Source organism: Salvelinus fontinalis, chromosome 16 (genome assembly GCF_029448725.1).
Source record: "Salvelinus fontinalis isolate EN_2023a chromosome 16, ASM2944872v1, whole genome shotgun sequence".
NCBI lineage: Eukaryota > Metazoa > Chordata > Actinopteri > Salmoniformes > Salmonidae > Salvelinus > Salvelinus fontinalis.
In genome coordinates this window covers 47729728-47873906 of record NC_074680.1, presented here as the reverse complement: position 1 = coordinate 47873906, position 144179 = coordinate 47729728, and the positions used below count along the sequence as shown (strand labels likewise).

The window sequence follows — 144179 nt, the reverse complement described above, 5'->3', positions numbered from 1 at the left end:
TGTATCTCCAGACAGAGGAACTAATGAGATGTCTTTGCTGTGGTAACACATTATTTAAGGGTCCATAATAATCCATTTACAAGGCATTTACAAACCGTTTATGAATCATTACTAACACGTTTGTAAATGTTAGTAGGCTAGTTATTTATAAATGTGTATACATCTCTATACTGTCTTAAATGTCCTGTGTTGTTTGCTTGTTCTATTTCAACAGGAATGTCTTCCAATAGCATGGCCATCTTTCTGGGAGAAATTACACTGGTCACTCAAAACATGTATCAAGTATTTCTAAAGTATAAATAGCAGTCTCTTTAGATGTGGGACTGCAATAAGACCTGACGGGTGATTAGATTAGTACATGGTTTAATAATGTTTAGAGTGAATTAATAAATGTTGACCACAACTACTGCCGGCCCTGGTCCAGGCCCCCTAGGGCCCTCCCATACCACCGGCCCTGGTCCAGGCCTCCTAGTGCCCTCAAATAGCACCGGCCCTGGCCCAGGCCCCCTAGTGCCCTCCCATACCATCAACCCTGGTCCAGGCCCCCTAGGGCCCTCCCATACCACCGGCCCTGAACCTGGCCCCCTAGGGCCCTCCCATACCACCGGCCCTGGCCCAGGCCCCCTAGTGCCCTCCCATACCACCAGCCCTGGTCCAGGCCCCCTAGGGCCCTCCCATACCACCAGCCCTTGTCCAGGCCCCCTAGGGCCCTCCCATACCACCGGCCCTGGTCCAAGCCCCCTAGGGCCCTTCAATAGCACCGGCCCTGGCCCCCTAGGGCCCTCCCATACCACCGACCCTGGTCCAGGCCTCCTAGTGCCCTCCCATACTGCCGGCCCTGGTCCAGGCCCCCATGGATCCCCCCACACCACCAGCCCTGGTCCAGGCCCCCTATGGCCCTCCCATACCATCAGCCCTGGTCCAGGACCATAAACCTAATAATGAGGTGTATTCATCCCAAATGACACCCTAATCCCTATATATGGGCACTAACTTTGACCAAGGCCTATATTGGGCCACTATACAGCATCTTCTAAATGTGTGGAGAAACACTCCCTCCTGGTGGAGAACTGAGGAAGTACACCTAAACCATCTAAACTAGCCACTTATAACAGTATCATTACCATCTGTTTGATATCAAATGGTTCATAGCAAAGTGTTGTTGAAGTGGTTGAAGACAGGTGCTGGTGTATAGAGCTGTAGTCAGTATTATATGAGAGGATCAGAGAGGGTTTTTGTAGAGGAGAGAGGGTATAGTGAAACACTGTGCTTCACTAGCAGCACAGAAATACACTGCACTGTCTTCAGCTTCTGTCACTTTGGGAATATGTAGATACGCCATTTTATTAGCTGCACCATCTCCACTGACATTAAAACGCCCTTTAAAGGAATCTTCCACCGTTGGACTGGTGTTCCACACATACCCAATGAGTTTCAGAGCAGTGTTTTGGGCTGACTGTTGGTACCACAGTATCATGTAGTAACTTGAAACAGTGTGGCTGCAGGTGAGATTAACTTTATCTTCAGGTCCTTTTAGTATTGCAGTAGGAGTCTGGTGAACTTTGTCTGTTGGTGACAGCCCTGTGGATGAAAACAGACAATATGAAATATACAGTATTACTCAGCATATTGACAGCAATATATTTCAGTAGTAAATCTATCTTTCATGAGGGATTTAGTACCTGTCACCCATAGTGGTAGAGTTGCTACATGTATGAGAAGCTTGATCATGTTGATGGTTCTGGAGAGAAGAGTCACATGGACAAGGAGAAAGGGTTTTCAGATAGTCAGAGATGTGATGTCATCTAGTGGGAGTGTCAAATGTATGTCAGCATCCCAAATGGCTCCCTATTCCCTTTCTAGTGCACTACTTTAGACCAGAGCCCATAGGGGGGAGAGGAGAATAAGGCAATAGAGAAGGGGAGCTGAACTGAGCTGCCGGAGGGGAAGGAAATGACATCACTTTGACGTCAGAACTTGATATTCAAGCAGATCCCTTGTTCACCTACAGGTCTCCTGTTCAACTTAAAGGTGTATTGTGGAACATACCGGTATCTACATCATTGAAAGTCTCTTTTAGTCTTTAGATTTGATCTGTGTTATAGATTCTGCAGTCATCACACTAGAAATAGGATGTAAAGTGAAGAAATACCTGAACCGTTTCTTCAAGACAACAACATCAACCACATTATTTGGTCTAGAGGTTTGATATCAACTTCCTCCATGTGCTCAGACATCTACAGCGGTGGATAGCAGGTGTGCTGGGTGTTGATGTACACTGCAGTTATGGAGTAAAGGATCAGAAGGGGGGTTTGTAGAAGAGAGATGGGTATCTACATCACTGTGTTGACTTCAGGTCAGAACAGTAATACACTGCACTGACTTCAGGTCAGAACAGTAATACACTGCACTGACTTCAGGTCAGAACAGTAATACACTGCACTGACTTCAGGTCAGAACAGTAATACACTGCACTGACTTCAGGTCAGAACAGTAATACACTGCACTGACTTCAGGTCAGAACAGTAATACACTGCACTGACTTCAGGTCAGAACAGTAATACACTGCACTGACTTCTGGTCAGAACAGTAATACACTGCACTGACTTCAGGTCAGAACAGTAATACACTGCACTGACTTCAGGTCAGAACAGAAGCTTAAAACATACTTACTTCAATCAATTTCCAGGGATTTCAAAGTTAGTTCAAAGAGAGAGAGGGGGGGGGCAGGGGAGGGGGGGGGGGCAGGGGAGGGGGGGCAGGGGATATATAGAGAGAGAGAGGAGAGAGAGAGGGGGGAGTTAGAGGTCCCCCTACAGTATGTGATGAGACCATCAGACATTAGTAGAACTAGAGTTAGAGGTCCCCCTACAGTATGTGATGAGACCATCAGACATTAGTAGAACTAGAGTTAGAGGTCCCCCTACAGTATGTGATGAGACCATCAGACATTAGTAGAGTTAGAGGTCCCCTTACAGTATGTGATGAGACCATCATACATTAGTAGAACTAGAGTTAGAGGTCCCCCTACAGTATGTGATGAGACCATCATACATTAGTAGAACTAGAGTTAGAGGTCCCCCTACAGTATGTGATGAGACCATCAGACATTAGTAGAACTAGAGTTAGAGGTCCCCCTACAGTATGTGATGAGACCATCAGACATTAGAAGAACTAGAGTTAGAGGTCCCCCTACAGTATGTGATGAGACCATCATACATTAGTAGAACTAGAGTTAGAGGTCCCCCTACAGTATGTGATGAGACCATCAGACATTAGTAGAACTAGAGTTAGAGGTCCCCCTACAGTATGTGATGAGATCATCAGACATTAGTAGAACTAGAGTTAGAGGTCCCCCTACAGTATGTGATGAGACCATCAGACATTAGTAGAACTAGAGTTAGAGGTCCCCCTACAGTATGTGATGAGACCATCAGACATTAGTAGAACTAGAGTTAGAGGTCTCCCTACAGTATGTGATGAGACCATCAGACATTAGTAGAACTAGAGTTAGAGGTCCCCCTACAGTATGTGATGAGACCATCAGACATTAGTAGAACTGGAGTTCGAGGTCCCCCTACAGTATGTGATGAGACCATCAGACATTAGTAGAACTAGAGTTAGAGGTCCCCCTACAGTATGTGATGAGACCATCAGACATTAGTAGAACTAGAGTTAGAGGTCCCCCTACAGTATGTGATGAGACCATCAGACATTAGTAGAACTAGAGTTAGAGGTCCCCCTACAGTATGTGATGAGACCATCAGACATTAGTAGAACTAGAGTTAGAGGTCCCCCTACAGTATGTGATGAGACCATCAGACATTAGTAGAACTAGAATTAGAGGTCCCCCTACAGTATGTGATGAAACCATCAGACATTAGTAGAACTAGAGTTAGAGGTCCCCCTACAGTATGTGATGAGACCATCAGACATCAGTAGAACTAGAGTTAGAGGTCCCCCTACAGTATGTGATGAGACCATCAGACATTAGTAGAACTAGAATTAGAGGTCCCCCTACAGTATGTGATGAAACCATCAGACATTAGTAGAACTAGAGTTAGAGGTCCCCCTACAGTATGTGATGAGACCATCAGACATTAGTAGAACTAGAGTTAGAGGTCCCCCTACAGTATGTGATGAGACCATCAGACATTAGTAGAACTAGAGTTAGAGGTCCCCCTACAGTATGTGATGAGACCATCAGACATGAGTAGAACTAGAGTTAGAGGTCCCCCTACAGTATGTGATGAGACCATCAGACATTAGTAGAACTAGAGTTAGAGGTCCCCCTACAGTATGTGATGAGACCATCAGACATTAGTAGAACTAGAGTTAGAGGTCCCCCTACAGTATGTGATGAGACCATCAGACATTAGTAGAACTAGAGTTAGAGGTCCCCCTACAGTATGTGATGAGACCATCAGACATTAGTAGAACTAGAGTTAGAGGTCCCCCTATAGTATGTGATGAGACCATCAGACATTAGTAGAACTAGAGTTAGAGGTCCCCCTACAGTATGTGATGAGACCATCAGACATTAGTAGAACTAGAGTTAGAGGTCCCCCTACAGTATGTGATGAGACCATCAGACATTAGTAGAACTAGAGTTAGAGGTCCCCCTACAGTATGTGATGAGACCATCTCTTTACATATTATATTACATCCTATTGAAATACTGGGGTTTTTGTGCAGCTGTACTTGTTGTCTGTATCACTGTGTTGACTCACAGCACAGAAGTACATGCCGCTGTCTCCTGCCTCCAACTTCTTCACTGTGAAAGATCCCCTCTCAGCTACAGTCTTGTTGGCTGAGAAGTTGTCTTCACTGAAATCCCCTGAATACTCAGGTTTGGAACTGGGAGTAGTGAAGGCTACCTGCTTCATTCCCTCTCCTGGAAGCTGTCTGTACCAGTACATCTGGTAGTAGCTAGCTCCCTTAGTGTGACTGCAGTTCATCTGAGCATCCCTGTATTTCAGTTCCCAGAGTATGGTGGGTGTCTGAGTGACTTCACTCCCCTCAACAAGACCTGTAAGGATACAGTGAGAATGAAATCAATAGAGTTAGGTACAGTTAGACCTGAATACATCAAGACTCAGGTGAAGGGAACATATGCTTGGAAACATCAATATCTATAACTAGAGAAGTCCTTCATTGTAAATATGAATGTTGTTCTTAACTTTCAGAGTATGGTGGGTGTCTGAGTGACTTCACTCTTATATGTGAGAGTGCTGGAAAGAGTCTGGTATCAATGTATATAAAACAAGAGGAGTGTCACATAGATGAATAGATGCCAATCAGTAGACCACGACAGGTTCCACCATATTCAACATGTCAGTGAAGTGGGAGGGACTGATGATCTGAATACATCATGCTAACTAGTGGTCCAGACTGTAGAGACATTCACATTATTAAAGTTAGAGGTCCCCCTACAGTCCATGATGAGACCATCAGCTCTTTACATATTATATTCTATCCTATAGAGCTCGCCAGCTTCTAGTCCTAAAACACGGAAATTAGTCAGCATTTTCTACCTCTGGTTCGTTGACCATTGCTGTGGGAGAAATGAAGGGGTGAAATAATGGGGTTTTGGGATATAAGGTCTGAAGTTAAAACAGGCTTTGGAGATCTTATACGTTTTGTTCTGTGCAATAACTTAAGGATCAGACCCTTTTTTCCCAAATTTCTCCTAAAATGACAAACCTGAATCTAACTGCCTGTAGCTCAGGACCTGAAGCAAGGATATGCATATTGTTGACACCATATGAAAGGAAACACTTTGACGTTTGTGGATCTGTGAAATTAATGTAGGAGAATATAACACATTTAATCTGGTAAAATATCTGTAAAAAGAAAACGTATGTTTTCCCGACCGAAAAAATTCATTGTTTTTGAAATGCAAGAGAAAGGCCAAACTTCCAGATAGGAGTCTAGGTGTACTTTATATTTTAGCCACCAGATGGCAGTAGTGTGTGTGCAAAGTTTCAGACTGATCCAGTGAAGAATTACATTACTGCACAATATTTTGAATTAATCCTGACAGGAGTTTTACCAAATGTGCAATTTTTGGTACATTGATATATTTTAAAGTACATAACTATAGAGAACACAGACAAATGATATGGTAATATCAAATTAAAGTTTACACACTCCCAGAAATGTCATACATGATGGATCATTAGCTCATTCACTCAACATTCGCACATCAAGATGGCCGGGCGGGGTGGGTATGAAGCCAGAGACAGCAGTGGGGTCAAACTGTAGATCATAAAACTAGATTTTATCAAACGAAACTATGCTACATTTTATCTCTGGGACCCTCAGGATGACACATCAGAGCCAGATTGCTGAATGTAAGTACATTATTTACCTTCAGAGGTGAATGTATCAAACCAGTTGCCGTGATAAAAGTGTTTTGTTGTTGTGGACTCTCCTCAAACAATAGTATGGTATTTTTTCAATGTAATAACTACTGGTGAACGGGTGAAAGTGAGTGGTGCCCGCTGGGCTAGAGAGGCTGTAAGGGCTGCATGTAAGGTATTTGGAGCAGAGGTATGAATAGTTTAATGGGAGATGTTTTTAACCATTTATAATTATTATTGCTACATTTTATCGATTGGGAAACACCAGTGAATTTATCCAAGAAGGTAATGTCATCGAAAACAATAATTGTTTTCCATTAAGTGGAACAACGTCTGAGACTGAAGTAAATGTTCCACCTGCTGCTACCACAGTATGGTGTTGTAGCTGGGGAGAGGGTGATACCTGCTGATACCACAGTATGGTGTTGTAGCTGGGGAGAGTGTGTTCCACCTGCTGATACCACAGTATGGTGTTGTAGCTGGGGAGAGTGTGTTCCACCTGCTGATACCACAGTATGGTGTTGTAGCTGGGGAGAGTGTGTTCCACCTGCTGATACCACAGTATGGTGTTGTAGCTGGGGAGAGTGTGTTCCACCTGCTGATACCACAGTATGGTGTTGTAGCTGGGGAGAGTGTGTTCCACCTGCTGATACCACAGTATGGTGTTGTAGCTGGGGAGAGTGTGTTCCACCTTTATGATGAACATTCAAAAGGACATGGATCTTCAGCTCTCAGACTCCTTACTACACACCATAGTTTACTGTGGTACTGTGTCTGGTGATTCCACATGGATTTGTTGAGCTGTAACTCCCCCTACAGGAAAGACATGATATCATACCATACTGTATCATGGTCTCCTGTATGTCAGAGGGAACCTCCCCTTTCTGTTAGACCAGCTGGTGAGTGTTTTGGCATTGAATCAGAGTCAGATACAGTGTGATGTTAATACAGGTGTGATTAGTCTACAGTACACCAGGGAGGAGGTTTTTGTAGAGCAGAGAGGGAGATCTGGTGCACTGTGTAAACTAGCAGCACAGTAATACACAGCACTGCTATTTGGAGTTAGTTGATTGATGGTTAAGGTGCTGGTACCACCTGCATTAGCATCTCCTTCTATATCAAATCCAGCCTCAGGAATTCCAGATGTCCCTACCATGTATCCTAAAAACACCAATTCTCTGTAGTTGGATTGCTTGTACCAGAGGATTTGATTGTAGGATGATATACTATGTGAACACTCCATCTCAGCCAACTCTCCCTGGTTTTGTACAGGGATGCAGGACTCTGGTGAACCTGGTTACTGAGAGAAGAACCTAGAGAGAGAGAGAGAGAGAGAGAGAGAGAGACAGAGATACAGACAGAGAGACACAGAGAGACACAGAGAGAGACATGAAACAACATATAAAGAAACATATTCACCTGAAATGTAAAAAAAACAATCAAATGAGGATATTAGTAGTTGATGAAATCAGTGATGTGAATACCTGCAGCCCAGGCTGTGTAACCCATGGTGATGGAGATAAGAATTGTGATCATGTTGACTCACTGATAAGGAGACAGAATGAGACAGACAAACCCCTCCTCATGAATTAGAGGTGGCTTCTCATCAACTCATCTCAGTGATCTAATAGAGGGATGCTGCCTCCTTATGAGAACATCTAAAACATCAGAGACCTGAGATGAACCCTGCAGGAGGAGTCTATGTGGGACAGGAAGCAGGGTTTAGTAGAGCAGAGAGGGAGATCTGATGCACTGCTATCTGGAGGTAGTTGATTGATGGTTATAGGACATATTCACCCATTTTGAATGTTATATTATTTTTGTCCATCTCTTAGTTATGTTCTATTGATTCCATGGGTCTTTTCATGTTTTAATGTGTATCTGAGTTATTGGCATTAAATCAGGAAGACATTGGTCCATTATGGCGTAGTACTGTGGTAAAGTTTCTCTCAGTATGACGTAGTACTGTGGTAAAGTCTCTCTCAGTATGTCGTAGTACTGTGGTAAAGTCTCTCAGTATGACGTAGTACTATGGTAAAGTCTCTCACAGTATGACGTAGTACTGTGGTAAAGTCTCTCACAGTATGACGTAGTACTGTGGTACAGTCTCTCTCAGTATGACGTAATACTGTGGTAAAGTCTCTCACAGTATGACGTAGTACTGTGGTAAAGTCTCTCTTTGAGTATGACGTAGTACTGTGATAAAGTCTCTCTCAGTATGACGTAGTACTGTGGTAAAGTCTCTCTCAGTATGACGTAGTACTGTTGTAAAGTCTCTCTCAGTATGACGTAGTACTATGGTAAAGTCTCTCTCAGTTTTGACGTAGTACTGTGGTAAAGTCTCTCTCAGTATGACGTAGTACTGTGGTAAAGTCTCTCTCAGTATGACGTAGTACTGTGGTAAAGTCTCTCTCAGTATGACGTAGTACTGTGGTAAAGTCTCTCTCACAACACTGGAAGTTAATAGGAATATGAATTGTAGATCACTAAAACGTCCATCATACATGTCAGATTACAATACTGGCTGATGTCATCACTCAGGAGGATGTCTTCTCTACAATGAGCCATTGATCATATTTTTGAGATATTCCTACTGGAGAAATGTGTAATTTAACGTGTAATTTCGCCTGCACATTTCTCCTATTTGTCTGTCTCTTCAGTCCAGGGTGCTTTGCATGGTGCCGTTGCCAACGATATTAGAGAAAGGAGATAGGAATCCCATTGGGCAATGAATGGAGGAATGTATAACGACCCACCCAGCAGACTGTCTATTGGTCTGGACTCCTTTACTGCCGACACGGAGCCCCGCCGATTCATCACGACTGATCTGCCGGCGTAACCGTACGAGGGGGTTTCTTACAGGCTCTTCGGTTGCGATGTCCCCCGCAAGCCCCATCTGCTAGCCTGCTAGCCACGGCCTGCTAGCTGTTTGAATTGCCGTGTCTCCAGCTCGCCTAGCTACTCACTGCACCCTATGATCACCCGGCTACACATGCCTCTCCCTAATGTCAATATGCCTTTTCTATTGCTGTTTTGGTTAGTGATTATTGTCTTATTTCACTGTAGAGCCTCCAGCCCTGCTCAATATGCCTTAGCTAGCCCTTTTGTTCCACCCCCCACATATGCCGTGAACTCACCTGGCTTAAATGGTGCCTCTAGAGACAAAACCTCTCTCATCGTCACTCAATGCCTAGGTTTACCTCCACTGTACTCACATCCTACTATACCCTTGTCCGTACATTATGCCTTGAATCTACTCTTCCGCGCCCAGAAATCTGCTCCTTTACTCTCTGTTCCTAACGCACTAGACAACCAGTTCTTATAGCCTTTAGCCGTACCCTTATCCTACTCCTCCTCTGTTCCTCCGGTGATGTAGAGGTTAACCCATGCCCTGCAGCCCCCAGCATCACTCCCATTCCCCAGGCGCTCTCATTTGTTGACTTCTGTAACCGTAAAAGCCTTGGTTTCATTCATGTTAACATTAGAAGCCTTCTCCCTAAGTTTGTTTTATTCACTGCTTTAGCACACTCCGCCAACCCTGATGTCCTAGCCGTGTCTGAATCCTGGCTTAGGAAGGCCACCAAAAATCCTGAAATTTCCATCCATAACTAAAACATTTTCCGACAAGATAGAACTGCCAAAGGGTGCAGAGTTGCAATCTACTGCAGAGATAGACTGCAGAGTTCTGTCATACTATCCAGGTCTGTGCCCAAACAATTCGAGCTTCTACTTTTAAAAATCCACCCTTCCAGAAACAAGTCTCTCACTGTATAGACCCCCTTCAGCCCCCAGCTGTGCCCTGGACACCATATGTGAATTGATCGCCCCCAACTATCTTCAGAGTTCGAACTGTTAGGTGGCCTAAACTGGGACATGCTTAACACCCAAGCCGTCTTACAATCTAAGCTAGATGCCCTCAATCTCACACAAATGATCAATTAGCCCACCAGGTACAACCCTAAATCCGTAAACATGGGCACCCTCTTAGATATCATCCAGACCAACTCGCTCTCTAAATACACCTCTGCTGTCTTCAACCAGGATCTCAGTGATCACTGCCTCATTGCCTGCGTACGTAATGGGTCTGCAGTCAAACGACCACTCCTCATCACTGTCAAACGCTCCCTGAAACACTTCATCGCGAAGGCCTTTCTAATCGACTTGGCCCGGGTATCCTGGAAGGATATTGACCTCATCCCGTCAGTAGAAGATGCCTGGTTGCTCTTCAAAAGTGCTTTCCTCACCATCTTAAATAAGCATGCCCCATTCAAAAAATGTAGAACTTGGAACAGATATAGCCCTTGGTTCACCCCAGACTACCTACATGTACATATTACCTCAATTACCTTGACTAACCGGTGCCCCCGCACATTGACTCTGTACCGGAACCCCCTGTATATGGCCTTGCTATTGTTATTTTACTGCTGCTGTTGAAATATTTGTTACATTCATTTTACATTTTTTAATTAACACTTTTTTTCTTAAAAACGTCTTAACCCTCCCGTCATCCTCGTATTGTGCTTACACCCCATGTCCCCCGGGTCACCCTGTCCTGTCTTGGCTAAACGCTCGACGGGCACAAGTGTGACAGTATGCGTGTGAACAGCCTTTGCAGATGTATTTCCTACACCTGCAGCACACCGTGTGTGTCTTGAAGTCCTTCTTCAGTGGGCAGAGCTGACACCTCTTCCTCTTACTTGCCCCGGTGGCCGGGGTAGCGGCCGGGCCAGCGGCGGGCTCCTCGGGTTGTTGGCGAGCCGTAGCACTCTGTAGGACTTTGACAAGTGCTGACGCCGCACCTGTCACAACACTCCTTCCTCCTTTTCCGCATCCGAGGCATCCAGTCAGGTTTGATCTCTCGCCATATGACAAAGGCGTTGTAGGAGGACACGTCGAGGATGTTGTGGAAGATGACCAGGGGCCAGCGGGCAGTCATCCGTCTGCAGCTGTAGGTCCCGACCACCTTGTCTAGGTTGTCCACGCCACCCTTGTTGCAGTTGTAGTATAGGATGGCGGCCGGCTTCCTGTCGCGGCGATCGCTGACGTCGGCCTCTGTGTGCAGCGTGCTCAGAAGTAGCACGTTCAATCTTTTTCTTTGCCAGGTAGGACACTAGAGTGGCGGTGGGCGTGAAGGCAAACCTGGAGGACAGGACCTGTCTGCCCTTTGACTCGAGCAGCGCCGGCGGGAGCTCGGCCTTGTTCTTTCGCACCGTGCCCACCATGGTGAGGTTCCTCTCGAGGAGCCGCTGGCCCAGTTCGTAGGAGGTAAAGAAATTGTCACAGGTGACATTGTGACCACTCAGTCCCGTTGTCAGATCGAGGACGACGCGCATCCCCTGGTTCTTCTCGGGGACACCGCTGGCCGCCTTGCCGGTGTCCACTTGCATCTTCCAGGCGTAGCTGGACTTGGCGTCGCAGGCCACGCACAACTTGATGCCGTATTTCGCCGGCTTGCTGGGAATGTACTGACGGAAAGGACAGCGGCTTTTGACAGGGGAGAAGAGATTGGCGTCATTACTGGCTTCTTGGGGACAATGAGTGCTATGTTATACATATGCTACCTCTCTACACACACACACACACACACACACACACACACACACACACACACACACACACACACACACACACACACACACACACTCACACACACACACACACACAGCAAAGTGTTGTTGAAGTGGTTGAAGACAGGTGCAGGTGTATAGAGCTGTAGTCAGTATTATATGAGAGGATCAGAGAGGGTTTTTGTAGAGGAGAGAGGGTATAGTGAAACACTGTGCTTCACTAGCAGCACAGAAATACACTGCACTGTCTTCAGCTTCTGTCACTTTGGGAATATGTAGATACGCCATTTTATTAGCTGCAGCATCTCCACTGACATTAAAACGCCCTTTAAAGGAATCTTCCACCGTTGGACTGGTGTTCCTCACATACCCAATGAGTTTCAGAGCAGTGTTTTGGGCTGACTGTTGGTACCACAGTATCATGTAGTAACTTGAAACAGTGTGTCTGCAGGTGAGATTAACTTTATCTTCAGGTCCTTTTAGTATTGCAGTAGGAGTCTGGTGAACTTTGTCTGTTGGTGACAGCCCTGTGGATGAAAACAGACAATATGAAATATACAGTATAACTCAGCATATTGACAGCAATATATTTCAGTCGTAAATCTATCTTTCATGAGGGATTTAGTACCTGTCACCCATAGTGGTAGAGTTGCTACATGTATGAGAAGCTTGATCATGTTGATGGTTCTGGAGAGAAGAGTCACATGGACAAGGAGAAAGGGTTTTCAGATAGTCAGAGATGTGATGTCATCTAGTGGGAGTGTCAAATGTATGTCAGCATCCCAAATGGCACCCTATTCCCTTTCTAGTGCACTACTTTAGACCAGAACCCATAGGGCAGAGAGGAGAATAAGGCAATAGAGAAGGGGAGCTGAACTGAGCTGCCGGAGGGGAAGGAAATGACATCACTTTGACGTCAGAACTTGTGTTGATATTCAAGCAGATCCCTTGTTCACCTACAGGTCTCCTGTTCAACTTAAAGGTGTATTGTGGAACATACCGGTATCTACATCATTGAAAGTCTCTTTTAGTCTTTAGATCTGATCTGTGTTATAGATTCTGCAGTCATCACACTAGAAATAGGATGTAAAGTGAAGAAATACCTGAACCGTTTCTTCAAGACAACAACATCAACCACATTATTTGGTCTAGAGGTTTGATATCAACTTCCTCCATGTGCTCAGACATCTACAGCGGTGGATAGCAGGTGTGCTGGGTGTTGATGTACACTGCAGTTATGGAGTAAAGGATCAGAAGGGGGTTTGTAGAAGAGAGAAGGGTATCTACATCACTGTGTTGACTTCAGGTCAGAACAGTAATACACTGCACTGACTTCAGGTCAGAACAGTAATACACTACACTGACTTCAGGTCAGAACAGTAATACACTGCACTGACTACAGGTCAGAACAGTAATACACTGGACTGACTACAGGTCAGAACAGTAATACACTGCACTGACTTCAGGTCAGAACAGTAATACACTACACTGACTTCAGGTCAGAACAGTAATACACTGGACTGACTACAGGTCAGAACAGTAATACACTGCACTGACTTCAGGTCAGAACAGTAATACACTGCACTGACTTCAGGTCAGAACAGTAATACACTGCACTGACTTCAGGTCAGAACAGTAATACACTACACTGACTTCAGGTCAGAACAGTAATACACTGCACTGACTTCAGGTCAGAACAGTAATACACTGCACTGACTTCAGGTCAGAACAGTAATACACTGCACTGACTTCAGGTCAGAACAGTAATACACTGCACTGACTTCAGGTCAGAACAGTAATACACTGCACTGACTTCAGGTCAGAACAGTAATACACTGCACTGACTTCAGGTCAGAACAGTAATACACTGCACTGACTTCAGGTCAGAACAGTAATACACTGCACTGACTTCAGTTCAGAACAGTAATACACTGCACTGACTTCAGGTTAGAACAGTAATACACTGCACTGACTTCAGGTCAGCACAGTAATACACTGCACTGACTTCAGGTCAGAACAGTAATACACTGCACTGACTTCAGGTCAGCACAGTAATACACTGCACTGACTTCAGGTCAGAACAGTAATACACTGCACTGACTTCAGGTCAGCACAGTAATACACTGCACTGACTTCAGGTCAGAACAGTAATACACTGCACTGACTTCAGGTCAGAACAGTAATACACTGCACTGACTTCAGCTCAGAACAGTAATACACTGCACTGACTTCAGCTCAGAACAGTAATACACTGCACTGACTTCAGCTCAGAACAGTAATACACTGAACTGACTTCAGGTCAGAACAGTAATACACTGCACTGACTTCAGGTCAGAACAGTAATACACTGCACTGACTTCAGGACAGAACAGTAATACACTGCACTGACTTCAGGTCAGAACAGTAATACACTGCACTGACTTCAGGTCAGAACAGTAATACACAGCACTGACTTCAGGTCAGAACAGTAATACACTGCACTGACTTCAGGTCAGAACAGTAATACACTGCACTGACTTCAGGTCAGAACAGTAATACACTGCACTGACTTCAGGTCAGAACAGTAATACACTGCACTGACTTCAGGTCAGAACAGTAATACACTGCACTGACTTCAGGTCAGAACAGTAATACACTGCACTGACTTCAGGACAGAACAGTAATACACTGCACTGACTTCAGGTCAGAACAGTAATACACTGCACTGACGTCAGGTCAGAACAGTAATACACTGCACTGACTTCAGGTCAGAACAGTAATACACTGCACTGACTTCAGGTCAGAACAGTAATACACTGCACTGACTTCAGGTCAGAACAGTAATACACTGCACTGACTTCAGGTCAGAACAGTAATACACTGCACTGACATCAGGTCAGAACAGTAATACACTGCACTGACTTCAGGTCAGAACAGTAATACACTGCACTGACTTCAGATCAGAACAGTAATACACTGCACTGACTTCAGGTCAGAACAGTAATACACTGCACTGACTTCAGGTCAGAACAGTAATACACTACACTGACTTCAGGTCAGAACAGTAATACACTGCACTGACTTCAGGTCAGAACAGTAATACACTACACTGACTTCAGGTCAGAACAGTAATACACAGCACTGACTTCAGGTCAGAACAGTAATACACAGCACTGACTTCAGGTCAGAACAGTAATACACAGCACTGACTTCAGGTCAGAACAGTAATACACTGCACTGACTTCAGGTCAGAACAGTAATACACTGCACTGACTTCAGGTCAGAACAGTAATACACTGCACTGACTTCAGGTCAGAACAGTAATACACTGCACTGACTTCAGGTCAGAACAGTAATACACTGCACTGACTTCAGGTCAGAACAGTAATACACTGCACTGACTTCAGGTCAGAACAGTAATACACTGCACTGACTTCAGATCAGAACAGTAATACACTGCACTGACTTCAGGTCAGAACAGTAATACACAGCACTGACTTCAGGTCAGAACAGTAATACACTGCACTGACTTCAGGTCAGAACAGTAATACACTGCACTGACTTCAGGTCAGAACAGTAATACACTGCACTGACTTCAGGTCAGAACAGAAGCTGAAGAGATGCTTCTTTCGATCCATTTCCAAGGATTTCAAAGTGCTCTTAAAATGATCCTTCAACTGTCTGACTTTTATAATACACATATCCAATCAGTTTCAGACTAGTATCATCTATTGACTGCTGGTACCATAATATAGTATTGTATAAACTAGTAGTATGGCTGCTGGTACTATAATAAAGTATTGTATAAACTAGTAGTATGGCTGCTGGTACTATAATATAGTATTGTATAAACTAGTAGTATGGCTGTTGGTACCATAACATAGTATTGTATAAACTAGTAGTATGTCTGCTGGTACCATAATATAGTATTGCATAAACTAGTAGTATGGCTGCTGGTACCATAATATAGTATTGTATAAACTAGTAGTATGACTGCTGGTACTATAATATAGTATTGTATAAACTAGTAGTATGGCTGCTGGTACTATAATATAGTATTGTATAAACTAGTAGTATGGCTGCTGGTACTATACTATAGTATTGTATAAACTAGTAGTACGGCCACTGGTACTATAATATAGTATTGTATAAACTAGTAGTATGACTGCTGGTACTATAATATAGTATTGTATAAACTAGTAGTATGACTGCTGGTACCACAATATAGTATTGTATAAACTAGTAGTATGGCTGCTGGTACCACAATATAGTATTGTATAAACGAGTAGTATGGCTGCTGGTACCATAATATAGTATTGTATAAACTAGTAGTATGGCTGCTGGTACTATAATATAGTATTGTATAAACTAGTAGTATGGCTGCTGGTACTATAATATAGTATTGTATAAACTAGTAGTATGGCTGCTGGTACCATAATATAGTATTGTATAAACTAGTAGTATGGCTGCTGATACCATAATATAGTATTGTATAAACTAGTAGCATGGCTGCTGGTACCATAATATAGTATTGTATAAACTAGTAGTATGACTGCTGGTACTATAATATAGTATTGTATAAACTAGTAGTATGGCTGCTGGTACTATAATATAGTATTGTATAAACTAGTAGTATGGCTGCTGGTACTATAATATAGTATTGTATAAACTAGTAGTATGGCTGCTGGTACTATAATATAGTATTGTATAAACTAGTAGTATGGCTGCTGGTACCATAATATAGTATTGTATAAACTAGTAGTATGGCTGCTGGTACTATAATATAGTATTGTATAAACTAGTAGTATGGCTGCTGGTACTATAATATAGTATTGTATAAACTAGTAGTATGGCTGCTGGTACTATAATATAGTATTGTATAAACTAGTAGTATGGCTGCTGGTACTATAATATAGTATTGTATAAACTAGTAGTTTGGTTGTATACGGGTATCACTGAGAGGAGAGAGAGAGGGGGGTGGGCAGGCTAGAGGGGAAAGAAAGTAGAGACATTAGTAGAACTAGAGTTAGAGGTCCCCCTACAGTATGTGATGAGACCATCAGACATTAGATGAACTAGAGTTAGAGGTCCCCCTACAGTATGTGATGAGACCATCTGTTAGAGCCGATTTGGGCATATTTGTATAAAAGACTGAACATACTGAGCTCCATGTACATTTGTGTAAATATATTAAATATTAATGTATATGATGAAATATTAGGTACGTACCTTTATGATTTATTTACCGGATTGAGATATATTCATTTGTTATTAGTGTAACTCAGTTTTTGGCCCCCCCTCTTGCCCATTCATTGTACTGTGTTAATTGTGTTAGTATAAAGGCAGGAAGTTGGGCCTTCAGGGGGGGGGAGTCCTTGCTAGATGCGGGAGCGGTATAGTTTTTTGACCATATAGACATATAGACATATAGACATACATACAGAAAGACAGACAGGTCATATTATATTATGTATTTGCATTTCAAGTAATCTCTGCTTTAAGTTGATTGGAGAATACCTTTTTGTTAGATAAGAAGAATAAACATTTTTTGTTGCACCATATCCCTGGATCTCATTGAATGTTTGGCCGTTTGGAAACGTTAAGTGTGGACTGTATGCGTCCGAAACAACCCCGCTTCAGGCTTGGGCAGTGGCTATGGTAAAGAGGAAAGGAAGCCACTACAATCAAGTCAAAAAACTCCGTGAAGGATTACTACCGGAAGGAAATCTCCGGTTCGGACACACGCTGGATTTTGTTCTATTTGTAATTGCATTCGGACCATAAGGACAGCTCGCTTGGAAGGATTTGAACTCCTAGATTTCGCCAGCCGTGAGTAACCACTGCGAATGAATGAGCTGCCCTGTTCAATGCGATCGTTTGATCATGCATATTATGGAAGCGCAAATGTGCTTATAATTGGAATGTTTGATAAACTTGGGAATGGAATTCAAAATACAGCGCTGTGAAAACAATTAAGAAGTTTAAGTTTGGGAAACACAGATCCTATGCACAATGTAGCCTAATCATATATCTAATATTTGGCCTAACGTGGAAATGCAATGCATCAACGCAACGAATGCAACTTAAGGATCTAAAGATACTGCGTGTTAACTTCATTAAAGGGACAAAACCTCAACGGGATGAAATGTTTAAAACGCATCTAAAATGCCAAACTTGCACATGTGCAATTCAAAATGGGTCAATATGCTGAAATGGATGACTGTGTTTTTAAAGATTAAAGGAGGTCTAAAGGGGCATTACGTTTAACAATCAAACCAACAACCGTGTCATTGTAAATTGAGTGAACTAAAAGTGAATGATGGAGGTGGAAATATGGAAAAAGGCTGAAGTTGAGCCACAAACGCTCATTGAACCACATGACAGCATTTCCAATGTGTCAAAAATATCAAGTAAAACTAAGTATTCTAAGACTGCTTCCTCAGTGTCCTCTGAACGCCTTAAAGCCGAGGCAGAACGAGCAGCTCTACTAGCTCGCCAAGCATCATTACAAGACAAGCATGCATTGGAACTGGAGAAAGCTCAACTGAATGTTAGGATGGAAAAAATGGCACTGGAAACGGACATAGCAGCATATAATGCCAAACTAAAGGTCCTGGAGAGTACTGAGTCAACTTCTCAATCCCATTCCGTGGCAGCCCATTTACTAAGCCAAGAAGATGGAATGAACTCTTATTTTGAGAAACAGGAACCAGAGGTCTATGTGGAACCTGAACCATCACCTGTTGAGTTTGCTGCATTAGGTGCAGTTCCAAAGACCCCACTACAAAGAGTTTTACAACAACCGACCACAAAGCCATCAAACCCTATTCCGAAAACAGTCGTAAACCACACTCTTCAGCAGCCAACAGCAAGGTCTAGCAATCAACACAGAATCAACACTGCGGGTATCAGCCATAATACCAGCCATGATAACCTCTCTACTGTCATGCAAAGGCAGAATGAAATTGCTGACCTCCTTGTACTACAGCACAAACAAGCCACACTCCCTGTTAGGGAGATACCTATGTTTGACGGTGATCCTCTAAACTTTAGGCCATTCATGCGTGCATTTGAGCATGGTATAGAAGATAAGACAAGCAGTCACCAGGATAGGCTCTATTACCTGGAACAATACACCTCTGGTCAGCCCAAGGATCTGGTCCGTAGTTGTCTGCATATGGAAGCCAGAAGAGGCTATGCAGTAGCTAAGAGGTTGTTAAAGGAACACTTTGGCAATGAAATCAAAGTCACCACTGCTTACATGGAAAAGGCTTGGAACTGGACAAACATCAAACCCGATGATGGAAAGGGACTGGGTGGTTATGCACTCTATCTAAGAGGTTGCTGTAACGCTATGCAAGACCTACAGAACATGGAAGAGCTTAATCTTCCCTCCAACATAAAGCTGATCATGTCAAAACTTCCCTACAAACTAAGGGAAAAATGGAGGTCTATGGCATGTGATATTTTAGAGAGAAGTCACCTGAGGGCCCAGTTCAGTGACCTGGTAACGTTCATGGAAAAACAGGCCAAAATACTGCAGGATCCGTTGTATGGAGATATTCAAGATCCCCTGTACAACAAAAGGTTTTTAAAACCCAAAACAGAAGCTGACTTTAAACAGCAGTTCAAGTCCAAGAGTAGGGGACGCAGCTTTGCCACTACAGTAGCTGTAGTGGCAGATTGTGACTCTGAAAAACCTTTAAAAGAACAAACATTCAAAGTAAAGAGACCAGGCACCTACCCTTCTGATGCTCCCAGTATCTCATGTATATTTTGTGCTGGTGCGCATTTATTGGTCGACTGCCAACAGGTGAAGGCACAGCCACATGAATTCAAGGTTGAGTTTCTGAGATCAAAAGGCCTTTGTTTTGGCTGTTTGATGAGAGGACACTTAAGCAGAGAATGTAAAAGAAGGATGACCTGTCAGAGCTGTCAAAGAAAGCACCCCACTATCCTGCACATTGAAGGAAGAGAGAGATTTAGATCTCAAAAGGCAGATATGAGTGGTGTAGCAGTAAAGCGGGAGGAGACTGTCAGCAGTGCTCTTGTTTCACTGGAAGCTGGTGAAGATACCGGGGCCGGTACAGATTGTGCACTTGCAATTGTGCCAGTTCAAGTAAAGGTGGCAAATGGAAGCAAGTCTGTGTTAACCTATGCGTTTCTCGATTCTGGTAGCTCAGCAACATTTTGTACGGAGAGACTCATGAGGCAGTTGCAAGCTAAAGGCAGTGCGACTGAAATTCTGCTACGCACAATGGGGCAGGAGAGTCCTACCAAGAGCTTTGAGATATCTGGATTAGAGATTGGCAATGTGGAAGGCGACACATTTCTTGCATTACCAAAGGTCTACACCCAACATAAGATCCCAGTGACAAGAGAGAACATTCCCACTCAGAAAGATCTCAAAAGGTGGCCATACCTGAAAGAGGTTCAGTTGAAGGAGATTGATGCCGACGTCGAACTTCTGATTGGCGTAAATGCTCCAAAGGCAATGGAACCCTGGCAAATCATAAATAGCCAAGGCAACGGACCGTATGCAGTGAAAACCCTCTTTGGATGGGTGATGAATGGTCCTCTCAACAGTTGTACCATGGCAGAAGAATCTGGGCATCCTACGGTGATGGCCAATTGTATCTCAATGGCCGACCTGGGGGTTCTTCTTGTAAATCAGTACAACCATGACTTCCCTGAGAGAGAGTATGAAGAGAAAAGTGAGATGTCAGCTGAGGATCGTAGGTTTATGGAGATTGTATCAAGCTCCATAACCCTCAAAGACCATCACTACTACTTACCGTTGCCCTTTCGCAACAAAGATGTAGTCCTGCCAAACAACCGTGACATGGCAAAGCAGCGGGCTCTAAATATTATCAGGAAGTTCAAGAAGGACAAACGTTACGCTGCAGAGTACAAAGGCTTCATGGAAGAGATGATAACAAAAGGTTACGCCGAGAAGGTACCACAAGAACAGCTCCTCAGAGAGAAAGGCAAGGTATGGTACATACCACACCATGGCGTTCACCATAAGCGCAAAGGAACGATACGAGTGGTGTTTGACTGTTCATCATCCTATAAAGGTACATCTCTTAACAGTGAACTCCTTCAAGGCCCTGACCTGGCAAACACGCTTATAGGAGTCTTGCTAAGATTTCGGCAAGAGCACATTGCCATGATGGCAGACATCGAAGGAATGTTCCATCAAGTACGTGTCCATGAAGATGACTTAGACTTCCTGCGATTCCTATGGTGGCCGGATGGTGATACTAACAAAAGATTGGAGGAGTACAGAATGACAGTACATCTTTTCGGTGCTATATCCTCTCCAAGTTGTGCAAACTTTGCACTGCGAAAGACTGCAGAAGACAACTGTGAGAGGTACGATGAAGAGGTGATTCAAACAGTCAAGTCCAACTTCTATGTTGATGACTGCCTCAAGTCAGTGGCCACAGAAGAACAAGCCATAGCTCTCACAAGAAACCTCAGGGATGTGTGCTCTCAAGGTGGGTTCAAATTGACCAAGTGGGTCAGCAACAGCCGCACTGTACTAGCTTCTATCCCTGATGAACACAAAGCCAAGCAGATAAAAGAACTGGACCTGGACAGAGAAAAGCTGCCTGTTGAAAGAGCACTTGGAATCCGATGGAACATTGAAAGGGATGTGTTTACCTTCCAGGTCACTGTCAAGAACAGACCCCTTACAAGAAGAGGTATTCTCTCAACTGTCAGCTCTATTTATGATCCATTAGGTTTCCTCGCCCCATTCGTATTAAAGGCAAAGCAAATTCTTCAAGTGCTCTGCAAGCTAAAGTGTGGATGGGACGAAGTTATCCCTGAAGAACACTCTATTTCATGGAAGAGATGGCTCTCAGAGCTGGACCAGCTCTCCAGATTCCAGATAGACAGGTGTATGATGCCTGAGAACTTTGGTCAAATCAAGACCGCACAGCTGCATCACTTCGGTGATGCAAGTGAACAAGGTTATGGCACGGCAAGCTACCTTAGGTTCACAAACGTTATGGAAAAGGTCCACATCGCATTCATACTGGGGAAATCAAGGGTGACTCCACTCAAGCAGATGACGATCCCCAGACTGGAACTTGCTGCAGCAACATTGGCAGTGCGAGTGGACAGGATGTTAAGGTTGGAGCTCCAGATTGAACTTGAGGAGTCAACTTTCTGGACAGACAGCCAGTCGGTGCTAAAATACATCCGCAACGATACCAAGAGATTCCATACTTTTGTGGCTAATAGGGTTGCTATGATCCGTGATCTATCGAAAGCAAAACAGTGGAGGTATTTGAACTCCAAACACAACCCAGCCGATGATGCCTCAAGAGGATTACATGTTGAAACTTTCCTGAACTCAAAGAGATGGCGCAAAGGACCAGAATTCCTGGAGAAAACAGAAACACAATGGCCGAAAGTCCCCGAGGAGCTTGGCTCCATCCCTCCAGATGATCCAGAGGTGAGAAAAGACGTCATCGTAAACAGTACATGTGTGGAAGAAAAGAGTCCGACCAGCAAACTGATTGAGTACTATTCAACATGGAACAGCTTGAAGAAAGCAGTTGCCTGGATGCTGAAACTGAAGAGACTTCTACTACAGTTAAGCCAGAAAAGGAAAGTTCTCACCCAAACTGATCCAGGATCAGATCAGAGTCTGACAAACTCACTGAAGGAACAAATTGACAAGTTCAAACTGACGTTTGGAAAAGAAAGTCTGTCTGTAGATGACCTAGATGAAGCAGAAAAGGTCATCATTCGATTTGAGCAACGACAGCACTTTAAACAAGAAATTGCACTAGTTGTAAAAGGAAAACAATGTGCCAAGAGAAGCGGCTCAATCTGTAAGCTTGACCCAATAGTTGACAATGGCATTCTGAGAGTAGGAGGAAGGTTAAGCAAAGCTGCTATGCCTACGGAACTAAAGAATCCTATGATCCTGCCCAAAGACTCCTACATCTCCAGACTGATCTTACTCCACATCCATGAGCAGGTTGGCCACTCTGGGAGAGGTCACATGCTTTCTAGACTTCGCCAGCGATATTGGATACCCTGTGCCAACTCCTTAGCAAGAAAGATCCTTAAGAGCTGTGTTCTGCAGGCGGATGCAAGCTAGAGCTGGAGAACAGAAGATGGCTGACCTTCCACAAGATCGGGTAGCACCTGATTTGCCGCCTTTCACCCATGTGGGCATAGATTACTTTGGCCCCATAGAGGTGAAGCGAGGCCGCGTTCATGTGAAGCGGTATGGTGTGATCTTTACTTGCCTTGTGAGTCGAGCTGTCCATCTAGAAGTTGCTAGTTATCTGGATACTGATTCCTGCATCAATGCCCTGCGCAGGTTCATCTGTCGAAGGGGCCCAGTAACAAGTATCAGAACAGACAATGGCACCAACTTTGTTGGAACACACAGAGAGCTAGGAGAAGCTCTGAAAGAGCTGGATCACAACAAGATTCAAAATAAATTACTGAAGGAAGGAGTGACATGGTCATTCAACCCTCCCTCTGGAGCCCACCATGGGGGGGGTATGGGAGAGGTTGATCCGACTGGTGAAAAAGATCCTCTATTCAGTCCTTAAAGAGCAAGTACTGGATGATGAGGCTTTGCAGACAGCCTTGTGTGAAGTTGAGGCGATTATGAACGACAGACCAATCACTACTGTAACAAATGACCCTAACGATCTAGAACCCCTGACTCCGAACCATCTGCTTCATCTGAAAGCAAAGCCAGTCCTGCCACCAGGACTATTCCAGAGAAGTGACCTATACTCACGAAGGAGATGGAAGCAAGTACAATATATCACTGACCTCTTCTGGAAGAGATGGATCAGGGAGTATCTTCCACTTATGCAGGAGCGGAACAAGTGGAACAAAACTAAGAGAAACCTCAGTCCTGGTGACCTTGTGGTCATCGTCGATGACACCGCCCCAAGGAACTCTTGGCTAATGGGGCGTGTGGTGAAGGCTTTGCCAGGGGCCAAAGGTCTTGTCCGGAGCGTCATGGTTAAGACTAAGACCAATATCTTACAGAGACCTATCAATAAACTCTGTCTGCTCCTTGAGGCGACGAAGTGAGACACACACACACACACACACAGTGCTCCATCTTTGAATCATGTGCACCTCTGATTCGTTGATGTAGTACTCTTACATTCTTTGATGTCATGCATTTTTTGGACGTCAAACTCTTGACATTTTTTGGAAGTTGAACACCTTTACACTTCAACTCAGACTGAGATCTATGGACTATTTTCCTATATGGCACCTTGTATATTTGTATATAGCTATGAACTGTAATGGTGCTCTGGTATAGAATGTTTTTGTATTGGCTCTACGTTTGAATATTAAGTAATTGTTGTGCATTCAGTGCAGTCAACAATTAAGGGCCGGTATGTTAGAGCCGATTTGGGCATATTTGTATAAAAGACTGAACATACTGAGCTCCATGTACATTTGTGTAAATATATTAAATATTAATGTATATGATGAAATATTAGGTACGTACCTTTATGATTTATTTACCGGATTGAGATATATTCATTTGTTATTAGTGTAACTCAGTTTTTGGCCCCCCCTCTTGCCCATTCATTGTACTGTGTTAATTGTGTTAGTATAAAGGCAGGAAGTTGGGCCTTCGGGGGGGGGAGTCCTTGCTAGATGCGGGAGCGGTATAGTTTTTTGACCATATAGACATATAGACATATAGACATACATACAGAAAGACAGACAGGTCATATTATATTATGTATTTGCATTTCAAGTAATCTCTGCTTTAAGTTGATTGGAGAATACCTTTTTGTTAGATAAGAAGAATAAACATTTTTTGTTGCACCATATCCCTGGATCTCATTGAATGTTTGGCCGTTTGGAAACGTTAAGTGTGGACTGTATGCGTCCGAAACAACCCCGCTTCAGGCTTGGGCAGTGGCTATGGTAAAGAGGAAAGGAAGCCACTACACCATCTCTGTACATATTATATTACATCCTATTGAAATACTGGGGTTTTTGTGCAGCTGTACTTGTTGTCTGTATCACTGTGTTCACTCACAGCACAGAAGTACATTCCACTGTCTCCTGCCTCCAACTTCTTCACTGTGAAAGATCCCCTCTCAGCTACAGTCTTGTTGGCTGAGAATTTGTCTTCACTGAAGTCTCCATATTCGGCTTTGCTATAACTACTTGTGTAGACTACCTGCTTCATTCCCTCTCCTGGAAGCTGTCTGTACCAGTACATCTGGTTGTAGGTAGCTCCCTTAGAGTGACTGCAGTTCATCTGAGCATCCCTGTCTTTCAGTTCCCAGAGTATGGTGGGTGTCTGAGTGACTTCACTCCCCTCAACAAGACCTGTAAGGATACAGTGAGAATGAAATCAATAGAGTTAGGTACAGTTAGACCTGAATACATCAAGACTCAGGTGAAGGGAACATATGCTTGGAAACATCAATATCTATAACTAGAGAAGTCCTTCATTGTAAATAAGAATGTTGTTCTGAACTTTCCTGGTTAAATAAATGAAACATTATGAAACTGTACCTGCAGCACAGAGCAGTGAGACAGTAACAGTGGAGAGAAATGTGAACATGTTTGATCACGTTATATGTGAGAGTGCTGGAAAGAGTCTGGTATCAATGTATATAAAACAAGAGGAGTGTCACATAGATGAATAGATGCCAATCAGTAGACCAAGGCAGGTTCCACCATATTCAACATGTCAGTGAAGTGGGAGGGACTGATGATCTGAATACATCATGCTAACTAGTGGTCCAGACTGTAGAGACATTCACATTATTAAAGTTAGAGGTCCCCCTACAGTCCATGATGAGACCATCAGCTCTTTACATATTATATTCTATCCTATAGAGCTCGCCAGCTTGTAGTCCTAAAACACGGAAGTGAGTCAGCATGTTCTACCTCTGGTTTGTTGACCATTGCTATGGGAGAAATGAAGGGGGAAATAATGGGGTTTTGGGATATAAGGTCTGAAGTTAAAACAGGCTTTGGAGATATTATACGTTTTGTTCTGTGCAATAACTTAAGGATCGGACCCTTTTTTTCAAATTTCTCCTAAAATGACAAACCTGAATCTTACTGCCTGTAGCTCAGGACCTGAAGCAAGGATATGCATATTCTTGATACCATATGAAAGGAAACACTTTGAAGTTTGTTGGTAAAGATAATACAAAAAAAGCATGCGTTTTTCCCTTAAAAAATGAACATTCTATGAAATGCAAGAGAAAGGCCAAACTTTCAGATTGGAGTCTAGGTGTAATTTATATTTTAGCCACCAGATGGCAGTTTTGCGTGTGGAAAGTTTCAGACTGATCTAGTGAAGAATTACATTACTGCACAATATTTTGTATCAAGTCTGTCAGGAGTTAGACCAAATGTGCCATTATTGGTCAATTGATACATTTTCAAGTACATAACTATAGAGAACATACACAAATTATATGGTAATAACAAATGTAAGTTTACACACTCCCAGAAATGTCATACATCAGTAGCTTATAAACTAATTATCACACATATAGATGGAGGGGTGGGTGTGGAGCCAGAGACAGCAGTGGGGTCAAACTGTAGAACATAAAACTAGATTTTATCAAACAAAACTACACTACATTTTATCTCTGGGACCCTCAGGATGACACATCAGCGCCAGATTACTGAATGTAAGTACATTATTTACCTTCAGAGGTGAATGTATCAAACCAGTTGCTGTGATAAAAGTGTTTTGTTGTTGTGGACTCTCCTCAAACAATAGTATGGTATTTTTTCAATGTAAAGGCTTCTGGTGAACGGGTGAAAGTGAGTGGTGCCCGCATGGCTAGAGAGGCTGTAAGGGCTGCATGTAAGGTATTTGGAGCAGAGGTAAGAATAGTTGAATGGGAGATGTTTTTAATCATTTATAATTATTATTGCTACATTTTATCGTTTGGGAAACACCAGTGAATTTATCCAAGAAGGTAATGTCATTTAAAAAATAATTGTTTTCCATTAAGTGGAACAACGTCTGAGACTGAAGTAAATGTTCCATCTGCTGATACCACAGCATGGTGTTGTAGCTGGGGAGAGTGTGTTCCACCTGCTGATACCACAGTATGGTGTTGTAGCTGGGGAGAGTGTGTTCCACCTGCTGATACCACAGTATGGTGTTGTAGCTGGGGAGAGTGTGTTCCACCTGCTGATACCACAGTATGGTGTTGTAGCTGGGGAGAGTGTGTTCCACCTGCTGATACCACAGTATGGTGTTGTAGCTGGGGAGAGTGTGTTCCACCTGCTGATACCACAGTATGGTGTTGTAGCTGGGGAGAGTGTGAACAGGACAGCAGTTTCTCCAGAACTCTGAAATACTGAAGATGGAGACTGAAGAACGCTGGAACAGAGGAGTTCACCTGTTACAGAAGAGGAGAGAGAGACCTGTTTGTTATAACTACTGTAGTCATTCAGGAAATATATGGAATTATAGATTATTTCAGACGGTATCTAATCTGTGATCAAGAATAATGAGAGATTCACGTTCATAGGTGAATAATATCCAACAGTGAAAGATTCTTAGTTCAACAGTGAGTCAAGATGAACATTCAAAAGGACATGGATCTTCAGCTCTCAGACTCCTTACTACACACCATAGTTTACTGTGGTACTGTGTCTGGTGAGTCCACATGGATTTGTTGATCTGTAACTCCACCTACAGGAAAGACATGATATCATACCATACTGTATCATGGTCTCCTGTATATCAGAGGGAACCTCCCCTTTCTGTTAGACCAGCTGGTGAGTGTTTTGGCATTGAATCAGAGTCAGATACAGTGTGATGTTAATACAGGTGTGATTAGTCTACAGTACACCAGGGAGGAGGTTTTTGTAGAGCAGAGAGGGAGATCTGATGCACTGTGTAAACTAGCAGCACAGTAATACACAGCACTGCTATTTGGAGTTAGTTGACTGATGGTTAAGGTGCTGGTACCACCTGCATTAGCATCTCCTTCTATATTAAATCCAGCCTCAGGATATCCAGTTTTCCCATTCTGGTATCCTAAATACACAAATTCTCTGTAGTTGGATTGCTTGTACCAGAGGATACGATCATAGCCTGATATACTATGTGAACACTCCGTCTTAGCAGACTCTCCCTGGTTCTTGTACAGGGATGCAGGACTCTGGTAAACCTGGTTACTGAGAGAAGAACCTGGAGAAAGAAAGAAAGAGAGAGAGAGAGAGGTGAAACACCAGATAAAGAAACATATTCATCTGAAACATAAAAAACAATCAAATGAGGATATTATTAGTTGATGAGATCAATGACCTGAATACCTGCAGCCCAGGCTGTGTAACCCATGGTGATGGAGATAAGAATTGTGATCATGTTGACTCACTGTTAAGGAGACAGAATGAGACAGACAAACCACATGAATTAGAGGTGGCTTCTCATCAACTCATCTCAGTGATCTAATAGAGGGATGCTGCCTCCTTATGAGAACATCTAAAACATCAGAGACCTGAGATGAACCCTGCAGGAGGAGTCTATGTGGGACAGGAAGCAGGGTTTAGTAGAGCAGAGAGGGAGATCTGATGGGTCATTTCATGTTTTAATGTATCTGAGTTATTGGCAGTCAAGCAGTCAGACATTCGTTCAGTATGGCGTAGTACTGTGGTAAAGTCTCTCTCAGTATGACGTAGTACTGTGGTAAAGTCTCTCTCAGTATGACGTAGTACTGTGGTAAAGTCTCTCTCAGTGTGACGTAGTACTGTGGTAAAGTCTGTCTCAGTATGGCGTAGTACTGTGGTAAAGTCTGTCTCAGTATGGCGTAGTACTGTGGTAAAGTCTCTCTCAGTGTGACTTAGTACTGTGGTAAAGTCTCTCTCAGTATGACGTAGTACTGTGATAATGTCTCTCTCAGTATGGCGTAGTACTGTGGTAAAGTCTCTCTCAGTATGACGTAGTACTGTGGTAAAGTCTCTCTCAGTATGACGTAGTACTGTGGTAAAGTCTCTCTAAGTATGACGTAGTACTGTGGTAAAGTCTCTCTCAGTATGACGTAGTACTGTGGTAAAGTCTCTCTCAGTATGGCGTAGTACTGTGGTAAAGTCTCTCTCAGTATGACGTAGTACTGTGGTAAAGTCTCTCTCAGTATGATGTAATACTGTGGTAAAGTCTCTCTCAGTATGACGTAGTACTGTGGTAAAGTCTCTCTAAGTATGACGTAGTACTGTGATAAAGTCTCTCTCAGTATGACGTAGTACTGTGGTAAAGTCTCTCTCAGTATGATGTAATACTGTGGTAAAGTCTCTCTCAGTATGACGTAGTACTGTGGTAAAGTCTCTCTAAGTATGACGTAGTACTGTGATAAAGTCTCTCTCAGTATGACGTAGTACTGTGGTAAAGTCTCTCTCAGTATGACGTAGTACTGTGGTAAAGTCTCTCTCAGTATGACGTAGTACTGTGGTAAAGTCTCTCTCAGTGTGACGTAGTACTGTGGTAAAGTCTGTCTCAGTATGGCGTAGTACTGTGGTAAAGTCTGTCTCAGTATGGCGTAGTACTGTGGTAAAGTCTGTCTCAGTATGGCGTAGTACTGTGGTAAAGTCTCTCTCAATATGACGTAGTACTGTGGTAAAGTCTCTCTCAATATGACGTAGTACTGTGGTAAAGTCTCTCTCAATATGACGTAGTACTGTGGTAAAGTCTCTCTCAGTGTGACTTAGTACTGTGGTAAAGTCTCTCTCAGTATGACGTAGTACTGTGATAATGTCTCTCTCAGTATGGCGTAGTACTGTGGTAAAGTCTCTCTCAGTATGACGTAGTACTGTGGTAAAGTCTCTCTCAGTATGACGTAGTACTGTGGTAAAGTCTCTCTCAGTATGACGTAGTACTGTGGTAAAGTCTCTCTCAGTATGATGTAATACTGTGGTAAAGTCTCTCTCAGTATGACGTAGTACTGTGGTAAAGTCTCTCTAAGTATGACGTAGTACTGTGATAAAGTCTCTCTCAGTATGACGTAGTACTGTGGTAAAGTCTCTCTCAGTATGATGTAATACTGTGGTAAAGTCTCTCTCAGTATGACGTAGTACTGTGGTAAAGTCTCTCTAAGTATGACGTAGTACTGTGATAAAGTCTCTCTCAGTATGACGTAGTACTGTGGTAAAGTCTCTCTAAGTATGACGTAGTACTGTGGTAAAGTCTCTCTCAGTATGACGTAGTACTGTGGTAAAGTCTCTCTCAGTATGACGTAGTACTGTGGTAAAGTCTCTCTCAGTATGACGTAGTACTGTGGTAAAGTCTGTCAGTATGACGTAGTACTGTGGTAAAGTCTCTCTCAGTATGACGTAGTACTGTGATAAAGTCTCTCTCAGTATGACGTAGTACTGTGGTAAAGTCTCTCTCAGTATGACGTAGTACTGTGGTAAAGTCTCTCTCAGTATGACGTAGTACTGTGGTAAAGTCTCTCTCAGTATGACGTAGTACTGTGATTAAGGTATAAAGATTGGCCCACCTCCCGGCCCGCTCAGTGATCACTCGTCTACACAGCTGATGCCTCCCGGACTCTTCCCCAACACCGCTAGAACTCCACTACATCACCGGATTCCTACCGTAAGCTCTGGAGCTTTGCATCGGATCATCGCTGCTAGCTAGCTGCTACTGAGAGGCTATAGTGGCTAACGCCCCTGTCCTGAAGCTAGCACCAGTTAGCCGTGAACCAGGCGCATCTCCCGGCTAGCAAACTAAATTACTGCAACCACAATACCTCTTTCGCCAACTGGCCTGGACCTTTTGTCGACACGAAGCCCCGCCGTTCCACCACGACTGGTCTGCCGACGTATCTCCATCCGCTGTGTTCCCAACCGGCCTTTACCGGATGTCGGAGCAGGCGCTTCTACTATCCCCGGCCTGCTAACTTTAAACGCCGTGCCCCCCGCTTGCTACATAGCAACGACTACCTAACGGCTTCCCTGTTTTATCTATTGCTGTTCACTGGACCCTATGATCACCTGGCTACATAGCTGATACCTGATGGACTGTTCATTAATCACGGTACTCCATTTTGTTTATTTTGTTTATCTGTTGGCCCCAGCCTCGAACTCAGGCCCTGTGTGTCATTAACTGACCCTCTCTGCCCATTCATTGCCATTTTACCCGTTGTTGTTGTCCTAGCTGATTAGCTGTTGTTGTCTTACCCGTTGTTGTCTAAGCTCGGTCTCCCAATCAACACCTGTGATTGCTTTTTGCCTCGCATTATGTCTCTCTCAAATGTCAATATGCCTTGTATATTGTCGTTTTGGATAGTTATCATTGTTTTAGTTTACTGCTGAGCCCCTAGTCCCACTCAACATGCCTCTGATACCTCCTTTGTCCCACCTCCCAGCCATCCTCATGTCTCTACCACTCAGACATCCTCAGGTCTCTACCACTCAGCCATCCTCAGGTCTCTACCACTCAGCCATCCTCAGGTCTCCACCACTCAGCCATCCTCAGGTCTCTACCACTCAGCCATCCTCACGTCTCTACCACTCAGCCATCCTCAGGTCTCTACCACTCAGCCATCCTCAGGTCTCCACCACTCAGCCATCCTCAGGTCTCTACCACTCAGCCATCCTCAGGTCTCCACCACTCAGCCATCCTCAGGTCTCCACCACTCAGCCATCCTCAGGTCTCCACCACTCAGCCATCCCTCAGGTCTCCACCACTCAGCCATCCCTCAGGTCTCCACCACTCAGCCATCCTCAGGTCTCCACCACTCAGCCATCCTCAGGGCTCTACCGCTCAGACATCCTCAGGTCTCCGCTCAGACATCCTCAGGTCTCCACCGCTCAGCCATCCTCAGGTCTCCACCGCTCAGCCATCCTCAGGTCTCCACCGCTCAGCCATCCTCAGGTCTCCACCACTCAGCCATCCTCAGGTCTCCACCACTCAGCCCTCCTCAGGTCTCCCCCACTCAGCCCTCCTCAGATCTTTACTACTCAGCCACACACACTGATACTGAAACTCTTCACATACACACATATACATATACACACAGTCTTCCACCCATGCTCAGTCACTCAATATAGTATGTAGCCCTTGTATCTTAACTTCCGGCGCCGACAGAGATGGCCGCCTCGCTTCGCGTTCCTAGGAAACTATGCAGTATTTTGTTTTTTTACGTGTTATTTCTTACATTGGTACCCCAGGTAATCTTAGGTTTCATTACATACAGTAGGGAGGAACTACTGAATATAAGAGCAACGTCAACTCACCATCATTACGACCAGGAATATGACTCTCCCGACGCGGATCCTGTGTTTTGCCTTCCACCCAGTACAATGGATCGGATCCCAGCCGGCGACCCTAAACAACGACGCCGTAAAAGGGGCAAACGAAGCGGTCTTCTGGTCAGGCTCCGGAGAAGGGCACACCGCGCTCCACTCCCTAGCATACTACTCGCCAATGTCCAGTCTCTTGACAACAAGGTTGATGAAATCCGAGTAAGGGTAGCATTCCAGAGAGACATCAGAGACTGTAACGTTCTTTGCTTCACGGAAACATGGCTCACTCGAGAGACGCTAACGGAGTCGGTGCAGCCAGCTGGTTTCTTCACGCATCGCGCCAACAGAAACAAACATCTTTCTGGTAAGAAGAGGGGCGGGGGGGTATGCCTTATGATTAACGAGACGTGGTGTGATCATAACAACATACAGGAACTCAAGTCATTCTGTTCACCTGACTTAGAATTCCTCACAATCAAATGTCGGCCGCATTATCTACCAAGGTAATTCTCTTCGATTATAATCACAGCCGTATATATTCCCCCCCCAAGCAGACACATCGATGGCCCTAAACAAACTTTATCTTACTCTATGTAAACTGGAAACCACACACCCTGAGGCTGCATTTATCGTAGCTGGGGATTTTAACAAGGCTAATCTGAAAACAAAACTACCTAAATTCTATCAGCATATCGATTGTGCTACCAGGGCTGGTAAAACCCTAGATCAAACCACTGCTTTTAACCAGGGCAAGGTGACCGGAAACATTACCGAATACAAACAGTGTAGCTATTCCCTCTGCAAGGCAATCAAACAAGCTAAGTGCCAGTATAGAGACAAAGTAGAGTCGCAATTCAACAGCTCAGACACAAGAGGTATGTGGCATGGTCTACAGTCAATCACAGATTACAAAAAGAAAACAAGTCCCGTCGCGGACCAGGATGTCTTGCTCCCAGACAGACTAAATAACTTTTTTGCTCGCTTTGAGGACAATACAATGCCACTGACACGGCCCGCTACCAAAACCTGCGGGCTCTCCTTCACTGCAGCCGAGGTGAGTGAAACATTTAAACGTGTTAACCCTCGCAAGGCTGCAGGTCCAGATGGCATTCCCAGCCGCGTCCTCAGACCATGCGCAGACCAGCTGGCTGGTGTGTTTACGGACATATTCAATCAATCCTTATCCCAGTCTGCTGTTCCCACATGCTTCAAGAAGGCCACCATTGTTCCTGTTCCCAAGAAAGCTATGGTAACTGAGCTAAACGACTACCGCCCCGTAGCACTCACTTCCGTCATCATGAAGTGCTTTGAGAGACTAGTCAAGGACCATATCACCTACACCCTACCTGACACCCTAGACCCACTCCAATTTGCTTACCGACCCAATAGGTCCACAGACGACGCAATCGCAACCACACTGCACACTGCCCTAACCCATCTGGACAAGAGGAATACCTATGTGAAAATGCTGTTCATCGACTACAGCTCAGAATTTAACACCATAGTACCCTCCAAATTTGTCATCAAGCTCGAGACCCTGGATCTCGACCCCGCTCTGTGCAACTGGGTACTGGACATCCTGACGGGCCGCCCCCAGGTGGTGAGGGTAGGTTCTCAGGAGTTCTCAAGAGGCTGAAGAAATCCGGCTTGTCACCAAAAGCACTCACAAACTTCTACAGATGCACAATCGAGAGCATCCCGTCGGGCTGTATCACCGCCTGGTACGGCAACTGCTCCGCCCACAACCGTAAGGCTCTCCAGAGGGTAGTGAGGTCTGCACAACGCAGGGGACAAACTACCTGCCCTCCAGGACACCTATACCACCCGATGTCACAGGAAGGCCATAAAGATCATCAAGGACAACAACCACCCGAGCCACTGCCTGTTCACCTCGCTATCATCCAGAAGGCGAGGTCAGTACAGGTGCATCAAAGCAGGGACCGAGAGACTGAAAAACAGCTTCTATCTCAAGGCCATCAGACTGTTAAACAGCCACCACTAACATTTAGTGGCTGCTGCCAACATACTGACTCCAGCCACTTTAATAATGGGAATTGATGGAAATGTATGTAAAAATATATCACTAGCCACTTTAAACAATGCCACTTAATATAATGTTTACATACCCTACATTACTCATCTCATATGTATATGTATATACTGTACTCTATATCATCTACTGCTTCTAGCCAGCTTTATGTAATACATGTATCACTAGACACTTTAAACTATGCAACTTTATGTTTATATACCCTACATTACTCATGTCATATGTATATACTGTACTCTATACCATCTACTGCATCTTGCCTATGCCGTTCTGTACCATCACTCATTCATATATCTTTATGTACATATTCTTTATCCCATTACACTTGTGTGTATAAGGTAGTAGTTGTGGAATTGTTAGGTTAGATTACTCGCATTGTTGGAACTAGAAGCACAAGCATTTCGCTACACTCGCATTAACATCTGCTAACCATGTGTATGTGACAAATAAAATTTGATTTGATTTGATTTATCTGATGATGTCTGGACAGAGAAAGTATGACACGCCGTACTCTTTTTGTCCAGACAGCATCAGATACATGTTCTACACATACGGAGACAGCGGGTAACCAGGACCAGGCCCCCAAGGGCCCTCCCATACCACCGGCCCTGGTCCGGGCCCCCTAGGGCCCTCCCATACCACCGGCCCTGGTCCAGGCCCCCTAGGGCCCTCTCATACTGCCGGTCCTGGTCCAGGCCCTCTAGGGCCCTCCCATACCGCCGGCCCTGGTCCAGGCCCCCTAGTGTCCTCCCATACCGCCAGCCCTGGTCCAGGCCGCCTAGGGCCCTCCCATACCGCCAGCCCTGGTCCAGGCCGCCTAGGGCCCTCACATACCACCGGCCCTGGTCCAGGCCCACACACATTTAGAAAGCTTCTCAATCCCAAATGACACCCTCTTCCCTATATAGGGCACAATTTTTGACCAGGGCCCATAGAATGCCACTATACAGCTGTTTCTAAATGTGTGTTGAGAAACACTCCCTCCTGGTGGAGACCTGAAGAAGTGCACCTAAACCATCTAAACTAGCCACTTAACAGTATCATTACCATCTGTTTGATATCAAATGGTTCATAGCAAAGTGTTGTTGAAGTGGTTGAAGACAGGTGCAGGTGTATAGAGCTGTAGTCAGTATTATATGAGAGGATCAGAGAGGGTTTTTGTAGAGGAGAGAGGGTCTAGTGAAACACTGTGCTTCACTAGCAGCACAGAAATACACTGCACTGTCTTCAGCTTCTGTCACTTTGGGAATGTGTAGATAGGCCATTTTATTAGCTGCAGCATCTCCACTGACATTAAAACGCCCTTTAAAGGAATCTTCCACCGTTGGACTGGTGTATCTCACATACCCAATGAGTTTCAGAGCAGTGTTTTGGGCTGACTGTTGGTACCACAGTATCATGTTGTATCTTGTATCAGTGTGTCTGCAGGTGAGATTAACTTTATCTTCAGGTCCTTTTAGTATTGCAGTAGGAGTCTGGTGAACTTTGTCTGTTGGTGACAGCCCTGTGGATGAAAACAGACAATATGAAATATACAGTATTACTCAGCATATTGACAGCAATATATTTCAGTAGTAAATCTATCTTTCATGAGGGATTTAGTACCTGTCACCCATAGTGGTAGAGTTGCTACATGTATGAGAAGCTTTATCATGTTGATGGTTCTGGAGAGAAGAGTCACATGGACAAGGAGAAAGGGTTTTCAGATAGTCAGAGATGTGATGTCATCTAGTGGGAGTGTCAAATGTATGTCAGCATCCCAAATGTCTCCCTATTCCCTTTCTAGTGCACTACTTTAGACCAGAGCCCATAGGGGGGAGGGGAGAATAAGGCAATAGAGAAGGGGAGCTGAACTGAGCTGCCGGAGGGGAAGGAAATGACATCACTTTGACGTCAGAACTTGTGTTGATATTCAAGCAGATCCCTTGTTCACCTACAGGTCTCCTGTTCAACTTAAAGGTGTATTGTGGAACATACCGGTATCTACATCATTGAAAGTCTCTTTTAGTCTTTAGATTTGATCTGTGTTATAGATTCTGCAGTCATCACACTAGAAATAGGATGTAAAGTGAAGAAATACCTGAACCGTTTCTTCAAGACAACAACATCAACCACATTATTTGGTCTAGAGGTTTGATATCAACTTCCTCCATGTGCTCAGACATCTACAGCGGTGGATAGCAGGTGTGCTGGGTGTTGATGTACACTGCAGTTATGGAGTAAAGGATCAGAAGGGGGTTTGTAGAAGAGAGAAGGGTATCTACATCACTGTGTTGACTTCAGGTCAGAACAGTAATACACTGCACTGACTTCAGGTCAGAACAGTAATACACTGCACTGACTTCAGGTCAGAACAGTAATACACTGCACTGACTTCAGGTCAGAACAGTAATACACTGCTCTGACTTCAGGTCAGAACAGTAATACACTGCACTGACTTCAGGTCAGAACAGTAATACACTGCACTGACTTCAGGTCAGAACAGTAATACACTGCACTGACTTCAGGTCAGAACAGTAATACACTGCACTGACTTCAGGTCAGAACAGTAATACACTGCTCTGACTTCAGGTCAGAACAGTAATACACTGCACTGACTTCAGGTCAGAACAGTAATACACTGCACTGACTTCAGGTCAGAACAGTAATACACTGCACTGACTTCAGATCAGAACAGTAATACACTGCACTGACTTCAGGACAGAACAGTAATACACTGCACTGACTTCAGGTCAGAACAGTAATACACTGCACTGACTTCAGGTCAGAACAGTAATACACTGCACTGACTTCAGGTCAGAACAGTATAATATAGTATTGTATAAACTAGTAGTATGGCTGCTGGTACTATTATATAGTATTGTATAAACTAGTAGTATGGCTGCTGGTACTATAATATAGTATTGTATAAACTAGTAGTATGGCTGCTGGTACTATAATATAGTATTGTATAAACTAGTAGTATGGCTGCTGGTACCATAATATAGTATTGTATAAACTAGTAGTATGGCTGCTGGTACTATTATATAGTATTGTATAAACTAGTAGTATGGCTGCTGGTACTATAATATAGTATTGTATAAACTAGTAGTATGGCTGCTGGTACCATAATATAGTATTGTATAAACTAGTAGTATGGCTGCTGGTACTATTATATAGTATTGTATAAACTAGTAGTATGGCTGCTGGTACTATAATATAGTATTGTATAAACTAGTAGTATGGCTGCTGGTACCATAATATAGTATTGTATAAACTAGTAGTATGGCTGCTGGTACTATTATATAGTATTGTATAAACTAGTAGTATGGCTGCTGGTACTATACTATAGTATTGTATAAACTAGTAGTATGGCTGCTGGTACTATAATATAGTATTGTATAAACTAGTAGTATGGCTGCTGGTACTATAATATAGTATTGTATAAACTAGTAGTATGGCTGCATACAAGTATCACTGAGAGGAGAGAGAGAGGGGGGTGGGCAGGCTAGAGGGGAAAGAAAGTAGAGACATTAGTAGAACTAGAGTTAGAGGTCCCCCTACAGTATGTGATGAGACCATCAGACATTAGTAGAACTAGAGTTAGAGGTCCCCCTACAGTATGTGATGAGACCATCAGACATTAGAAGAACTAGAGTTAGAGGTCCCCCTACAGTATGTGACCATCTCTTTACATATTATATTACATCCTATTGAAATACTGGGGTTTTTGTGCAGCTGTACTTGTTGTCTGTATCACTGTGTTGACTCACAGCACAGAAGTACATGCCGCTGTCTCCTGCCTCCAACTTCTTCACTGTGAAAGATCCAGTCTTAGCTGTAGTCTTAACAGTTGGATATTTGTCTTCACTGAAGGCTCCATAGTCTGGTTTGTTATAAGTACTTGTGTAAACTACCCGGTTCATTCCCTCTCCTGGAAGCTGTCTGTACCAGTACATCTGGTAGTAGCTTACATCCTTAGTGTGTCTGCAGTTCATCAGAGCATCACTGTCTTTCAGTTCCCAGAGTATGGTGGGTGTCTGAGTGACTTCACTCCCCTCAACAAGACCTGTAAGGATACAGTGAGAATGAAATCAATAGAGTTAGGTCCAGTTAGACCTGAATACATCAAGACTCAGGTGAAGTGAACATATGCTTGGAAACATCAATGTCTATAACTAGAGAAGACCATCATTGTAAATAATAATTTTGTTCTTAACTTTCCTGGTTCAATAAATGAAACATTATGAAACTGTACCTGCAGCACAGAGCAGTGAGACAGTAACAGTGAAGAGAAATGTGAACATGTTTGATCACGTTATATGTGAGAGTGCTGGTTAGAGTCTGGTATCAATGTATATAAAACAAGAGGAGTATCACATAGATGAATAGATGCCAATCAGTAGACCACGGCAGGTTCCACCATATTCAACATGTCAGTGAAGTGGGAGGGACTGATGATCTGAATACATCATGCTAATTAGTGGTCCAGACTGTAGAGACATTCACATTATTAAAGTTAGAGGTCCCCCTACAGTCCATGATGAGACCATTCGCTCTTTACATATTATATTCTATCCTATAGAGCTCGCCAGCTTGTAGTCCTAAAACACGGAAATGAGTCAGCATGTTCTACCTCTGGTTCATTGACCATTGCTGTTGGAGAAATGAAGGGGGAAAGAATGGGGTTTTGGGATATAAGGTCTGAAGTTAAAACAGGCTTTGGAGATATTATACGTTTTGTTCTGTGCAATAACTTAAGGATCGGACCCTTTTTTTCAATTTCTACTAAAATGACATACCTGAATCTAACTGCCTGTAGCTCAGGACCTGAAGCAAGGATATGCATATTCTTGATACCATTTGAAAGGAAACACTTTGAAGTTTGTGGATCTGTGAAATTAATGTAGGAGAATATAACACATTTAATCTGGTAAAATATCAGTAAAAACAAAACGTACGTTTTCCTGACCGAAAAAATTAATCGTCTTTGAAATGCAAGAGAAGGCCATACTTTTAGATTGGAGTCTAGGTGTAATTTAAATTTTAGCCACCAGATGGCAGTAGTGTGTGTGAAAAGTTTCAGACTGATCAAATGAAGAATTACATTACTGCACAATATTTTGAATTAATCCTGAAAGGAGTTTTACCAAATGTGCCATTTTTGGTCCATTGATATATTTTCAAGTACATAACTATAGAGAACACAGACAAATTATATGGTAATATCAAATTAGAGTTTACACACTTCCAGAAATGTTATACATGATGGATCATTAGCTCATTCACTAACATTCACACATCAAGATGGCCAGACGGGGTGGATATGGAGCCAGAGACAGCAGTGTAGTCAAACTGTAGAACATAAAACTAGGTTTTATCAAACAAAACTATGCTACATTTTATCTCTGGGACCCTCAGGATGACACATCAGAGCCAGATTACTGAATGTAAGTACATTATTTACCTTCAGAGGTGAATGTATCAAACCAGTTGCCGTGACAAAAGTGTTTTGTTGTTGTGGACTCTCCTCAAACAATAGCATGGTATTTTGTCAATGTAATAACTACTGGTGAACGGGTGAAAGTGAGTGGTGCCCGCTGGGCTAGAGCGGCTGTAAGGGCTGCATGTGGGATATTTGGAGCAGAGGTATGAATAGTTGAATGGGAGATGTTTTTAACCATTTATAATTATTATAAATACATTATATCGTTTGGGAAACACCAGTGAATTTATCCAAGAAGGTAATGTCATCTAAAACAATAATTGGGTTCCATTACGTGGAACAACGTCTGAGACTGATGTAAATGTTCCCCCTGCTGATACCACAGTATGGTGTTGTAGCTGGGGAGAGTGTGTTCCACCTGCTGATACCACAGTATGGTGTTGTAGCTGGGGAGAGTGTGTGAACAGGACTGCAGTTTCTCCAGAACTCTGAAATACTGAAGATGGAGACTGAAGAACGCTGGAACAGAGGAGTTCACCTGTTACAGAAGAGGAGAGAGAGACCTGTTTGTTATAACTACTGTAGTCATTCAGGAAATATATGGAATTATAGATTATTTCAGACGGGTTTCTAATCTGTGTTCCAGAATAATCAAGAGATTCACGTTCATAGGTGGAAAATATCCAACAGTGAAAGATTCTTAGTTTAACACTGAGTCAAGATGAACATTCAAAAGGACATGGATCTTCAGCTCTCAGACTCCTTACTACACACCATAGTTTACTGGGGTACTGTGTCTGGTGAGTCCACATGGATTTGTTGAGCTGTATCTCCACCTACAGGAAAGACATGATATCACACAATACTGTATCATGGTCTCCTGTATATCAGAGGGAACCTCCCCTTTCTGTTAGACCAGCTGGTGAGTGTTTTGGCATTGAATCAGAGTCAGATACAGTGTGATGTTAATACAGGTGTGATTAGTCTACAGTACACCAGGGAGGAGGTTTTTGTAGAGCAGAGAGGGAGATCTGATGCACTGTGTAAACTAGCAGCACAGTAATACACAGCACTGCTATTTGGAGTTAGTTGATTGATGGTTAAGGTGCTGGTACCACCTGCACTAGCATCTCCTTCTAGATCAAATCCAGCCTCAGGATTTCCAGTTTTCGCTATCATGTATCCTAAAAACACCAATTCTCTGTAGTTGGATTGCTTGTACCAGAGGATACGATTATAGCCTGATATATTATGTGAACACTCGGTCTTAGCCGACTCTCCCTGGTTCTTGTACAGGTCTTCAGGTCTCTGGTAAACCTGGCTACTGAGAGAAGAACCTGGAGAGAGAGAAAGAGAGACAGAAAGAGAGAGAAGAGAGAGAGAGGTGAAACAACAGATAAAGAAACATATTCACCTGAAACATAAAAACCAATCAAATGAGGATATTATTAGTTGATGAAATCAATGACCTGAATACCTGCAGCCCAGGCTGTGTAACCCATGGTGATGGAGATAAGAATTGTGATCATGTTGACTCACTGTTAAGGAGACAGAATGAGACAGACAAACCCCTCCTCATGAATTAGAGGTGGCTTCTCATCAACTCATCTCAGTGATCTAATAGAGGGATGCTGCCTCCTTATGAGAACATCTAAAACATCAGAGACCTGAGATGAACCCTGCAGGAGGAGTCTATGTGGGACAGGAAGCAGGGTTTAGTAGAGCAGAGAGGGAGATCTGATGCACTGATATCTGGAGGTAGTTGATTGATGGTTAAAGGACATATTCACCCAGTCTAATCAATTCCATGGGTCATTTCATGTTTTAATGTGTATCTGAGTTATTGGCAGTCAAGCAGACAGACATTGGTCCGTTATGGCGTAGTACTGTGGTAAAGTCTCTCTCAGTATGATGTAGTACTGTGGTAAAGTCTCTCTCAGTGTGACGTAGTATTGTGATAAAGGTATAAAGAGTGGCCCACCTCCCGGCCCGTTCAGTGATCACTCGGCTACACAGCTGATGCCTCCCGGACTCTTCCCCAACACGGCTAGAACTCCACTACATCACCGGATTCCTACCGTAAGCTCTGGAGCTTTGCATCGGATCATTGCTGCTAGCTAGCTGCTACCGAGAGGCTATAGTGGCTAACGCCCCTGTCCTGAAGCTAGCACCAGTTAGCCGTGAGCCAGGCGCATCTCCCGGCTAGCAAATGAATTTACTACAACCACAATACCTCTTTCGCCAACTGGCCTGGACCCTTTGCCGACACGAAGCCCCTCCGTTCCACCACGACTGGTCTGCCGACATAACTCCATCCGCTGTGCCCCCAACCGGCCATTGCCGGATGTCGGAGCAGGCTCTTCTACTAGCCCCGGCCTGCTAACTTTAAACGCCGTGCCCCCCTCTTGCTAGCATAGTAAAGTCTACCTAACGGCTTCCCTGTTTTATCTATTGCTGTTCACTGGACCCTATGATCACCTGGCTACATAGCTGATACCTGATGGACTGTTCATTAATCACGGTACTCCATTTTATTTATTTTTTGTTTATCTGTTGGCCCTAGCCTCAACTCAGGTGTGTAGTTAATTTCTCAATAGGGGGTGCTGTTGGCACTTTGTAATAATTTTGTTCCCAAATTAAACTGCCTCGTACTCAATTCTTGCTCGTACAATATGCATATTATTATTACTATTGGATAGAAAACACTCTCTAGTTTCTAAAACCGTTTGAATTATATCTGTGAGTAAAACAGAACTGGAGTTAGAGCAATTTTCCTATGAGGATGTGAGAATGCTGAATTCTGCTGGCTGTTCTGAGGTCGGTTTATTAATTTGCCTGTCTTCTATTGGTTGAGATGCACTGCATACACCTTCCCCTGGATGTCAGCGAATAGTGAGAATTGAAATGGAGTTGCTGGGCAGATCTGAGAGCTTATAAATGGGCTGGCAACGTGGGGTTCCCCCTTTCTTCTCTTCGCCCTGACGCAAAAAGGACCTCTGGATGTCGTTCTAGAAAGCTCCCGTTATAGCCCTTAGATATATCCGGCTCTGTTTTTATTCGATATAGGTGTTAATAAAGACATCATAATGTTGTTATTTTAAACTGAGATATATCAGTTTATATCAGTATATTGCGATTTTCGGATATTTATTAGTGCTGCGTTATAGTGAGTTGGACACGTCTGGCCCACATGGCTAATGTTTACTGCTAATTCCAACGTTGAAGACTACATTCTACAACCGAGCAACGATTCTTTTGGACAAAGGACAACTTGCCCAAGATTCTGATGGGAGCTCATCAAAAAGTAAGAACTATTTATGATGGTAATTCGTTGTTCTGTTGAAAAATGTTAAACTCATATTCCGCCATTAATTTCGGTGCGGTCTCGCTTTAACGCACGCTGTATGTCGTAGTAACGTTAATTTTAAAAATCTAACACAGCGATTGCATTAACCTGTTTGGGCTGCAAGCTGAATATTGAAAAAACTGGAAAATGTGTGCACATTTTCAAACGGCCTCCTAAGAAACTTTTTATTTTCCAATATGCATATATTTACTACTGTTGGATAGATAACAGTCTATAGTTTCTAAAAAGGTTTGAATTGTTTCTCTAAGTCGAACAGAAATATTTTTACAGCCATTTTCCCAGCCGAATTGAGATTTCCAAAATGCGATGTGTCTCTTTAAGACCTTCTCTATAAAAGGCCATTTGACTTGGGACCATAGAAACACGTCATACGCCTTCGTCAGGCTGTAATGCGGAAGTGAGAATTGAAAGGAGTCGAATATCTCGTCCATGGACTGAATAACACACCTTCTTGTGAGACCTGCGCAGTTAAAAAAAAATTCCGGGCGCGAAGCAGAATTTGGTCTCGGCTTCTGGAAGAAGGTAGATAACGGTGAATATGATCTCTGACTACGATATTATTTGATACATGTCACAAAATCATCCTAAAGTATGTTTTTTCAATATACTTTAATTATATTATTGCAATTTATTCTGGACTTTAGATGTGATACGACGGAAGAATTTTTTGAAGAAACGCTGAGTAGCGCCGCAATGCTATTGTGCTTGCTAACCAAAGAGGGAAATAATTCGTTCTGGAACCCAACTAAAGACTCTACTGGACATTGGACCCCGTTACAACATTCTGATGGAATATCAACAAAGATAAGACCCAATTTGGGATGCTTTTTCATATATCTGTTGAGCTGTGCTGTGCTAACTGGGCTAACTGTGCTAGGCTAGCGCTTGACCAATGCTAGTGCTGACTTATGCTAGCTTATGTTGTTAGCTAATATAACGATATATTGTGTTTTCGCTGTAAAACACTTCAAAAATCGGAAATGTTGGCTTTATTCACACGATATCTGTCTTTCATTAGCTATCCACCATATGTTTTTCTGAAATGTTTTATGAGGTGTAATTAGTAGCCGACGTTGGTGTATGTATTTTCTCTGGCTACTCCCGTCTGGATTCAGACTCTAGCTATGTGTTAGCATTTATGGTAGCATCAATGTAAAACTGATTTATAGCTAAAATATGCACTTTTTATGAACAAAACATAGATTTATTGTGTAACATGTTATATGACTGTCATCTGAGGTAGTTTTTTCTGGGCTCTTTAGGTTGGTTTTAGTTTATTTCGGTTGGCTTGTGCATGCTACTTGAATCATAATTCATACATCATAATCATATCCATACGTGTCTGTCCACTTTTGTATTTGGTGGTGAGCTAACATAAATATATGTGGTGTTTTCTCTGTAAAACATTTAAAAAATCGGACATGTTGGCTGGATTGACAAGATGTTTATCTTTCAAATGCTGTATTGGACTTGTTAATGTGTAAAAGTTAAATATTTTTAAAAAATAGATTTTGAATTTCGCGCCCTGCAGCTGTTGTCATTGTCGTTCCGATTTCGGGCTTGCAGTTTGCAGCTTGTTTCTTGGAGGATATGAATTTTTTCCTCTTGGCTTTACTTTTGACGTTGTGGATTTATATTTTTGCCTGAAGATCTTTTTCCTTTATTAATAACCTCTAACGCCTCACAAACCCGGATCCGGGAGCACCCCCAACACAAAAGCTGACTAGCATAGCCTAGCCTAAAGTTACAGGGATATCATAAAATAAAATGTTCATGAAATTACAAGTCCAAGACACCAAATGAAAGATACAGATCTTGTGATTCAAGCCATCATCTCTGATTTGTAAAATGTTTTACAGGGAAGACACAATATGTAAGTCTATTAGCTAACCACGTTAGCAAAAATCACCATTTTTCTATGTCCACCATTTTTTCTCAACACCAGTAGCTATCACCAATTCGGCCAAATAAAGATATTGATAGCCACTAACCAAGAAAAAACCTCATCAGATGACAGTCTGATAACATATTTATTGTATAGGATAGGTTTTGTTCGAAAAATGTGCATATTTCAGGTATAAATCATAGTTTACAATTGCACCCACCATCACAACTCGACTAGAATAAATACAGAGAGCAACGTGTATTACCTAATTACTAATCATAAAACATTTCTTAAAAATACACAGCGTACACTAATTGAAAGACACAGATCCTGTGAATCCAGACAATATTTCAGATTTTCTAAGTGTCTTACAGCGAAAACACAATAAATCGTTATATTAGCATAGCACATGTGCAAACATTACCCCAGCATTGATTCACGGCAAAAAGAGCGATAGCATTATCACCACCAAAATGTATTAATTTTTTCACTAACCTTCTCAGAATTCTTCAGATGACACTCCTGTAACATCATATTACAACATACATATAGAGTTTGTTCGAAAATGTGGATATTTAGCCACCAAAATCGTGGTTAGACAATGAGAAAAGTAGCTAAGCTGGTCAGAAAATGTCGGGCGCCATATTGGACAGTGATCTAGTCTTATACATAAATACTCATAAACTTGACAAAAAAATACAGGGTGGACAGCGATTGATAGACAATTTAGTTACAATACAGTATGTATCCCTTGTATCTGATGATGTCTGTACAGATAAAGTATGACAAGCCATACTCTTTTTGTCCAGACAGCATCAGAACCATGGTTTACACATACGGAGACAGAGGGTCACCAGGACCAGGCCCCCTAGGTCCCTCCCTTGCCACATTACCTGGCCCAAGGCCCCCTAGGGCCCTCCCATACCACATTCACTGGCCCAAGGCCCCCTAGGGCCCTCCCTTGCCACATTCCCTGTCCCAGGCCCCCTAGGGCCCTCCAATACCACATTCCCTGGCCCAGGCTCCATAGGTCCCTCCCATACCACATTCCCTAACCCAGGCCACCTAGAGCCCTCCAATACCACCGGTCTTGTCTCAGACCCCCTAAGGCCCTCCTAAACCACCTGCCCTGTCTCAGGCCCCCTAGGATCCTTCAATACCACCGGCCCTGGTCCAGGCACCTATATTGTCCCAAGTGAAACACAATTCGCTTTATAGGGCACTAACTTTGAGAAACACTCCCTCCTGGTGGAGAACTGAGGAAGTGCACCTAAACCATCTAAACTAGCCACTTAACAGTATCATTACCATCTGTTTGATATCAAATGGTTTATAGCCAAGTGTTGTTGAAATGGTTGAAGACAGGTGCAGGTGTATAAAGCTGTAGTCAGTATTATATGAGAGGATCAGAGAGGGTTTTTGTAGAGGAGAGAGGGTATAGTGAAACACTGTGCTTTACTAGCAGCACAGAAATACACTGCACTGTCTTCAGCTTCTGTCACTTTGGGAATATGTAGATACGCCATTTTATTAGCTGCAGCATCTCCACTGACATTAAAACGCCCTTTAAAGGAATCTTCCACCGTTGGACTGGTGTATCTCACATACCCAATGAGTTTCAGAGCAGTGTTTTGGGCTGACTGTTGGTACCACAGTATCATGTAGTAACTTGAAACAGTGTGTCTGCAGGTGAGATTAACTTTATCTTCAGGTCCTTTTAGTATTGCAGTAGGAGTCTGGTGAACTTTGTCTGTTGGTGACAGCCCTGTGGATGAAAACAGACAATATGAAATATACAGTATTACTCAGCATATTGACAGCAATATATTTCAGTAGTAAATCTATCTTTCATGAGGGATTTAGTACCTGTCACCCATAGCGGTAGAGTTGCTACATGTATGAGAAGCTTGATCATGTTGATGGTTCTGGAGAGAAGAGTCACATGGACAAGGCAAAAGGGTTTTCAGAAATTCAGAGATGTGATGTCATCTAGTGGGAGTGTCAAATGTATGTCAGCATCCCAAATGGCACCCTATTCCCTTTCTAGTGCACTACTTTAGACCAGAGCCCATAGGGGGGAGAGGAGAATAAGGCAATAGAGAAGGGAAGCTGAACTGAGCTGCCGGAGGGGAAGGAAATGACATCACTTTGACGTCAGAACTTGTGTTGCTATTCAAGCAGATCCCTTGTTCACCTACAGGTCTCCTGTTCAACTTAAAGGTGTATTGTGGAACATACCGGTATCTACATCATTGAAAGTCTCTTTTAGTCTTTAGATTTGATCTGTGTTATAGATTCTGCAGTCATCACACTAGAAATAGGATGTAAAGTGAAGAAATACCTGAACCGTTTCTTCAAGACAACAACATCAACCACATTATTTGGTCTAGAGGTTTGATATCAACTTCCTCCATGTGCTCAGACATCTACAGCGGTGGATAGCAGGTGTGCTGGGTGTTGATGTACACTGCAGTTATGGACTAAAGGATCAGAAGGGGGTTTGTAGAAGAGAGAAGGGTATCTACATCACTGTGTTGACTTCAGGTCAGAACAGTAATACACTGCACTGACTTCAGGTCAGAACAGTAATACACTGCACTGACTTCAGGTCAGAACAGTAATACACTGCACTGTCTTCAGGACAGAACAGTAATACACTGCACTGACTTCAGGTCAGAACAGTATAATATAGTATTGTATAAACTAGTAGTATGACTGCTGGTACTATAATATAGTATTGTATAAACTAGTAGTATGGCTGCTGGTACTATTATATAGTATTGTATAAACCAGTAGTATGGCTGCTGGTACTATAATGTAGTATTGTATAAACTAGTAGTATGGCTGCTGGTACCATAATATAGTATTGTATAAACTAGTAGTATGGCTGCTGGTACTATAATATAGTATTGTACAAAACTAGTAGTATGGCTAGTGGTACTATACTATAGTATTGTATAAACTAGTAGTATGGCTGCTGGTACTATAATATAGTATTGTATAAACTAGTAGTATGGCTGCTGGTACTATAATATAGTATTGTATAAACTAGTAGTATGGCTGCATACAAGTTTCACTGAGAGGAGAGAGAGAGGGGGGTGGGCAGGCTAGAGGGGAAAGAAAGTAGAGACATTAGTAGAACTAGAGTTAGAGGTCCACCTACAGTATGTGATGAGACCATCAGACATTAGTAGAACTAGAGTTAGAGGTCCCCCTACAGTATGTGATGAGACCATCAGACATTAGTAGAACTAGAGTTAAAGGTCCCCCTACAGTATGTGATGAGACCATCAGACATTAGTAGAACTAGAGTTAGAGGTTCCCCCTACAGTATGTGATGAGACCATCAGACATTAGTAGAACTAGAGTTAAAGGTCCCCCTACAGTATGTGATGAGACCATCAGACATTAGAAGAACTAGAGTTAGAGGTCCCCCTACAGTATGTGATGAGACCATCAGACATTAGTAGAACTAGAGTTAGAGGTCCCCCTACAGTATGTGATGAGACCATCAGACATTAGTAGAACTAGAGTTAGAGGTCCCCCTACAGTATGAGATGAGACCATCTCTTTACATATTATATTACATCCTATTGAAATACTGGGGTTTTTGTGCAGCTGTACTTGTTGTCTGTATCACTGTGTTGACTCACAGCACAGAAGTACATGCCGCTGTCTCCTGCCTCCAACTTCTTCACTGTGAAAGATCCCCTCTCAGCTACAGTCTTGTTGGCTGATAATTTGTCTTCACTGAAATCCCCTGAATACTCAGGTTTGGAACTGGGAGTAGTGAAGGCTACCTGCTTCATTCCCTCTCCTGGAAGCTGTCTGTACCAGTACATCTGGAAGTAGCTTAGACCCTTAGTGTGACTGCAGTTCATCAGAGCATCCCTGTCTTTCAGTTCCCAGAGTATGGTGGGTGTCTGAGTGACTTCACTCCCCTCAACAAGACCTGTAAGGATACAGTGAGAATGAAATCAATAGAGTTAGGTACAGTTAGACCTGAATACATCAAGACTCAGGTGAAGTGAACATATGCTTGGAAACATCAATATCTATAACTAGAGAAGTCCTTCATTGTAAATAAGAATGTTGTTCTGAACTTTCCTGGTTAAATAAATGAAACATTATGAAACTGTACCTGCAGCACAGAGCAGTGAGACAGTAACAGTGGAGAGAAATGTGAACATGTTTGATCACGTTATATGTGAGAGTGCTGGAAAGAGTCTGGTATCAATGTATATAAAACAAGAGGAGTGTCACATAGATGAATAGATGCCAATCAGTAGACCACGGCAGGTTCCACCATATTCAACATGTCAGTGAAGTGGGAGGGACTGATGATCTGAATACATCATGCTAATTAGTGGTTCAGACTGTAGAGACATTCACATTATTAAAGTTAGAGATCCCCCTACAGTCCATGATGAGACCATCAGCTCTTTACATATTATAATCTATCCTATAGAGCTCGCCAGCTTGTAGTCCTAAAACACGGAAATGAGTCAGCATTTTCTACCTCTGGTTCGTTGGCCATTGCTGTGGGAGAAATGAAGGGGTGAAATAATGGGGTTTTGGGATATAAGGTCTGAAGTTAAAACAGGCTTTGGAGATATTATACATTTTGTTCTGTTCAATAACTTAAGGATCGGACCCTTTTTTTCAATTTCTCCTAAAATGACATACCTGAATCTAACTGCCTGTAGCTCAGGACCTGAAGCAAGGATATACATATTCTTGATACCATTTGAAAGGAAACACTTTGACGTTTGTGGATCTGTGAAATTAATGTAGGAGAATGTAACACATTAGATCTGGTAAAAGATCTGGTAAAAAGAAAATGTACGTTTTCCCCGACGGAAAAAAATTAATCGTCTTTGAAATGCAAGAGAAAGGCCATACTTCGAAATAGGAGTCTAGGTGTAATTTATATTTTAGCCACCAGATGGCAGTAGTGTGTGTGCCAAGAATCAGACTTATCCAGTGAAGAATTACATTACTGCACAATATTTTGAATTAATCCTGACAGGAGTTTTACCAAATGTGCCATTTTTGGTCCATTGATATATTTTCAAGTACATAACTATAGAGAACACAGACAAATTATATGGTAATATCAAATTAAAGTTTACACACTTCCAGAAATGTCATACATGATGGATCATTAGCTCATTCACTAACATTCACACATCTAGATGGCCGGGCGGGGTGGGTATGGAGCCAGAGACAGCAGTGGGGTCAAACTGTAGAACATAAAACTGGGTTTTAACCAACAAAACTATGCTACATTTTATCTCTGGGACCCTCAGGATGACCAATCAGAGCCAGACTACTGAATGTATGAATATTTGAATGGGAGATGTTTTAAACCATTTCTAATTATTATTACTTGTGGTGTTTCATTTCTTTACTATCAAAGTCTTCACTTTAATGATGCCAAAGACACAACAGTGGTCTCTATGAGATCCCAAGTTTGAGGGATCCCTCGTGCAAGATTTACCCAGGTCGTCAGGAGAGGTCACCAGGTGGAGATTATTATCCCATCCTCGCCGCCAAATGTGGTGGTTCATTTCTTTACTATCAAATCAGGAGAGACAAATGTATCATACAAGTCAGAGTTATACTTAAACTAAATCTTTAATAGCGAGAGCTTTGCAATAGCGATGGCCGGTAAACTAATCACCGTTTCTGATGATCCGTTGAGACCCGAAACAAAAGTTCAAAGGTTTTTTATAGCCAAGACACACCCCTTTCAACCTACATGACGAACAACAGATATATAGAATGGGTCACAAGGTTAAGATTTGTATGAAAGATACCTATAATACATAGCAGACAGTCTCTGCTAAGTCCTGCTGTTACCACAGTATGGTGTTGTAGCTGGGGAGAGTGTGTTCCACCTGCTGATACCACAGTATGGTGTTGTACCTGGGGAGAGTGTGTTCCACCTGCTGATACCACAGTATGGTGTTGTAGCTGGGGAGAGTGTGTTCCACCTGCTGATACCACAGTATGGTGTTGTAGCTGGGGAGAGTGTGTTCCACCTGCTGATACCACAGTATGGTGTTGTAGCTGGGGAGAGTGTGTTCCACCTGCTGATACCACAGTATGGTGTTGTAGCTGGGGAGAGTGTGTTCCACCTGCTGATACCACAGTATGGTGTTGTAGCTGGGGAGAGTGTGTTCCACCTGCTGATACCACAGTATGGTGTTGTAGCTGGGGAGAGTGTGTTCCACCTGCTGATACCACAGTATGGTGTTGTAGCTGGGGAGAGTGTGTTCCACCTGCTGATACCACAGTATGGTGTTGTAGCTGGGGAGAGTGTGTTCCACCTGCTGATACCACAGGATGGTGTTGTAGCTGGGGAGAGTGTGTTCCACCTACTGATACCACAGTATGGTGTTGTCTCAGAGACCTGAGATGACCTGAGATGACCTGAGACCTGAGATGAACCCTGCAGGAGGAGTCTATGTGGGACAGGAAGCAGGGTTTAGTAGAGCAGAGAGGGAGATCTGATGCACTGATATCTGGAGGTAGTTGATTGATGGTTAAAGGACATTTTTACCCGTTTAGAATTTTATATTATTTTTGTCGATCTCTTAGTGATTTTCTAATGATTCCCTCGGTCATTTCAGGTTTTAATGTGTATCTGAGTTTTTGGCGTTCCATCAGGCAGAAATATGTCCGTTGTGACGTAGTACTATGGTAAAGTCTCTCTCAGTATGACGTAGTACTGTGGTAAAGTCTCTCTCAGTATGACGTAGTACTGTGGTAAAGTCTCTCTCAGTATGACGTAGTACTGTGGTAAAGTCTCTCTCACAACACTGGAAGTTAATAGGAATATGAATTGTAGATCACTAAAACGTCCATCATACATGTCAGATTACAATACTGGCTGATGTCATCACTCAGGAGGATGTCTTCTCTACAATGAGCCATTGATCATATTTTTGAGATGTTCCTACTGGAGAGATGTGTAATTTAACGTGTAATTTCTCCTGCACATTTCTCCTATTTGTCTGTCTCTTCAGTCCAGGGTGCATTGCATGGTGCCGCTACCAAAGATATTAGAGAAAGGAGATAGGAATCCCATTGGGCAATGAATGGAGGAATGTATAACGCCCCACCCAGCAGACTGTCGATTGGTCTGGACCCCTTTACTGCCGACACGGAGCCCCGCCGATTCATCACGACTGGTCTGCCGACGTCAGCAGACTGTCGATTGGTCTGGACCCCTTTACTGCCGACACGGAGCCCCGCCGATTCATCACGACTGGTCTGCCGACGTCAGCAGACTGTCGATTGGTCTGGACCCCTTTACTGCCGACACGGAGCCTCGCCGATTCATCACGACTGGTCTGCCGACGTCAGCAGACTGTCGATTGGTCTGGACCCCTTTACTGCCGACACGGAGCCCCGCCGATTCATCACGACTGGTCTGCCGACGTCAGCAGACTGTCGATTGGTCTGGACCCCTTTACTGCCGACACGGAGCCTCGCCGATTCATCACGACTGGTCTGCCGACGTCAGCAGACTGTCGATTGGTCTGGACCCCTTTACTGCCGACACGGAGCCTCGCCGATTCATCACGACTGGTCTGCCGACGTAACCGTACGAGGGAGTTTCTTACAGGCTCTTCGGTTGCGATGTCACCCGCAAGCCCCATCTGCTAGCCTGCTAGCCACGGCCTGCTAGCTGTTTGAATTGCCGTGTCTCCAGCTCGCCTAGCTACTCACTGCACCCTATGATCACCCGGCTACACATGCCTCTCCCTAATGTCAATATGCCTTGTCTATTGCTGTTTTGGTTAGTGATTATTGTCTTATTTCACTGTAGAGCCTCCAGCCCTGCTCATTATGCCTTAGCTAGCCCTTTTGTTCCACCCCCCACATATGCCGTGAACTCACCTGGCTTAAATGGTGCCTCTAGAGACAAAACCTCTCTCATCGTCACTCAATGCCTAGGTTTACCTCCACTGTACTCACATCCTACTATACCCTTGTCCGTACATTATGCCTTGAATCTATTCTTCCGCGCCCAGAAATCTGCTCCTTTACTCTCTGTTCCGAACGCACTAGACAACCAGTTCTTATAGCCTTTAGCCGTACCCTTATCCTACTCCTCCTCTGTTCCTCCGGTGATGTAGAGGTTAACCCATGCCCTGCAGCCCCCAGCATCACTCCCATTCCCCAGGCGCTCTCATTTGTTGACTTCTGTAACCGTAAAAGCCTTGGTTTCATTCATGTTAACATTAGAAGCCTCCTCCCTAAGTTTGTTTTATTCACTGCTTTAGCACACTCCGCCAACCCTGATGTCCTAGCCGTGTCTGAATCCTGGCTTAAGAAGGTCACCAAAAATCCTGAAATTTCCATCCCTAACTAAAACATTTTCCGACAAGATAGAACTGCCAAAGGTGGGCAGAGTTGCAATCTACTGCAGATATAGACTGCAGAGTTCTGTCATACTATCCAGGTCTGTGCCCAAACAATTCGAGCTTCTACTTTTAAAAATCCACCCTTCCAGAAACAAGTCTCTCACCGTATAGACCCCCTTCAGCCCTTGTCCCCCGGGTCACCCTGTCCTGTCTTGGCTAAACGCTCGACAGGCACAAGTGTGACAGTATGCGTGTGAACAGCCTTTGCAGATGTATTTCCTACACCTGCAGCACACCGTGTGTGTCTTGGAGTCATTCTTCGGTGGGCAGAGCTGACACCTCTTTCTCTTACTTGCCCCGGTGGCCGGGGTATCGGCCGGGCCAGCGGCGGGCTCCTCGGGTTGTTGGCGAGCTGTAGCACTCTGTAGGACTTTGACAAGTGCTGACGCCGCACCTGTCACAACACTCTCTCCTCCTTTTTCGCTTCCGAGGCATCCAGTCAGGTTTGATCTCTCGCCATATGACAAAGGCGTTGTAAGAAGACACGTCGAGGATGTTGTGGAAGATGACCAGGGGCCAGCGGGCAGTCATCCGTCTGTAGGTCCCGACCACCTTGTCTAGGTTGTCCACGCCGCCCTTGTTGCAGTTGTAGTATAGGATGACAGCCGGCTTCCTGTCGCGGCGATCGCTGACCTCGGCCTCTGTGTGCAGCGTGCTCAGAAGTAGCACGTTCAATCTTTTTCTTTGCCAGGTAGGACACTAGAGTGGCGGTGGGCGTGAAGGCAAACCTGGAGGACAGGACCTGCCTGCCCTTTGACTCGAGCAGCGCCGGCGGGAGCTCGGCCTTGTTCTTTCGCACCGTGCCCACTATGGTGAGGTTCCTCTCGAGGAGCCGCTGGCCCAGTTCGTAGGAGGTGAAGAAATTGTCACAGGTGACATTGTGACCACTCAGTCCCGTTGTCAGATCGAGGACGACGCGCATCCCCTGGTTCTTCTCGGGGACACCGCTGGCCGCCTTGCCGGTGTCCACTTGCATCTTCCGAGCGTAGCTGGACTTGGCGTCGCAGGCCACCCATGACTTTATGCCGTATTTCGCCGGCTTGCTGGGAATGTGCTGACGGAAAGGACAGCGGCTTTTGGCAGCGGAGAAGAGATTGGCGTCATTACTGGCTACTTGGGGACAATGAGTGCTATGTTATACATATACTACCTCTCAATACACACACACACACACACACACACACACACACACACACACACACACACACACACACACACACACACACAGCAAAGTGTTGTTGAAGTGGACCAGTGGTGGATAGCAGGTGTGCTGGGTGTTGATGTACACTGCAGTTATGGAGTAAAGGATCAGAAGGGGGTTTTGTAGAAGAGAGAAGGGTATCTACATCACTGTGTTGACTTCAGGTCAGAACAGTAATACACTGCACTGACTTCAGGTCAGAACAGTAATACACTGCACTGACTTCAGGTCAGAACAGTAATACACTGCACTGACTTCAGGTCAGAACAGTAATACACTGCTCTGACTTCAGGTCAGAACAGTAATACACTGCACTGACTTCAGGTCAGAACAGTAATACACTGCACTGACTTCAGGTCAGAACAGTAATACACTGCACTGACTTCAGGTCAGAACAGTAATACACTGCACTGACTTCAGGTCAGAACAGTAATACACTGCACTGACTTCAGGTCAGAACAGTAATACACTGCACTGACTTCAGGTCAGAACAGTAATACACTGCACTGACTTCAGGTCAGAACAGTAATACACTGCACTGACTTCAGGTCGGAACAGTAATACACTGCACTGACTTCAGGTCAGAACAGTAATACACTGCACTGACTTCAGGTCGGAACAGTAATACACTGCACTGACTTCAGGTCAGAACAGTAATACACTGCACTGACTTCAGGTCAGAACAGTAATACACTGCACTGACTTCAGGTCAGAACAGTAATACACTGCACTGACTTCAGGTCAGAACAGTAATACACTGCACTGACTACAGGTCAGAACAGTAATACACTGCACTGACTTCAGGTCAGAACAGTAATACACTGGACTGACTTCAGGTCAGAACAGTAATACACTGCACTGACTTCAGGTCAGAACAGTAATACACTGCACTGACTTCAGGTCAGAACAGTAATACACTGCACTGACTTCAGGTCAGAACAGTAATGCACTGCACTGACTTCAGGTCAGAACAGTAATACACTGCACTGACTTCAGGTCAGAACAGTAACACACTGCACTGACTACAGGTCAGAACAGTAATACACTGCACTGACTTCAGGTCAGAACAGTAATACACTGCACTGACTTCAGGTCAGAACAGTAATACACTGCACTGACTTCAGGTCAGAACAGTAATACACTGCACTGACTTCAGGTCAGAACAGTAATACACTGCACTGACTTCAGGTCAGAACAGTAATACACTGCACTGACTTCAGGTCAGAACAGTAATACACTGCACTGACTTCAGGTCAGAACAGTAATACACTGCACTGACTTCAGGTCAGAACAGTAATACACTGCACTGACTTCAGGTCAGAACAGTAATACACTGCACTGACTTCAGGTCAGAACAGTAATACACTGCACTGACTTCAGGTCAGAACAGTAATACACTGCACTGACTTCAGGTCAGAACAGTAATACACTGCACTGACTACAGGTCAGAACAGTAATACACTGCACTGACTTCAGGTCAGAACAGTAATACACTGCACTGACTTCAGGTCAGAACAGAAGCTGAAAACATACTTATTTCAATCAATTTCCAGGGATTTCAAAGTGCTCTTTGAAAGAGAGAGGGGGGGGGGGGGCAGGGGAGGGGGGAGAGAGAGAGGGGGGGGGGGGCAGGGGATATAGCGAGAGAGTGGAGAGAGAGAGGGGGGAGTTATAGGTCCCCCTACAGTATGTGATGAGACCATCAGACATTAGTAGAACTAGAGTTAGAGGTCCCCCTACAGTATGTGATGAGACCATCTCTTTACATATTATATTACTTCCTATTGAAATACTGGGGTTTTTGTGCAGCTGTACTTGTTGTCTGTATCACTGTGTTCACTCACAGCACAGAAGTACATTCCACTGTCTCCTGCCTCCAACTTCTTCACTGTGAAAGATCCCCTCTCAGCTACAGTCTTGTTGGCTGAGAATTTGTCTTCACTGAAATCCCCTGAATACTCAGGTTTGGAATTGGGAGTAGTGAAGGCTACCTGCTTCATTCCCTCTCCTGGAAGCTGTCTGTACCAGTACATCTGGTAGTAGCTTAGACCCTTAGTGTGACTGCAGTTCATCTGAGCATCCCTGTCTTTCAGTTCCCAGAGTATGGTGGGTGTCTGAGTGACTTCACTCCCCTCAACAAGACCTGTAAGGATACAGTGAGAATGAAATCAATAGAGTTAGGTACAGTTAGACCTGAATACATCAAGACTCAGGTGAAGTGAACATATGCTTGGAAACATCAATATCTATAACTAGAGAAGTCCTTCATTGTAAATAAGAATGTTGTTCTGAACTTTCCTGGTTAAATAAATGAAACATTATGAAACTGTACCTGCAGCACAGAGCAGTGAGACAGTAACAGTGAAGAGAAATGTGAACATGTTTGATCACGTTATATGTGAGAGTGCTGGAAAGAGTCTGGTATCAATGTCTATAAAACAAGAGGAGTGTCACATAGATGAATAGATGCCAATCAGTAGACCACGACAGGTTCCACCATATTCAACATGTCAGTGAAGTGGGAGGGACTGATGATCTGAATACATCATGCTAATTAGTGGTCCAGACTGTAGAGACATTCACATTATTAAAGTTAGAGGTCCCCCTACAGTCCATGATGAGACCATCAGCTCTTTACATATTATATTCTATCCTATAGAGCTCGCCAGCTTGTAGTCCTAAACACAGAAATTAGTCAGCATGTTCTACCTCTGGTTCGTTGACCATTGCTATGGGAGAAATGAAGGGGTGAAATAATGTGGTTTTGGGATATAAGGTCTGAAGTTAAAACAGGCTTTGGAGATCTTATACGTTTTGTTCTGTGCAATAACTTAAGGATCGGACCCTTTTTTTCAAATTTCTCTTAAAATGACAAACCTGAATCTAACTGCCTGTAGCTCAGGACCTGAAGATATGTATATTATTGATATCAGTTGAACATAAGCACTTTTGGATCTGTGAAATTAATGTAGGAGAATATAACACATTAGATCTTGTAAAAGATCATTAAATATTTTTTTTTAAATGCGTTTTCCCACCCCAAAAATTAATCGTCTTTTAAATGCAAGAGAAAGACCTTACTTTCAGATTGGAGTCTAGGTGTAATTTAGATTTTGGCCACCAGATGGCAGGTTTGTGTTTGCACATTTTCAGACTAATTCAGTGAAGAATTACATCACTGCACAATATTTTCTATAATTCTGACAGTAGTTTGACCAAATGTGTCATTTTTTTTTCATGTACATAACTATAGAGAACTATAGAGAACATAGAACAATTATATGGTAATAACAAATTAAAGTTTATTCCGTTCACCAGCTCCGGACGTGTAAGTCTGATAAGAGAATTATGTTCTCCAAGTACATAACCCAATCTAATTATATTACTCAGTCTGCAAACCAGAATTTGTAAGATCCTGGTCGAATTAAACAGACGGAGGCCCAGCTAAAATAGTCAATAAGGTTTATTCACGGGAACGTTCTTAAGTAAAGAATACAAAACAATTCATTTTATACTGACTTCCCACGCACACACATTCACACAACCATACGCACACACATACACACACACAAACAGACGCACACACATACACACAAACAGACGCACACAATGTCCCGCTACGCACACACTGTCTCACTACCCAGCCGACAGAGATTAGGGAGACCTTGTCATTGAGACGTACTCCCTGTTCTCTCCCAAATCTCTAGTCAGGTCGGCACCAAGCTCAGACAGTCTGTGTTTATAATACCATAAAGACATATTGTCTTTACCCTAATTCTGACTAGGACTACACATTTGTTGATTATGATTTTATACATTCTACTCAATTCCATACAATTATATGTTTCAGGGCGGAATATTCTAATCATTCAATTAACAGATAATTCTCAACTATCAAAGTCACAGTCCATCTAGGGTTTAGTTCAGCTGTACTTGTTATATTATATCAACACTGGGGGTTTAGTTCAGCTGTACTTGTTATATTATATCAACACTGGGGGTTTAGTACAGCTGTACTTATTATATTATATCAACACTGGGGGTTTAGTACAGCTGTACTTGTTATATTATATCAACACTGGGGGTTTAGTTCAGCTGTACTTGTTATATTATATCAACACTGGGGGTTTAGTACAGCTGTACTTGTTATATTATATCAACACTGGGGGTTTAGTTCAGCTGTACTTGTTATATTATATCAACACTGGGGGTTTAGTGGATTTATTTAGGATCCAGATTAGTTCCTGCCAAGGCAGCAGCTACTCTTCCTGGGTTTTTTTATGGATCCCCATTAGTTCCTGCCAAGGCAGCAGCTACTCATCCTGGGGTTTATTGTGGATCCCCATTAGTTCCTGCCAAGGCAGCAGCTACTCTTCCTGGTGTTTATTGTGGATCCCCATTTGTTCTTGCCAAGGCAGCAGCTACTCTTCCTGGGGTTTATTATGGATCCCCATTAGTTCCTGCCAAAGCAGCAGCTACTCTTCCTGGGGTTTATTATGGATCCCCATTAGTTCCTGTCAAGGCAGCAGCTACTCTTCCTGGGGTTTATTATGGATCCCCATTAGTTCCTGCCAAGGCAGCAGCTACTCTTCCTGGGGTTTATTATGGATCCCCATTAGTTCCTGCCAAGGCAGCAGCTACTCTTCCCGGGGTTTATTATGGATCCACATTAGTTCCTGCCAAGGCAGCAGCTACTCTTTCTGGTGTTTATTGTGGATCCCCATTAGTTCTTGCCAAGGCAGCAGCTACTCTTCCTGGGGTTTATTGTGGATCCTCATTAGTTCCTGTCAAGGCAGCAGCTACTCTTCCTGGGGTTTATTATGGATCCACATTAGTTCCTGCCAAGGCAGCAGCTACTCTTCCTGGGGTTTATTATGGATCCACATTAGTTCCTGCCAAGGCAGCAGCTACTCTTCCTGGTGTTTATTGTGGATCCCCATTAGTTCTTGCCAAGGCAGCAGCTACTCTTCCTGGTGTTTATTGTGGATCCCCATTAGTTCCTGCCAAGGCAGCAGCTACTCTTCCTGGGGTTTATTATGGATCCCCATTAATTCCTGCCAAGGCAGCAGCTACTCTTCCTGGGGTTTATTGTGGATCCTCATTAGTTCCTGTCAAGGCAGCAGCTACTCTTCCTGGGGTTTATTATGGATCCCCATTAGTTCCTGCCAAGGCAGCAGCTACTCTTCCTGGTGTTTACTAAGGATCCACATTAGTTCCTGCCAAGGCAGCAGCTACTCTTCCTGGGGTTTATTATGGATCCACATTATTTCCTGCCAAGGCAGCAGCTACTCTTCCTGGTGTTTATTGTGGATCCCCATTAGTTATTGCCAAGGCAGCAGCTACTCTTCCTGGGGTTTATTATGGATCCACATTAGTTCCTGCCAAGGCAGCAGCTACTCTTCCTGGGATCCAGCAAAGTTAAGTCAGTTATTTACATTTAAAAACATGACATTACATTTCATAACAGATTTCACAGCACATTAAGTGTTCGCCGTCAGGCCACAACATACACTATATGTGACTGATTTCAGGAAACTAGGTGTATGTCGCGTGTCACTTCTTGACATGAGAGGCATTTGAACGTAAACCATTATTAAAAACTTTTTTGAGGCTCGCCGCCATTGGACTCTGGAGCAGTGGAGGGATGAATCTCTGGAGTGATGAATCACCCTTCACCATCTGGCAGTCCGATAGACGACTCTGGGTTTGGCGGATGCCTGGAGAACACTTCATGCCCCATTGCATAGTGCCAACTGTAAAGTTTGGTGGAGGAGGAATAATGGTTTGTGGCTATCGTTCATGGTATGGTCCTCTTAGTTCTTAGATCTTAATGGATCTTAATGCTACAGCATATAATGACATTCTAGAATATTCTGTGCTTCCAACTTTGTCGCAAGAGTTTTGAGGTACTTACAGAAGAGGAACTTTTTGAGGCAATGAAATATTTGCAGTCTGGAAAAACACCAGGGCTTGATGGTATACCAGTAGTATTTCTGACCTTTTTTGATGTACTTAAAGATCCATTATTAGCATGTTTTTATTACTCCTATAAAAATGGTACACTTTCAGGTACTCAACAAGAAGGTCTGATTTCATTACTACTGAAACAGGACCCAGGTGGTAAGTATAAAGACCCAGTCCTTTTAAAAAACTGGAGGCCTCACACTTAAATATTGTGATGCGAAAATCCTGGCGACATGCATAGCACATAGGATAAAAAAGGTTTACCAGATATTGTTCATCCTGATCAGACAGGTTTTTTACATAGACAATATATTAGAGATATTACTTGAAAAATGTAACATCAAAGATAGCAGGCCTGGTCTTTACAACCTAATTTTGAAAATAAGTTTTGAGGAAAGGAGAGGAGGCAGAGGAGGCAGAGTGGAGAGGTGCTGATGGGAGGAGAGGAGGCAGAGGGGAGAGGTGCTGGTGGGAGGAGGGGAGGCAGAGGGGAGAGGTGCTGGTGGGAGGAGGGGAGGCAGAGGGAAGTGGTGCTGGTGGGAGGGGGTGAGGCAGAGGGGACAGGTGCTGGTAGGAGGAGGGGAGGCAGAGGTGAGAGGTGCTGGTGGGAGGAGGGGAGGCAGAGGGGAGAGGTGCTGGTGGGAGGAGAGGAGGCAGAGGGGAGAGGTGCTGGTGAGAGGAGAGGAGGCAGAGGGGAGAGGTGCTGGTGGGAGGAGAGGAGGCAGAGGGGAGAGGTGCTGGTGGGAGGAGGGGAGGCAGAGGGGAGAGGTGCTGGTGGGAGGAGAGGAGGCAGAGGGGAGAGGTGCTGGTAGGAGGAGGGGAGGCAGAGGGGAGAGGTGCTGGTGGGAGGAGGGGAGGCAGAGGGGAGAGGTGCTCGTGGGAGGAGGGGAGGCAGAGGGGAGAGGTGCTGGTGGGAGGAGAGGAAGCAGAGGGGAGAGGTGCTGGTGGGAGGAGAGGAGGCAGAGGGGAGAGGTGCTGGTGGGAGGAGGGGAGGCAGAGGGGAGAGGTGCTGGTGGGAGGAGGGGAGGCAGAGGGGAGAAGAGCTGGTGAGAGGAGGGGAGGCAGAGGGGAGAGGTGCTGATGGGAGGAGGGGAGGCAGAGGGGAGATGGGAGAGGTGCTGGTGGGAGGAGAGGAGGCAGAGGGGAGAGGTGCTGGTGGGAGGAGGGGAGGCAGAGGGGAGAGGTGCTGGTGGGAGGAGGGGAGGCAGAGGGGAGAGGTGCTGGTGGGAGGAGGGGAGGCAGAGGGGAGAGGAGCTGGTGAGAGGAGGGGAGGCAGAGGGGAGAGGAGCTGGTGAGAGGAGGGGAGGCAGAGGGGAGAGGTGCTGGTGAGAGGAGGGGAGGCAGAGGGGAGAGGTGCTGGTGGGAGGAGGGGAGGCAGAGGGGAGAGGTGCTGGTGGGAGGAGGGGAGGCAGAGGGGAGAGGAGCTGGTGAGAGGAGGGGAGGCAGAGGGGAGAGGTGCTGATGGGAGGAGGGGAGGCAGAGGGGAGATTGGAGAGGTGCTTGTGGGAGGAGAGGAGGCAGAGGGGAGAGGTGCTGGTGGGAGGAGGGGAGGCAGAGGGGAGAGGTGCTGGTGGGAGGAGGGGAGGCAGAGGGGAGAGGTGCTGGTGGGAGGAGGGGGGGCAGAGGGGAGAGGTGCTGGTGGGAGGAGAGGGGGCAGAGGGGAGAGGTGCTGGTGGGAGGAGAGGAGGCAGAGGGGAGAGGTGCTGGTGGGAGGAGAGGAGGCAGAGGGGAGAGGAGCTGGTGGGAGGAGAGGAGGCAGAGGGGAGAGGTGCTGGTGGGAGGAGGGGAGGCAGAGGGGAGAGGTGCTCGTGGGAAGAGGGGAGGCAGAGGGGAGAGGTGCTGGTGGGAGGAGGGGAGGCAGAGGGGAGAGGTGCTGGTGGGAGGAAGGGAGGCAGAGGGGAGAGGTGCTGGTGAGAGGAGGAGAGGCAGAGGGGAGAGGTGCTGGTGGGAGGAGGGGAGGCAGAGGGGAGAGGTGCTGGTGGGAGGAGAGGAGGCAGAGGGGAGAGGAGCTGGTGGGAGGAGAGGAGGCAGAGGGGAGAGGTGCTGGTGGGAGGAGGACAGGCAGAGGGGAGAGGTGCTGGTAGGAGGAGGGGAGGCAGAGGGGAGAGGTGCTGGTGGGAGGAGAGGGGGCAGAGTGGAGAGGTGCTGGTGGGGTTAGGGGAGGCAGAGGGGAGAGGTGCTGGTGGGAGGAGGGGAGGCAGAGGGGAGAGGTGCTGGTGGGAGGAGAGGAGGCAGAGGGGAGAAGTGCTGGTGGGAGGAGGGGAGGCAGAGGGGAGAGGTGCTGGTGAGAGGAGGGGAGGCAGAGGGGAGAGGTGCTGGCAGCAGGGCCGGCCCAAGGCACAAGTGACATAAGCGATCGCTTAGGGTCCCCGGCCGCTAAGGAGCCCCAGATCAGAAAACACACAGATATATATATATATATATTTTGGAAACTCAGTCAGTGTCTCAACATACTGTTGAGAGTAATTGTTGTTGAATACACAAGGTGCAATTTCTAAATGTGGTTGTGCATCAGCAGTTTTTCTTGTTATGTCAGTCAGCTCAATTAGCGATGTCAGCTAGCAATTTTTAGATTGGTAAGTTAGTATAGCCAGTAGCTAAACTTGTAGTAATCATGGCCAAATACTGACCGGGTACGCAGGGCTCATGCCCAGGGACACTGACCTCCAGGGGGGCCCTGACCTCCGGGGGGCCCTGACCTTCGGGGGCCGTGACTTCCGGGGGGCCCTGACCTCCGGGGGGCCCTGACTTCCAGGGGGCCCTGACTTCCAGGGGGCCCTGACTTCCAGGGGGCCCTGACTTCCAGGGGGCCCTGACTTCCGCGGGTTCCTGACTTCCGGGGGTTCCTGACTTCCGGGGGGCCCTGACTTCCGGGGGGCCCTGACCTCCGGGGGGCCCTGACCTCCGGGGGGCCCTGACCTCCGGGGGGCCCTGACCTCCGGGGGGCCCTGACCTCCGGGGGGCCCTGACCTCCGGGGGGCCCTGACTTCCGGGGGGCCCTGACTTCCGGGGGGCCCTGACTTCCGGGGGGCCCTGACTTCCGGGGGGCCCTGACTTCCGGGGGGCCCTGACTTCCGGGGGGCCCTGACCTCCGGGGGGCCCTGACCTCCGGGGGGCCCTGACCTCCGGGGGCCCTGACCTCCGGGGGCCCTGACCTCCGGGGGCCCTGACTTCCAGGGGGGCCCATTTATTTTGTTAGTAACTCTCACTCAGATATCATTAACATGGCATAAGCTATGGCAAAATGAGTAAAATTGCATGAAATTTGTTTAAAAATTACGCCATTTTTTCTGCCCATTGTCAAAATGTGTAGAACTGCAGAAAACTTGCTTTAGAACTGCAACACGTTCTCTCTGCCCCATGGCAAAATGTGTTGAATTGCAGGAAATTTACTTTAAAACATAAACAATATGCCTGCTTGGTGGGGCGGCCACCCAACCAAATCTCGCTTAGGGCCCCAAAAAGGCTCGAGCCCGGCAGGATGGACAGAGAGGGAAGGTATTTCATTTCAGCACACAGCAGAACGTGTGCTTCTCCTCCCAACTGGCCTACAGCTGCAGATTTCTCTCATCTAGCTAGTGCCCCAAGAGGACCCCTATTCTCTATACAGTGCACTACTGTTGACCAGGGCCAATGAGATTCTGGTCAAAAGTAGTGCACTATGTGGGGAATAGGCTAGCCATTTGGGACACAGCCTATAACTAGCAGATTCCTAAAGGACATTTATTGGAGACAAGGCAAGCTAATTTTACAATAATCATATTGACATGTGTAGGTCTCTCTCTCTCTGTCTCTCAACTCCCTCTCAACTCCCCCCCTCTCTCTCTCTCTCTCTCTCTGCTCTCTCTCTCTGCTCTCTCTCTCTGCTCTCTCTCTCTGCTCTCTCTCTCTGCTCTCTCTCTCTGCTCTCTCTCTCTGCTCTCTCTCTCTGCTCTCTCTCTCTGCTCTCTCTCTCTGCTCTCTCTCTCTGCTCTCTCTCTCTGCTCTCTCTCTCTGCTCTCTCTCTCTCTCTGCTCTCTCTCTCTGCTCTCTCTCTCTGCTCCCTCTCTCTGCTCCCTCTCTCTGCTCCCTCTCTCTGCTCCCTCTCTCTGCTCCCTCTCTCTGCTCCCTCTCTCTGCTCTCTCTCTCAGCTCCCTCTCTCAGCTCCCCATCTCAGCTCTCTCAGCTCCCCATCTCAGCTCTCTCAGCTCCCCATCTCAGCTCTCTCAGCTCCCCATCTCAGCTCTCTCAGCTCCCCATCTCAGCTCTCTCAGCTCCCCATCTCAGCTCTCTCAGCTCCCCATCTCAGCTCTCTCAGCTCCCCATCTCAGCTCTCTCAGCTCCCCATCTCAGCTCTCTCAGCTCCCCATCTCAGCTCTCTCAGCTCCCCATCTCAGCTCTCTCAGCTCCCCATCTCAGCTCTCTCAGCTCCCCATCTCAGCTCTCTCAGCTCCCCATCTCAGCTCTCTCAGCTCCCCATCTCAGCTCTCTCAGCTCCCCATCTCAGCTCTCTCAGCTCCCCATCTCAGCTCTCTCAGCTCCCCATCTCAGCTCTCTCAGCTCCCCATCTCAGCTCTCTCAGCTCCCCATCTCAGCTCTCTCAGCTCCCCATCTCAGCTCTCTCAGCTCCCCATCTCAGCTCTCTCAGCTCCCCATCTCAGCTCTCTCAGCTCCCCATCTCAGCTCTCTCAGCTCCCCATCTCAGCTCTCTCAGCTCCCCATCTCAGCTCTCTCAGCTCCCCATCTCAGCTCTCTCAGCTCCCCATCTCAGCTCTCTCAGCTCCCCATCTCAGCTCTCTCAGCTCCCCATCTCAGCTCTCTCAGCTCCCCATCTCAGCTCTCTCAGCTCCCCATCTCAGCTCTCTCAGCTCCCCATCTCAGCTCTCTCAGCTCCCCATCTCAGCTCTCTCAGCTCCCCATCTCAGCTCTCTCAGCTCCCCATCTCAGCTCTCTCAGCTCCCCATCTCAGCTCTCTCAGCTCCCCATCTCAGCTCTCTCAGCTCCCCATCTCAGCTCTCTCAGCTCCCCATCTCAGCTCTCTCAGCTCCCCATCTCAGCTCTCTCAGCTCCCCATCTCAGCTCTCTCAGCTCCCCATCTCAGCTCTCTCAGCTCCCCATCTCAGCTCTCTCAGCTCCCCATCTCAGCTCTCTCAGCTCCCCATCTCAGCTCTCTCAGCTCCCCATCTCAGCTCTCTCAGCTCCCCATCTCAGCTCTCTCAGCTCCCCATCTCTGCTCTCTCAGCTCCCCATCTCTGCTCTCTCAGCTCCCTCTGCTCTCTCAGCTCCCTCTGCTCTCTCAGCTCCCTCTGCTCTCTCAGCTCCCTCTGCTCTCTCAGCTCCCTCTGCTCTCTCAGCTCCCTCTGCTCTCTCAGCTCCCTCTGCTCTCTCAGCTCCCTCTGCTCTCCCAGCTCCCTCTGCTCTCCCAGCTCCCTCTGCTCTCCCAGCTCCCTCTGCTCTCCCAGCTCCCTCTGCTCTCCCAGCTCCCTCTGCTCTCCCAGCTCCCTCTGCTCTCCCAGCTCCCTCTGCTCTCCCAGCTCCCTCTGCTCTCCCAGCTCCCTCTGCTCTCCCAGCTCCCTCTGCTCTCCCAGCTCCCTCTGCTCTCCCAGCTCCCTCTGCTCTCCCAGCTCCCTCTGCTCTCCCAGCTCCCTCTGCTCTCCCAGCTCCCTCTGCTCTCCCAGCTCCCTCTGCTCTCCCAGCTCCCTCTGCTCTCTCAGCTCTCTCTGCTCTCTCAGCTCTCTCAGCTCCCTCAGCTCTCTCAGCTCTCTCTCTCTCTCAGCTCTCTCTCTCAGCTCTCTCTCTCAGCTCTCTCTCTCAGCTCTCTCTCTCAGCTCTCTCTCTCAGCTCCCTCTCTCAGCTCCCTCTCTCAGCTCCCGTACTATTTGGTCGCAGGCTTTTTAACAGAACAGAAAATCTGCCAACCGTTATCAACATTGTAAATACTGAGATATATCTGCCCAAAAGGTTTGTGAGCTGTTCCCTGCAGCATTAGGCCGGCCTGGCAGAGAGAACTGTGCTAGGCTTACTGCAATGAACGCAGATCTCTGTCTACGTCCCAAATCAAACCCTATGTAGTGCACCGCTTTTGACCAGGGCCCATAAGGCTCTAATCAAAAGTAGTGTACTATGTAGGGAATAGGATGTTCTTTAACTAGCCATAGGTGAGATGGAAGAATTACAAACGTGAGCTTTTTATCTGCCTGTGAGAAAAAATATATATATTTAAAGGGAACATCTTTTTGTTATCTTCAGTATTAAATGTCATAATGATGTTTTAAAGCGTTACAGATCCTGGCGAGGGTGGAAAGGGCGATGACTTCCTCCACCTACAATGGCCTACAGAACACTACTGTAGACAAGAGAACTATGTCCTACAGAACACTACTGTATCCAAGAGAACTATGTCCTACAGAACACTACTGTAGACAAGAGAACTATGGCCTACAGAACACTGACCTAATGTAGGGGGTCATGTAGGGGGTCATGAAGGGGTCTAATGTAGGGGGTCATATAGGGTTCTAATGTAGGGTTCTAATGTAGGGGTCTAATGTAGGGGGTCATATAGGGTTCTAATGTAGGGGGTCATGTAGGGTTCTAATGTAGGGGTCTAATGTAGGGGGTCATATAGGGTTCTAATGTAGGGGTCTAATGTAGGGGGTCATAGAGGGTTCTAATCTAGGGTTCTAATGTAGGGGTCTAATGTAGGGGGTCCAGAGGGTTCTAATGTAGGGGTCTAATGTAGGGGGTCCAGAGGGTTCTAATGTAGGGGTCTAATGTAGGGGGTCATGTAGGGGCCTAATGTAGGGGGTCATGAAGGGTTCTAATGTAGGGGTCTAATGTAGTGGGTCATGAAGGGTTCTAATGTAGGGGGCCATGTAGGGTTCTAATGTAGGGGGCCATGTAGGGTTCTAATGTAGGGGGTCATGTAGGGTTCTAATGTAGGGGTCTAATGTAGGGGGTCATGTAGGGTTCTAATGTAGGGGTTTAGTGTAGGGGGTCATGTAGGGGTCTAGTGTAGGGGGTCATGTAGGGGTCTAATGTAGGGGGTCATGAAGGGGTCTAGTGTATTGTACCAGACCAGAACAAGGCCTAGTTTAGGGTTAGGGTTATAGAGCTGTAGTGTATTGTACCAGACCAGAACAAGGCCTAGTTTAGGGTTAGGGTTATAGAGCTGTAGTGTATTGTACCAGACCAGAACAAGGCCTAGTTTAGGGTTAGGGTTATAGAGCTGTAGTGTATTGTACCAGACCAGAACAAGGCCTAGTTTAGGGTTAGGGTTATAGAGCTGTAGTGTATTGTACCAGACCAGAACAAGGCCTAGTTTAGGGTTAGGGTTATACAGCTGTAGTGTATTGTACCAGACCAGAACAAGGCCTAGTTTAGGGTTATCGAGCTGTAGTGTATTGTACCAGACCAGAACAAGGCCTAGTTTAGGGTTATAGAGCTGTAGTGTATTGTACCAGACCAGAACAAGGCCTAGTTTAGGGTTATAGAGCTGTAGTATATTGTACCAGACCAGAACAAGGCCTAGTTTAGGGTTAGGGTTATAGAGCTGTAGTGTATTGTACCAGACCGGAACAAGGCCTAGTTTAGGGTTATAGAGCTGTAGTGTATTGTACCAGACCAGAACAAGGCCTAGTTTAGGGTTAGGGTTATAGAGCTGTAGTGTATTGTACCAGACCAGAACAAGGCCTAGTTTAGGGTTAGGGTTATAGAGCTGTAGTGTATTGTACCAGACCAGAACAAGGCCTAGTTTAGGGTTATAGAGCTGTAGTGTATTGTACCAGACCAGAACAAGGCCTAGTTTAGGGTTAGGGTTATAGAGCTGTAGTGTATTGTACCAGACCAGAACAAGGCCTAGTTTAGGGTTATAGAGCTGTAGTGTATTGTACCAGACCAGAACAAGGCCTAGTTTAGGGTTATAGAGCTGTAGTGTATTGTACCAGACCAGAACAAGGCCTAGTTTAGGGTTAGGGTTATAGAGCTGTAGTGTATTGTACCAGACCAGAACAAGGCCTAGTTTAGGGTTAGGGTTATAGAGCTGTAGTGTATTGTACCAGACCAGAACAAGGCCTAGTTTAGGGTTAGGGTTATAGAGCTGTAGTGTATTGTACCAGACCAGAACAAGGCCTAGTTTAGGGTTAGGGTTATACCGCTGTAGTGTATTGTACCAGACCAGAACAAGGCCTAGTTTAGGGTTATAGAGCTGTAGTGTATTGTACCAGACCAGAACAAGGCCTAGTTTAGGGTTAGGGTTATAGAGCTGTAGTGTATTGTACCAGACCAGAACAAGGCCTAGTTTAGGGTTAGGGTTATACCGCTGTAGTGTATTGTACCAGACCAGAACAAGGCTTAACACAGCTTTAATAACAACAACAAGGCATTTCGTTTCATTACTACAACAATAGTAGTAACAATAGTAGGTTCAAAATGTATATTTCCACAGGGCCAAGTGTTGAGTTAGGTTGGTTAGTCTTTTCCACAGGGCCAAGTGTTGAGTTATATTGGTTAGTCTTTTCCACAGGGTCACGTGTTGAGTTATATTGGTTAGTCTTTTCCACAGGGTCACGTGTTGAGTTATATTGGTTAGTCTTTTCCACAGGGCCAAGTGTTGAGTTATATTGGTTAGTCTTTTCCACAGGGCCACGTGTTGAGTTATATTGGTTAATCTTTTCCACAGGGCCAAGTGTTGAGTTATATTGGTTAGTCTTTTCCACAGGGCCACGTGTTGAGTTATATTGGTTAGTCTTTTCCACAGGGTCACGTGTTGAGTTATATTGGTTAGTCTTTTCCACAGGGCCAAGTGTTGAGTTATATTGGTTAGTCTTTTCCACAGGGTCAGGTGTTGAGTTATATTGGTTAGTCTTTTCCACAGGGCCAAGTGTTGAGTTATATTGGTTAGTCTTTTCCACAGGGCCAAGTGTTGAGTTATATTGGTTAGTCTTTTCCACAGGGCCACGTGTTGAGTTATATTGGTTAATTTCTATAATTTCCAGTGAGATGTTGTTTATAGTGAATCTGATGAGGTTTTCTGGTCGAGAACAGATTATACAGATGATAGGAGCATTACACCTGGTCCCAGATCTGTTTGTGCTGTCTTGCCAACTCCTATGGTCATTACCTAGCCTGGTCACAGATCTGTTTGTGCTGTCTTGCCAACTGCTATGGTCAATGTCAAGGAAGACGTCGCAAACAGATCTGGGACCTGTCTAACCTGGTTTCATATCAGATAAAAACATACACATCATATGGATCAGTTTCATCAACCTGCAAATAAACAACAGTAAATTAACCAAAAGCCATCTGTGTAAATACAATCAACAAGCAAAGACGAGAAAAATAAAAGTCACATTTTAATATGTTGGCTATATGGTGGCTTTACAATTGCATTCCTATTTTAAAGAGTACATCTTTGGTGTTACACAGGGTCAGGTTTAAGGCTTCTGCCTGTACCGTACTTTAATAAACCCTCACAGTGGCATATCGTGTTGGTTCAATAACTATATCCATTATTTTTCCAACCGTCCTCGAAGCTGTAGGACAGTAAAGAGAGCTGCTATACCTTTTGCAATAACCATTAATTTTGTTTGAATAAAAGTATTTTTAATAAAAGTCTTGTAATGCAGTTTGAACACAACCAGGCTGTTGTAGAGATGACATCATAAAGATCGTCCAGACGACAGGACATGACATCATAAAGATCGTCCAGACGACAGGACATGACATCATAAAGATCGTCCAGACGACAGGACATGACATCATAAAGATCGTCCAGACGACAGGACATGACATCATAAAGATCGTCCAGACGACAGGACTTGACATCCTAAAGATAGTCCCGACCCAGCTACAACACCGTGGGAGCAGACGACAGGACATCCTAAAGATAGTCCCGTCCCAGCTACAACACCTTGGGAGCAGATGACAGGACATGACATCATAAAGATAGTCCCGATCCAGCTACAACACCGTGGGAGCAGACGACAGGACATGACATCATAAAGATAGCTATTGTGTAGCTATTCTCTCCGCAAGGCAATCAAACTAGCTAAGTCCCAGTACAGAGACAAAATTGAGTCGCAATTCAACAGCTCAGACACAAGAGGTATGTGGCAGGGTCTACAGTCAATCACGGATTACAAAAAGAAAACCAGCCCCGTCGCGGACCAGGATGTCTTGCTCCCAGACAGGCTTAATAACTTTTTTGCTCGCTTTAAGGACAATACAGTGCCATTGACACGGCCCGCTACCAAAACCTGCGGGCTCTCCTTCACTGCAGCCGAGGTGAGTAAAACATTTAAACGTGTTAACCCTCGCAACGCTGCAGGCCCAGACGGCATTCCCAGCCGCGTCCTCAGAGCATGCGCAGACCAGCTGGCTGGTGTGTTTACGGACATATTCAATCAATCCTTATCCCAGTCTGCTGTTCCCACATGCTTCAAGAGGGCAACCAATGTTCCTGTTCCCAAAAAGCTAAGGTAACTGAGCTAAACGACTACCGCCCCGTAGCACTCACTTCCGTCATCATGAAGTGCTTTGATAGACTAGTCAAGGATCATATCACCTCCACCCTACCGGACACCCTAGACCCACTCCAATTTGCTTACCGACCCAATAGGTCCACAGACGACGCAATCGCAACCACACTGCACACTGCCCTAACCCATCTGGACAAGAGGAATACCTATGTGAGAATGCTGTTCATCGTCTACAGCTCAGCATTTAACACCATAGTACCCTCCAAACTCGTCATCAAGCTCGAGACCCTGGGTCTCGACCCCGCCCTGTGCAACTGGGTCCTGGACTTCCTGACGGGCCGCCCCCAGGTGGTGAGGGTAGGTAACAACATCTCCACCCCGCTGATCCTCAACACTGGGGCCCCACAAGGGTGCGTTCTGAGCCCTCTCCTGTACTCCCTGTTCACCCACGACTGCGTGGCCATGCACGCCTCCAACTCAATCATCAAGTTTGCGGATGACACTACAGTGGTAGGCTTGATTACCAACAACGACGAGACGGCCTACAGGGAGGAGGTGAGGGCCCTCGGAGTGTGGTGTCAGGAAAATAACCTCACACTCAACGTCAACAAAACAAAGGAGATGATTGTGGACTTCAGGAAACAGCAGAGGGAGCACCCCCCTATCCACATCGACGGGTCAGTAGTGGAGAAGGTGGAAAGTTTTAAGTTCCTCGGTGTACACATCACTGACAAACTGAATTGGTCCACCCACACAGACAGTGTTGTGAAGAAGGCACAGCAGCGCCTCTTCAACCTCAGGAGGCTGAAGAAATTCGGCTTGTCACCAAAAGCACTCACAAACTTCTACAGATGCACAATCGAGAGCATCCTGTCGGGCTGTATCACCGCCTGGTACGGCAACTGCTCCGCCCACAACCGTAAGGCTCTCTAGAGGGTAGTGAGGTCTGCACAACCCAGGGGGCAAACTACCTGCCCTCCAGGACACCTACACCACCCGATGTCACAGGAAGGCCATAAAGATCATCAAGGACAACAACCACCCAAGCCACTGCCTGTTCACCCTGCTATCATCCAGAAGGCGAGGTCAGTACAGGTGCATCAAAGCAGGGACCGAGAGACTGAAAAACAGCTTCTATCTCAAGGCCATCAGACTGTTAAACAGCCACCACTAACATTTAGCGGCCGCTGCCAACATACTGACTCCAGCCACTTTAATAATGGGAATTGATGGAAATTATGTAAAAATGTACCACTAGCCACTTTAAACAATGCCACTTAATATAATGTTTACATACCCTACATTACTCATCTCATATGTATATGTATATACTGTACTCTATATCATCTACTGCATCTTGCCTATGCCGTTCTGTACCATCACTCATTCATATATCTTTATGTACATATTCTTTATCCCTTTACACTTGTGTGTATAAGGTAGTAGTTGTGGAATTGTTAGGTTAGATTACTTGTTGGTTATTACTGCATTGTCGGAACTAGAAGCACAAGCATTTCGCTACACTCGCATTAACATCTGCTAAGCATGTGTATGTGACAAATAAAATTTGATTTGATTTGACATCATAAAGATAATCCCGATCCAGCTACAACACCGTGGGAGCAGACGACAGGACGTGACATCATAAAGATAGTCCCGACCCAGCTACAACACCGTGGGAGCAGACGACAGGACGTGACATCATAAAGATAGTCCCGACCCAGCTACAACACCGTGGGAGCAGACGACAAGACTTGACATCATAAAGATAGTCCCGACCCAGCTACAACACCGTGGGAGAAGATGACAGGACTTGACATCCTAAAGATAGTCCCGACCCAGCTACAACACCGTGGGAGCAGACGACAGGACATGACATCCTAAAGGTAGTCCCGACCCAGCTACAACACAGTGGGAGCAACGACAGGACTTGACATCCTAAAGATAGTCCCGACCCAGCTACAACACCGTGGGAGCAGACGACAGGACTTGACATCCTAAAGATAGTCCCCGACCCAGCTACAACACCGTGGGAGCAGACGACAGGACTTGACATCCTAAAAATAGTCCCGACCCAGCTACAACACAGTGGGAGCAACGACAGGACTTGACATCCTAAAGATAGTCCCGACCCAGCTACAACACCGTGGGAGAAGATGACAGGACTTGACATCCTAAAGATAGTCCCGATCTAGCTACAACACCGTGGGAGCAGACGACAGGACATGACATCCTAAAGATAGTCCCGACCAAGCTACAACACCGTGGGAGCAGACGACAGGACTTGACATCCTAAAGATAGTCCCGACCCAGCTACAACACCGTGGGAGAAGATGACAGGACATGACATCATAAAGATAGTCCCGACCCAGCTACAACACCGTGGGAGCAGACGACAGGACATGACATCCTAAAGATAGTCCCGATCCAGCTACAACACCGTGGGAGCAGACGACAGGACGTGACATCATAAAGATAGTCCCGACCCAGCTACAACACCGTGGGAGCAGATAACAGGACGTGACATCATAAAGATAGTCCCGACCCAGCTACAACACCGTGGGAGCAGACGACAGGACTTGACACTATTACACTGAGGAATCAGTCTCACTCTCTCTCACACACACAGACACACACACACACCCCCTCCCGCAGTCCATCCCTCCCTATCTCTCTGTCAGTCATCTTTCTTGGCGGAGGCCTCCTGGTCGTGGCGTGTTATGATCTTGTAGACGCTCTTCCTGAAGCAGCTGTCGGAGGTCAGTCGTCGGGCAGTCTCCCTCAGGTCCTCTATGCTGGCGCTGTCGCCACGGGAAACCACGAATGACTGGGAGTGTTTCACTGCAGATGAAAAAACAGGAGTGTTTGTGTGCGTGTGTGTCACAGGAGGTTGGTGGCACCTTAATTGGGGAGGATGGCTCATAATAATGGCTGGAGGGAAATTAGTGGAATCAAACACATTCGCTCCGTTCCAGCCATTATTATGAGCCATCCTCCCCTCAACAGCCTCCGCTGGTGTGCATGCGTACGTGTGTACTTACACCAGTGGTGTTTGGAGGCTCGTCTCTGGATACGGCAGCTCTTAATGCGTCGTGCTGTAGCCTTGTGGAGATACACGGCATTCTTCATTATAGAAGGGAGCTTGGCCTCGATCTCTGCAGCACAGATACACTCCTCAAAGAACTCTGGGTGAAGAACACACACATGTTCATGTAGCTGAACAAAAATATAAACACAACATGCAAAAGGTTGGTCCCATGTTTCATGAAATAAAAGATCCCAGAAATGTTCCATACGCACAAAAAGCGTATTTCTCTCAGAGTTTGTGCACAAATATGCTTGCATCCCTCTTAGTGAACATTTCTCCAAGATAAGCCATCCACCTGATAGGTGTTGCATATCAAGAAGCTGATTAAACACCTTGTGCTGGGGACAATAAAAGGCCCTCTAAAATGTGCAGTTTGGTCACACAACAATGCCACTGATGTCTCAAGTTTTGGTGCTGCAGGAATGTCCACCTGAGCTGTTGCCAGATAATTTAATGTTCATTTCTCTACCATAAGCCGCCTCCAACGTTGTTTTAGAGAATTTGGCAGTACGTCCAATCGGCCTCACAACCGCAGACCACGTGTAACCACGCCAACCCAGGACCTCCACATCTGGCTTCTTCACCTGCGGGATCGTCTGAGACCAGCCACCCGGATAGCTGATGAAACTGTGGGTTTGCACAACCAAAGAATTGTCTCAGGGAAGCTCATCTGCGTGCTCGTTGTCCTCACCAGGGTCTTGACCTGACAGCAGTTCGGTGTTGTAACTGACTTCAGTGGGCAAATGCTCACCTTTGATGGCCACTGGCACGCTGGAGAAGTGTGCTCTTCACAGATGAATCCTAATTTCAACTTTACTGAGCAGATGTCAGACAGCTTGTATGGCGTCGTGTGGGCGAGCTGTTTGCTGATGTCAACGTTGTGAACAGAGTGCCCCATGGTGGCGGTGGGGTTATGGTATGGGGCAGGCCTAAGCTACGGACAATGAACAAAATTGCGTTTTATCGATGGCAATTTGAATGCACAGAAATACCGTGACGAGGTACTGAGGCCCATTGTCGTGCCTTTCATCTGCCGCCATCACCTCATGTTTCAGCATGCTAATGCACGGCCCCGTGTTGTAAGGATCTGGACACAATTCCTGGAAGCTGAAAATGTCCCAGTTCTTCCATGGCCTGCCTACCCACCAGACATGTCACCCAATGAGCATGTTTGGAATGCTCTGGATCGACGTGTACGACCGCGTGTTCCAGTTCCTGGCAATATCCAGTAATTTTACACAGCCATTGAAGAGGAGTGGGACAACAATCCACAGGCCACAATCAACAGCCTGATCAACTCTATGTGAAAGAGATGTGTTGCGCTGCATGAGGCAAATGGTGGTCACACCAGATACTGACTGGTTTTCTGATCCAGGTATCTGTGACCAACAGTGTCACACCCTGATCTGTTTCACCTGTCTTTGTGCTTGTCTCCACCCCCCAGCAGGTGTCTCCCATCTCCCCCCATTATTCCCTGTGTATTTATACCTGCGTTTTCTGTTTGTCTGTTGCCAGTTCGTCTTGTCCCGTCAAGTCTTACCAGCGTGTTCCCGTGATCTAGTTTTTGTTTTTCCCTGTCTTCCCAGTTCTGACCTTTCTGCCTGTCCTGACCCTGATCCTACCTGGTGTCCTGTACCTGCCTGACTCTGATCCTACCTGGTGTCCTGTACCTGCCTGACTCTGATCCTACCTGGTGTCCTGTACCTGCCTTACTCTGATCCTACCTGGTGTCCTGTACCTGCCTGACTCTGATCCTACCTGGTGTCCTGTACCTGCCTGACTCTGATCCTACCTGGTGTCCTGTACCTGCCTGACTCTGATCCTACCTGGTGTCCTGTACCTGTCTGACTCTGATCCTACCTGGTGTCCTGTACCTGCCTGACTCTGATCCTACCTGGTGTCCTGTACCTGCCTGACTCTGACCCTACCTGGTGTCCTGTACCTGCCTGACTCTGATCCTACCTGGTGTCCTGTACCTGCCTGACTCTGATCCTACCTGGTGTCCTGTACCTGCCTGACTCTGACCCTACCTGGTGTCCTGTACCTGCCTGACTCTGATCCTACCTGGTGCCCTGTACCTGCCTGATCCTACCTGGTGCCCTGTACCTGCCTGACTCTGATCCTACCTGGTGCCCTGTACCTGCCTGACTCTGATCCTACCTGGTGCCCTGTACCTGCCTGACTCTGACCCTACCTGGTGTCCTGTACCTGCCTGACTCTGATCCTACCTGGTGTCCTGTACCTGCCTGACTCTGATCCTACCTGGTGTCCTGTACCTGCCTGACTCTGACCCTACCTGGTGTCCTGTACCTGCCTGACTCTGATCCTACCTGGTGTCCTGTACCTGCCTGATCCTACCTGGTGCCCTGTACCTGCCTGACTCTGATCCTACCTGGTGCCCTGTACCTGCCTGACTCTGACCCTACCTGGTGCCCTGTACCTGCCTGACTCTGATCCTACCTGGTGTCCTGTACCTGCCTGACTCTGATCCTACCTGGTGTCCTGTACCTGCCTGATCCTACCTGGTGCCCTGTACCTACCTGACTCTGATCCTACCTGGTGCCCTGTACCTGCTTGACTCTGATCCTACCTGGTGTCCTGTACCTGCCTGATCCTACCTGGTGCCCTGTACCTGCCTGACTCTGATCCTACCTGGTGCCCTGTACCTGCCTGACTCTGATCCTACCTGGTGTCCTGTACCTGCCTGACTCTGATCCTACCTGGTGTCCTGTACCTGCCTGATCCTACCTGGTGCCCTGTACCTGCCTGACTCTGATCCTACCTGGTATCCTGTACCTGCCTGACTCTGATCCTACCTGGTGCCCTGTACCTGCCTGACCCTGATCCTACCTGGTGGCCTGTACCTGCCTGACTCTGATCCTACCTGGTGGCCTGTACCTGCCTGACTCTGATCCTACCTGGTGGCCTGTACCTGCCTGACTCTGATCCTACCTGGTGGCCTGTACCTGCCTGACTCTGATCCTACCTGGTGGCCTGTACCTGCCTGACTCTGATCCTACCTGGTGGCCTGTACCTGCCTGACTCTGATCCTACCTGGTGTCCTGTACCTGCCTGACTCTGATCCTACCTGGTGGCCTGTACCTGCCTGACCCTGATCCTACCTGGTGTCCTGTACCTGCCTGACCCTGATCCTACCTGGTGTCCTGTACCTGCCTGACTCTGATCCTACCTGGTGGCCTGTACCTGCCTGACTCTGATCCTACCTGGTGGCCTGTACCTGCCTGACTCTGATCCTACCTGGTGCCCTGTACCTGCCTGACTCTGATCCTACCTGGTGGCCTGTACCTGCCTGACTCTGATCCTACCTGGTGTCCTGTACCTGCCTGACTCTGATCCTACCTGGTGGCCTGTACCTGCCTGACCCTGATCCTACCTGGTGTCCTGTACCTGCCTGACTCTGATCCTACCTGGTGTCCTGTACCTGCCTGACTCTGATCCTACCTGGTGTCCTGTACCTGCCTGACTCTGATCCTACCTGGTGGCCTGTACCTGCCTGACTCTGATCCTACCTAGGGCCCTGTACCTGCCTGACTCTGATCCTACCTGGTGTCCTGTACCTGCCTGACTCTGATCCTACCTGGTGCCCTGTACCTGCCTGATCCTACCTGGTGTCCTGTAACTGCCTGACTCTGATCCTACCTGGTGTCCTGTACCTGCCTGACTCTGATCCTACCTGGTGTCCTGTACCTGCCTGACTCTGATCCTACCTGGTGCCCTGTACCTGCCTGATCCTACCTGGTGTCCTGTACCTGCCTGACTCTGATCCTACCTGGTGTCCTGTACCTGCCTGACTCTGATCCTACCTGGTGCCCTGTACCTGCCTGATCCTACCTGGTGTCCTGTACCTGCCTGACTCTGATCCTACCTGGTGTCCTGTACCTGCCTGACTCTGATCCTACCTGGTGCCCTGTACCTGCCTGACTCTGATCCTACCTGGTGTCCTGTACCTGCCTGACCTGATCCTACCTGGTGTCCTGTACCTGCCTGACTCTGATCCTACCTGGTGGCCTGTACCTGCCTGACTCTGATCCTACCTAGGGCCCTGTACCTGCCTGACTCTGATCCTACCTGGTGTCCTGTACCTGCCTGACTCTGATCCTACCTGGTGCCCTGTACCTGCCTGATCCTACCTGGTGTCCTGTACCTGCCTGACTCTGATCCTACCTGGTGTCCTGTACCTGCCTGACTCTGATCCTACCTGGTGTCCTGTACCTGCCTGACTCTGATCCTACCTGGTGCCCTGTACCTGCCTGACTCTGATCCTACCTGGTGTCCTGTACCTGCCTGATCCTACCTGGTGTCCTGTACCTGCCTGACTCTGATCCTACCTGGTGTCCTGTACCTGCCTGACTCTGATCCTACCTGGTGCCCTGTACCTGCCTGATCCTACCTGGTGCCCTGTACCTGCCTGACTCTGATCCTACCTGGTGTCCTGTACCTGCCTGACTCTGATCCTACCTGGTGTCCTGTACCTGCCTGACTCTGATCCTACCTGGTGCCCTGTACCTGCCTGACTCTGATCCTACCTGGTGTCCTGTACCTGCCTGACCTGATCCTACCTGGTGTCCTGTACCTGCCTGACTCTGATCCTACCTGGTGTCCTGTACCTGCCTGACTCTGATCCTACCTGGTGTCCTGTACCTGCCTGACTCTGATCCTACCTGGTGTCCTGTACCTGCCTGACTCTGATCCTACCTGATGCCCTGTACCTGCCTGATCCTACCTGGTGCCCTGTACCTGCCTGACTCTGATCCTACCTGGTGTCCTGTACCTGCCTGACTCTGATCCTACCTGGTGTCCTGTACCTGCCTGACTCTGATCCTACCTGGTGGCCTGTACCTGCCTGACTCTGATCCTACCTAGGGCCCTGTACCTGCCTGACTCTGATCCTACCTGGTGTCCTGTACCTGCCTGACTCTGATCCTACCTGGTGCCCTGTACCTGCCTGATCCTACCTGGTGTCCTGTACCTGCCTGACTCTGATCCTACCTGGTGTCCTGTACCTGCCTGACTCTGATCCTACCTGGTGTCCTGTACCTGCCTGACTCTGATCCTACCTGGTGCCCTGTACCTGCCTGATCCTACCTGGTGTCCTGTACCTGCCTGACTCTGATCCTACCTGGTGTCCTGTACCTGCCTGACTCTGATCCTACCTGGTGCCCTGTACCTGCCTGATCCTACCTGGTGCCCTGTACCTGCCTGACTCTGATCCTACCTGGTGTCCTGTACCTGCCTGACTCTGATCCTACCTGGTGTCCTGTACCTGCCTGACTCTGATCCTACCTGGTGCCCTGTACCTGCCTGACTCTGATCCTACCTGGTGTCCTGTACCTGCCTGACCTGATCCTACCTGGTGTCCTGTACCTGCCTGACTCTGATCCTACCTGGTGTCCTGTACCTGCCTGACTCTGATCCTACCTGGTGTCCTGTACCTGCCTGACTCTGATCCTACCTGGTGTCCTGTACCTGCCTGACTCTGATCCTACCTGGTGCCCTGTACCTGCCTGATCCTACCTGGTGCCCTGTACCTGCCTGACTCTGATCCTACCTGGTGTCCTGTACCTGCCTGACTCTGATTGGGATTACGACTCTTTGCCTGCCTTGACTTATCTTTTGCCTGCTGTCCTGTACTATAAAAAACTCTGAGACTCGTACTATCCACCTGCTGTATCTCAATCTGGGTCTTAGCCTGAGTTGTGATAACAGACACATGTCTATATTCCTCATCATGTGACATCCATAGATTAGGGCCGAATGAATTCATCTCAATTGACTGATTTACTGTAACTCAGTAAAATCTTTGACATTGTTGCATGTTGTGTATATATTTTTGTTCCTTGCAGCACTCAGTAATTGCTAGGACACTAAATATGACTTAAATAATATACTCCATTATTCTGGGTTAACTGAAACCCTTAATTATTCTGGGTAAACTGAACTGCTTTATGAATCATTCTGGGTTAACTGAACCCGTGGGTAGAAGTGTTTACGGCTGTGTGTTTATCTATGACTCATGAAGAGTGTGTGTAAGTGTGTGTGTGTACGTGTGCACGTGTGTGCGTGTGTGGGGTTGTGTGTGTACGTGTGTGTGTGTACGTGTGTGTTTGTGTACGTGTGTTTGTGTACGTGTGTGTGTGTGTGTGTGTGTGTGTGTGTGTGTGTGTGTGTGTGTGTGTGTGTGTGTGTGTGTGTGTGTGTGTGTGTGTGTGTGTGTGTGTGTTTGTGTGTGTATACGTGTGTGTGTATACGTGTGTGTGTGTGTGTGTGTGTGTGTGTGTGTGTGTGTGTGTGTGTGTGTGTGTGTGTGTGTGTGTGTGTGTGTGTGTGTGTGTGTGTGTGCAGTAAGTGTAACTCACTCCTGAGGTTGTTGACGTCACCCTTCATCTTGTCATCCTTCTCTTTGGAGCGTTCCAGAGAGCTCAGACCTTTCTCCAGGTTCTGTAGAGCCTCCTCGGCCTGCTTCAGCCTCCGCTCCAGCTCCATACGAGACTCAATCTCCGCCTGGGACATAACTCAGTCAGGTTACCTCATTGGCTAGCTAGCTAACAACCTGGTAACTTGACCGGTATATCAAACATCAGTCAGGTTACCTCATTGGCTAGCTAGCTAACAACCTGGTAACTTGACCGGTATATCAAACATCAGTCAGGTTACCTCATTGGCTAGCTAGCTAACAACCTGGTAACTTGACCGGTATATCAAACATCAGTCATGTTACCTCATTGGCTAGCTAGCTAACAACCTGGTAACTTGACCGGTATATCAAACATCAGTCAGGTTACCTCATTGGCTAGCTAGCTAACAACCTGGTAACTTGACCGGTATATCAAACATCAGTCAGGTTACCTCATTGGCTAGCTAGCTAACAACCTGGTAACTTGACCGGTATATCAAACATCAGTCAGGTTACCTCATTGGCTAGCTAGCTAACAACCTGGTAACTTGACCGGTATATCAAACATCAGTCAGGTTACCTCATTGGCTAGCTAGCTAACAACCTGGTAACTTGACCGGTATATCAAACATCAGTCAGGTTACCTCATTGGCTAGCTAGCTAACAACCTGGTAACTTGACCGGTATATCAAACATCAGTCATGTTACCTCATTGGCTAGCTAGCTAACAACCTGGTAACTTGACCGGTATATCAAACATCAGTCATGTTACCTCATTGGCTAGCTAGCTAACAACCTGGTAACTTGACCGGTATATCAAACATCAATCAGGTTACCTCATTGGCTAGCTAGCTAACAACCTGGTAACTTGACCGGTATATCAAACATCAGTCAGGTTACCTCATTGGCTAGCTAGCTAACAACCTGGTAACTTGACCGGTATATCAAACATCAGTCATGTTACCTCATTGGCTAGCTAGCTAACAACCTGGTAACTTGACCGGTATATCAAACATCAGTCATGTTACCTCATTGGCTAGCTAGCTAACAACCTGGTAACTTGACCGGTATATCAAACATCAGTCATGTTACCTCATTGGCTAGCTAGCTAACAACCTGGTAACTTGACCGGTATATCAAACATCAATCAGGTTACCTCATTGGCTAGCTAGCTAACAACCTGGTAACTTGACCGGTATATCAAACATCAATCAGGTTACCTCATTGGCTAGCTAGCTAACAACCTGGTAACTTGACCGGTATATCAAACATCAGTCAGGTTACCTCATTGGCTAGCTAGCTAACAACCTGGTAACTTGACCGGTATATCAAACATCAATCAGGTTACCTCATTGGCTAGCTAGCTAACAACCTGGTAACTTGACCGGTATATCAAACATCAATCAGGTTACCTCATTGGCTAGCTAGCTAACAACCTCAATAGCAAAATAGTGCTTTTACACAGAAACAGAAACATAATATTCTACAAATTACTTTAACTTCATTGACAGGTATTCCTATCAAACATTTATATATTTTTAACAAACTAATGTATTTACTGTGTTACATATTAGTTTCTAGGGCACGACATGTGATTCAAAAGTAGCTAGAATTCATTGAGGCCCAATATTGATTGTGTGTATAAAAAAAATGCTCTTTCCATGACATTGACTGACCAGGTGAAAGCTACGATCCCTTACTGACCTAAATCCACTTCAATCAGTGTAAATGAAGGAGATGAGACAGGTTAAATAATAATATTTAAGCTTTGAGACAATTGAGACATGGACTGTGTATATGTGCCATTCAGAGGGTGAATGGTTGGTCAACTGACATTCCAGTACAACATTGGTGCCAAAAGACCCACTGAAGAATGCACAACTCGTCGTACCTTGACACAAATGGGGTATGGCAGCCGACGACCTTATAGAGTTCCACTTCTTTCAGCAAAAGTTAACAAACTTTGTTTGCAATGGGCTAAGGAATGAATACACTGGACACTGGAGAATTGGAGAAAAATTGGCCTGTTGTGATGAATCTTGGTTCCTGCATTTTCACGCTAAATGGGAGGACTAGGGTACGGAGAAAACCATGATCCATGATCCAAAACCATCCTCTCTGTATACCCGTCGCAAGACCCACTGGTTGATGCTTATTTATAAAACCCTCTTAGGCCTCACTCACCCCTGAGATATCTACTGCAGCCCTCATCCTCCAAATACAACACCCGTTCTGCCAGTCACATTCTGTTAAAGGTCCCCAAAGCACACACATCCCTGGGTCGCTCCTCTTTTCAGTTCGCTGCAGCTAGCGACTGGAGCTGCAACAATCACTCAAAATTGACCGTTTTATCTCAATCTCTTCATTCAAAGACTCAATCATGGACACTCTTACTGACAGTTGTGGCTGCTTTGTGTGATGTATTGTTGTCTCTACCTTCTTGCCCTTTGTGCTGTTGTCTGTGCCCAATAATGTTTGTACCATGTTTTGTGCTGCTACCATGTTGTGTTCCTACCATGTTGTTATGTTGTGTTGCTACCATGCTGTGTTGTCATGTGTTGCTGCCTTGCTATGTTGTCTTAGGTCTCTCTTTATGTAGTGTTGTGTCTCTCTTGTTGTGATGTGTGTTTTGTCCTATATTTATATTGTATTTATTTATTTTAATCCCAAGCCCCCGTCCCCGCCGGAGGCCTTTTGCCAAGCTGTCATTGTAAATAAGAATTTGTTCTTAACTGACTTGCCTAGTTAAATAAAGATTAAATAAAATATACCTAACCTAATTCAAGTTATAAACCAGCTAATTATTAGAATCAGGAGGGCTAGATTTGGGACAGGGTTGGAGAGCTCTGATATAGGGGACAGGGTCCCATAGCTCTGGTCAAAAGTAGTGCACTATGTAGGGAATAGGGTGCCATTTGAGCGGCAGTATGGTTTACCTTGAGTTCCACCTCAGTCTGCTTCTTGTCCACAGTGAGCTGTGTGAGGGACTGCTGTAGAGTCCTGGACTGGCAGGAGTAGAACTCGCTCTCCTGTTGCAGAACTGTGGTACGCTGCTCATTCTCCGTTAGTCTGCAGGGGGAGGAGCCAGAGAACACAGACAGTCATGTAAAACTGTGGTACGCTGCTCATTCTCCGTTAGTCTGCAGGGGGAGGAGCCAGAGAACACAGACAGTCATGTAAAACTGTGGTACGCTGCTCATTCTCCGTTAGTCTACAGGGGGAGGAGCCAGAGAACACAGACAGTCATGTAAAACTGTGGTACGCTGCTCATTCTCCGTTAGTCTGCAGGGGGAGGAGCCAGAGAACACAGACAGTCATGTAAAACTGTGGTACGCTGCTCATTCTCCGTTAGTCTGCAGGGGGAGGAGCCAGAGAACACAGACAGTCATGTAAAACTGTGGTACGCTGCTCATTCTCCGTTAGTCTGCAGGGGGAGGAGCCAGAGAACACACAGTCCTATGCACGCTCACACACACACAGTCAGTCAGAGGAGAGGTACAAAACACACACACACACACAGTAACATGCAACACACACAGTAACATGCAGCTACCGTGCTCACACACACACACACACACACACACACACACAGTAACATGGAGCTAGCGTGCACACACACACACAGTCAGTCAGAGGAGAGGTACAAAACACACACACACACACACACAGTAACATGCAACACACACAGTAACATGCAGCTAGCGTGCTCACACACACACACACAGTAACATGCAGCTAGCGTGCTCACACACACACACACAGTAACATGCAGCTAGCGTGCTCACACACACACACACAGTAACATGCAGCTAGCGTGCTCACACACACACACACAGTAACATGCAGCTAGCGTGCACACACACACACACGGTGACGGGCACATTGCCAGACACACAGAGGAAAGGCACTGTGCGTACTAACACAATCCTGCAGTCCAATCCCCATCCACAGCAGGTCAATACCAGGCTAAGTGTTAAAAAGCCTTCCGCCCTGGGCATTTATATCGCTTACCTCTTACCCGACCTCTTACCCGACCTCTTACCCAACCTCTTACCCAACCTCTTACCCAACCTCTTACCCAACCTCTTACCCAACCTCTTACCCAACCTCTTACCCAACCTCTTACCCAACCTCTTACCCAACCTCTTACCCAACCTCTTACCCGACCTCTTACCCGACCTCTTACCCGACCTCTTACCCGACCTCTTACCCAACCTCTTACCCAACCTCTTACCCAACCTCTTACCCAACCTCTTACCCAACCTCTTACCCAACCTCTTACCCAACCTCTTACCCAACCTCTTACCCAACCTCTTACCCAACCTCTTACCCAACCTCTTACCCAACCTCTTACCCAACCTCTTACCCAACCTCTTACCCAACCTCTTACCCAACCTCTTACCCAACCTCTTACCCAACCTCTTACCCAACCTCTTACCTAATGAAGGAATTTGATAGGATAATTTATCACAAGGGGATGTTAATATCAGACACAAGCTCACAATGATCTGTTAGAGAAGAATGTCGTTCTGTAGGTCCTAATTTCCAGGAAATGCCCTGTGGGAAATTACAGAGGGCCTTGTTGCAGAGCTCTACATTGGGGACACTTGATTGAGAGACACCCTCATTAGGCTTCACGGTGGAGCTCTGCAGTGAGGCCCTTCATTGAGAGAAACCCTCAATAGGCCCTCACCATTGGGGCTCTTCAATGTGACTCCGCCTTGAGAGATACCCACAGTAGGCCTCACGGCGGAGCTCTGCAGTGGGGCCCGCCATTGAGAGAAAACCTCAATAGGCCCTCACCATGGGGCTCTTCAATGTGACTCCGCCTTGAGAGATACCCACAGTAGGCCTCACGGCGGAGCTCTGCAGTGGGGCCCGCCATTGAGAGAAAACCTCAATAAGCCCTCACCATGGGGCTCTTCAATGTGACTCCGCCTTGAGAGACACCCACAGTAGGCCTCACGGCGGAGCTCTGCAGTGGGGCCCGCCATTGACAGATACACTGCATATATTTTTTTTTTATACAACACTCATGCCCTCTGGTCAACACCAGTTTCCCATCACATCCTGATCCCAGTCACTGGTGCTTGTCGTTGGTTTGGCTGTTGAGGAATCAATGCACATTTCCAATTTAATGGTGTTTCTCACCCTCATTAAACACTTAGGCAGCCACAGGGCAGTCAGCTGTGATCAGACACGGGCACGCTAACTTTCTGAAAGCGGACTAGCCGGCCCGGTCACATGCAGCTCCATCTGAGGTCAGATCCTTTCTAACCAATCGGCTGATTCGTGTGTCTTTTATATGGTAGGAGAAGGTTTTACGATCTTCTGAACAAGACTGGACAGAAATAAGATCCATGTTCCTGGTCCTCTCACCTCTCCTCCGCCTGCTCCTTCTCTCTCTGCAGTTTCCTCATCTGCTCTTCAATGTGTCTCAGCTCCGATCGCAGTCCCGTGTCACCAGGCTGCACCTCCTCCTCTGGATGCTCAGTTCCTTGCTCAAGGTCCTTCTCCCTCAGCAACTCCAGGGTTCGCTGCTTCTCATGGGACAGCTCCTGAAGGACCAGATCATGGATGTAATGAAGATGTGTGTGTGTGCGTGTGCGTGTGTGTTTCTCCTCAAATTAATTTTAAATACCTCAATAGATTTCTGTAGAAGTGTTGTTAAACTGTTCAGCACCTCTTTTTCAGACTCCACACCTTTCAGAGACTGTGCCGTGCCGTCCAAGTCCCTGTCAACAACACGGTACACCACACAGTGTAATAGCAACACTCTCCAGACTGACCAGTTCAGAGAGCATCAAACCCACAACAGACCTGAGGATCAGAGTCTTAAGAGTTTTCACAGCAGTTTAGTTAACGCAGTGGATAAAGACGGAGATACGAGCTACATTCCTTATTTTAAATGCACTTTATATGTATTACATGCATCTTTCTTACTCGTATGTGGGGATTACTGTATATTACTTATTACTGTATATTATTATTACTGTATATTACTTATTACTGTATATGACTTATTACTGTATATTATTACTGTATATTACTTATTACTGTATTATTACTGTATATTACTTACTGTATATTATTATTACTGTATATTATTATTACTGAATATTATTATTACTGTATATTACTTATTACGGTATATTATTATTACCGTATATGACGTATTACCGTATATGACGTATTACCGTATATGACGTATTACCGTATATGACGTATTACCGTATATGACGTATTACCGTATATGACTTATTACCGTATATGACTTATTACTGTATTTATTTGAGTTGAGTTTATTTTATTTTTACAGGGACAGTGCACATTAATCAACGTTTCAGTAAAAGTGCCGGTTTTAGCCAGACGGCTAATTTTCAACCGCAGTCCCTGGGCAGGTTATTAAAAACAATTACAATACAGACAATCATTGAGCAGTGAGCACACGCAGAGCAACATAGGACAAGCAAGACGTAGCATACAGACAGAGCAACATAGGACAAGCAAGACGTAGCATACAGACAGAGCAACATAGGACAAGCAAGACGTAGCATACAGACAGAGCAACATAGAACAAAAAGCAGCAAGACAAAATTCATAAAAGCAACAAAGTGTTTCCACACCTCACAAGTTACAGACAACAGACAACATGGAAAGCGGCAATACACAGCTAGGGATTATGTTCACAAATCTGATTGACCTTTAGCCATGTCTTCATGCATTTTGTGAAAGTGTGATATGTGGTGCAGTTATGTGTGCCTGATGGCAGTGTATTCCAGACATGGGAAGCTCTCACAGAGAAAGCGGATTTACTAAAGGTGCTTTTCCTTAAGGGAACTATACAGTCACCTCTCATGGCAGACCTTGTGGATCTGCTGCCATATGTTTGGGTTTTCCGTTTAACAAAAATACTGAGTGGAGGGGGAGCCAGGCCATTTAGGATCTTGAATACAAGACATGCGTCGGTGTATTGCACAAGATTTTCCCAACTCAGGAGCTCATGCTTTCTGAGGATGTGACAGTGATGATGGCTATTGGGCTTCCTATCAAGCACTTTGAGTGCCTGTTTGTAGACAGACTGAATAGGTTTTAAAGTTGTACAGCAAGCTTGGGCCCAACTAGTCAAGCAGTATGTTAAGTGGGGGAGTATCATAGATTTGAAGTACAGTTTTGCTACCTGTGTAGTCAAACAATTTCGTATAAATCGGAAATTAGCTAGGTTGAATTTGGTTATTTGAATTACCTTTTTCACGCGCTTTTTAAAAGAGAGGTTGAAATCAAGTATGATGCCAAGGTACTTAAATTCTGATACCACCTGGAGCTTCTCCCCTGACACATAGACATCTGGCTCAGTAGCATCAGATACCACCTGGAGCTTCTCCCCTGACACATAGACATCTGGCTCAGTAGCATGTGTTGCCCTCTTTGTGAAGAACATGCAAACAGTTTTTTTCACATTGAGATGCAAACACGAGTCACTGAGCCACTTTGTAACCTGGACCATTACAGTAGTGAGTCACTGAGCCACTTTGTAACCTGGACCATTACAGTAGTGAGTCACTGAGTCACTTTGTAACCTGGACCATTACAGTAGTGAGTCACTGAGTCACTTTGTAACCTGGACCATTACAGTAGTGAGTTCTTGTGCAGCTTGTTGTTTGCTCTTTGCATGCACATATATCACTGTATCATCTGCATACATTTGAACTTCAGACCCAGTACAGACAGAAGGCAGATCATTAATGTACAGGCTGAACAGGAGGGGCCCCAGTATTGACCCTTGGGGGACGCCCACATCATAGCTGAGAGTGGGCGACAGCTCATTGCTCACTCTGACACACTGAGTTCTGCCTTCGAGGTATGATTTCATTCATCTCAAGGTATCGGGGGAAAAGTTGAACTTGGACAATTTTGTGATGAGAATCTCATGGTTAACAGTATCAAAAGCCTTCCTTAGGTCCAGAAACACAGCCCCAACAACGCCCCCTTTGTCCATCTTGGATATCACATTTTCCAGAAGAAAGCAGTTGGCCGTTTCTGTGGAGTGTTTCGCTCTGAAGCCAAACTGCATGGAGTGTAATGTGAAGGGGCTGTTGTTGAGGTGGGCAATCAGTTGTTCTGCAACACACTTTTCAACAACCTTTGACACCACAGGTAGTATACTAATGGGCCTGTAGTTACTCACGTCAGCAGGGTCGCCCGATTAAAAGATGGCCGGTATTATGGCCGACTTCCATACCCTTGGAAACACCCCGAGACCATAGATGTGTTGGTGACCTTAGTAATGGGGCCAATGAGTGACTCTTTGTAGTTTTTAAGAAAGGTAGAGTCCAGCCCAAACACATATTTGGCTTTAGAGTTCTTTAGTGAGCTAATCACCTTGTCCACCTTTGACTCAGAAACCTCCCTTATGATGAAGACAGGTTGAGCGTCATTCACTAGCACTGAGCCCAAGAAACCAGTGGAGGGGTTCTGTGTCAGTACCCTGACAGAGTCAATAAAGTAGGAATGGAAGACTATTGCTATTTCGACTGCATCCTGTGTTAGATTGTTATTCACTGGGATTTCTAGTCTTTTTGCAGTGTTACTATGGTCTTTCCCTGTTCACTTTTTTTAGATTCTCCCAGATCAATTTAGAACTTCCCTTTTGCTTCACCAATTATGTTCATAAAAAAGTTTGCCTTGGCCTGTCTGATTTCTTTCATCACTTTATTTCTCAACATGGTAAACCTACGTCTGTCATGCTCTAATTTGGATCTTAGGGCTATTTTTAAAGCATAATCTCGTTCTTTCATCAATTTCCAGATTTCTCCATTTAGCCAAGGAAGAGTGCTCTTTTGGCCAGGTTTGGATTGGATTTTCTTTGGGAAACCATTTATTGTAGTCTGGATTGTGGATAGAAAAACCTGACTATCAGCTTCCACGTCTGTATAGGACAAGAGATCATTCCAGTTAATTCCCTTAATTGCTTTTTCAAAATAGTTTATTCACTCTTAGTTGATCCGGCTTTCTAACAGTAGAGAGGTTAAACCTGCTCTTAGACAGCTTGCTGGCTATAAGTGTCAGATTATTTATGTATATTATTTATTATTGTATATTATTATTACTATATATTACTACTGTATATTATTATTACTGTATATTACTTATTACTGTATTTTCTTTATTACTGTATTTATTTATGTCTATTATTTATTATTGTATATTATTTGTTACTGAAGTATTTGTTACTGTATTTATTTATTACTGTATATTTATTACTGTATATTATTTATTACTGTATTTATTTATTTCTGTAAATTATCTATTACTGTATATTATCTATTACTGTATATTATTTATTACTGTATTTATTATTGTAAATATCCCAGTTTGTGTTCTCCATATCTCTCTCTTACAGTTTGATCTGATCCTGCTCTGCTCTAAGCTCCGTCACCAGCTCCTCAAACTTCTGCTTCTCCTCCTCCAGAACCAGGTTCAGACGTTCGAGATGCTCCTTCTGCTCTCTCTGCAGGCTCAGTTCTTCGGTCTCCTCCATCAGCTTATCTGGGGGGGACAAAACAGCCTGATTACTTGTTGTATATGGCCATTGTCTCCACGTGGGACTGTAAGCATCAAAACTAAAAGAACAAAAGGACTTTCAGCCCCTCAGACCTGCCACCCTGATCCATACCTGCCCATGTCCCCCGGCTCAACCATTCACTCCTCTCTCCCCTGAACCAGGCCTCATGCCTCCTGTCTCCCCATGCCTCCCACAGTTCCTCTTCTTACCCAGGTACTCTTGCTTCTCCTTGGCCAGCTGCAGTCCCTGGGCTTCCAGGCTCTCTATCATGGCTTCTCCCAGTTGGGCGTTCTTCCAGGTGCTGGAGGTTTTAGACACTAGGTGTTTAACAGGTTTAACACAGCACGTGGCCATATAGGTTTTATACAGCATGATCACCACCAGTACCACACAACAGTAGGTCACATATTCCACTATACAATTGCAGATCTGTGCAGCTCCTCTATTCATGTCTGAGGAGACTAAAGTCCCCCTCTAAGGTGGACCCCTTACTTAGACTTATAGACTTAACCCCTGCTGCCCCTGATAATACAGTTAGTGGGGTCAGTTGGATTTAAAGAGACAGCGTGGTCAGTTGGATTTAAAGAGACAGCGTGGTCAGTTGGATTTAAAGAGACAGCGTGGTCAGTTGGATTTAAAGAGACAGCGTGGTCAGTTGGATTTAAAGAGACAGCGTGGTCAGTTGGATTTAAAGAGACAGCGTGGTCAGTTGGATTTAAAGAGACAGCGTGGTCAGTTGGATTTAAAGAGACAGCGTGGTCAGTTGGATTTAAAGAGACAGCGTGGTCAGTTGGATTTAAAGAGACAGCGTGGTCAGTTGGATTTAAAGAGACAGCGTGGTCAGTTGGATTTAAAGAGACAGTGCCTAGTTTGTCTACAGTTAGAGTTAAAGAGGTAGTGTGTAGTTTGTTCACAGTTACACTACCGTTCAAAAGTTTGTGGTCACTTAGAAATGTCCTTGTTTTTGAAAGAAAAGCACATTTTCTGTCCATTAAAATAACATCAAGTTGATCAGAAATACAGTGTAGACATTGTTAATGTTGTTGATGACTATTGTAGCTGGAAACGGCTGATTTTTTATGGAATATCTATGTAGGCATACAGAGGCTCATTATCAGCAACTATCACTCCTGTGTTCCAATGGCAATTAGCTAATCCAAGTTTATCATTTTGAAAGGCTAATTGATCATTAGAAAACCCTTTTGCAATTATGTTAGCACAGCTGAAAACTGTTGTCCTGATTAAAGAACCAACGAAACTGGCCTTCTTTAAGACTAGTTGAGTATCTGGAGCATCAGCATTTGTGGGTTCGATTACAGGCTCAAAATGTCCAGAAACAAAGATTTTCTTCTGACACTCGTCAGTCTATTCTAGTTCTGAGAAATGAAGGCTATTCCATGCGAGAAATTGCCAAGAAACTGAAGATCTCGTACAACGCTGTGTACTACCCCCTTCACAGAACAACGCAGACAAGTCCTTAACTGAAACAGACAAGTCCTCAACTGGCAGCTTCATTAAATAGTACCCGCAAAACACCAGTCTCAACGTCAACAGTGAAGAGGCGACTCCGGGATGCTGGCCTTCTTGGAAGAGTTGCAAAGAAAAAGCCATATCTCAGACTGGCCAATAAAAAGAAAAGATTAAGATGGGCAAAAGAACACAGACACCAGTATCCCGGAGTCGCCTCTTCACTGTTGACGTTGAGACTGGTGTTTTGCGGGTACTATTTAATGAAGCTGCCAGTTGAGGACTTGTGACGCGTCTGTTTCTCAAACTAGACACTCTAATGTACTTGTCCTCTTGCTCAGTTGTGCACCGTGGCCTCCCACTCCTCTTTCTATTCTGGTTAGAGCCAGTTTGCGCTGTTCTGTGAAGGGAGTAGTACACAGCGTTGTATGAGATCTTCAGTTTCTTGGCAATTTCTCACACGGAATAGCCTTCATTTCTCAGAACAAGAATAGACTGACGAGTTTCAGAAAAAAGTACTTTGTTACTGCTCATTTTTAGCCTATAATTGAACCCACAAATGCTGATGCTACAGATGCTCAACTAGTCTGAAGGTGGACAGTTTCATTGCTTCTTTAAAATCTGGACAACAGTTTTCAGCTGTGCTAACATCATTTCAAAATGTTTTTCTAATGATCAATTAGCCTTTTAAAATGATAAACTTAGATTAGCTAACACAACGTGCCATTGGAACATAGGAGTGATGGTTGCTGATAATGGGCCTATATAGATATTCCATTAAAAATCAGCTGTTTCCATCTACAATAGTCATTTACAATATTAACAATGCCTTCACTGTACTTCTGATCAAGTTGATGTTATTTGTTTATAGCTGCAGTTAGTACAGCTAGATTTAAAGAGGCAGTGCATAGTTTCAGTTTGTTTACAGCTAGATTTAAAGAGGCAGTGCATAATGTTTGTTTACAGCTAGATTTAAAGAGGCTTTATGTAGTAAATAGTGACTCACACTCTGCCAGACTCCTGCAGCATCTCCAGCCACTGGTTTTGTTCTGCCTCATTCTCTGCAGCCAGGACAATGTTACCCTGAGGAAGTAATAGAGCATCATCACACGATAATATACAGTAGCATACATTATCACCACTTGATATTATACAGTAGCATACATTATCACCACTTGATAATATACAGTAGCATACATTATCATGATAATATACAGCAGCATACATTATCAGGACATGATAATATACAGTAGCATACATTATCATGATAATATACAGCAGCATACATTATCATTACATGATAATATACAGTAACATACATTATCATGATAATATACAGCAGCATACATTATCAGGACATGATAATATACAGTACCATACATTATCATCACACGATAATATACAGTAGCATACATTATAATAACTAGATAATATACAGTAGCATACATTATCATCACATGATAATATAAAGCAGCATACATTGTCATCACATGATAATATACAGTAACATACATTATCATCACATGATAATATACAGTAACATACATTATCATCACATGATAATATACAATAGCATACATTATCATCACATGATAATATACAGTAACATACATTATCATCACATGATAATATACAGTAACATACATTATCATCACATGATAATATACAATAGCATACATTATCATCACATGATAATATACAGTAACATACATTATCCCCACATGATAATATACAGCAGCATACATTATCATCACATGATAATATACAGTAACATACATTATCATCACATGATAATATACAATAGCATACATTATCATCACATGATAATATACAGTAACATACATTATCCCCACATGATAATATACAGCAGCATATATTATCTTCACATCATGCATACATCCCGTGTGGCTCAGTTGGGCATGGCGCTTACAACGCCAGGGTTGTTGGTTCGATTCCCACGGGGGACCAGTAATAACAACAACAGAAAGTACAAAAACATATCTGCTAAATGACAAAAAATACCACATCACAAACAGTAGCACGCATCTGTAACAGTTTAACTTTAGTTCGTCCCCTCGCCCCGACACCGGTCGCGAACCAGGGACCCTCTGCACACATCAACAACAGTCCCCCACGAAGCATCGTTACCCATCGCTCCACAAAAGCAGCGGAACCACTACTTCAAGGTCTCAAAGCGAGTGACGTCACCGATTGAAACGCTATTAGCGTGCACCACCGCTAACTAGCTAGCCATTTCACATCGGTTACACATCATCACATGAGATATACAGTAACTGCCTAATAATACAGAGATGCAGATTTCAAGTATCTATTATTAAAGCAACAGTATTGTCTAAGTACTTACAGTGAAGTCGTCATGATTTATAACCATGGCGAATGGCATGCCCTGGTCTTCCTTCGGATCCACAACACAGCCTCCTAAGGGGATCACACCCTGAGACAGACAGGATGAAGACAACACAATGCATCAACTTCTCATAGTTGTAGAATATATATATATATATGTCATCATGCATGTGAGATATAATGTGAAAATATTGCAGACCTTTTGAGGTTAACACATGCACCATGTTGAGTAAAGCTCACCTTGGGGTGGATGTTAAAGTATTTGTTGGTCTCAAAGCTTCTCTTCTCATTCTCTGCATAGTAGAGCAGGAAACTGTCTTTGATGATGAAGAATCTAGGAGGATGGAGAACGTGGCATTAGTTGGAGGAGAAAGAGGGACAACAACACAGGGCTAAAAAAAGAGACTGAGACAAACAGACAGGCAGGCAGCAGCCCATAGACTGCATCCTCACTGGATCATTCTGGATAACCATGTATAGGTAAATAAACAAACAGGTAAGCAGCAGACTAGCTAACCCACACCACCAAGTCATACCAGCAGAGTCTGACAGAGGTTTAACTAGCTAACCCACAACACCAAGTTATACCAGCAGAGTCAGACAGAGGTTTAACTTGCTAACCCACACTACCAAGTCATACCAGCAGAGTCTGACAGAGGTTTAACTAGCTAACCCACAACACCAAGTCATACCAGCAGAGTCAGACAGAGGTTTAACTAGCTAACTCACACCACCAAGTCATACCAGCAGAGTCAGGCAGAGGTTTAACTAGCTAACCCACACCACCAAGTGATACCAGCAGAGTCAGACAGAGGTTTAACTAGCTAACCCACACCACCAAGTCATACCAGCAGAGTCTGACAGAGGTTTAACTAGCTAACCCTCACCACCAAGTCATACCAGCAGAGTCAGACAGAGGTTTAACTAGCTAACCCACACCACCAAGTCATACCAGCAGAGTCTGACAGAGGTTTAACTAGCTAACCCTCACCACCAAGTCATACCAGCAGAGTCAGACAGAGGTTTAACTAGCTAACCCACACCACCAAGTCATACCAGCAGAGTCAGACAGAGGTTTAACTAGCTAACCCACACCACCGTTAGACCTGATGATGTGTTTCTGCCTATGAGCTTAGATAGCCAACATCGCCTACAAGCGTGATCAGTGATTTCTATTGGAGAAGCAGTTTCTGGCTGTCTTCACACTGTCTTTGCTGAAACTAACCCGAAATGAAACTAAAAACTTAGAAACTCTGCCTCCTACAGTCTCCGTAAAAAACTACAAATCCCTTTGGACACGGCTTATGTGGCATCGATACGGGCCAGGAACATTGATTCTAGTGTCAAAATGGACTACTACGGGTATATAGGATAATTTGTCTTTTTTTAAATTTAACCTTTATTTAACTAGTCAAGTCAGTTTAAGAACAAATTCTTATTTACAATGACAACTTAATGTGACATGATCCCCATTAAGCATACCAGTCAACCTACAGTATATGTAGCCTATTGGACATTCACATTGCACTGTATAGTCTTACCTGTGGATTGTGGACAATGAAATGGGATAGTCAAAGTCTCCGCAATAAGAGCTGAGACATTCATATTTATTTATACAATGGGTGGGTCTAATGCTGAATGCTGATTGGTTAAAACCGGATTCCAGTCGGTGTCTATTCCACAAATTGCCACCGGCTTAATCTATTGCGTTAAAATGCCTGTTTAATCTGTTCCATCTGACTGTGCGATCCACTGTCTCATCAGCCCAGGCAGGGAAGTTATAAACGTCATCTCCACTATTAAAAGCATCTAGACATTATCTCACATTTCTTTTAGACAAACATTTAGTTTTCAACAGCAGAAATTTACAAGAGAGCACATTTTCTACGCCAGGTGAAATCGCACTTCATTAGCTCTTTGTTATGGTTGTATCCAAATAAATGTCACTAGAAAAACAGCTTAAAACAAAATGCAAATGCAGCTACTGTTGTTATTTTGGCTGCTCTGTTTGTCGTGACTAAATTAGCTGTAATTGGCTAGCGAGCAAGCAAGGGATAAGAATGTTGCCAGCCAGTATGACAATGGAACATTTAGAATGAACGACTTGTTCCCGTTAGGATTGGGTCGGATCTCTGGCAACTGAACCAATAGAAGAAACTACCAGCCGACTTGGGTAGCAACCCTACATTTGTGTCGGGACTATATCTTGTGAAAGGATGAAATAGTATGAATAAATTCATCAAGATAATGTGTTTTTAATGAAAATATTTAAATCATTATTTGAATATGTTGGTAACCCCATTGTATAAAAGTTATAATGTCCTCGAAGCCGGTGTTTGGAAGACATTTTGAAATGGTTTGCCGGCCCTCGACTTTGTCTTGGGCTCAACAGCACCCATGTCAGTATATTCTCCAAACCCCGGCTTTTCGGCCATTATCACTTAAATAAACTCTTCACAGTTGTGTTCTGTGGGTGTCACTGAGTAGGCTGCTACCTTATTTAATGGATCCACAATCCATAGGGGAGGCCCTGCATTGAGATAGAAGTATGACCCCAATGCAAGTCTAATACATCCACAGTACGATTTCAACAGATTCATTTTGTCAAACTAACAAATTGTATTTTGTTTATATATATTACGACATTGTTTAGCAATATCTAGTCCAAATATGGCCGTTTTCATCACTTTCAATTTAAGGTGAACCGCAAATTCCGCTATTGTAGCTAATCCTTATCGTGGCCAGCTACACAACGGTGCTTCCCGTCATAGAATGGGACTTGGTTGTTTCATCCTCAATGCGTTCAAACAAAGGATCACCGGAGTTTGAGACTGAAAAGCCCTAGCTAGCTAGCTGGATATACGGTTTGGATACGGTTTGGATGAGGATATACGGTTTGGATGAGGATATACGGTTTGGATGAGGATATACGGTTTGGATGAGGATATACGGTTTGGATGAGGATATACGGTTTGGATGAGGATATACGGTTTGGATGAGGATATACGGTTTGGATGAGGATATACGGTTTGGATGAGGATATACGGTTTGGATGAGGATATACGGTTTGGATGAGGATAAACGGTTTGGATGAGGATAAACGGTTGGGATGAGGATATACGGTTTGGATGAGGATATACGGTTTGGATGAGGATATACAGTTTGGATGAGGATATACGGTTTGGATGAGGATATACGGTTTGGATGAGGATATACAGTTTGGATGAGGATATACAGTTTGGATGAGGATATACGGTTTGGATACGGTTTGGATGAGGATATACGGTTTGGATACGGTTTGGATGAGGATATACGGTTTGGATGAGGATATACGGTTTGGATGAGGATATACGGTTTGGATGAGGATATACAGTTTGGATGCGGATGTACGGTTTGGATACCGTGAAGTTCCCTAACATACCGAATAGGTGGAGTTGGAGTTAATCTTTCTCCCCACTGGTGGTGATTATACTGGTACTTGGACTACATCTAGTTAGCTATGTAGCTATACTGAACAAAAATATAAACACAACATATAAAGTGTTGGTCAAGTTTCATGAGCTGAAATAAAAGATCCCAGAAATGTTCAATATGCACAAAAAAAGCTTATTTCTCTCAAATGTTTTGTGCACAAATTTGTTTACCTCCCGGTTAGTGAGCATTTCGCTTTGGCCAAGATACACCTGACTGGTGTGGCATATCAAGAAGCTGATTAGACAGCATGATCATTACACAGGTGCATCTTGTGCTGGGGACAATAAAAGGCCACTCTAAAATGTGCAGTTTTGTCACACAACACAAATGCCACAGATGTCTCGAGTTTTGAGGGTGCGTGCAATTGGCATGCTGACTGCAGGAATGTTCATTTCTCTACCATAAGCCACCTCCAACGTTGTTTTAGAGAATTTGGCAGTATGTTCAACCGGGCCTCACAACCACAGACCATGTGTAACCACGCCAGCCCAGGATCTCCACATCTGGCTTCTTCACCAGTGGGATCATCTGGGGGAGGGGGGTGCTAAGGAGTAATTCTGTATGTAATAAAGCCATTTAGTGGGGAAAACCTGATTCTGATTGCCTATGCCCTCCCAGGCCCACCCACGCCTGCAACTCTGCTCAGTCGTAGATTAGGGCCTAATCTATTTATTTCAATTGACTGATTTCCTTATATGAACGGTAACTCAGTAAAATCGTTGAAATTGTTGGGTTTATATTTTTGTTCGGTATTTATTTTGATAATCATTATCACCGTTAGCATAGCTGCTGTTAGCTAGCTAGCTACCCAACTAGCTAGAGTTACCTAAATAGCTAGCAATCTAGATAGCTGACGTTAGCCTGTCTCAATACTCGGATTTGGCTTGGAAACACGATAACATTTTAAGAGAGAAAAAATACTTAGTAGGACAACCTTTTGTCATCATTGTGATGTCCGCAGATTGACTTCAGATGCAGTAGAACTTTAGCCAGCTAACTAAGATGGATGGGACCACCATATTGTAGCTAGCTAACATTAGCATTGCTAGCCTTTTCTAACGAACTTTGCTAGTAACAGTAATGGCAACATTTTTTTTTTTTTTTTTTATTTAACCTTTATTTAACCAGGTAGGCTAGTTGAGAACAAGTTCTCATTTGCAATTGCGACCTGGCCAAGATAAAGCAAAGCAGTTCGACACACACAACAACACAGAGTTACACATGGAGTAAAACAAACATACAGTCAAAAATGCAGTTGAAAAATAAGTCTATATACAATGTGAGCAAATGAGGTGAGACAAGGGAGGTAAAGGCAAAAAAAGGCCATGGTGGCAAAGTAAATACAATATAGCAAGTAAAACACTGGAATGGTAGATTTGCAGTGGAAGAATGTGCAAAGTAAAGATATAAATAATGGGGTACAAAGGAGCAAAATAAATAAATACAGTAGGGAAAGAGGTAGTTGTTTGGGTTAAATTATAGATGGGCTATGTACAGGTGCAGTAATCTGTGAGCTGCTCTGACAGCTGGTGCTTAAAGCTAGTGAGGGAGATAAGTGTTTCCAGTTTCAGAGATTTTTGTAGTTCGTTCCAGTCGTTGGCAGCAGAGAACTGGAAGGAGAGGCGGCCAAAGGAAGAATTGGTTTTGGGGGTGACCAGAGAGATATACTTGCTGGAGCGCGTGCTACAGGTGGGTGCTGCTATGGTGACCAGCGAGCTGAGATAAGGGGGGACTTTACCTAGCAGGGTCTTGTAGATGACCTGGAGCCAGTGGGTTTGGCGACGAGTATGAAGCGAGGGCCAGCCAACGAGAGCGTACAGGTCGCAGTGGTGGGTAGTATATGGGGCTTTGGTGACAAAACGGATGGCACTGTGATAGACTGCATCCAATTTGTTGAGTAGAGTGTTGGAGGCTATTTTGTAAATGACATCGCCGAAGTCGAGGATTGGTAGGATGGTCAGTTCTACAAGGGTATGTTTGGCAGCATGAGTGAAGGATGCTTTGTTGCGGAATAGGAAGCCAATTCTAGATTTAACTTTGGATTGTAGATGTTTGATGTGAGTCTGGAAGGAGAGTTTACAGTCTGACCAGACACCTAGGTATTTGTAGTTGTCCACATATTCTAAGTCAGAGCCGTCCAGAGTAGTGATGTTGGACAGGCGGGCAGGTGCAGGCAGCGATCGGTTGAAGAGCATGCATTTAGTTTTACTTGTATTTAAGAGCAATTGGAGGCCACGGAAGGAGAGTTGTATGGCATTGAAGCTGTCCTGGAGGGTTGTTAACACAGTGTCCAAAGGGCCAGAAGTATACATAATGGTGTCGTCTACGTAGAGGTGGATCAGAGACTCACCAGCAGCAAGAGCGACATGACCATCCCCCTAAAATAAATTTGACAGCATCATAACATGGCAATGTTGTCTCCTACTAATTATTTGCCTACTTTAGTAATGTCATTGTATTTCCAATCTGGAGCCAGTCAGTCTGCATCTGTAAAGCATAGAAGTAGCTTCCAAATGAGATTACGTTATTTCTCGAGCTATGGTTATATTTGAGTGATGTAGACAATCGTTGACCCTGTTTTTCTGTTAGACAGTGCACAGTTGGGTGCCAGATTGATCCCCTTGTCATGAACAGATGCCGGGACCTACCAGAAGGAGCAAAGGTATGATAACATGTCCTGTAATGTGATTGCAATGGTTTAGTGACCTCCAAAAATAATTTCACAGGCTCATCATTTGTAATAAAATACAGAAGGCAAACCACTTCGTTACTTGGATACATTTGATCACCCAAATGTGAAACATCATTTATGTAAACTGACATTATTTGTTGTTTATTGTGTACTTCTTAAATGCCTGGTGGAACCAGCCTGGTCACCATATAATGTCCAGGGTATAACCTAGCCTGGAGGAACCAGCCTGATGCTGTAAATTAACATGTACAGTGCCCTCGGAAAGTATTCAGACCCCTTGACTTTTCCCACATTTTGTTATGTAACAGCCTTATTTTAAAATGGATAAAATAAAATAAATCCTCAGCAATCTACACACAATACTCCATAATGACAAAGTTTATTTATATATATATAAAAAGAAGGATTTACATAAGTATTCAGACCCTTTGCGGTGACACTTGAAGTTGAGCTCAGATGAAACCGGTTTCCATTGATCATTCTTGAGATGCTTCTACAACATGTCCAGCTGTGGTAAATTCAATTGATTGGACATGATTTGGAAAGGCACACACCTGTCTATATAAGGTCCCACAGTTGACAGTGCATGTCGGAGAAAAAACCAAGCCATGAGGGCGAAGGAATTGTCCGTAGAGCTCCGAGACAGGATTGTGTCGAGGCACAGCTCTGGGGAAGGGTACCAAAAAATGTCTGCAGCATTGAAGGTCCCAAAGAACACAGTGGCCTCCAACATTCTTAAATGGAAGAAGTTTTGGAACCACCAAGACTCTTCCTAGAGCTGGCCGCCCGGCCATACTGAGCAATCGGGGGAGAAGGGCCTTGGTCTGGGAGGTGACCACAAACCTGATGGTCACTCTGACAGAGCTCTAGAGTTCCTCTGTGGAGATGGGAGAACCTTCTAGAAGGATAACCATCTCTGCAGCACTTCACCAATTAGGCCGTCATGGTAGAGTGGCCAGACATTAGCCACTCTTCAGTAAAAGGCACATGATATTCCGCTTGGAGTTTGCCAAAAGGCACCGAAAGACTCTCAGACCATGAGAAGTAAGATGCTCTGGTCTGATGAAACCAAGATTGAACTCTTTGGCCTGAATGCCAAGCGTCACGTCTGGAGGAAACCTGGCACCATCCCTACGGTGAAGCATGGTGGTGGCAACATCATGCTATGGGGACATTTTTCAGCGGCAGGGATTGGGAGACTAGTCAGGATCAAGGGAAAGATGAACAGTGCAAAGTACAGAGATCCTTGATGAAAACCTGTTACACAGCGCTCAGGACCTCAGACTGGGGTGAAGGTTCACCTTCCTACAGGACAACGACCCTAAGCACACAGCCAAGACAACGCAGGAGTGTCTTCGGGACAAGTCTCTGAATGTCCTTGAGTCGCCCAGCCAGTTCGAACATCTCTGGAGAGACCTGAAAATAGCAGTGCAGCAACGCTCCCCATCCAACCTGACAGAGCTTGAGAGGATCTGCAGAGAAGAATGGGAGAAACTCCCCAAATACAGGGGTGCCAAGCTTGCAGCGTCATACCCAAGAAGACTCAAGGCTGTAATCGCTGCCAAAGGTGCTTCAACAAAGTACTGAGTAAAGGGTCTGAATACTTATGTAAATGTGATATTTCTGTTTTACAATTTTTAATAAACTGAGAGACCTTACAGATAATTGTATGTGTAGAGTACAGAGATTAGGTAGTCATTCAAATATCATGTTAAACAATATTATTGGACAAGTGACTCCATGGAACTTATTATGTGACTTGTTAAGCAAATGTTTACTCCTGAACTTATTAAGGCTTGCCATAACAAAGGGGTTGAATAATTATTGAATCAAGTTTCACGTTTAATGAATTTGTAAAATATTTGATAAAACAGAATTTCAACTTTGACATTATGCAGTATTGTGGGTAGGCCAGTGACAACAAAAATAAATCTACATTTTATCCATTTTAAATTCAGGCTGTAACAACAAAATGTGTAAAAAGTCAATGGGTATGAATACTTTCTGAAGTATCTGCACATCAGCTATGATGTCTTTGTTTAATGCCGATATTGTGTGGGATGTTTTATTGATGTGATACTCTAGTGCTATTCTGTGTAAGGCTAAGTGCTATGTGAGGATCCAATGAGAAACAGGACTAGGTTGTTCTGATCATAGATAGCACTTACTGTAGTAGGGGAAAACCATGATGGATCCGAGCCAAGAGTTTGACTGTGAGCTTTATCACGGCAGAAGTAAAGCACGGCAGAGTATTCTGCCATTTGGGCGACAAAGACAGTACTGAACTTGGAAGAGGCCGATCCCACAGCAGCCCAGTTGTCAGACAGGAAATGGAACCATATTGTAGTTACTCCACAATACTAACCTGATTGAAATTTATGTCCTGAATACAAAGTGTTATGTTTGGGACAAATCAAACACAACAAATCACTAAATATCACTCTTCATATTTTCAAGCACGGTGGTGGCTGCATCATGTTATGAGTATTTTTAGGATGAAAAAGCACAGGCAAAATCCTAAGGGAAAACCCAGGTCAGTCTGCTTTCCAACAGACACCGGGAAACAAATTCTAGTTACGGTTTTGACTTAAACTAGCTTGAAAATCTATGGCAAGACTTTAAAATGTCTGTCTAGCAATAATCAACAACCAAATTTGACCGAGTTTGAAGAAATAAAAATCATTTTTCTTGCAAATATTGTACCATCCAGGTGTGCAATGTTCTTAGAGACTAACTCAGAAAGACCCACAGCTGTGATCGCTGCCAAAGCGGATTCTAACATGTATTGAGGGGGATGAACACTTATCTAATCATGATATACTAATGTTTTTTAACCTCCGGGATTATGCTGTTGTGTAAAATGCCTTTTTTTTTATATTAAAGTTGAATGTACAAAAAAAAGTTGTTCATCTGTAAACCAACGTTAACATTGTCATTTATTTCCCCCTTCTATATACACTGCCAGTACTTGTGTCACCATGCCAGGCCCTACCTGCTGCTAGGTAGAATGAACTAGACAGTTGATAATGCCAGGCCCTACCTGCTGCTAGGTAGAATTAACTAGACAGGTGATAATGCCAGGCCCTACCTGCTGCTAGGTAGAATGAACTAGACAGGTGATAATGCCATGCCCTACCTGCTGCTAGGTAGAATTAACTAGACAGGTGATAATGCCATGCCCTACCTGCTGCTAGGTAGAATGAACTAGACAGGTGATAATGCCAGGCCCTACCTGCTGCTAGGTAGAATGAACTAGACAGGTGATAATGCCATGCCCTACCTGCTGCTAGGTAGAATTAACTAGACAGGTGATAATGCCATGCCCTACCTGCTGCTAGGTAGAATGAACTAGACAGGTGATAATGCCATGCCCTACCTGCTGCTAGGTAGAATGAACTAGACAGGTGATAATGCCATGCCCTACCTGCTGCTAGGTAGAATGAACTAGACAGGTGATAATGCCATGCCCTACCTGCTGCTAGGTAGAATTAACTAGGCAGGTGATAATGCCAAGCCCTACCTGCTGCTAAGTAGAATTAACTAGACCGGTGATAATGCCATGCCCTACCTGCTTCTAGGTATAATTAACTAGACAGGTGATAATGCCAAGCCTTACCTGCTTCTAGGTAGAATTAACTAGACAGGTGATAATGCCAAGCCTTACATGCTGCTAGGTAGAATGAACTAGACAGGTGATAATGCCAGGCCCTACCTGCGGGACCACTTGGCGGAGGACCGTCCGAAGGGCCTCTTCCAGAGCACCCCATGCAGCTGCACCTTGGTGCTAATGTCCAGCACTTCAGAGTCTGTTTGCTCCATGGACGTCCAGTAGGAAAAGAGAGAGGGTTTGGAGGACGAGGAGAACATCGCTATAACTAACCCTCCTAACCCTTCCACAGAGGGGCGGGGAGTTGGACAAAATATCAATGGAACAAAAATAGAAATGAGTAACTAGGAAGAACACACAGAGCAGCCACACACACATACACCCAATAACACACACACAACACACACTTGTGGACACGACATACACTCACAGACAAAGTAACACATATCCTGATACCAAACTCAGCGGGGTGGAATGATGAAGCTGCCAATACATCAGCATCAGCTGGAGGCAGACAACTGGAGAGGAGAGGAGGGGCAGAGAGGATGAAGAGAGACGGGTTGGGGAGGGCAGAGAGGATGAAGAGAGACGGGTGAGGGGAGGGCAGAGAGGATGAAGAGAGACGGGTGAGGGGAGGGCAGAGAGGATGAAGAGAGACGGGTTGGGGAGGGGCAGAGAGGATGAAGAGAGACGGGTTGGGGAGGGCAGGAGAGGATGAAGAGAGACGGGTGAGGGGAGGGCAGAGAGGATGAAGAGAGACGGGTGAGGGGAGGGCAGAGAGGATGAAGAGAGACGGGTGAGGGGAGGGCAGAGAGGATGAAGAGAGACGGGTTGGGGAGGGGCAGAGAGGATGAAGAGAGACGGGTTGGGGAGGGCAGGAGAGGATGAAGAGAGACGGGTTGGGGAGGGCAGGAGAGGATGAAGAGAGACGGGTTGGGGAGGGCAGGAGAGGATGAAGAGAGACGGATTGGGGAGGGCAGGGAGGATGAAGAGAGACGGGTTGGGGAGGGCAGGAGAGGATGAAGAGAGACGGGTTGGGGAGGGCAGGAGAGGATGAAGAGAGACGGGTTGGGGAGGGCAGGAGAGGATGAAGAGAGACGGGTTGGGGAGGGCAGGGAGGATGAAGAGAGACGGGTTGGGGAGGGCAGGAGAGGATGAAGAGAGACGGGTGAGGGAGGGCAGGAGAGGATGAAGAGAGACGGGTGAGGGAGGGCAGGAGAGGATGAAGAGAGACGGGTTGGGGAGGGCAGGAGAGGATGAAGAGAGACGGGTTGGGGAGGGCAGGGAGGATGAAGAGAGACGGGTTGGGGAGGGCAGGAGAGGATGAAGAGAGACGGGTTGGGGAGGGCAGGAGAGGATGAAGAGAGACGGGTTGGGGAGGGCAGGAGAGGATGAAGAGAGACGGGTTGGGGAGGGCAGAGAGGATGAAGAGAGACGGGTTGGGGAGGGCAGGAGAGGATGAAGAGAGACGGGTTGGGGAGGGCAGGAGAGGATGAAGAGAGACGGGTTGGGGAGGGCAGAGAGGATGAAGAGAGACGGGTTGGGGAGGGCAGGGAGGATGAAGAGAGACGGGTTGGGGAGGGCAAGAGAGGATGAAGAGAGACGGGTTGGGGAGGGCAGAGAGGATGAAGAGAGACGGGTGGGGGAGGGCAGAGAGGATGAAGAGAGACGGGTGGGGGAGGGGCAGAGAGGATGAAGAGAGACGGGTTGGGGAGGGCAGAGAGGATGAAGAGAGACGGGCTGGGGAGGGCAGAGAGGATGAAGAGAGACGGGTTGGGGGAGGGCAGGGAGGATGAAGAGAGACGGGTGAGGGAGGGCAGGGAGGATGAAGAGAGACGGGTGGGGGAGGGCAGAGAGGATGAAGAGAGACGGGTTGGGGAGGGCAGGGAGGATGAAGAGAGACGGGTGAGGGAGGGCAGGGAGGATGAAGAGAGACGGGTGAGGGAGGGCAGGAGAGATAGACGGGTGGGGGAGGGCAGGAGAGAGAGATGGGTGGGGGAGGGCAGGAGAGAGAGAGACGGGTGAGGGAGGGCAGGAGAGATAGATGGGTGGGGGAGGGCAGGAGAGAGAGAGACGGGTGGGGGAGGGCAGGAGAGAGAGACGGGTGGGGGAGGGCAGGAGAGAGAGACGGGTTGGGGAGGGCAGAGAGGATGAAGAGAGACGGGTGGGGGAAGGCAGGAGAGAGAGACGGGTGGGGGAGGGCAGGAGAGAGAGACGGGTGAGGGAAGGCAGGAGAGAGAGAGAGTGAGGGAAGGCAGGAGAGAGAGAGAGTGAGGCAGAGGCTTTAGAAATGCGTTTTAGTAAATCTGTTGCTAGGTCAATACATCCCTTTCATCCTCTCTCTCTCTCTCTGCGCCAGACAGGCAGGCCAGTTAAATCTGTTATTCAGATTACTGTAGAGTAGCTTCCTGTAGAGAGCACAGGAAGCAGCTTCCTGTAGAAAGCAGCTTCCTGTAGAGAGCACAGGAAGCAGCTTCCTGTAGAAAGCAGCTTCCTGTAGAGAACAAAGTAGGGCAGGCATGTGTCCCAAATGGCACTATTCTACTGTTGACCAGGGCTGTTGACCAGGGCTGTTGACCAGGGCTGTTGACCAGGGCTCGTAGGAGTGTAAACTGATGCTCGACAAGAACACACACACTATTTTCTAGCAAAGAGCATGTTACATAGTAAAATGGAGAGCACGATATGCTATGTGTATATTTACTGTGGTGTTACAGATTTATACATCTGAATGGGTACAGCATGTATGCATATTTAGGGAGTGTGTGTGTGTGTGTGTGTGTGTGTGTTTTTTAATGGATAGGATATTCCAATCTATATCCAGGTCTGCCTCTGCAGCCATTCTATATGACCGCTATGTGGATTTATAGTTAAATAACACATTCAAGTGTTCTCCAAGACTCAGGGATTGTCTTTCATTCTATACATACTGTAGGCTTAAAGGCAGCGGTTGAAAAAGTACCCAATTGTCATACTTGAGTAAAAGTAAAGATACCATAATAGAAAATGACTCAAGTAAAAGTCACACAGTAAAATAAAAATATACTTCAGTATCAAAGTAAAAAAAGTATAAATCATATATCAAAATGTATGGCACCAGAACACATAGGTAGGGCCTGCCTCTCCACCTGTGTCCTGGTTACGTCTGGTGTGGGTGGACTAAATCAACCTGTGTCCTGGTTACGTCTGGTGTGGGTGGACTAAATCAACCTGAGTTTCCTGGTTACGTCTGGTGTGGGTGGACTAAATCAACCTGAGTGTCCTGGTTACGTCTGGTGTGGGTGGACTAAATCAACCTGAGTGTCCTGGTTACGTCTGGTGTGGGTGGACTAAATCAACCTGAGTGTCCTGGTTACGTCTGGTGTGGGTGGACTAAATCAACCTGAGTGTCCTGGTTACGTCTGGTGTGGGTGGACTAAATCAACCTGAGTGTCCTGGTTACGTCTGGTGTGGGTGGACTAAATCAACCTGTGTCCTGGTTACGTCTGGTGTGGGTGGACTAAATCAACCTGAGTGTCCTGGTCTGGTGTGGGTGGACTAAATCAACCTGAGTGTCCTGGTTACGTCTGGTGTGGGTGGACTAAATCAACCTGTGTGTCCTGGTTACGTCTGGTGTGGGTGGACTAAATCAACCTGAGTGTCCTGGTCTGGTGTGGGTGGACTAAATCAACCTGTGTCCTGGTCTGGTGTGGGTGGACTAAATCAACCTGAGTGTCCTGGTTACGTCTGGTGTAGGTGGACTAAATCAACCTGAGTGTCCTGGTTACGTCTGGTGTGGGTGGACTAAATCAACCTGTGTCCTGGTTACGTCTGGTGTGGGTGGACTAAATCAACCTGAGTGTCCTGGTCTGGTGTGGGTGGACTAAATCAACCTGTGTGTCCTGGTTACGTCTGGTGTGGGTGGACTAAATCAACCTGTGTCCTGGTTACGTCTGGTGTGGGTGGACTAAATCAACCTGAGTGTCCTGGTTACGTCTGGTGTGGGTGGACTAAATCAACCTGTGTGTCCTGGTTACGTCTGGTGTGGGTGGACTAAATCAACCTGAGTGTCCTGGTCTGGTGTGGGTGGACTAAATCAACCTGTGTCCTGGTCTGGTGTGGGTGGACTAAATCAACCTGAGTGTCCTGGTTACGTCTGGTGTAGGTGGACTAAATCAACCTGAGTGTCCTGGTTACGTCTGGTGTGGGTGGACTAAATCAACCTGTGTCCTGGTTACGTCTGGTGTGGGTGGACTAAATCAACCTGAGTGTCCTGGTCTGGTGTGGGTGGACTAAATCAACCTGTGTGTCCTGGTTACGTCTGGTGTGGGTGGACTAAATCAACCTGTGTCCTGGTTACGTCTGGTGTGGGTGGACTAAATCAACCTGAGTGTCCTGGTTACGTCTGGTGTGGGTGGACTAAATCAACCTGAGTCCTGGTTACGTCTGGTGTGGGTGGACTAAATCAACCTGTGTCCTGGTCTGGTGTGGGTGGACTAAATCAACCTGTGTCCTGGTCTGGTGTGGGTGGACTAAATCAACCTGTGTCCTGGTTACGTCTGGTGTGGGTGGACTAAATCAACCTGTGTCCTGGTTACGTCTGGTGTGGGTGGACTAAATCAACCTGAGTGTCCTGGTCTGGTGTGGGTAGACTAAATCAACCTGAGTGTCCTGGTCTGGTGTGGGTGGACTAAATCAACCTGAGTGTCCTGGTCTGGTGTGGGTGGACTAAATCAACCTGTGTGTCCTGGTTACGTCTGGTGTGGGTGGACTAAATCAACCTGAGTGTCCTGGTCTGGTGTGGGTGGACTAAATCAACCTGAGTGTCCTGGTCTGGTGTGGGTGGACTAAATCAACCTGAGTGTCCTGGTTACGTCTGGTGTGGGTGGACTAAATCAACCTGAGTGTCCTGGTCTGGTGTGGGTGGACTAAATCAACCTGAGTGTCCTGGTCTGGTGTGGGTGGACTAAATCAACCTGAGTGTCCTGGTCTGGTGTGGGTGGACTAAATCAACCTGAGTGTCCTGGTCTGGTGTGGGTGGACTAAATCAACCTGAGTGTCCTGGTCTGGTGTGGGTGGACTAAATCAACCTGAGTGTCCTGGTCTGGTGTGGGTGGACTAAATCAACCTGAGTGTCCTGGTCTGGTGTGGGTGGACTAAATCAACCTGTGTGTCCTGGTCTGGTGTGGGTGGACTAAATCAACCTGTGCACGATGGCGGGCGAGAGGTGCGGTCAGCATGTAAGGTGTATGGTTGAGCAACCGGGTGGTAGTCCGCTAGTGGATGGCTATTTAGCCTTTCTATGTTAGTGACGGCTGTTTAACAGTCTGATGGCCTTGAGATAGATAGATGTTTTTCAGTCTCTCGGTCCCTGCTTTGATGCACCTGTACTGACCTCTCCTTCTGGATGGTAGCGGGGTGAACAGGCAGTGGCTCGGGTGGTTGTTGTCCTTGATGATCTTTATGGCCTTCCTGTGACATCAGGTGGTGTAGGTGTCCTGGAGGGCAGGCAGTGTGTCCCCGGTGATGCGTTGGGCAGACCGCACCACCTTCTGGAGAGCCCACGCTGGGGGATAGCTCCTTGAGGATGAGGGCAGGCAGTGTGTCCCCAGTGATACGTTGGGCAGACCCTCTGGAGAGCACTGCGTGGCCAGTTGGGGGGATAACTCCTTGAGGATGAGGGCAGGCTCAGGGGTGGGTTTGATCTGGCCAGGACAGGTGACCAAACAGTCAGAGTCGGGAGACATTGCACCAATTGATTTATTTAAATAAATCATAAAAACACAGTTTTGCAACAGATTTAACTTTTTCAGTCCTTATGGAATGATCACATGACAATCCCCGACGACGTCTACTGCTACCCCCCGATGCCCCTCAACAACTCTCTCACACACACGTCTACTGCTACCCCCCGATGCCTCTCAACTCTCTCTCACACACACGTCTACTGCTACCCCCCTGATGCCCCTCAACAACTCTCTCACACACACACGTCTACTGCTACCCCCCTGATGCCCCTCAACTCTCACACACACACGTCTACTGCTACCCCCCTGATGCCCCTCAACTCTCACACACACACGTCTACTGCTACCCCCCGATGCCCCTCAACAACTCTCTCACACACACGTCTACTGCTACCCCCCTGATGCCCCTCAACTCTCTCACACACACGTCTACTGCTACCCCCCTGATGCCCCTCAACTCTCTCTCACACACACGTCTACTGCTACCCCCCTGATGCCCCTCAACTCTCTCACACACACGTCTACTGCTACCCCCCTGATGCCCCTCAACTCTCTCTCACACACACGTCTACTGCTACCCCCCCGATGCCCCTCAACAACTCTCACACATACACGTCTACTGCTACCCCCCGATGCCCCTCAACTCTCTCACACACACACACACACACGTCTTTTGACTAGATCCAGAAGGTTAGGAATTCACATCCCTCGACTAGATCCAAGAGGCTTCACGAGATCCACTATTTCACTAAGAACCATTAGGGAGGACATCCCTTCAGAACAGACTTACAGTTTGGTTCCATGAAATCTCATGGTGGGGAAAGAACCAGTGTGCAACTGAAGGAACTGAACAACCACCTCTACAACCCCAGAAGAAAGAGGGATAACTGGGCCCAAAATATGGCTTCTCCAGCAGGTGGTGTTTTTGTATAAAATGTTTCACTCACTAAGCCAGGAGGTTTTCTACAGAGGTTAATGAGTGTCAAATTTGTTAAAAAAATAAAAATAAAAAAAACGTATGGCTTATTTTCTACGTGCGGCTTATTTTCTACGTGTGGCTTATTTTCTACGTGTGGCTTATTTTCTACGTGTGGCTTATTTTCTACGTGTGGCTTATTTGATCGAATAGCGCCATTGAGTGGCATCTCTTTCAATTGTTAGAGATGGTCAATATAATGGATAACTCTGTGTGGGTAGACACGGACACCAGATCTCACAAAATGAACATGATTATTGCTGAGATTTTAGAACACTGATAAAGACAGAAGATAAATTAAAGCAAATCGGAGGGAAAAAAACTAAAGTCATTACGTCAGAACTGCTGTTTTATTTGGCCCAAATGCAAATAGCTAAGTCCCTCTTCATAGACAGACACTACGTGGTCCAGACAAAGCTTTCTGTCTGCACATAGATGGAACATCTACAGGTGTCTGTCTGTCTGTCTCCCTACACTCCATATTTCTGGTCCCTCAGAATTCATTATAATGTGTCTATTGGTCTGACTACTCACTGAAAAATGCTAAATGACATGTACCCTACAATCACCCAGTCCTCCGTCCTCCAACATCAAGTAGACCAGCAGCTATTCTACAATCACCCAGTCCTCCGTCCTCCAACATCAAGTTGACCAGCAGCTATTCTACAATCACCCAGTCCTCCGTCCTCCAACATCAAGTAGACCAGCAGCTATTCTACAATCACCCAGTCCTCCGTCCTCCAACATCAAGTAGACCAGCAGCTATTCTACAATCACCCAGTCCTCCGTCCTCCAACATCAAGTAGACCAGCAGCTATTCTACAATCACCCAGTCCTCCGTCCTCCAACATCAAGTAGACCAGCAGTTATTCTACAATCACCCAGTCTACCACCATCAAATAGACCAGTAGTTATTCTACAATCACCCAGTCCTCCGTCCTCCAACATCAAGTTGACCAGTAGTTATTCTACAATCACCCAGTCCACCACCATCAAGTAGACCAGTAGTTATTCTACAATCACCCAGTCTACCACCATCAAATAGACCAGTAGTTATTCTACAATCACCCAGTCCACCACCATCAAGTAGACCAGTAGCTATTCTGCAATCACTCAGGAAAACAGGTCTGGAGAGAACCACATTTTAAACTAATCGTGAAAGAAAGCAGGGTAATTCAAGGGCTGATATAAGTTTAGATCTTATGGTGTATAATTTAGAGGCTGGTCCTGGAGCCAGGGCTTCCATTATGGTGTATAATTTAGAGGCTGGTCCCGGGACCAGGGCTTCCATTATGGTGTATAATTTAGAGGCTGGTCCTGGAGCCAGGGCTTCCATTATGGTGTATAATTTAGAGGCTGGTCCTGGAGCCAGGGCTTCCATTATGGTGTATAATTTAGAGGCTGGTCCTGGAGCCAGGGCTTCCATTATGGTGTATAATTTAGAGGCTGGTCCTGGAGCCAGGGCTTCCATTATGGTGTATAATTTAGAGGCTGGTCCTGGAGCCAGGGCTTCCATTATGGTGTGTAATTTAGAGGCTGGTCCTGGAGCCAGGGCTTCCATTATGGTGTATAATTTAGAGGCTGGTCCTGGAACCAGGGCTTCCATTATGGTGTGTAATTTAGAGGCTGGTCCTGGAGCCAGGGCTTCCATTATGGTGTATAATTTAGAGGCTGGTCCTGGAGCCAGGGCTTCCATTATGGTGTATAATTTAGAGGCTGGTCCTGGAGCCAGGGCTTCCATTATGGTGTATAATTTAGAGGCTGGTCCTGGGGCCAGGGCTTCCATTATGAGGCTGAAGCAAGACAGTCATCCTTTAAGCTGTTTACCCAACAAGGCGGGGGGGGGGGGGGTTCCTTTTGTTATCGTTTGAACTGCAGATTGCCCCGTTAAGCCTCAGTTAACAGGTTAGAGTCTGTGGAAAGCAGTCTTATAGACAACATGTCTCTCAGATGTCCAACGTCCTTTAACAGTACGGTAGATAAACAGCCTATAGATCAGGCCAAACGTCATAGAAGTGCAACTACTCACATGTAAACTTCTACATAGTTACTGATTCCACTAGCGAGGATATAAACATAGACTACATTCCATCACACAGTAAGAGCACCGTGTGTCAGAGTGTAAGCTCAACATAGCATGAAAACCAGTGAGGGTGAAAAATCACTCTTGATTTAAAAACTTTAGTTTTACTGCAAGATGTCACAAGTATCTCTACATTTCTCACAGCCCAGTCCTCAACAACAACAACAACAACAACAAAAGCAGGTACATTAACATGAGTTCAGGAGTTGACAGTTCATTTGTAGCACTGAAACAGGATACAACCATAATAATCAACTCCCCTGCTTTCTGTAAAGCCTACCTAGAGAGAACCCCCTCCCCTGAAAATAGAAAAATAAATGTCTGCTTAAAAGAAGCAGAAAACATGGTAGCAGTCTGGTCATCAGTATCAGCAGATAGTACTTCCTTTAGAGTGTTGAACAAGTGGGAGGTCCTTGTTACTATGGTTATGACATCATCATCCCTTTGTGTTGTCCAGCGCGGTTCCGATTCCACCCGCAGGTCGTTGTCCCGGCGACGAGGACACAACAACCGCAATCCAACCAAATCAGAAGTCCCATCAACTGATGGTAAATAAGACATTTGAGATGTGTGATAAGAGGTGTCTGTTAGGCTGCTTTCTCTCTAAACCCACTCTTCCTCTCTTACATCCCTCTTTTCCTCTCCTCCTCTGGGTCTCCTCTGTATGTCTAGTGGTGGTGTCCAACAGACAGCACCAGCGGTATCAGACAGCCCAGAACCAGGGCCCCAACCTCCACCTTGCTCAGTCCCTTCGCTGCTTCCTTCCCCGGCGTGGGGGAGTGGCTGTGTCCGGTCCCGCCCACCTCGGGCAGAACGTGTACGGTGGCGACGTACAGGAAGGTCCCGGCAGAGAACAGCATGGCCACGCCTGTGGCGTTCACGTTGGACAGTGCCTCTTTACTGCTCTGGAGGGGGAGAGGACAACAAAATGGGGGGTTGTTAGAATAGGGAGGGGGTTGGCGGGGTAGTGGAGAGACCATAGCCAGAGACAACCAACTGACCTGGCTGAGTCCTACGAAGGTAACCATGGCAAGGACAGGTGCTGCCAGGGCAAAGGCCAGCAGGTGTTTACGGATCCGGTTCCTCTCCAGACCAGCATGCATGAGGAAAGAGACCAGGCCAAAGGCTGCTGGGGCCTGGGCGGAAAGATAGGAGACAGGGTTTAAACACAGATGGTTTAATTACGAGAGGAATTACAAAGAATAAAACACACCTACAAAATATAGACAGCGTGTACAAACATTAAGAACACCTGCTCTTTCCCTGACAGAATGACCAGGTGAATCCAGGTGAAAGATATGATCCCTTATTGATGCCACCTGTTAAATCCACTTCAAATCAGTGTAGATGAAGGTGAGGAGACAGGTGGTTAAAGAAGGATTTTTAAATCAGGGGATTAGGTAGCTGACTAGTGGTGGCTATTCAGCAGTCTGGTGGTCTGAGGGTAGAAACTATTGGCCCGTCTGACATGAAGCTCCTGTACTGCCCGTGTCTGAGTGACGGAAGCGGGGAGGGCAGGCAGTGGCTCGGGTGGCTGATGATCTTCTTGGCCTTCCTGCGACACCCGGTGATGTAGTTGTCCTGGAGGGCAGGCAGTGAGCACCCAACGGGCTGAGCGTTCCACTCTCTGTAGCGCCATGCGGTCTGCGGTGGTGGAGTTTACTGTAGAACACGGAGGGCCCTCGGGGACAGAACCAAGGAGGTTCAGTCCCAGGGCCATGAGCTTTGTGGTGAGCTTAGAGGGCACTATGGTATTAAAGGCCGAGTTGTAGTCGATGAACAGCATCCTCACATATGCATTTATCCACGTGGGTAAGGGCAGTGAGTAGTGCTTCGAATTTCCCAGCGGCTTTAATGCCCTCTAAAAAAGAATCCATGCCTTGCGGCCACAGTGGCCGTTGTGCCCTTGGGCTGAAAATAATCACTATAATTCTCCTCCCGGCTGCCACCCTTCTATTTTTTATTCAACTAAGCAAGTCAGTTAAGAACAAATTCTTATTTAAAATGACGGCCAAACCCGGAAAATACTGGGCCAATTGTGCGCCACCCTATGGGACTCCCAATCACCATCAGAAGCAGGATGTACCTGAGCCCAATTTCGAGTCTCATAGCAAAGGGTCTGAAAATAAGGTATTTCTGTTTTTTTTTTATTTGTAATAAATTTGCAAAAATGTATAAAAACCTGTTTTTCGCTTTGTCATTATGGGGTATTGTGATGTCATTATGGGGTATTGTGATGTCATTACGGGGTATTGTGTGTAGATTGATGAGGAAAATGTTTTATTTAATCCATTTTAGAATAAAGCTGTAACGTAACAACATGAGGAAATAGGTGTCCGAATACTTTCCCGATTAAAAGTCTAATTAAAGTTTCTGTACATTTATATACACTTCCATACATTCTTAACAGAATAGCTAGTGTTTTCCGGTTTTCAAATCAAATTAAAAATGCGCTTTTTTGGTTAATGACCTTGGTGCTCTAGCAGATGGCCTTGTTGCCCAGGCAGATTAGGCCTGTTGAAAGCCAAATGTCCCTGCCCCTAAAATCACTCAAATCCAGGCCTGGCACTACGTCTCCCGTTTTTGCACATCAGATGTACAGCATTGTCAAAGCCTTCAAGGGAAAATTACTCCTCCTGACCCACCAAGCAGAAGCCAACAATCTCACCCACCTTCCGACACTACTAGTCTGTTCCCTATCAGATGACCAGCGGGAGAAGTATCGCTGCTGCTTTGAACGGTAAGTTCTCTCGTCGTTTTGAGGATTTCAAAGTGTTGTAAAATGACATGCTGTTGGTTTCCTCTCCTTTCACCTTCCATGTGGATAACGCTCCCACTGACCTGCAACTTGAGCTTATCGATCTTCAGTCTGAAGCTGTGATTGGAGAACTATTCAAAACGAATGTCACTGACGAAGTTCTATGCATCTCTCGATGAACACAACTTTCCAAAGATTAGGAGTGGAGCTCAGAAGACGTTTGTACTGTTTGGGATAACCTACACTACCGTTCAAAAGTTTGGGGTCACTTAGAAGTGTCCTTGTTTTTGAAAGAAAAGCTCATTTTTTTGTCCATTAAAATAACATCAAATTGCTCAGAAATACAGTGTGGACATTGTTAATGTTGTAAATGACTATTCTAGCTGGAAACGGCCAATTTTTTAAATGGAATATCTACATAAGCGTACAGAGGAACAGACGTCTCACAAGTCCTTAACTGGCAGCTTCATGAAATAGTACCCACAAAACACCAGTCTCAACGTCAACAGTGAAGAGGTGACTCCGGGATGCTGGCTTTCTAGGCAGAGTTGCAAAGAAAAAGCCATATCTCAGACTGGCCAATAAAAATAAAAGATTAAGATGGGCAAAAGAACACAGACACTGGACAGAGGAAGATTGGAAAAAAGTGTTATGGACAGACATGTCTAAGTTTGAGGTGTTCGGATCACAAAGAAGAACATTCGTGAGACGCAGAAAAAGTGAAAAGATGCTGGAGGAGTGCTTGACGCCATCTGTCAAGCATGGTGGAGGCAATGTGATGGTCTGGGGGTGCTTTGGTGGTGGTAAAGTGGGAGATTTGTACAGAGTAAAAGGGATCTTGAAGAAGGAAGGCTGTCACTCCATTTTGCAACGCCATACCTTGTGGACGGCGCTTAATTGGAGCCAATTTCCTCCTACAACAGGACAATGACCCAAAGCATAGCTCCAAACTATGTAATAACTATTTAGGGAAGAAGCAGTCAGCTGGTATTCTGTCTATAATGGAGTGGCCAGCACAGTCACCGGATCTCAACCCTATTGAGCTGTTGTGGGAGCAGCTTGACCGTATGGTACGTAAGAAGTGCCCATCAAATCAATCCAACTTGTGAGAGGTGCTTCAGGAAGCATGGGGGTGAAATCTATTCAGATTACCTCAACAAATTGACAACTAGAATGCCAAAGGTCTGCAAGGCTGTAATTGCTGCAAATGGAGGATTCTTTGACGAAAGCAAAGTTTGAAGGACACAATTATTATTTTAAATAAAAGTCATTATTTATAACCTTGTCAACATCTTGACTATATTTCCAGTTCATTTTGCAACTCATTTGATGTACGTTTTCATGGAAAACAAGGACATTTCCAAGTGACCCCAAACTTTTCAACGGTAGTATATGTACGTGAACAGACATTTTCAGTGATGAAATATAACAAGTCAAGGCTCAGATCATCTTTTACTGACTCTCACCTCTCAGCAATCCTGCGCATAGCGACGTCAGAAACTACACCTGACTTCACTGCTCTAGTCAATGCCCATCAGAGACTTCACTGCTCTAGTCAATGTCCATCAGAGACTTCACTGCTCTAGTCAATGTCCATCAGAGACTTCACTGCTCTAGTCAATGCCCATCAGAGACTTCACTGCTTTAGTCAATGTCCATCAGAGACTTCACTGCTCTAGTCAATGTCCATCAGAGACTTCACTGCTCTAGTCATCAGAGACTTCACTGCTCTAGTCAATGCCCATCAGAGACTTCACTGTTCTAGTCAATGCCCATCAGAGACTTCACTGCTCTAGTCAATGTCCATCAGAGACTTCACTGTTCTAGTCAATGTCCATCAGAGACTTCACTGCTCTAGTCAGAAACTATACCTGACTTCACTGCTCTAGTCAGAAACTATACCTGACTTCACTGCTCTAGTCAATGTCCATCAGAGACTTCACTGCTCTAGTCAATGCCCATCAGAGACTTCACTGCTCTAGTCAATGCCCATCAGAGACTTCACTGCTCTAGTCAATGCCCATCAGAGACTTCACTGCTCTAGTCAATGCCCATCAGAGACTTCACTGCTCTAGTCAATGCCCATCAGAGACTTCACTGCTCTAGTCAATGCCCATCAGAGATTTCACTGCTCTAGTCAATGCCCATCAGAGATTTCACTGCTCTAGTCAATGCCCATCAGAGACTTCACTGCTCTAGTCAATGCCCATCAGAGACTTCACTGATCTAGTCAATGCCCATCAGAGACTTCACTGCTCTAGTCAATGCCCATCAGAGATTTCACTGCTCTAGTCAATGCCCATCAGAGACTTCACTGCTCTAGTCAATGCCCATCAGAGACTTCACTGATCTAGTCAATGCCCATCAGAGACTTCACTGCTCTAGTCAATGTCCATCAGAGACTTCACTGCTCTAGTCAATGTCCATCAGAGACTTCACTGCTCTAGTCATCAGAGACTTCACTGCTCTAGTCATCAGAGACTTCACTGCTCTAGTCATCAGAGACTTCACTGCTCTAGTCAATGCCCATCAGAGACTTCACTGCTCTAGTCAATGCCCATCAGAGACTTCAGTGCTCTAGTCAATGCCCATCAGAGACTTCAGTGCTCTAGTCAATGCCCATCAGAGACTTCAGTGCTCTAGTCAATGCCCATCAGAGACTTCACTGCTCACACTGATTGAGGAGTTTAAATGTAATGTTGAGCTCTCTTTCTGGTGTTTTTGTGCATCACTACCCGTTAACAAGAGTTCTGTTCCTGGTGCTGAAGGCAGGATACTTTTCCCTCCTGTAGTTCATTGTGTTTAATAATGAAAATACCTACCAAAAGGAGAACATGGACGTGGTTTATTTCTGTGCGTGTTAAAAACAGTAAAATAAGTAGAATATCTGGATGTGGTTTACAGTAGATTTATCTGTCAGTCACACACATGATGTATAATCCTGTAATATGATTCTGGCCCGCGATGGTAAAAATATATTGTAATGTGGCCCTCCATGGTAAATAATTGTCCAAGCCTGCTCTAGAAGCACTTCACGATGACGGAAGCTACGGGTAGGTAGTCATTCAGTTCAGTTCATTTCCCAGGGATGGTAATACCACACGTGTGGAAGCTTTCAATATACTTTGTATCACTAATTTACAGAAATGCTTAGATTATTTTGGCAGTTACATGAAACTGAGATGAATGGGTTAAACTAACTCAAATCGGCAGCTTTTTCAAGAGGGTGGGTGGGCATTAGAGGTCGACCGATTAATCGGAATGGCCGATTAATTAGGGCCGACTTCAAGTTTTCATAACAATCGGAAATCGGAATTTTATTTAACTAGGTAAGTCAGTTAAGAACACATTCTTATTTTCAATGACGGCCTAGGAACAGTGGGTTAACTGCCTTGTTCAGGGGCAGAACGACAGATTTTTACCTTGTCAGCTCAGGGATTCAATCTTGCAACCTTACAGTTAACTAGTCCAACGCTCTAACCACCTGCCTCCCGAGGAGACTGCCTGTTATGCCAATGCAGTAAGAAGCCAAGGTAAGTTGCTAGCTAGCATTAAACTTATCTTATAAAAAAGAACCAATCAATCATAATCACTAGTTAACTACACTTGGTTGATGATATTACTAGTTTATCTAGCGTGTCCTGCGATGCATTTAATTAATGTAGTACGCATTCGCGAAAAGGACTGTGGTTGCTCCAACGTGTACCTAACCATAAACATCAATGCCTTTCTTAATATCAATACACAGAAGTATATCTTTTTTTAAACCTGCATATTTAGCTAAAAGAAATCCAGGTTAGCAGGCTATATTAACCAGGTGAAATTGTGTCACTTCTCTTGCGTTCATTGCACGCAGAATCAGGGTATATGCAACAGTTTGGGCCGCCTGGCTCGTTGCGAACTAATTTGGCAGAATATTACGTAATTATGACATAACATTGAAGGTTGTGCAATGTAACAGCAATATTTAGACTTATGGATGCCACCCGTTAGATAAAATACGGAACGGTTCAGTATTTCACTGAAAGAATAAACGTTTTGTTTTCTAAATGATAGTTTCCTGATTTGACCATATTAATGACCTACGGCTCGTATTTCTGTGTGTTATTATCTTATAATTAAGTCTATGATTTGATAGAGCAGTCTGACTGAGCGGTGGTAGGCACCAGCAGGGTCGTAAGCATTCATTCAAACAGCACTTTCGTGCGTTTTGCCAGCAGCTCTTCGCTGTGCTTCAAGCATTGCGCCGTTTATGACTTCAACTCCCGAGATTAGGCTGGTGTAACCGATGTGAAATGGCTAGCTAGTTAGCGGGGTGCGCGCTAATAGCGTTTCAATCGTGACGTCACTCGCTCTGAGACTTGGAGTAGTTGTTCACCTTGCTCTGCAAGGGCCGCGGCTTTTGTGGAGCGATGGGTAACGCTGCTTCGAGGGTGGCTGTTGTCGATGTGTTCCTGGTTCGAGCCCAGGTAGGGGCGAGGAGAGGGACGGAAGCTATACTGTTACACTGGCAATACTATAGTGCCTATAAGAACATCCAATAGTCAAAGATATATGGAATACAAATGGTATAGAGAGAAATAGTCCTATAATAACTACAACCTAAAACTTCTTACCTGGGAATATTGAAGACTCATGTTAAAAGGAACCACCAGCTCTCATATGTTCTCATGTTCTGAGCAAGGAACTTAAACGTTAGCTTTCTTACATGGCACATATTGCACTTTTACTTTCTTCTCCAACACTTTGTTTTTGCATTATTTAAACCAAATTGAACATGTTTCATTATTTATTTGAGGCTAAATTTATTTTATTGATGTGTTATATTAAGTTAAAATAAGTGTTCATTCAGTATTGTTGTAATTGTCATTATTACAAACAAAAAAATCTAAAACGAAATAATAAAAAATAAAAAACGGCCGATTAATCGGTCTCGGCTTTTTTTGGTCCTCCAATAATCGGTATCGGTGTTGAAAAATCATAATCGGTCGACCTCTAGTGGGCATGTCACGTGTCTTTGAGAGACAGAGGATCCAATATGGAAGGAAGGAAGGAAGGAAGGAAGGAAGGAAGGAAGGAAGGAAGGAAGGAAGGAAGGAAGGAAGGAAGGAAGGTGTTAAACAACACAGTGACTCATTATATACACACTGAGATGGACTGTTGAAACACAAGATGTCGATAACAAGACGAAGGTGTTGTTATTGTCACTGTACCTTGTGAAGCATGATGGCCACAAAGACAATGAGCTGAACACTGGTCTGGGAAGTTGAAGCAGCTGCTCCGAGAGCCACTCCGTCAGCTGGAAGATCAGAATCACCTTTATTTTCCCAGCACACTATGCAAAACATTAAGAACACCTGCTCTAAAGTTGGGTAAATTACACGATCATTCGTTCGTTATATTAATGGAGCATAGGCTATGCTGGAGCAAATGTAGACCTAACTGTCACAATAAAAAAGTTACAATGATGAGATGATGGGTCTACAGGCATTGTGAACTGCTGCTCTATACCGAGACGGTCCGCCTGTCCATCCCTCCACCCTGAGATGGTCTGTCTCTCCCTCCACCCTGAGATGGTCCGTCTGTCCCTCCCTCCACCCTGAGACGGTCCGCCTGTCCCTCCCTCCACCCCGAGACGGTCCGCCTGTCCCTCCCTTCACACCGAGACGGTCCGCCTGTCCCTCCCTCCACCCCGAGACGGTCCTCCTGTCCCTCCCTCCACCCCGAGACGGTCCGCCTGTCCCTCCCTCCACCCCGAGACGGTCCGCCTGTCCCTCCCTCCACCCCGAGACGGTCCGCCTGTCCCTCCCTCCACCCTGAGATGGTCTGTCTCTCCCTCCACCCTGAGATGGTCTGTCTCTCCCTCCACCCTGAGATGGTCTGTCTCTCCCTCCACCCCGAGACGGTCCGCCTGTCCCTCCCTCCACCCTGAGACGGTCCTCCTGTCCCTCCCTCCACCCTGAGACGGTCCGCCTGTCCCTCCCTCCACCCTGAGATGGTCTGTCTCTCCCTCCACCCTGAGATGGTCTGTCTCTCCCTCCACCCTGAGATGGTCTGTCTCTCCCTCCACCCTGAGATGGTCTGTCTCTCCCTCCACCCTGAGATGGTCTGTCTCTCCCTCCACCCTGAGATGGTCTGTCTCTCCCTCCACCCTGAGATGGTCTGTCTCTCCCTCCACCCTGAGACGGTCCTCCTGTCCCTCCCTCCACACCGAGACGGTCCGCCTGTCCCTCCCTCCACCCTGAGATGGTCTGTCTCTCCCTCCACCCTGAGATGGTCTGTCTCTCCCTCCACCCTGAGATGGTCTGTCTCTCCCTCCACCCTGAGATGGTCTGTCTCTCCCTCCACCCTGAGACGGTCCGCCTGTCCCTCCCTCCACCCCGAGACGGTCCGCCTGTCCCTCCCTCCACCCCGAGACGGTCCGCCTGTCCCTCCCTCCACCCCGAGACGGTCCGCCTGTCCCTCCCTCCACCCTGAGATGGTCTGTCTCTCCCCTGAGTGTTGATTCATCATACAGAGGCTGTAGAGAAGACAGATTTAGACATCACATATCATTTAACAGTTCCATTTCACGCCATGCTTTTCATATACATCATTTATAATAATCATGTTATCAGTTTCTCTCAGTTATTTATCCCGTGAAAAGGGAGTGGTTTTGGGCGGTAAATCCCAGTAACCGGGTTCCCGCCATTCAACCCTAACAGACTGACCAGGTGAATCCAGGTGAAAGTTATGATCTCTTATTGATGTCACTTGTTAAATCCACTTCAATCAGTGTAGATGAAGGGGAGGAGACGAGTTAAAGAAGGATTGTAAACCTTGAGACAATAGAGACATGGATTGTGTATGTGTGCCATTGAACGGGGTATGGTAGTAGCTGCCAGGCGCACCGGTTTGTGTCAAGAACTGCAACGCTGCTGGGTTTTTCACATTCAACAGTTTCCCATGTGTATCAAGAATAGTCAACCACCCAAAGGACATCCAGCCAACTTGACACAACTCTGGGAAGCATTGGAGTCAACATGGACCAGCATCCCTGTGGAACGCTTTCAACACCTTGTAGAGTCCATGTCCCGATGAATTGAGGCTGTTCTGAAGACGAAAGGGGGGGTGCAACTCAATACTAGGAAGGTGTTCCTAATGTTTGGTATAGTCAGTGTATATGTACCAGGAATTTGACCTAATGAATTTGACCTATAATAAACAGAATATACAACCAAAACAATTGACAATCCACATTCAGTAGATAAGATGCCGAATACACCTACAAGCCTCCATAGACTTCCACTCTCTCTTCTTCCTAAAACATCTTGGTCTGAAACATTGTATAATGAAGCCATCTTACCTGCCGCATGGACAACCAGTCCCAAGGTGGTGGTGATCTTTGAGCTGGCAATCCTCGCAGACTCTGGATCTAAACAAACACACACCAAATCAGACATACAGACCACTCAATAGACAAATCTTGTAACAAATCAGAACCCTGGTTGATTTCCCTGGACAGTTTAAGACCTGGTGATGCTCCACTGAGCATGTGTCCTAGTCCAGGACTAGACTTAATCTGTCCAGAGAAACAGCCTTCATTCCACACTGACTGCCACTGCTGTGTGTCAAATCAAATCATATTTTATTTGTCACATGCGCCGAATACCGTGAAATGCTGACTTACAAGCCCAGTACAGAGTCAGTGTATGGGGGTACAGGTTAGTCGAGGTAATATGTACATGTAGGTAGGGGTAAAGTGACTATGAGCAGATAATAAACAACGAGTAGCAGCAGTGTAAAAACACAGGGGGGCATTTGATTTAAATGTCCAGACTGACCGTCAACACTGCTGTATGTCTGTGTGTGTGTGTGTGTGTGTGTGTGTGTGTGTGTGTGTGTGTGTGTGTGTGTGTGTGTGTGTGTGTGTGTGTGTGTGTAGACTGACCGTCAACACTGCTGTGTACGTGGGCGCTTCCTATCTGGTCGACCAGCAGCATGAAGACAAACCCCAGGACCAGGGAAACCCCGATGTAGGCATGGAGGTGCTCGTGGCTGTGCTCCCCACTGACCCCCAGAGCTGCATCCACACCTTCCCTGGGCTCAGACACCCCCACCCCCTCCACCTGGCCAGGGGCGTGGTGCACACCTACACAGAGAGAGAGAGACTGAGACCCTAACCCAGACCGTTCAGTGCATTGCAAAAGTATTGACCCCCTTGGCGTTTTTCCTATTTTGTTGCATTACAACATGTAATATACATGGATTTATTCCGGAGAAGTGTAGTGTAGGATACGACTGAAATGTTGTGGGTGAGGAGAAAGCTAGTCATGAAGCACTGGGCATCTTGTTGTTGTGACATGTATTATCTGAATTAGGCCCATAGAATTATACCTACAGAGGAGCGGCTTCTATGAAGGAACTTTGAATGTCTTCAAACTTCAGAGAGTTTGCTTCACTAACGTTGGACCAGGGCTAGCTAACGTTGGACCAGAGCTAGCTAACGTTGGACCAGAGCTAGCTAACGTTGGACCAGAGCTAGCTAACGTTGGACCAGGGCAAGCTAACGTTGGACCAGGGCAAGCTAACGTTGGACCAGGGCAAGCTAACGTTGGACCAGGGCAAGCTAACGTTGGACCAGGGCAAGCTAACGTTGGACCAGGGCAAGCTAACGTTGGACCAGGGCAAGCTAACGTTGGACCAGGGCTAGCTAACGTTGGAACAGAGCTAGCTAACGTTGAAACATCGCTAGCTAACGTTGGAACAGGGTTAGCTAACGTTGGACCAGGGCTAGCTAACGTTGGACCAGGGCAAGCTAACGTTGGACCAGGGCTAGCTAACGTTGGACCAGGGCTAGCTAACGTTGGACCAGGGCTAGCTAACGTTGGACCAGGGCTAGCTAGCGTTGGACCAGGGCTAGCTAGCGTTGGAACAGGGCTAGCTAACGTTGGACCGGGGCTAGCTAACGTTGGACCGGGGCTAGCTAACGTTGGACCGTGGCTAGCTAACGTTGGACCGGGGCTAGCTAACGTTGGACCGGGGCTAGCTAACGTTGGACCGGGGCTAGCTAACGTTGGACCGGGGCTAGCTAACGTTGGACCGGGGCTAGCTAGCGTTGGAACAGGGCTAGCTAACGTTGGACCAGGGCTAGCTAACGTTGGACCAGGGCTAGCTAACGTTGGACCAGGGCTAGCTAACGTTGGACCAGGGAAAGCTAACGTTGGACCAGGGAAAGCTAACGTTGGACCTGGGCTAGCTAACGTTGGACCTGGGCTAGCTAACGTTGGACCAGGGCTAGCTAACGTTGGACCAGGGCAAGCTAACGTTGGACCTGGGCAAGCTAACGTTGGACCAGAGCTAGCTAACGTTGGAACAGGGCTAGCTAGCGTTGGACCAGAGCTAGCTAACGTTGGAACAGGGCTAGCTAACGTTGGACCAGTATAAAGGGAATAGGGTTCCATTTGCAGATTGAGTCTCACCCTCCAGGACCTCCTCGTACAGGGCATGCACCCCCTCAGGGATGATGACAGCCAGGGCAGTACCACACAGCAGCCCTGCTCCCAGGACCGTCACCAGCTTCAGTTTCTCCTGCAGGACCGGACAACCAGGAGAGAGGGTTCATCAGCAGGACAACCAGGACAGGGGAGGAGGGGTAGGGTCAATAGTCAACACATGAACTTTGGCCTCGGAATAGCAATTATTAGGCTAGCTAACATCACTGAAGATGTAGAACATCATGTGACGGTTAGAACAGTCTGATTGATACACTAAAAGTTGTGCCTTTATGTGCATAGTAATTTCAGTAGCTAAGGACTTCGGCTGAAGACTCCACTTCAAATTCAATTTTGTTACTCAGCAAAGTTGTAGTTTGAGTGCTACTCACCTCTGAGAAGTTGACAGCCAGAGGAATGGTTCCAGACACATAACATCCCACTAGCATTGCCAGTGACAGCAGGCTGATCGAAGTGAAGTCGTCCATAGACATAATTGAAGCTGTGCTTTGCTAGCAACTATTAGCCTGACTACTGGAAAGCGGTAGTTAGAGCGGTAAACTCAGACTAATCTGAACCCAGAAACTGACTAGCTAGATAGGTTGGCAAGCTTGATTGCTTGACAGATAACGCCAACTGTAAAAATAACACTAAATCTCTTTTCCCACTAGCACTGACTTTGGTGATAAATACTTTGAGGGAAAATGTAACGTGATGTGTCGTCTGACCTAACTATCTTAAAACGAATTCATGAATTGTAAGTCGCTCTTGACAAGAGCGTCTACTTAATGACTAAAATGTCAAACAATGATCACAAGAATCGACTTCGCAGCAATGATAGCTAGCTAAAACTAGCTGCACAGAGGTCTAACAGCCATGTTGTCAGTTCCGCTATCTAGCTAAATAACGATTTAACGAGGCACCACGGTATTGATCTTGAACACGGTTGTTTATGCAATCATGTCAATCTAGCTAATCTGATTCTTACTTTTGCAGAAATCTAAACACAGTCTAGTACTAGCTACTGTAACGTTAGTAAATTAGATTGTCTGCTAGGCTAACTATCTTCCCTCACAAGTCTTGTTGCCTACAGTTGACACGTTGTCATCCCTAGAAAGTGTATTGCCCATATCGTACTCTTCAATATAGCTTTTTTTTAAATATTTTTTTTATTGCTCAAAACGAACTGCACTTAGCTATTATTCTTTATAGCTATCTAGCTCGAAATGTTTCTGCCAAATGTAGCACTTCCGGGTAACGCTCATTGTTCATGCAATGCCACGTAAACGTGCCATGCGCATGCACAAAATCTGCATTCTTCCTCTGTTTACTTTTCTTCGCTGACCGATACGTCAGACGTTTCAAACGTAAACCAATGTATTACATGTATAACAAGTTTAACCGTTTTAGCTGGTTGTGGTTAATCTTTTCTTAGAACTAGTCTCTCTCTCTAACTCCCACTGCTGCAACTCTAAAATACAACTCTACAAAAATACTATTTATATATATATAATTAAAAAAAGCTTCTTTAATCATATCATCATTTTATTTGGCCTTTATTCAACCAGGTAAGTCATGAGAACACATACTATTTTGCCATAATGACATATACCATTATGCCTCAAACACAGATGAATGGGTTGTTAAAATACTCTTTAAATCAAAGCTCCCGGGTGGAGCAGCGGGCTAAGGCACTGGATCTCAATGCTAAGGCGTCTCTACAGACACCCTGGTTCTAATACAGGCTGTATCACAACCTGGCTGTGATTGGGAGTCCCATAGGGTGGCGCACAATTGGGCCAGTGTCGTCCGGGTTAGGATTTGGCCAGGGTAGGCCGTCATTGTAAATAACATTTTGTTCTTAACTGACTTGCCTAGTTAAATAAAGGTTACATTTAAAAATATATAATTAAAGTGTCTTTCATTGTGTGGCTTCCTCATCTCTGACTGACTGCGATGAGTGACATCATGTTAGTTCTGATGATTCTTGTAAAACATTCCCATTGACAACCTGTGTATTCCACTATGATGATGACAATATTATGAGTTACATTGTGTATTATCTTCTATTCTATTCCGTGCTATGCGTAACTCTTGAAAGTGTTTCTCAAGGTTTAACTCATGTTTGTATTCCCCCTCTAACGGCCTGTCTCTGAAGCAGCCACCTGGGTAAAGTTGGGGAAACCAGTCAATCTAAGTTATGTTCAAGACAACACCACCAACACCGGCATGTTCTGGTACCAGAAGAGAGGAATGTACTACTGGACAAGTGGACTAACTCCGCATCTTCTGTTAGAAACATTTCAATTTGTCCCTGTCCATATAGGTCATATTCCCTGAGGGAAAAGGGTTAAAACTGTTTTATTTCACCAAAATAGTTATTTAATTCAAGCCAACTTTACAGCGAATACTTTCTCTTAACTGGTTCAATGTGTGTCTCTCAGTATCTTCTTCATTTGGCCATGCAGTGTTGATGGTAGATGTAGAGGCTGAAGGCTTCAGGGACGACAGGAGAGGAACCTCTCTGACTCTGTCTGTGGACGAGACTCAGCTGTCTCTCAGTGTGGTGTACCACTGCACCATACAGGGTACCCAGTGAACCCTGCACCTGGGGCCCTGAAAAAAAACCACTTATGGAAGCAATCAGCCACAGAGCTGCGGAGGATGTGTGTGTGTGCGTGGGGGTGTGTGCGGGTGTGTGTGTGTGTGTGTGTGTGTGTGTGTGTGTGTGTGTGTGTGTGTGTGTGTGTGTGTGTGTGTGTGTGTGTGTGTGTGCGCGTGCGTGTGCGTGTGCGTGGGGGGGAGGGTGGAAAATGAAAAATGTGTTTCCTTCTATCTTGTGTATTGTATACTACTATATATGTTTGTCAAGTTCCTGATTGGTCTAATCTAATTGTATTGTTATATTGACAAAGGAAACAATACAAATTAGAATAAAACAAAATAGCTGTCAAAACTAATGGCAAAAAATAACTATTAATATAACACACAAACTGAATGACCACTATAGACTCCTAACCTCCAAGTATAGACCAGTATAGACCCCTACCCTCCAGGTATAGACCCCCACCCTCCAGGTATAGACCACTTTAGACCCCTACCCTCCAGGTATAGACCCCTACCCTCCAGGTATAGACCAGTATGACCCCTACCCTCCAGGTATAGACCCCCACCCTCCAGGTATAGACCACTTTAGACCCCTACCGTCCAGGTATAGACCCCCTACCCTCCAGGTATAGACCCCTACTCTCCAGGTATAAGACCAGTATATACCCCTACCCTCCAGGTATAGACCAGTATAGACCCCTTACCCTCCAGGTATAGACCAGTATAACCCCCTACCCTCCAGGTATAGACCAGTATAGACCCCTACCATCCAGGTATAGACCAGTATAGACCACTACACTCCAGGTATAGACCAGTATAACCCCCTACCCTCCCGGTGTAGACCAGTATAGACCCCTACCCTCCAGGTATAGACCAGTATAGACCCCTACCCTCCAGGTATAGACCAGTATAGACCACTACCCTCCAGGTATAGACCAGTTTAACCCCCTACCCTCCAGGTATAGACCAGTATAGACCCCCCACCCTCCAGGTATAGACCAGTATAAACCCCCTACCCTCCCGGTATAGACCAGTATAGATCCCTATCCTCCAGGTATAGAACAGTATAGACCCCCACCCTCCAGATATAGACCAGTATAGCCCCCTACCCTCCAGATATAGACCCCTACCCTGCAGATATAGACCAGTATAGACCCATACCCTCCAGGTATAGACCAGTATAGACCCCTACCCTCCAGGTATAGACCAGTGTAGACCCCTTACCCTCCAGGTATAGACCAGTATAGCCTCCTACCCTCCAGGTATAGACCAGTATAGCCTTCTACCCTCCAGGTATAGACCAGTATAGCCCCTACCCTCAAGGGATAGACCAGTATAGACCCCTACCCTCCAGGTATAGACGAGTATAGACCACTACCCTCCAGGTATAGACCAGTATAGACCCCTACCCTCCAGGTATAGACCAGTATAGATCCCTACCCTCCAGGTATAGACCAGTATAGACCCTTACCCTCCAGGTATAGACCAGTATAGCCCCTACCCTCAAGGGATAGACCAGTATAGACCCCTACCCTCCAGGTATAGACCAGTATAGACCCCTACCCTCCAGGTATAGACCGGTATAGACCCCTACCCTCCAGGTATAGACGAGTATAGACCACTACCCTCCAGGTATAGACCAGTATAGCCCCTACCCTCCAGGTATAGACCAGTATAGACCCCTACCCTCAAGGGACAGACCAGTATAGACCCCTACCCTCCAGGTATAGACCGGTATAGACCCCTACCCTCCAGGTATAGACGAGTATAGACCACTACCCTCCAGGTATAGACCAGTATAGACCCCTACCCTCCAGGTATAAACCAGTATAGACCCCTACCCTCCAGGTATAGACCAGTATAGACCCCTACCCTCCAGGTATAAACCAGTATATACCCCTACCCTCCAGGTATAAACCAGTATAGACCCCTACCCTCCAGGTATAAACCAGTATATACCCCTACCATCCAGGTATAAACCAGTTTAGCCCCCTACCCTCCAGGTATAGACCCCCCCGTTTGCAAGTACAGAGCTCTCCCTTTCAAATCTAAGAGAGCATCTTCTGGTTTTGTGCCAACATCCATCAAACTCCTTAACTCTTGAAGTTTTGACTTGTATTTGTTCATACTGTATATGTATATATACCCTGGGATTGCATAGAATGCTTATAATCCTTTATACTGTATATGTATATATACCCTGGGATTTCATAGAATGCTTCTAATCCTTTATACTGTAGCCTACATGTTCTAGTCTTCTATGTTGTTCTTATATCTTAAGTACCATTCATCACCACACATTAAGTTCCCTCCCAGGAATAAAAATTATTAGATTTGAAATGAAGATGGAGGTGGAACACACATCTGTCACTGTCAACTGCAGGGGCCTAACCCAGCTGACTCCTCCTACCTGATGGAAGATAAGGAACTGTGCCTCTATAATCATTGTGATGTCACTTCCGGACTCCTCCCTTGTTCGTGTAGCCTATTCACAGCCTGTGTGTTCCAGAACGGCCACCTCTGTTACATCACAGAGGTTTTAGTTGTCACCCAGGGCCGGATACTGTAGCAGCAGCTGATATATTAGCCGCACATTACAAGACTAGTAAAACCTTTTCACAGATACAAATTACAACTATATGATCATTTATTTTCTTGTCATCATGATCCCTGGGGTCTTCTTAGTCTGCTCTCTATATCTGCCATGGACCAGAGGTGAGGAGAATAGTGAGATGAGAGAGATTGATATAGGACTGATGGTTTTCCCAGTGTTAAATACTTTTCCCTCTCCTCGTTCTGTTCTGTTCGTTTCCTTTCTCTCTTTCTCTTGCTGTTCCTCTCTCTCTCTTCCTCTCTCCCGCTCCCTCCCTCCCTCTTATCTCTCTCAATTAAATTAAATTCAAAGGGCTTTTCTCTCTCTCTCTCTCCAGGTTCCTCTGCACATATAGTTCACCAGTTTCCTTCTGCTCTTATCAAGAAGCATGGAAGCTCTGTTGATCAGGAGATCCACTGTTCACACTCTATCCTCAACCATGATCGCATGCTCTGGTACAAACAAGACAGAGACAGGACTCTCAAACTACTAGGATATCTCAATCTGAATTTTGCCAGTTCAGAAGAATATGTGAAAGGGAAGATCAGTCTCCAGGGGGATGGCCGTAGTTATGGAAACTTCTCTATCTCTGGTCTGAAGCAGGAAGACAGTGCTGTTTATTTCTGTGCAGTGTTACCACAGTGCTGTAAACTCCCTACTGCCTCTACAAAAACCCTCCTCTGTCTGGGCCTATGTCTGTCTGTTCACTAGAGCTGGGCCCCCTCTCTCTCTCTCTCTCTTTCTCTCTCTCTCTCTATTCAAATGGGCTTTATTGGCATGGGAAAACATATGTTTACATTGCCAAAGCAAGTAAAATAATCAATAAACAAAAGTGAGAAGAAACTAATTTGAACAACATCAGAAAAAAATGATGAGGAAATTAACAGTAAACATTGCACTCAAAAAGGTTTAAAAAATATCGACATTCCAGGTGTTATATTATCAGCTATGTACAATGTTTTAGCAATGTGCAAATAGTTGTTGTAGGAATATAAATAAACAGATACATATAGGTGGTATTTACAATGTTGTTGGTGTTCCACTGGTTGCCCTGTTCTCACGGCAACAGGCCATGAGTCACATCTTGCTGCTGTGACAGCACATTGTGGTATTTTGCTTAACAGGTGTGGGAGTTTATCAATGTTGGATTTGTTTTCAAATTATGTGTGGGTCTGTATGATCTGTGGGAAATATGTGTCTCTAATATGGTCATACATTTGGCAGGAGGTTAGGAAGTGCAACTCAGTTTCCACCTCATTTTCTGGACAGTTGGCACATATCCTGTCTTTTCTTGGGAGCCAGGTCTGCCTATGGCGACCTCTCTCAATAGCAATGCTCACTGAGTCTGTACATAGACAAAGCTTTCCTTAAATGTGGTCTGTCTCTCTCTCTCTCTCTCTCTCGCTGCACACCTGTAGATAACGTCTAGGACAAGAGTGAGACATCATCTCAGGTAAGAATTGGAATCCATTGGTGACCTGTTTCAGGAAGTTATGTGTATGTTGCATGTCACTACATCACAGGAGAGGCATTTTAGTGTAATTTATTTTGTTTATCAAAATGTGTTTTTTGGCAGAAATGTCTTCTGGAACGTGAACTTTCATGTGCCTTAAAAGCAAACATGTATGCCATCTGTAAATACGAATAAACATTTTTAAATTACGAGTTTGTTTAGCCACCAAAAAAAGACAGGAACCTTCCTGCTAGTCATGATTGGCTGAGATAATGGTTGGGCTGAACGTGACGAGAGAATGATTTGGATTGGTTTCCCACGTAGCATGCTTCTGTCTATAACATGAGCTGCTTAGTATGTGTAGATAGTCCTTGCTACCGCAGCTTTTTTGCAAAAGTGTTCCTACTGCTCTCAACAACATTGCTGCCCTGAATTTAGCCGGCGCTATCGACAAAGATCAATGGGACAATAGTTGTGATGGACTACTTTCTGCACACGGTCAGTGTGAACTGGAGTGACTTGACACATCGAGCCAAACAAGCAGTAGCTACAAACTAAACGGAAACAACACAGGACATCGTACTTAGAGTGGTTCCAGTCTGCCGTGAAGCATCCATCCATGTATACGGGTCTAGCTACATTTTCAGATATTATATGCTTCAAATTTAGTCAGAAAGTAGTTTTCATTACAGGTTAACATGTACTGCTAGCTAGCTAGCTAGTGAACGTAAACTCGCTGACTCACTAGATAACGTTACATGTGTGATCTGTGTCATAATATTATTCGTATCTCAGAAATCGATTTGCATTGCTAAAAATATCCTAATGTTCGCTAGCTAGCGAACATTGATCCTAGTTGGTTAGCTCTAGCTACCTGCAGATTCATGCTACTGCATTTTATGCATGATGGCTAGTCATGACAATCTGTTTGTGCTGTATGGGTAGGGTTTATGGTTCGTTGTTTAGCTAGCTAGCTACATGTCTAAACAAAAGACTCCACTTCATCAGATGATTACAGGACCCATCAATTTAGCCAGGTTTGTCTGGAGGTGATTACGGCCACCTATTGTATTTCATGAACATGTGTACATGTCTAGACAATAGTGACCCATCCACTTAGCTAGATGTCACTGGGTGGTGGTTAAAGTCTTTATTTCATATGATCCATCGATTTAGACCAGTATGTCTGGGTAATAATTATAGAAATATTTTATCTGGACACTTTCTATTTTTTATATTGCTACTATGCAAATATTCCGGTAACCTTTTCACTGTACCGATTACACGTTCTGTATCTTGTACACGTGACAAATGTATTTTTTTTTATTTGATATAGTGTGGGTGTTTACCAGAGATGATAATGTGAAGAACAACATGACCTGCACCAATGTCAGATTAGGATCCAGGCCAATGACTAGATAAACGTGTATTTTTACCTGAGGTCTTTCCTTATTGTAGGCTACTACTTTCACCACTTTTAGTCTTGAAATCTTTGGTTGTTTACTACACTACTCACTCTGTTTAGCACATGGCCTCACATGTGAATCCTTAAAGAGATGGGTGGGGCTAACGCTTAAGAGGGTGTGAACGATGCTGAATGGGTGTAGACAAAGAAGAGCTCTCCAGTAGGTGTACCAAAATATTCAATGGCCATTTTCTCAAAGGTGGGTTTACAAATGTATCAACTTTCGAAGAATAATTACTTTCCCATTGTTCCTCAACTGCAGTGTATGATATACCATTTTGTAGCTCAGTCTCTAATTTTATCCAATGTAAAAAATAAAATGTTCAAATTTTGCTACATAAAACCAAATCGAGATGGTCGTTCACATTGCTCATTGACTGATAATGTCTAACTGCAGCCTGAGTTTTTTTGATGACACGTTGTAGTGTAGAGTGGAACTGTAACGGCTCTCGTTGGTGGTATGAAGAGTGGACCAAGGCGCAGCGTGGTAAGTGTTCATGATTCTTTTATTTCAAAAACACTCAAACAAAATAACAAAACTTGAAAATGAAAGTGCACAGTTCTGTCAGGCAGAAACACTAAACAGAAAACAAGATCCCACGACCTAATGGTGGGAAAAAGGGCTGCCTAAGTATGATCCCCAATCAGAGACAACGATAGACAGCTGCCTCTGATTGGGAACCACACTCGGCCAAAAACAAAGAAACAGAAAACATAGAATGCCCACCCAAATCACACCCTGACCAAATAGAGAAATAAAAAGGCTCTCTAAGGGCGTGACAGGAACAATGTATTATTGACATATTCAACCTTCAAAAGTGTTTTCCTGTGAACAAGTCGTCAGTGTTTTGTGATTATTGGTGTCGTAAACATGTTAGCTAACAGGTTAGCAATTAGCATGTTTGACATTTCAGTTGAAATACTACTGTTATCAAATCAAATCAAATGTATTTATATAGCCCTTCGTACATCAGCTGATATCTCAAAGTGCTTTACAGAAACCCAGCCTAAAACCCCAAACAGCAAGCAATGCACATGTAGAAGCACGTTGGCTAGGAAAAACTCCCTAGAAAGGCCAGAACCTAGGAAGAACCCTAGAGAAGAACCAGGCTATGAGGCGTGGCCAGTCCTCTTCTGGCTGTGCCGGATGGAGATTATAACAGAACATGGCCAAGATGTTCAAATGTTCATAGGTGACCAGCAGGGTCAAATCATAATAATAATCACAGTGGATGTCGAGGGTGCAACAGGTCAGCACCTCAGGAGTGAATGTCAGTTGGCTTTTCATAGCGGATCCCTCAGAGTATCTCTACCGCTCCAGCTGTCTCTAGAGAGTTGTAAACAGCAGGTCTGGGACAGGTAGCACGTCCGGTGAACAGGTCAGGATTCCATAGCCGCAGGCAGAACAGTTGAAACTGGAGCAGCAGCACGACCAGGTGGACTGGGGACAGCAAGGAGTCATCAGGAAACAGCTCCTCTCTGTCTCAGTATGTGTAAACCATGTATCTGATGCTGTCTGGACAGTGAAACAGCTCCCCTCTGTCTCAGTATGTGTAGACCATGTATCTGTTGCTGTCTGGACAGTGAAACAGCTCCTCTCTGTCTCAGTGGCGGACTGCAATAGCATCAAATAGTCCTCGCGATATGCAAGTGTTCAGGGAAGTCAGGAACCAATACACACAGTCAGTCAGGAAAGCAAAGGCTAGCTTTTTCAAACAGAAATTTGCATCGTGTAGCTCTAACTCCAAAAAGTTTTGGGACACTGTAAAGTCCATGGAGAACAAGAGCACCTCCTCCCAGCTACCCACTGCACTGAGGCTAGGCGACACGGTCACCACCGATAAATCCATGATAATTGAACATTTCAATAAGCATTTCTCTACAGCTGGCCATGCTTTCCTCCTGGCTACCCCAACCACGGCCAACAGCTCCGCACCCCTCGCAGCTACTTGCCCGAGCCTCCCCAGCTTCTCCTTCACCCAAATCCAGATCGCAGATTTTCTGAAAGAGTTGCAAAACCTGAACCTGTACAAATCAGCCGGGCTAGACAATCTGGACCCTTCTCTTTCTAAAATTATCCGCCGCCATTGTTGCAACCCCTATTACTGTTCAACCTCTCTTTCATTTCGTCCCTCTTCAAAGAGGGTGACACTCTAGACTCAAACTGCTACAGACCAATATCCATCCTGCCCTGCCTTTCTAAAGTCTTTGAAAGCCAAGTTAATAAACAGATCACTGACCATTTCGAATCCCACCGTACCTTCTCCACTGTGCAATGCGGTTTCCGAGCTGGTCATGGGTGCCCCTCAGCCACGCTCAAGGTACTAAACGATATCATAACCGCCATCGATAATAGACAGTACTGTGCAGCCGTCTTCATCGACCTTGCCAAGGCTTTCGACTCTGTCAATCACCGTATTCTCTGTCAATCACCGTAGCCTTGGTTTCTCAAATGACTGCCTCGCCTGGTTAACCAACTACTTCGCAGACAGAGTTCAGTGTGTAAAATCGGAGGGCCTGTTGTCCGGACCTCTGGCTGTCTCTATGGGGGTACAACAGGGTTTAATTCTCGGGCCGACTCTTTTCTCTGTATATATCAACGATGTCGTTCTTGCTGTGGGTGATTCCCTGATCCACCTCTACGCAGACGACACCATTCTGTATATATCTGGTCCTTCGTTGGACACTGTGTTAACTTCTTATGGCTGTAGGGGCAGTATTGAGTAGCTTGGATGAAAGGTGCCCAGAGTAAACGGCCTGCTCCTCAGTCCCAGTTACTAATATATGCATATTATTATTAGTATTGGATAGAAAACACTCTGAAGTTTCTAAAACTGTTTGAATTATGTCTGTAAGTATAACAGAACTCATATGGCAGGCAAGAACCTGAGAAAAAATCCAAACAGGAAGTGGAAATTCTGAAGCTGGTCGAGTTTCAACCAAGATCCCATTGAAATCACAGCGAGATATGAATGAGTATTCACTTCCTACGGCTTCCACTAGATGTCAACAGTTTGTAGAACTTTGTCTGATGACTCTACTGTGAAGGGGGGCCGAAGGAGACAGGGATGAGTAACCACTGCCATGAGGTGACCATGCTTTGACCACGCGCGTTCACGTGAGAGGCAGCTCCGTTCCATCGCTCATCTGAAGTCAATGTAATTCTCCGGTTGGAACGTTATTCAAGATTTATGTTAACAACATTCTAAAGATTAATTCAATACATCGTTTGACATGTTTCTACTGACTGTTACGGAACTTTTGGACATTTCGTCCGGTTTTAGTGAACGCGCTTCGTGACTTTGGAATTGTTTACCAAACGCGCTAACCAAAGTAGATAATTGGACATAAATAACAGACATTATCGAACAAATCAAGCATTTATTGTGGACCTGGGATTCCTGGGAGTGCATTCTGATGAAGATCATCAACGGTAAGGGAATATTTATCATGTATTTTCTGGTTTCTGTTGACTCCAACACGGCGGCTAATTTGACTATTGTTCTGAGCTCCGTCTCAGATTATTGCATGGTTTGTTTTTTCCGAATTTTTTTTTTGAAATCTGACACAGCGGTTGCATTAACTAACCTCCAGACGAGCTTTAATGCCATTACAACACTCCTTCTGTGGCCTCCAACTGCTCTTAAACGCTAGCAAAACCAAATGCATGTTTTTCAACCGTTCGCTGCCCGCACCCGCCCGCTCAACTAGCATCACTACCCTGGACAGTTCTGACTTAGAATATGTGGACAACTACAATTACCTAGGTGTCTGGCTAGACTGTAAACTCTCCTTCCAGACTCACATTAAGAATCTCCAATCCAAAATCAAATCTAGAATCTAGACGCTTTCTATTTCGCAACAAAGCCTCCTTCACTCACGCCGCAAAACTTACCTTCGTAAAACTGACTATCCTACCGATCCTCGACTTCGGCGATGTCATCTACAAAATAACTTCCAATACTCTACTCAGCAAATTGGATGATGTCTATCACAGTGCCATCCGTTTTGTTACCAAAACGCCTTATACCACCCACCACTGCGACCTGTATGCTCTAGTCGGCTGGCCCTCGCTACATATTTGTCGCCAGACCCACTGGCTCCAGGTCATCTATAAATCTATGCTAGGTAAAGCTCCGCCTTATCTCAGCTCACTGGTCACGATATCAACACACACCTGTAGCACGCACTCCAGCAGGTACATTTCACTTGTCATCCCCAAAGCCAACACCTCCTTTGGCCGCCTTTCCTTGCAGTTCTCTGCTGGCAGTGACTGGAACGAATTGCAAAAATCGCTGAAGCTGGAGACTTACATTTCCCTCACTAACTTTAAACATCAGCTATCTGAGCAGCTAACCGATCGCTGCAGCTGTACATAGTCCATCTGTAAATATCCCACCCAATCTACCTACCTCATCCCCATATTGTTTTCATTTACTTTGCTGCTCTATTTTACACCAGTCTCACTACTTACACACCTTCATCTGCTCATCATCATCTGCTCATCTATCACTCCAGTGTTACCTCCTCACACCATTTGCTCACACTGTATATAGACTTTCTTTTTTTCTATTGTGTTATTGACTGTACGCTTGTTTATTCCATGTGTAAGTGTAAAGGGAGTACAAGATGGGACCGAGTACGCACCCCTGAGGGGCCCCCGTGTTGAGGATCAGCGTGGCAGTTGTGTTGTTACCTTCCCTTACGAGACTTCCTTAGATTTCGTGCACCAGCTGGTGTTTACAAATATGCACAGACCGCCCCCCATCGTCTTACCGGAGTGTGCTGTTCTATCTTGCCAGATCTCCCTCTCTGCTCTACTAAACCCTGCTTCCTGTCCCACATAGACTCCTCCTGCAGGGTTCATCTCAGGTCTCTGATGATTTAGATGTTCTCATAAGGAGGCAGCATCCCTCTATTAGATCACTGAGATGAGTTGATGAGAAGCCACCTCTAATTCATGAGGAGAGGTTTGTCTGTCTCATTCTGTCTCCTTAACAGTGAGTCAACATGATCAGAATTCTTATCTCCATCACCATGGGTTACACAGCCTGGGCTGCAGGTATTCAGATCATTGATCTCATCAACTAATAATATCCTCATTTGATTGTTTTTATGTTTCAGGTGAATATGTTTCTTTATCTGTTGTTTCACCTCTCTCTCTCTTCTCTCTCTCTCCTTCTTTTTGTCTCTCTCTCTGTCTCTCTCTCTCTGTCTCTCTCTCTCTGTCTCTCTCTCTCTGTCTCTCTCTCTCTGTCTCTCTCTCTCTGTCTCTCTCTCTCTCTGTCTCTCTCTCTCTGTCTCTCTCTCTCTGTCTCTCTCTCTCTATCTCTCTCTCTCTCTCTCTCTCTCTCTCTCTCTCTCTGTCTCTCTCTCTCTGTCTCTCTCTCTCTGTCTCTCTCTCTCTGTCTCTCTCTCTCTGTCTCTCTCTCTCTGTGTCTCTCTCTCTGTGTCTCTCTCTCTGTGTCTATCTCTCTCTTTCTCTCTCTCCAGGTTCTTCTCTCAGTAACCAGGTTTACCAGAGTCCTGCATCCCTATACAAGAACCAGGGAAAGTTGGCTAAGATGGAGTGTTCACATAGTATATCAGGCTATGATCGTATCCTCTGGTACAAGCAATCCAAATACAGAGAATTTGTGTATTTAGGATACATGATAGGGAAAACTGGATTTCCTGAGGCTGGATTTAATGTAGAAGGAGATGCCAATGCAGGTGGTACCAGCACCTTAACCATCAATCAACTAACTCCAAATAGCAGTGCTGTGTATTACTGTGCTGCTAGTTTACACAGTGCATCAGATCTCCCTCTCTGCTCTACAAAAACCTCCTCCCTGGTGTACTGTAGACTAATCACACCTGTATTAACATCACACTGTATCTGACTCTGATTCAATGCCAAAACACTCACCAGCTGGTCTAACAGAAATGGGAGGTTCCCTCTGATATACAGGCGACCATGATACAGTATGGTGTGATATCATGTCTTTCATTTAGGGGGAGTTACAGCTCAACAGTAAACTATGGTGTGTTGTAAGGAGTCTGAGAGCTGAAGATCCATGTCCTTTTGAATGTTCATCTTGACTCAGTGTTGAACTAAGAATCTTTCACTGTTGGATATTTTCTACATATGAATGTGAATCTCTCATTATTCTTGATCACAGATTAGATACGGTCTAAAATAATCTATAATTCCATACAGTTCCTGAATGACTACAGTAGTTATAACAAACAGGTCTCTCTCTCCTCTTCTGTAACAGGTGAACTCCTCTGTTCCAACGTTCTTCAGTCTCCATCTTCAGTATTTCAGAGTTCTGGAGAAACTGCTGTCCCGTTCTGTTGACAAACTGTCCCCAGCTACAACACCATACTGTGGTATCAGCAGGTGGAACACACTCTCCCCAGCTACAACACCATACTGTGGTATCAGCAGGTGGAACACACTCTCCCCAGCTACAACACCATACTGTGGTATCAGCAGGTGGAACACACTCTCCCCAGCTACAACACCATACTGTGGTATCAGTAGGTGGAACACACTCTCCCAGCTACAACACCATACTGTGGTATCAGCAGGTGGAACACACTCTCCCCAGCTACAACACCATGCTGTGGTATTAGCAGGTGGAACACACTCTCCCCCAATGGAAAATTGCAAGATAATGTTATAATACGTTTATTGCTTTAAATGGTCGTTTTCTTCAACAGAATCAAGCATTCTTAACTACTGTGTTTGTTCTACTGAGGATCTGGGAGATTACACTGACAGGAGATGTCCGATGTCTTTTGGGTGATAAAACCTAAAGAGCATTCCAGAGAACATGAGTTAATGTTTCTGTTCTATACAGTACCAGGGAGAGATGGTTCCAGTTTGGAGTTGAAGGGCCAGACACTTCCCATATACTGTCCCTTTGTGGTCTGGTTATGGTTGTGGTTACCCCGCGGTTCAGTTGATGGCCTTCCGAATATGCCTTACAATGAAAACTGTTGACTTAGCATACTGTCTGCTATGTATTATAGGTATCTTTCATACAAATCTTAACCTTGTGACCCATTCTATATATCTGTTGTTAGTCATGTTTGTTGAAAGGGGTGTGTCTTGGCTATAAAAGACCCTTAAACTTTTGTTTCGGGTCTATCAACGAATCATCAGAAACGTTGATTCCTTGCAAAGCTCTCGCTATTAAAGATTTAGTTTAAGTATAACTCTGACTTGTATGATAAATTTGTCTCTCCTGATTTGATAGGAAAGAAATGAACCACCACATTTGGCGGCGAGGATGGGATAATAATCTCCACCTGGTGACCTCTCCTGACGACCTGGGTAAATCGTGCACGAGGGATCCCTCAAACTTGGGATCTCAGAGAGACCACTGTTGTGTCTTTGGCATCATTCAAGTGAAGACTTTTGATAGTAAAGAAATGAAACACCACAAGTAATAATAATTAGAAATGGTTAAAAACATCTCCCATTCAACTGTTCATACCTCTGCTCCAAATATCCCACATGCAGCCCTTACAGCCTCTCTAGCCCAGCGGGCACCACTCACTTTCACCCGTTCACCAGTAGTTATTACATTGACTAAAATACCATGCTATTGTTTGAGGAGAGTCCACAACAACAAAACACTTTTATCAGGGCAACTGGTTTGATACATTCACCTCTGAAGGTAAATAATGTACTTACATTCAGTAATCTGGCTCTGATGTGTCATCCTGAGGGTCCCAGAGATAAAATGTAGCATAGTTTTGTTTGTTAAAACCCAGTTTTATGTTCTACAGTTTGACCCCACTGCTGTCTCTGGCTCCACACCCACTTCGCCATCTAGATGTGTGAATGTTAGTGTATAAGCTAATGATGTATGACATTTCTGGGAGTGTGTAAACTCTAATTTGTTATTAACATATCATTTTTCTATGTTCTCTATAGTTAAGTACTTGAAAATATCTAAATTGTCCAAAAATGGCACATTTGGGTAAACTCCTGTCAGAATTAATACAAAATATGGTGCAGTAATGTACTTCTTGCGAACACACTACTGCCATCTGGTGGCCAAAATATAAATTACACCTAGACTCCAATCTGAAAGTGTGGCCTTTCTCTTGCATTTCATAGATGATTCGTTTTTGAGTGGAAAAACGCATGTTATCTTTGTATTATCTTTTACCAGATGTAATGTGTTCTATTCTCCTACATTAATTTCACAGATCCACAAACTTCAAAGTGTTTCCTTTCATATGGTATCAAGAATATGCATATCCTTGCCTTCCTTGTCTTGAGCTACAGGCAGTTAGATTCAGGTTTGTCATTTTACGAGAAAAATGAAAAAAAAGTCAGATCCTTAAGTTATTGCACAGAACAAAATGTATAATATCTCCAAAGCCTGTTTTAACTTCAGACCTATTATCGCAAAACCCCATTATTTCACCCCTTCATTTCTCCCACAGCAATGGCCAACGAACCAGAGGTAGAAAATGCTGACTCATTTCCGTGTTTTAGGCTCTACAAGCTGGCGAGCTCTATAGGATAGAATATAATATGTAAAGAGCTGATGGTCTCATCATGGACTGTAGGGGGACCTCTAACTTTAATAATGTGAATGTCTCTACAGTCTGGACCACTAATTAGCATGATGTATTCAGATCATCAGTCCCTCCCACTTCACTGACATATTGAATATGGTGGAACCTCCCGTGGTCTACTGATTGGCATCTATTCATCTATGTGACACTCCTCTTGTTTTATATACATTGATACCAGACTCTTTCCAGCACTCTCACATATAACGTGATCAAACATGTTCACATTTCTCTCCACTGTTACTGTCTCACTGCTCTGTGCTGCAGGTACAGTTTCATAATGTTTCATTTATTTAACCAGGAAAGTTCAGAACAACATTCATATTTACAATGAAGGACTTCTCTAGTTATAGATATTGATGTTTCCAAGCATATGTTCCCTTCACCTGAGTCTTGATGTATTCAGGTCTAACTGTACCTAACTCTATTGATTTCCTTCTCACTGTATCCTTACAGGTCTTGTTGAGGGGAGTGAAGTCACTCAGACACCCACCATACTCTGGGAACTGAAAGACAGGGATGCTCAGATGAACTGCAGTCACACTAAGGGAGCTGGCTACAACCAGATGTACTGGTACAGACAGCTTCCAGGAGAGGGAATGAAGCAGGTAGTTTACACAAGTAGTTATAGCAAAGCCGAATATGGAGACTTCAGTGAAGACAAATTCTCAGCCAACAAGACTTTAGCTGAGAGGGGATCTTTCACAGTGAAGAAGTTGGAGGCAGGAGACAGCGGCATGTACTTCTGTGCTGTGAGTGAACACAGTGATACAGACAACAAGTACAGCTGCACAAAAACCCCAGTATTTCAATAGGATGTAATATAATATGTAAAGAGATGGTCTCATCACATACTGTAGGGGGACCTCTAACTCCCCCCTCTCTCTCTCCACTCTCTCGCTATATCCCCTGCCCCCCCCCCCCCCTCTCTCTCCCCCCCCCCCCCCCCCCCTCTCTCTTTCAAAGAGCACTTTGAAATCCCTGGAAATTGATTGAAATAAGTATGTTTTCAGCTTCTGTTCTGACCTGAAGTCAGTGCAGTGTATTACTGTTCTGACCTGAAGTCAGTGTAGTGTATTACTGTTCTGACCTGAAGTCAGTGCAGTGTATTACTGTTCGGACCTGAAGTCAGTGCAGTGTATTACTGTTCTGACCTGAAGTCAGTGCAGTGTATTACTGTTCTGACCTGAAGTCAGTGCAGTGTATTACTGTTCTGACCTGAAGTCAGTGTAGTGTATTACTGTTCTGACCTGAAGTCAGTGCAGTGTATTACTGTTCTGACCTGAAGTCAGTGCAGTGTATTACTGTTCTGACCTGAAGTCAGTGCAGTGTATTACTGTTCTGACCTGAAGTCAGTGCAGTGTATTACTGTTCTGACCTGAAGTCAGTGCAGTGTATTACTGTTCTGACCTGAAGTCAGTGCAGTGTATTACTGTTCTGACCTGAAGTCAGTGCAGTGTATTACTGTTCTGACCTGAAGTCAGTGCAGTGTATTACTGTTCTGACTTGAAGTCAGTGCAGTGTATTACTGTTCTGACCTGAAGTCAGTGCAGTGTATTACTGTTCTGACCTGAAGTCAGTGCAGTGTATTACTGTTCTGACCTGAAGTCAGTGTAGTGTATTACTGTTCTGACCTGAAGTCAGTGCAGTGTATTACTGTTCTGACCTGAAGTCAGTGCAGTGTATTACTGTTCTGACCTGAAGTCAGTGCAGTGTATTACTGTTCTGACCTGAAGTCAGTGCAGTGTATTACTGTTCTGACCTGAAGTCAGTGCAGTGTATTACTGTTCTGACCTGAAGTCAGTGCAGTGTATTACTGTTCTGACCTGAAGTCAACACAGTGATGTAGATACCCTTCTCTCTTCTACAAACCCCCTTCTGATCCTTTACTCCATAACTGCAGTGTACATCAACACCCAGCACACCTGCTATCCACCGCTGTAGATGTCTGAGCACATGGAGGAAGTTGATATCAAACCTCTAGACCAAATAATGTGGTTGATGTTGTTGTCTTGAAGAAACGGTTCAGGTATTTCTTCACTTTACATCCTATTTCTAGTGTGATGACTGCAGAATCTATAACACAGATCAGATCTAAAGACTAAAAGAGACTTTCAATGATGTAGATACCGGTATGTTCCACAATACACCTTTAAGTTGAACAGGAGACCTGTAGGTGAACAAGGGATCTGCTTGAATAGCAACACAAGTTCTGACGTCAAAGTGATGTCATTTCCTTCCCCTCCGGCAGCTCAGTTCAGCTCCCCTTCTCTATTGCCTTATTCTCCTCCCCCCCCCCCTATGGGCTCTGGTCTAAAGTAGTGCACTAGAAAGGGAATAGGGTGCCATTTGGGATGCTGACATACATTTGACACTCCCACTAGATGACATCACATCTCTGACTATCTGAAAACCCTTTCTCCTTGTCCATGTGACTCTTCTCTCCAGAACCATCAACATGATCAAGCTTCTCATACATGTAGCAACTCTACCACTATGGGTGACAGGTACTAAATCCCTCAAGAAAGATAGATTTATTTACTGAAATATATTGCTGTCAATATGCTGAGTAATACTGTATATTTCATATTGTCTGTTTTCATCCACAGGGCTGTCACCAACAGACAAAGTTCACCAGACTCCTACTGCAATACTAAAAGGACCTGAAGATAAAGTTAATCTCACCTGCAGACACACTGATACAAGCTACAACATGATACTGTGGTACCAACAGTCAGCCCAAAACACTGCTCTGAAACTCATTGGGTATGTGTGGAACACCAGTCCAACGGTGGAAGATTCCTTTAAAGGGCGTTTTAATGTCAGTGGAGATGGTGCAGCTAATAAAATGGCGTATCTA

The 144179-nt window shown here is 45.3% G+C and overlaps 3 protein-coding genes and 2 gene segments (V, D, J or C); all 5 read right to left on the bottom strand.

The window, feature by feature from the left end:
* Positions 1 to 37891: 37891 nt before the first annotated feature.
* LOC129813395 (T cell receptor beta variable 18-like) lies at positions 37892 to 38488 on the bottom strand. The segment is given in 2 exon segments: positions 37892 to 38250; positions 38440 to 38488. Coding segments are annotated over 2 exon segments (408 nt in total).
* A 9981-nt stretch (positions 38489 to 48469) lies between these two features.
* LOC129813394 (T cell receptor beta variable 18-like) lies at positions 48470 to 49137 on the bottom strand. The segment is given in 2 exon segments: positions 48470 to 48831; positions 49021 to 49137. Coding segments are annotated over 2 exon segments (411 nt in total).
* A 4465-nt stretch (positions 49138 to 53602) lies between these two features.
* Positions 53603 to 56896, bottom strand: LOC129813393 (uncharacterized). The gene is made up of 4 exons (XM_055865733.1): positions 56848 to 56896; positions 56331 to 56658; positions 54043 to 54387; positions 53603 to 53996 (listed from the first exon to the last, which is right to left on the bottom strand). The coding sequence occupies exons 1-4, from the start codon at positions 56894 to 56896 to the stop codon at positions 53603 to 53605; spliced, it is 1116 nt and encodes a 371-aa protein (XP_055721708.1).
* Positions 56897 to 68802: 11906 nt separating this feature from the next.
* Positions 68803 to 104358, bottom strand: plekhd1 (pleckstrin homology domain containing, family D (with coiled-coil domains) member 1). Its single transcript, XM_055865606.1, has 12 exons — positions 103714 to 104358; positions 94076 to 94169; positions 93834 to 93923; positions 92475 to 92551; positions 90211 to 90302; positions 89838 to 89985; positions 86078 to 86171; positions 85816 to 85994; positions 83373 to 83505; positions 80399 to 80543; positions 73975 to 74118; positions 68803 to 73774 (listed from the first exon to the last, which is right to left on the bottom strand). Exons 1-12 carry the CDS (start codon positions 103866 to 103868, stop codon positions 73611 to 73613), a joined length of 1515 nt encoding a protein of 504 aa, XP_055721581.1. The 5' UTR covers positions 103869 to 104358; the 3' UTR covers positions 68803 to 73610.
* Positions 104359 to 109329: 4971 nt separating this feature from the next.
* LOC129813283 (zinc transporter ZIP9-like) lies at positions 109330 to 125918 on the bottom strand. The gene is made up of 7 exons (XM_055865607.1): positions 125017 to 125918; positions 124613 to 124721; positions 123082 to 123282; positions 122497 to 122565; positions 120365 to 120450; positions 113395 to 113529; positions 109330 to 113298 (listed from the first exon to the last, which is right to left on the bottom strand). The coding sequence occupies exons 1-7, from the start codon at positions 125116 to 125118 to the stop codon at positions 113062 to 113064; spliced, it is 939 nt and encodes a 312-aa protein (XP_055721582.1). The 5' UTR covers positions 125119 to 125918; the 3' UTR covers positions 109330 to 113061.
* Between the last annotated feature and the right edge of the window lie 18261 nt (positions 125919 to 144179).

Coding starts and splice junctions, on each gene's coding strand:
- LOC129813393 (XM_055865733.1), bottom strand. CDS start 56,896: ATGTTCACATTTCTCTTCACTGTTACTGTCTCACTGCTCTGTGCTGCA. Junction 56,659..56,847: donor CTCACTGCTCTGTGCTGCAG/GTACAGTTTCAT, acceptor GTATCCTTACAG/GTCTTGTTGAGGGGAGTGAA. Junction 53,997..54,042: donor AGGCAGGTCCTGTCCTCCAG/GTTTGCCTTCAC, acceptor TACCTGGCAAAG/AAAAAGATTGAACGTGCTAC.
- plekhd1 (XM_055865606.1), bottom strand. CDS start 103,868: ATGTTCTCCTCGTCCTCCAAACCCTCTCTCTTTTCCTACTGGACGTCC. Junction 85,995..86,077: donor TTCTACAGAAATCTATTGAG/GTATTTAAAATT, acceptor CTGGTCCTTCAG/GAGCTGTCCCATGAGAAGCA. Junction 73,775..73,974: donor AGCCTCCAAACACCACTGGT/GTAAGTACACAC, acceptor TTTCATCTGCAG/TGAAACACTCCCAGTCATTC.
- LOC129813283 (XM_055865607.1), bottom strand. CDS start 125,118: ATGTCTATGGACGACTTCACTTCGATCAGCCTGCTGTCACTGGCAATG. Junction 124,722..125,016: donor TGGCTGTCAACTTCTCAGAG/GTGAGTAGCACT, acceptor CCGGTCCTGCAG/GAGAAACTGAAGCTGGTGAC. Junction 113,299..113,394: donor CCTTCGTAGGACTCAGCCAG/GTCAGTTGGTTG, acceptor CTCCCCCTCCAG/AGCAGTAAAGAGGCACTGTC.